The following is a 121,827-nucleotide window of genomic DNA, read 5'->3' on the forward strand; positions in this document are numbered from 1 at the left end:
GGTACCAAATCCTTATTCAAGGTGCTCGACGAGTCACAAAAGCTAAAGGTGCAACTTGGAAACAAAAGGGAGATGCAAGTTGAAGGAAAAGGCACTGTGGAAATCGTTAATAGCCATGGAGAAGGAAAAATGTTGGACAATGTTCAGTTTGTTCCTGATTTAGGATACAATTTATTGAGTGTTGGACAACTAATGGCTGGTGGATATGCTGTCGTATTTGATGATGATGCATGTATCATCAAAAACAAAAAATCAGGCAAACGAGTCCATGTCAACATGACACCAAACAAGATGTTTCCGTTGGATGTTTCAAACATGGAGAACTTTGTTCTTGCTGCAAGTACAAAGGATGACTCGAAGCTATGGCATTTGAGGTATGGTCATCTCAATATTAAAGGCCTGAAATTACTGAGTGATAAAGGTATGGTTCTTGGACTACCGAAAATTGTCTCTCTTGATTTATGTGAGGGGTGCATTTATGGAAAGCAAACTAGGAAGTCATTTCCTGTTGGAAAAGCATGGAGAGCTACTGAATGTTTAGAATTAATTCATGCTGATCTATGTGGTCCTATGCAAACCGAGTCCTTGGGTGGGAGCCACACTTCTTCTGCATCGATGATTATAGTCGCATGAGCTGGGTGTATTTTTTGGAAAACAAGTCAGAAACTTTTGAAAAGTTCCAGAAATTCAAGGTTATGGTGGAGAATCAAAGTGGCTGCCATATCAAAGTTCTTCGCATGATCGAGGTGGAGAGTTCATGTCCAAAGAGTTTAATATGTTTTGTGAGGACAGTGGCATCCATAGGAGTTAACAATTCCTTACACTCCTGAAAGCGAATAAAGTGTCGCCGAGCGGAAGAACCGAATGTTGTGGAGATGGCAAGAAGCATGTTACAAGCGAAGGACTCTCAAATCGCTTTGGGCGGAAGTCGTGGCAACATCTGTCTATCTACTGAATCTCTCACCAACAAGGGCTGTCATGAACAAAACTCCATATGAAGCTTGGTGTGGTAGGAAACCTAATGTAAGTCATTTAAGAATTTTTGGGTGTGTTGCATACGCTTTATTAAATTCTCATGCTCGTAAAAGCTTGATGAAAAGTCCGAAAATGCATTTTCATTGGTTATTGTACTCAATCCAAATCATATAGATTGTATAACCCTCATAGTGGAAAATTTACAAGTAGAAGAGATGTAGTGTTTGATGAAAATGTAAGTCGGGATATGAGTGTAGAACAGTGCAAGAGAGATTTCTTTTCCCATCAAAGATTCTATAGATAAAAAGGAGGAGCCTGCACCAGCAATATCTACAACACTTGAAGAATCTTCTGACGAGCCAATTCCACTAAGGAGATCAACAAGGGTCAAAAAGCCAAATCCGAAATATGCTGATGACACTTATGCATCCCGCCAATTTGCCCTAGTCGTTTGGATCCTCAAGATTATGAAGAAGTCACGATAAGGAAGAATGGAAAAAGGCAATGATGGAGGAGATACAATCCATCGAAAAGAATAGAACTTGGGAGATGGTCGACTTGCCGGAAGATAAAAATGCAATTGGTTTGAAGTGGGTGTTCAAGACAAAATTCGGTGCGTATGGAAGCATCCAAAAGCACAAAGCTCGTCTTGTAGCGAAAGGTTATGCACAAGAATATGGTATTGATTTCAAGAAACTTTCTCTCCGAGAGCTTCGGTTCAAACGGTGAGGCTTGTTCTAGCAATAGTGCACAATTGCAATGGCCTTTTACCGCTTTGATGTCAAATCGGCGTTCCTCAATGGAGATCTACAAGAGGAAGTTTACGTAACACAACCGAAGGTTTCATAGAGAAGGAAATGAAACAAAAGTTTACAAGTGAAAAAGGCGTTATGCGGATTGAAGCAGCCCCTCGAGCATGGTACAACAAGATCGATGGGTATTTTCGTAAGAAAGGGTACATGAGAAGTGAGAACGAGCCCACCTTGTATGCGTGAAAAGGAAGGTAAAATGATTTCATCATTGTTTGTCTTTACGTTGATGATATCATTTATACTAGTTCCTCTAACTTACTTGTTGATGAATTTAAGTCTCAAATGATGAATGAATTTGAGATGTCCGATATGGGTTTATTACATTATTTCTCGGTCTTGAAATTCATCAAGTCGATGATGGAATTTTATCTCACAAAGGAAACATGCCAAGGATCTTCTCAAGAAATTTAGTATGCTTAATTGCAAGCCTGCAGCTACACCCATGAATATCAATGAAAAATTGCAGCAAGAGGATGGAGAAGAAATGGTAGATGCAAGGAGGTTTAGAAGCTTGGTTGGAGGTTTAATCTATTTGACTCACACTAGACCCGATATTGCATTTCCTGTTGGTGTTATTTCCAGGTTTATGCAGCAACCTTCAAAGGTTCATTATGGAGCAGCAAAACGAGTCTTGCGATACATTGCTGGAACTTCGGAGTATGGCATATGGTACTCAAAAACTTTAGATTTCAGATTGTGTGGGTTCACAGACAGTGATTGGGCAAGTTCTCTAGATGATAGAAGAAGTGTATCAGCATTTGTTTTTACTCTAGGTTCTGGGGTGATCACATGGAGTTCTAAGAAGCAAGCTACAACAGCATTGTCAACCTCAGAGGCTGAATATGTAGCAAGAATCGCAATGACTTGTCAAGCCATTTGGCTAAGGAGAATGTTAACCGATCTCCAACAAGAGCAGAAATATGCAACTACCATATTTTGTGACAACAAATCCACTATCTCTATGACAAAGAATCCAACATTTCATAGTAGAACAAAGCACATAGATATTCGTTATCATTTCATTCGAGATTTGATAGCAAAAGAGGAGATATCTTTGGAATATTGCAACACTGAAGAGCAGCTGGCAGATATGTTAACAAAAGCATTATCAAAAGAGAAGTTTTGCTATTTTAGAAGTTTACTTGGTGTCTGCAACTTTGAATTAAGGGGGAGTGTTGAGAATAATTCAAAATAATATTGGTGGGATGTTTAGAAAATCTTGGTAGTATCTTGGTAGTTTCAGATTTTCTAGTTTGACTAAATAATTTGTTAGCTATTTTTATCTTAAGTTAGTTTTCATGTAAGCCTATAAATATAGGCATTTATTCTTTGTTTTTTACTCATTCAGAATTCATTAATAAGAGAGCAACTTTCCTACATATTATTCTATCTTTCTCACGTTTTATTCTCCAACAAAAACAAAATATAAGTAAATAAGAAATCATATATATATAAATAAAATCAATCACGTATGTACAATAATAAACCAATATAAAGCATAACAAATAATAATAATGGACATGTAAATAAATAAAAGATATACACATATGAATTATAAAATATAAAAATATAAGTATTTACATATATATATATAAATAGGTTATAAAATACAAAAATATATAAAATATAAGTATGTACATTATAAAAGTGTGTATGTACGAAAGGTGTATGTATTTTAAAATATAGGTGTATATATACATATTTTGGAAATTATAAATATAAACGATACTTGTATGTATGTATATGTATATAGGAAAATAAAAAAGGTATATAGATATATATAGACATGTATTAAAAATAAAAATGTGTTTGTATGTAAAATATATGTACAAGCATAATGCATATATATAGATATACATATATATATAGAATAAAATAAACCTAAAAAAAACTATTCAATATATTAACGAATAAATAAAATGGCAAATAAAACTAATAATGATGATAATAACATTTAAAACAGTAATGATATATCATAATGATAATAATAAATATTAAAACAACCAATTTAATAATAAATGACTAAAATCCCACATAGAGGATTAAATTGAAACTTAAACAAAATGCCAAGGCCGAAACCAAAATAAAGAAAATAAAAGAAATACAGACAAAGGGGCAAATCAAAACGAGCATGAAAAAATAGGGGCTAAACTGGAAATAATCCCCTGTCGATTAAACGACGACGTTCTAACGAAGTCCAAGCACAAGGTTCACGAACCAAATCGAAAGAAAAATAGAAATCTGGGGCAAAATTAAAACAAATAATAAAAGTGGATAGGACCCAATTGTAAACAGCCTCAAAAGCGGAAGGACTGAGGGCGCAATTAACCCTTTTGTCCAAAAACACGCGGATCCTAGGTGGTTTGGGTCGAGTCAAAACGACGTCGTTTTGGGGCTTAAGGACGCCGACCAAAACGGCGTCGTTTTAAAGGCCTATAAAAGGCAAATTTCTTTCAAAAAAAAATCATTCCTTCATTCTCACACAAAAAAAAACTGATATGCTCTCCCTCTCTTCGGCCAAGGGTCCGGCCAAACGCCAAGACTGTTCTGACCGATCACAAGACGGCGCCGACCAGAACGGCGGTGGGGGTCCAAAATTTCCCCCTTTTTACCCCGCTTTTAGATCTCGACTTCCTAAACAAGGATCCGGTCTCAAAACAACCAAAAACGAAGGAAAAGGCCCTCAACGCTCCCCTATAGCCGACTCTGTCACCGGAGAAAGAGCCTCCGACGATGAGAATACGATCGGCCCGGTGAGTTCCCTTTTCTCTTTTCTTCTTTTTTATTTAATATGTATCAGAAATGAAAAAAAATGAATAAAAACTAAAACAAAAATCAAAGCCAAAGTCAAAATCAACCTTTTGATAATCTGTTTTTTTTTTATTTGATGTTTTCCTCCCCTTTTACATTTCGGTTTGAATGGCTTATATAGCCATTTACAACTTTTTTTTCTTTTTATTTTTACTCTATTTTTGCTTCTTAATGTTGCGTGTTGCAGGTGAGTAGTTTGGAGCAGGTGAGCGGTGATGGGGCGTCTTGGCTAATATGAATCAAGCATGGCGTGGCAAGTAGGGTCTTGAGAAGACTAGGGTTTCGTAAAAGTGAAACCCTAGTTTGACCCTTAGTATTTGGGCTTGGGTCTTGGTTTGGGTGAAGGGTATTGGGTTAGTTAATGGTGGGTTAGTTTAATTGGTTTAGTTTTTTGTTTTTGTAATTGGGCCCGGCAAATGGGCTTGTACAATAAAAATAAAAATATATATTTATTATATTCGGTAGGCGGTAGGCAGGCCGGCCCGGCAAAAAGTGGTGCCTAAGGCCCACCCGTTTTTAACGGCCTCGTTTTTTGCCCAAGCCCATATTTCGGCCTATATTTTTACCCGAACCTCCCATATTTCGGCGGGCCGTCAGGCGGTAGTCACCTTACTGTGGATGTGTCTAGCTTCAACTAGATCTATTAATGGATTGAACTATCCACTTAGGCTCGAAGGTCCGGTCGAAATTCGAAAGAGTTTGGTAAAAAATATTAAGCTTGAAAATTGAGATTAGGCAAAAAAAAATTAAGCGTATTTAAAATGAAGGCTGGACTCAAGCTTAAAACATTAGTGAATTTATATTTCACGTTAATTTTTCATATCCCATTGTATGTTAATTAAATTTATCTAATATTATCATGTACGTAATAATAAGTGTTAGGTATAGAGGTAAGATACATTACACTCTTGAAGAGAAATACAAATTTGAATTTTAAAAACAACATTTTTTAAGAAAACTGTCATGAACCTCGACATAACCCATAAAACAAACATCTAAAACTAAAAAATGAAATAATGCCCATGATTTTCAGTCCTGTCGACTTGTATGAGGTTAATATAATTTGTGTTCTTCAAGTGATTTGAAATATAAGTACATTACAAAATAAATATGTTGAGTAATATTTTCTTGTATCTTATTGATAGGAGTGTTCGGGTATTTATACATGTTGTTATAGATGCTATTACAACTCATGATAGGACCCCATTATTTTGTCTTAACTCCATTGCCTCTAGTACTGACATTCTTTGTGAACTCCAAGTTAGTTGGGTATGTGTTTCCGGAGCACGCGGTCCTTTCTGTTCTTGAGACTAGCATTCTGGGTGGGCTCTGTGCCTATTGGACAAGTGTTTGGATGGCCTGCGGAGCATGCGGTCCTATTTGCGAGCTCCTTGGGTGTAAGCGAGCTAAGACTGAGACCTTTCCTAGGTTCCTGCAAGCTGGGTCCTTGGCTTTGCCTCGCGAGCTGATTCCACGAACTAGCTTTCCTATCCTCTTGTGGTTCACCTTACACTCAATCTTCTAGTGGGACCTATTCAGGTTACGGGTTAGAAACCTGGATCCTTTCTAGTACTCGTGTCGATGATTACTGATATATAACAAAATATATGTTCGAACAGATTAAAAACATTATAATCTAGACTAAAATTAACGAAATAAACTAAAATTCACATATAACAATAGTATATGATAGGATTTGAAGACCCATGCATATAATTGCATATAGTGGGTATTAAACTTGAGTACTCAAGATTGAGGGTTTTTGCCTTTGTCAACAACCAATTGTCGAAATATGAATTTTTAACTTACTCAAATTCTATTTATATTTATAAATGACTAATCTAAATCTATTTTAAATGATCTTTTAAAAAATAAAATCAATTTATGTTGTTTTTTTATTACTATTTTATATTTTATATTTTTCTTTTATTAAAAATTTAAGCATAAACAATTTAACATATTTGTAAGGTTTACGTTATAGTATTATATGTTATTATACATTTAATTTTGAAGTGAAATAATTTACATAATATATAATAAAATATTATTAAAATTGCTAGAATTTATCAAAATTGATTTCATATTTTAAATAAATTTAATAAACTCATTTTTAAATTTAATATTTTTATTCAGTGCTCTCAAAGAATTAATGGGCAATTAATTAGATTTTTGAACCTTACTAGACTCAAGAAATTTCTATGATATTTGTTTTCCTTGAATAAATTTGTTGCGGTGGGAGAAAAGGAATGCAAATTTGTTGAGTTTTTATTTATTTATTTATAATTAATAAGCATTAAATATTAGACATACCAACCTCTCAACTCTCAAATTCAAATTAAAATATCTATTTATTTTTTTAAAACGATCTTATTATAAGTTTTGATCACATTTGTTCATTTTTTGACACAATACTTAGAATTACCCACTCATAAATAAGAGGATAATGCATTTCAACACACTCAAACTTATGCCCTGCTTTATACCAATCGAACTAAGAACTGACCAAATATGTATCCATTCTTAAATCAAAATCAATAGTAATTATTTAAAATTGGGATGTTCTTGATCAAATAAGTGGGTTGTTGCCTAATAACTAGTCAATTTGAAGACAACTTCTGAAACAATACAAAAACCAATTTGAGTGGTTTCTTTTATTATAAATATTTTATTTATATGTACGAACAAAATATTAAACATATTGTTAGTGTAGTTTTTGGATATAAAGGAGAGATGTGATAGCTTTGATCTCACTCCTCACAGTATAAATATTTCGAACAAAAAGAAGAAGAACTTTTAAATATTGTTTTAAGAAAATGGTCAAATTCTCCTATTAGTCCTTATATTATGCATAAGTAATGGATTTAGGCTCTATACTTTAATTTGGTCAATTTTAATTTCTATATTTTTCGAATTAATCGATTTTAGTCCCTATACTTTCGGATTTTCAAATTTTAGTCTCGACCCAAATGCTAGCGATTAAATCTCTATTAAATTCTGCTATTAGTCGTGTACTAAATGTAAAGGTATAGATTTAGTCAGTATTCTTCAATTTGATAATTCTTAGTCCCTATACTTTTCAAATTTTAAAACTTCAGTCTTATGCAAACGCTAGTTTTTAAATCACTGACTAGGTTTTTTTTTTACGAGAAAATGTGAAAATAGTAAGTTGAAATGACATTATATGTATGATAATGCGTTTCTCGCATCAAATTTTGAAAATAACAAAACTTAGTGAATGTAACAACTATCGTTTGCTCAGGACTAAAATTTTAAAATTTGAAAAGTATAAGAAATAAAAATAACCAAATTAAAGTGCATGGACTAAATATACGACTTACACATAAAGACTAATAAAAAAATTGAAAATCGACTTAACCAAGTCTAATGAAAAATGATTGATAACTGGTTTATTATGATATCATAACCAAAATAACCGAATTGACTTAGTTTGGTTGGCTCCAATGACTATCTTAGTTAATTAATTTAGTGAGAAGGGTTATTGAATTGAGGTTAAATATATAAATAAATAAATATTTATTTTTTTTATAATTAAATCTCCATTAAAAAAATATACTTTTATAATTAAATTTAAATGTGATCCGTTGATTGAGTTTTAATTCGATTGATATAGGCTTTGTTGCCAGTACAAGAGGACGTGAGTTCAAATGCGCTTCAGCGCATTATCCTCCTATTTAAGTGTTGGGGAGAGACTATGAATAGTTCTAGAACTTATGGCAATAATACTCATGTCAATCGAATTAAGACTCAATCAGTAAAAATATATAAAAGTTGAAAACTCATGGTTTTAATTATATAAGTGGAACTCATAGGTATAAAATTGGGGGATCTTGGATATATGTAGCTTTAACTATACAAAAAAAAAATGGCATATCATTTCAACCTTGACTAAGGTAAAGAATGAAGATTATTCAAAGTTATCATGAAAATAGATAAATAAATAAACAACTATAAACAATGGGCTTTGCCCATTTTCATTTGGGATGGTAAAGAATGAATGAGTAATTTTGAATTTTATCTCCTTACTTTACATATATATATTTTAATTTGTTAGACTTTAATTCTACAAAAATATTAAAATCTTAATCCAGTTGTCGATAAGACACATAAATTTGAACTGTTAATTTTACTAATTTATAACGATTGAATCTTAACTCGATTAACATGAAAAAAATATCTAGCCCTATTGATTAAAAAGAATGAAAAATTTAAGGATGGATTTTATTCATCAAATTTCAAAATATAACAGAGAGAATGATGTTCTAAATATTGTTTTGTTTAATATATAAAATTCACTACAATATTTTTGTAGCATAACAAAAAAATTTAACGTTGTTAGGGTTTTATGTAATATATATAACATTTAATAAATTTAAGTATCAAATTGAACCTAAAAAAAGCTTAGGTACCAAATTAGGAAAAAAGTCAAGTTTAGGTATTAAATTGAGAAAAAAGTTTAGGTACCAAATTCGAAACTAAATGTTATATTAAGCCAATTTCAAAATATAACTTGGAGAATGATGTTCTAAATATTTTTGTTTATATTATAAATTAGTTAATTAAGTATGATTAATTGTTGTATTTGTATGAATAAACTTAATTAAGATTTAAATTTAAAAAAATGGTTGTATTTAAATAAATCCAAACTACTGATTACAAGTTGACTTGATTATAGATTTTATAAAATAATAACATATAGGAGGAGATAAGGTGGAAAAATATTAATTTTTCACATGGGCGGTTGCCTTATTGATATTGAAAAGAATCTCTAGCAACTCACAATTTGAAATTATAAATTTTAAAATCTATAAATATGTTACATATATATATTTATATCATGTTAATTATTTTTAAATATATTTTAAGAGGATATGTTTTTTTGGTCTCTAATTTTCGTATTAAATATAAAAACATTCTGTATGAGATGATTTCTTCATATATATATTCGTATATTAATTTCAAATACATAATAAATTAAAATATAAAAATTCCTAAATTATAATTTTAACTATACCTACCTGATGACTATATACATAGTACCTTTTTTTCTCCATTGTCAGCAAGTTGATCGCTCAAATATTATATTTCTAGAATTTAAATTATATTTAAATTTTTTATCGTAGGTTGAGTTTTAGTTCGACTAACATAAGTATTATTGTCCATAAGGATAAGGAGGACGTGAGTTTGAATGCGCTGAAACATATTGTTCTTTCATTTATGGGTTGGGAAAGGATTTTGAATAGTTTTAGTCATTGTGTAAAAAGGAACAGATATGACCAGAACGAGAGCAAGGAAGAAAACTTAAAAAATAAACATTCATGTTTAAAGCTTTTATGGAGCACTAAAATATATAATGGCAAAGAGATGATGGGGTGATAGACAAGAACATGATCATGCTTTATCGACCATCTCTTTCTTACGTAAAAATCCTTCATAAGCACAAAAAAGGGTTGTCTGAAAATCATTCTGTAAACAATGACAAATCCTAAACCCTTGCCTTTTCTTTGTTTCTTTTAGCATAATCCCATAAAGTTAAAAATAAAAAGCTGTTCAGTTTATTCAACTTTGAGTCCATTTGGAAATTAGTTTTTTCATTTCTTTAATAAAACCCCATTTCATATCTTCACTCAAAGTTGGAGCCTTTCTGAGTTTTTCCTTGTGTGAATATTTTCTGGGAAATGAACTCTATAGAGGTATGCCAAGCTCTGTTCTTTTTGTTTTATTTGCAGTGTACTGTTTAATTTATGCATTTCATTCTATTCAACTTTTACAATTTAATCCATATGTATTGATATATTGATAGTTGAAAACATTCCTTTTTAACTTCAGGTTTGTGGGATTTGATTTTATATACTGATTTCAGCTTGAAAATATTCATGTGAATGAGACCTTTGGATATGGGGAAATCATCAATATGGAGACGGTTGTTCATTGTTTTTGTACTTATTCATGTCCTTTTAGTTCATCAATCCAAAGGGCTTAACTCAGAGGGTCAATACCTGCTTGAAATCAAGAGAAATCTTGTTGACAAGTTCCATCATTTAAGCAATTGGAACCCTAATGATCCAACTCCATGTGGATGGAATGGTGTAAGTTGCTCCCCCATTGATTATTATTCTTACGACCTTGTAGTTCAGTCTCTTAACTTGAGTTCAATGAACCTGTCTGGTTCTTTGTCTCCTAGCATTGGTGGATTGGTTCAGTTGACTGTCCTTGATCTTTCTCACAATGGGTTGTCCAATAACATCCCAAAAGAGGTTGGGAATTGTTCAAATTTGGAGATTCTTAATCTCAATGACAATGAATTTGAAGCTCAAATTCCCAAAGAAATAGGCACCCTTTCATATTTAACAACTCTAAAGATATACAATAATAGATTCTCAGGGCCTTTCCCTGATGAGATTGGGAACCTTTCTTCTTTGACACAATTGCTTGCATATAGCAACGATATCAATGGATCATTGCCGAGTTCTTTTTGCAACCTTAAGAGCCTAAAGAGTTTTCGAGCCGGTCAGAACCGGTTGACGGGGAGTTTACCTTCGAATATAGGTTCATGTGAGAGTTTGCAGTACCTTGGTCTTGCACAAAATGAATTAACCGGCTCGATTCCGGCGGAGATCGGGATGCTTACGAGTTTGAGAGAGTTGATCCTTTGGGATAATCAACTCTCTGGTTCGATTCCGGGAGAGATTGGCAATTGCACGAATTTGAGTACTCTTGCTTTGTATGAGAACAAGCTTGTTGGAAGTGTCCCCAAGGAGCTTGGGAACCTTATAAATCTCAAGCACTTGTTTCTTTACAGAAATGAGTTGAATGGAACGATCCCGAGGGAGATTGGGAACCTTTCATTTGCCGAACAGATCGATTTCTCGGAGAATTTGTTGACCGGAGAAATACCAGTTGAGTTTGGCAACATAAAAGGGTTGAATTTGCTTTATCTTTTCGAAAACCAGCTTACTGGTGTTATCCCTGTTGAGCTTACCAGTTTGAAGAACTTGTCAAAGCTTGATCTTTCCATAAATAATCTCACTGGTCGGATTCCGGTCGGGTTTCAGTATTTGGAAGAACTGGTCATGTTTCAGCTCTTTGACAATTCACTCACCGGTACCATTCCTCGGAAACTTGGGGCTTATAGCCTGCTTTGGGTTGTTGATTTATCCAACAATCAATTAACAGGAAGGATCCCTCGACATCTTTGTCATAACTTGAACCTGATGTTTCTCAACCTTGGGACAAACAAGCTCACCGGGAATATCCCATCCGGTGTTACAAACTGCTTACCATTAGTTCAACTTCTTTTAACCGGAAACAGCCTTACAGGGAGTCTTCCGTTAAATCTTTGCAAGTTGGTTAATCTGTCTGCGATCGAGCTAGGCCAGAACAACTTCAGAGGACCGATTCAGGCGGAGATCGGGAACTGCAAAGCTTTGCAAAGGCTACACCTTCATTATAACTACTTTACATCAGAGTTGCCAAGAGAGATCGGTAATCTGTCTCAATTGGCGAGCTTTAACATCTCATCTAACTCATTCATAGGAAGGATACCACCAGAACTGTTTAACTGCAAAATGCTTCAACGGCTCGATCTCAGCAGGAACAGATTTACGGGGAATTTACCTGGTGAGATTGGAGCACTATCTCAGTTGGAGCTTCTCAAGCTTTCAGACAATGATCTGTCCGGGATAATACCTCCCGAGCTCGGAAATCTTATTCGTTTGACAGAGTTACAAATGGGGGGCAACTCATTCAGTGGCAATATACCAGCTGCTTTAGGTTCCCTCTCTGGCTTGCAAATTGCATTGAATCTCAGCTACAACAATCTCTCTGGAGTAATCCCTCAAGAGCTCGGCAATCTCGTTTTATTGGAATACCTTATGCTTAATAACAACCATTTGAGTGGCGAAATTCCAGGTTCTTTTGCTAACCTACCAAGCTTATTCGGATACAACTTTTCATATAATGACTTAACAGGGCCTATACCATCACTACCGCGCCTCAACAACATGGCTATCAGCAGCTTTATCGAGAACAGAGGTCTCTGTGGAGGTCCTCTTGGTGGTTGCAATCCACCATTATCTTCATCCCCTCCTGTGCCAGATACGAAAGATAAACAAATCCGGTTAGGTAAACTTGTTGCTATAATTGCAGCAACTATCGGTGGAGTTTCTCTCGTTTTAATAGCAGTCATTATATATTTCATGAGAAGGCCAGTTAGAACGGTTGCTACTTTGCAAGAAAAGCCACCAACTACTCAAGTTTCGGACATTTACTTCTCCCCAAAGGAAGGATTCACATTCCGGGACTTGGTTGCAGCGACCGAAAATTTCAACGAGAGCTTTGTTGTTGGTAGGGGAGCTTGTGGAACTGTATATAAAGCTGTCTTGCCAAGTGGTCAAGCCGTTGCTGTTAAGAAGCTTGCCTCACAACGGGAAGGCAATAATAACGTTGACAACAGCTTCCGAGCTGAAATTCTAACATTGGGGAATATCCGGCACCGGAACATCGTGAAGCTTTATGGTTTCTGCTATCACCAAGGTTCGAATCTCCTTCTTTATGAATACATGTCAAGAGGTAGCTTGGGGGAGCTGCTTTATGGTACATCCTGCCATCTTGATTGGAGAACAAGGTTCTTGATCGCATTGGGAGCTGCTCAAGGCCTTGCTTATCTGCATCATGATTGCAAGCCTCGGATTTTTCACCGTGATATAAAATCGAATAACATATTGCTCAACGAAAAGTTCGAAGCTCGCGTCGGTGATTTCGGATTAGCCAAAGTCATGGATATGCCACAAACCAAGTCAATGTCTGCAATTGCAGGTTCTTATGGCTACATTGCTCCAGGTAATTAAAATTTTACTCCATGAAAATGTTTCAAACATTAAGCTTTTGTGTGCTTTTAGCTAATGAGCCATGATCATTTAAACCGCAGAATATGCATACACAATGAAAGTGACCGAAAAATGCGACATCTATAGCTACGGAGTTGTCCTATTGGAGTTACTAACAGGCAGAACACCAGTTCAACCACTAGATCAAGGCGGTGACCTCGTAACATGGGTGAGACATTACATCCGAGATCACTCGCTATCACCTGGAATGCTCGATTCTCGGTTGAATCAACGAGATGAGAGAACCGTCTGTCATATGTTAACAGTCATGAAAATTGCTTTAATATGCACAAGCATGTCACCTTCTGATAGACCAACCATGCGGGAAGTCGTTCTGATGCTTATCGAGTCGAACCAACGCGGAAGCCGGTTCGATATCTCCTCGAGTCATGACACTGACCGAATCGAATGAAATCTATATTCTAGTATGCAAATAATTTTGATTAAACCATGATCATTTTTTTTACAAAATTTACACAGTGAAAAAATATATGCTAATTTGTCAACTTTCATATAATAATTAATAATATATGGTTGCAACATGTTCTTGATAATATTAGTTTGATTTAATCACAAATTTAATTGCTTTACATAATAATTAACTCACTTGTAAAAATAGAGAAATCCTTGTGATTTTAATGGAATATTTTTTCGGTAAAAGTATTATGGAGGTCCCTATATTAGAAACTGGATTGCATTTTGCCCCACCACTCAAATGTACAAGGAAAAACGCATTTTTTCGGTAGAGGGATTAATTTACAGGGACTAATCTAATGTATAGAGATTAATTTACCCATTTTTCGGTAGAGGGAAAAAAAGACAATCTCACCCTTAAAATAAAATAAAAGTTGGACTATAAGTAAAATTTTCTATATGGTCAGATTATTACTCTATTTATTTTATTAAATCTAATCTAATCTAATCTAATGTAATCTAATCTAATCTTAATCTATTCCATATATAGAAAGAGTTCCTTTTTCACTAAAACTGTTTTATATCACATTTATAATTAAAACTCGCCGCCCAATCTCCATTAACACACAAAATTAAAGCTTTCATCTTTCTTATTTCTTCTTCAAAGTTCAACCATGTTTACATTGAACCTAAACAAGAAGGTAAATTTTATAGTCTGACAAATTTTTTCTCTCTTACTTCATGCACAAGAAACCAATATTCTTTTGAGTTTTTTTTTTTTTCATTTTTTTATAGGTGGAGAAGGAGAAAAAGGAAATCGAGCACAAAAACAAAATGCCTCAGTTAGATTCAACCCAAAAAATAAGGAGAATACAAGACCCAAATTTCGTTAAAAAAAATTATATTTTACAAATGCACATCCATTATGCAGAAGAGATTGACCCATCGAGCGTGTACTCGGAAGTTCATTGGAGGAATTATCGAGTGGTGTTTTGGGTTAACCCTTCAGATCAGTACGAGACTGGTGCAAGTAGAGGGTATCCGATATTTATATGGGAACAACTATTTAATATCCCATTGATCAATGTTGTTATATCGGAACATAAGTTTTTGAGTCTGGAAGTTATGCGGATCGGCGGGAATCCAGGGCCGTCAAGAGGCTACATCGTGGTGGGGAGAGCAAAGGTAGCTTTGCCGAAAGTGCTGGGGATTAAAGAGTGCCAACGAGTTGGATTGGTGAGGTTTGTTGATGGGCAAACCGTGGGTGAAGGGCATATAATAATTTCTCTGACTTTGATACAGGTAAATTTCCATTGGCGTGATATGTTATTTCATTAGAGAGAATTCAACAACTCGGGATTAATTACTATTAGTGACGAGGGAATTAATTATTGTTGTTAATGATGATACTTTAGTTTTGAGAAAAAGTCACCTTTTATGTTTCTGTTTTAAAATATTACATAAAAAATTATTTATCTATAAATAGATTATTTGTATGTTAACTCAATGTTGGTTCAAAATTTGCATAATGATGAATTAAGAAAAGAAAATATTAGCTTATTTAGTCAATAAGTTCTTGGTTTGGGGTTGAGTTCCTTTCTCAATTAATCCCCACTCTTGAAGTAATTTTTATAAAATAATTATTCCACACATGTAGGTAATTTTAAAATTTTCATAAATTTAAATTATAAAATATTGTATTTTCACCTAGCCTTAAAATTGCACCGCAAACATTCATCGAATTTAACGGCAAAATGTTGAGGGCGGTGGCGACAATCCTAATATGCACTTAGAATTAAATGGTCACTATCTCCATCTTTATTAAAATCCACGGCCTTGCTCATTTTCGCGAGCAATCCTCCAATATGAAGTGAACTTTCTAGGAAAGTAAGATGAAGCTCGGAGAAGCAAAGCATGATTGACTCGGGAAGAACTAAAAACCTAGATTGTGAGCAATCCTCACCCCACATACACCAGCAACCATCAAACCACCAATCGAAAAAAGCAAATAAAAACAAAAAAGCCTCTATAATGGATGAAGGATGGAAAAAAATCAAGCAAAAGACATAGAGTTAGATGCAAAGCAAAAATTAGAGAAAGAACAAAAAAGGAAAAAAAGCATAGAGAAAAACTTGTCTTTTAGAGCTTATTGGTTATTTGGGCATCGAAGCTCCGTTCAATAATCTGAATGGTGAAGGTAGAGAAGGGGTTGAAGAGAACAACATATCTCGAGGTCGCGATGTTCCACCTGTGGACGTCGGTGGATTGAAGTTTTCAGCTTAGAACTTTGGCTTGAGGTTTTGTAGGTTTTGGTTGCTTTTTAGGAAAATCTAAACCGAAAGATAGATTGAGGGTGTGAAGACTTATCATTGGATAGTGGTTTTGTGTTCATCGTAGCATTGGTGGTGGAGCTCTTTGATTGGCGACAACTAGGGTTAGAAGAAAAAGGAGAAGAATCAGGAAAGAGAAAAGAAAATCAAAATTTAAAAGAAAAACACGTGTTAGATTTTTGTTTGAAATTTTAACAGAAGTAACTAAAATAATTAAACTATGTAATGTCCTAGATTACTTATTTATTTATTTTTATTTTGAGCGCTTAAAATATAATATTAATAGCAATATTTTAATTTTTAAAAATAAATATTTATTATTTAATTCAAATTAATTTACTATTAATTAATAAAAATATTAAAAATATAGATTCCTTGTACGTAATTGAGCGTTATATCCAAGCTAGCATGCTTATCCCATACATCCATAACTATATCCATTCTAATCATGCGTGTCAATTAGATAAAGCTACCCTAAATAGGAGATGAGCCGCTTTCCTTAGTAGCATCCCGGCTAATCTAAAAAAAGGACAAGTGTTAAAAAAAATACTTCAACATAATAACAATCTTGAATTACAAAACCAAATTTGATTCTATAATCAATAAAGATTTCAACGAAGATAAAGCCTCTCGGATCGCTAGGGCTTTTGCTATACATTGTCATGTGACTGAAGCTCGTATAACCAAGCCAATCACATACAAAACAAAATAGTGTTAAATGCTCAAATTGTTACATCAACGGAACTCAAACATCAAGGCGAACCCGCACATGCATTTGGGCACGAAATCCCTTAGTGACCGCAGCTACATCATAGTCCACAAAATGGCCAAGAAAATTCTCAAATTGTTGCGGCACTGCTTCCGAAAAGAGACCAGTTGACAAATCATGAATTTGCACATGAAGTTGATATGAAGTTGACTCGTGACACTAACTCAATCGACGACAATATTAATAAGATTATGACACACCCACGATGTGGGTGAATATATTTATATAATATATTTATTAAGAATTCACATAAAAACTAAATATTACTTTACTTAAAATGGTGAAGTCGGGAGATTGAATGTTTGGTGCTCTGGATTCAAATCCGATTATAATTATGATTTTTTTTATATTTTATATAAAAAACAAAATAACTCTTAAATTAATATTTCACTTTGTTAAAATAAAGATATTTTAATAATTTATTTTAGTTGAGACCCAATTTTATAATAATATAAGTACAATATCGGTTTAGGTATAAATTCAATGTTCAGAATTTTCTACCATTTTTTAAGTTGTATTTTATAATTCTTGATTCTACTTATAGTTGATTCGGATATGAAATTTAAAAAAATTAAAAAATTATTGTAAAAATTTAAAATAAGTACACTAAAAATTCAATCATGTATTGATTATAAGAATGTATTAGAACATACATCAGAATTTCAAAATTTAAAGAATTTTAAATTATTTTAGCCACCATAAATTTAGATCTTTTTCAATTTAACTTGTATTTTAATTAAATTTGAAACTTTAAAAATAAGTCAAAATCATTTTTATAGAGAATATGTTAATTAAAATATTAAAATTTTAACGATGTCGGCGTTCCAACTCACGTGGCAGTTTATGTACTTGATGTTGACATGACACAAGTTAACAAATAATTTAAAAAATTATAAAATATTTAAAAAATTTTAAATTTTTTAAAAAAGTCTTAAAATTAAAAAAAGCGCATGAAATACATGTAGATTATCATGCATGCTGTCATATTTAAGAATTTAACATTTTAATTAATATTTTATTAAAATCCAATAATCTGACTATTTTTAAAAATTTAATGATTAAATTCGAATTTTTTATGGATTAAAGAGTAAATTTAGCTATAAAAAAATAAGAATTTCAGGTTCGGACAAGACAAAGCAAAGTAAGCAAAAATGTACTAACGGTTGCTGGACAGACAACATTATCCTAAAAATAATAAATAAAAAAATCAGTTCCTCTATTAAAAATAAAAAATTCACACCTCATCCATTTTTTCCCGAAACTCAAAAATACCGTTTGTTCTTCAAGAAAATCCCCTCAAATGAAAGAAAATCTCTTGTTAAACGCAAACCCCACATCAAATTCTTCACTCCAATTCCTTTCTTTCCATGGTAAGACAAAAGCCCAAATTTCATTTTTGAAAGCACCCTCTTCTCTTCCCTTTTCTTCAAGATCCTCTTCTTCTTGTTTCGTCCCACTTTGTTCTTCCACTCCTTATACTAGTTCAACTACAAAGGAGTTCAATTTGGAGTCCAATGGATTGCCCCAAACCTCAAAATCTAATCTTGATGGAGAATCCAATGAGAATTACAATGTGGGGATTGGTCATCCAATCGTCCCAAATTTTATTCCAACTCAAAAGATGAGTTTGAGTGATCAAGCCTTCTATCTGTTCACTTTTATTGCTTGTACGGTATGGTTTTAAGGCTTTTCAGGTTATTGTGTGCTATATATGTGTGTATGTGGAATTTTCATGCTATATATGTGCGTATGTGTGAGAGAATATTTGATTGATAGTCTCATTACTTGGAAGGTGTGCTAAATATGTTCTGTAAAGTGTAAACGGATTGTTCTTTTATGTTTTGAGATTATTTAGTGCTTATTTTGAGGTTGTTTAAGGGCAGTTCTTGGTTTTGGGCATGTTTTATGTGAGTGCTTCTTATTGCTTAATGGATATTTTCAAAATTTGATAAGCATCTCTTGTTTGCATGTAGCTTATATATATATATATATATATATATGAAATTGATGTTTGATAATGTTGGAATAGTAACTTGGTTATAGTATGCCGTTCCCACTATTCAATTTTTTCTTTAGAACCCTCCAAGTACACATAAAAACTTGGAAAAAATTGAACTTACTCGTGTTAGAAGCATATTCGTATCCTACACTCATGTTCGAGTCTTAGTAACATAGGATAGTCTATACTTTTCTCATGTATCATTTCTTTTTGCATTTGTTGATTATAGTTTCATTGTTATAATCAGTTTTTTGCACTTTGTTGGATGCATATGGTATTTGAACAATTTGTTGGATAATTTTTATTTTTTGCAGTTTTCTTTGGCTTGTTACTGCAAATCAGATAGATTCTTTCTATAGGCAGGCAGTGGTAGAAATTCAAGTGTTTTGCATTGGTATTAAGTACTATGTTTGGTGTTTCAATTTTCTATATTTTCGGATTGGTTGACACCAATCACTTGGATACATGCAGGCTTCTTTGGCGTTTACAAGTCTGGTCATTGCAGCTGTTCCTACACTGTTTGTAAGTGTTCTGACATCATATTTGTAACTTTGTCGTAGTTTTGATATGCTAATTAACAGTGATGAGTTAGTTCAAGGTTGTTCATGGGGATTTTGGCGTATGCCTACTATACTTGATATTTTAAACTACCCCTTATGTGATAATTAGGAAGTCTATGTCAGCCTCAATCAAAGAAAGGAATGCTTCAGTTGAGATAAAATTGAGCATAGGTTTTCGGATTCGATACAATGATTAGGTCTAGTTTGCATTTAATAATTGGTAATTTTATTTCGATTGTTTCCTGTTTTGCAGGCCATGAGAAGAGCTGCGGTTTCTCTTTCCAAGCTCGCAGATACGGCTCGGGAGGAACTTCCCAGTACAATGGCTGCGATTAGGCTTTCGGGCATGGAAATCAGTGATCTTACACTGGAACTAAGTGATTTAAGGTAACAATTAAATCTTCTTTGTCTTTTTTGTTGTATACTCTTGCACTGTTTTGCTCTGAGTCTTTATTTTTCTTGAAGTACGGGAGTATCGTTATGAGGATATGATCAGAAAAAATTAAGAGAAAATTGAACATGCTCATGTCAGACACATACCTATATCCGACACTGACACACTCATATTTTCATCCTTTTGTTGCATAGTCATAGCATATTATAGTTGATAGATGTAATGACTTCTTAAATGAATAATAAATATGATGTCAAGTGTCAACTTTTGACATTTCTGTTTCCTTTCCGATGCCACAATAGTATAATGCTTTTGGTTTGCAATTGCCACTTAGCCAAGAGATAGCCGATGGTGTGAACAAATCAGCTCAAGCTATGCAGGCCGCTGAAGCTGGAATTCGACAGATCGGTTCGCTTGCCCACCAACAGACTATGTGTAAGTTCAAAGCTCGCTCTTGAACCGCCCCGACATAAAGGCTCGGTATTGGTTTCATTTTATTTAACCCCATTTCCTCTTATACCCAGCAATGATTCAGGAAAGGGCTAGTCTACCTATCATCTCTATACAACCCGTTGTTGCCGGGGCTGCTAGAAAAACTTCTCATGCCGTCGGCCAAGCCACAAAGACGATCATGAATATCATACATCGAGGGGAATCTGAGTCAGAGAATGACGATGATAGTGTCATTGATCGAGTTGAAATCTAAGGACTACATTGCTTCTCAACACTGATGGTCTGTGTACATAAAGAGCTAAGACTTGGGACCGAACTTGTTTAATTTTCCAACAGCATATAATATGTCGGAAAATATACACTAATATAAGTTCAATATGTTGCATATAATTAATGAATATATTGTGGTTTGAAATTAACCCTTTTTTCCCCAGTTTGTTCTTTTAAGTCTAATTCATGAATTTATTTTTAAGTCTAATTTATGAATATTTGGTTTCTTAAGCAGTCGGACACTTTAAAAAAAAACTATATTTTAAGAGAAGAAATACAATACAGTATATTTCAGCAAAACTCGCATAGCTTAATAGACTTGCATAGTATTTCACAACATCTTCCTCTTAAAACATCAACTTTAGCTTGAAAACCAGAAAGTCAACAAATATACACATCTCTCTCTCTCTCTCTCTCTCTCTCTCTATATATATATATATATATATATATATGTGTGTGTGTGTATATGCCTGCATCAATGAGATATTCACTAGTAATTGACATAATCTTCCCAGTTTCTTACAAGGACCAAAGACCTCTTCCTTCTTTCTGAAACTCTTTTTTTTTTTTTAATCTTCTCTCTCCTGTGAATCACAAAAATGTCTAATGAAGAAAATAACTTTTCCTAATTTCCATCTTTATAATATTACCACAACTTTTATTATAAGCAAGTATCCGAATTACCCTTCCGAAACCTCTGCATTCACAATGAAGTAACTTCCATGGACCTTGACTGTGGTGTTGCTGATGGACCAATTTCTTTCCTCATTTTCTGTATACATATTTCAACGAATTAATACGTGATTCGGCTCTGAACTATATATAAGATGTAAACAATGAAAGGGATTGAAGGTAATTAAACCATGTCAGCCACTGTGTTTTTCCAAGCCTTCTCTAACTCATCAAAAACAACATCGATAGGTGGTCGGCCCCTACTCGATTTGGCAACACAAAGTACTGCAATTTTTAAAATGGCTTCGAAATCTTTCCTATTGAGATTTCCATGAAGCCTCGGATCTTCGAAATCTGTTGATGGACGATTTCCCAGGCTCACATCCTTTGCCTACATCAAGTATTCGGATTTAAATGACACTTATTGTTGGCAATCAATTGCAGTGAATATTGACAACTAAAAGACTCAAAATATGTACTTTTCGTGTAAGTTGTTCACTGGCATCGAGATCCAACTCGAAAACTTTCTGTCCTGAAAGAAGTTGCAAGGCTACAATGCCAAAGCTGTAGATATCACTGGCACAGGTTAGCTTCGCATTGCTCATATATTCTGGATCCATATAACCTATTGTTCCTCTAACATCAGTGAAAACTTTGCTTTCCTCCATTCCTAGCATCTTTGCGAGCCCGAAATCTGAGAGTTTAGGCTCCAAATCTTCGGTCAAGAGGATGTTTGTGAGCTAAAAGACAAGCATTCAGTATTAGGAACAATTATCATATACTATGTTACTCGGACTCGGATGTCAGAATCATACATACTCATGTCTGAATATGTGTCTGAAAATGAAAAATCGGAGCAGCATAGTTCGTAGAGACAGATTAGTAGGTTATGATCTGTGTTACCTTAATATCTCTATGCACAATGCATCCATCAATGTAATTGTGGAGATACCTCAGCCCAAGTGCACAATCTCTTAGGATCTTAACTCTTTTTTCCCATGTCAAGACAGTGTCTTTCCCTGAAAACGAAACATAGTTCGGTCAGTTTATAAATTTCCACTCTTAAACGGTGACATTCAAAAGATCTGAGACCTGAACCCGGCATCTGTAATGCCACTGCCCTTCTTAAAGCACGAAAACTGCAATTTGGGATAGAAAATTAGCAAATTACAGATAGAAAGAACAAACATGTAATGGTTGCAAGAAAACTTTACGTAGGATATGGTCAGCAAGATTCCCTGAATGACAATATTCCAAGACCAAATACTGCTCATCGCCTTCGATACAGCAACCGAGCAAAGATACAAGGTTCGGATGCCGAATCCGGGATAGACCGGCAACTTCCCTGGTGAAAGAATCCAAAGAGTTGCCTTTCTTTATCTGCTTGATGGCCACAACTTGTCCACTAGGCAACCTGCCTTCGAAAACTTCGCCAGCACTCCCTCGGCCTAAACTCTTCTTTCTATTGTTAATGCTTATAGCTTTCTCAATCTCAGCCTTTGAGAAGATGTAGAGGCAAGACCAGTTATTGATGTCCTTTGGTAGCAGTGGTTTCGGAAGCCTTTTTTGGATCTTGCTTTTCTTTAGGGTCACAAATTTTACCAAGACTAGGATCAAAATCAGCACCATGACTGCTACAAAGACTGCAACAAGTGCTTTTGCTAGGTTCCCTATAAAATTATTTCAGTGAGCATTTTTTAAAATATTCACCAAGATTAAACCGCAACCATAATTTAAATCCCTGACTTGAACAGAATCAAACAGCTGCAAGAGATGAGATAAGAAAATCAACTTACTTTTGAGTTTGATATAGCCTGGATCTGTTAGGCAAAGAAAAGCTCAAAGTCAGGGTTAGGGAACTTGAACACCTATGTTACTCAGACTCAGTTGTAAGTATCAGATACGAGTATGTTTTTGAGTTTTTTCAGGTATTTACTGAGTCCTTGGAACATAGACTTGAATGCAAGGCAAAAAAAGGATTCTAAACAAGTTATGGTCCTTACCAAAATCATCTAAAGAAGACATACAGCTAAACAAATTTGGACCAAAAGAGCTATCAGTAACATTTGCAGCAGCAACCGAAAGAACTGCAGCTAAACTACATAATGTTCTTTCAGTATGATCCTTTTGCCTTTGTACTAGTGCCAACAGAGATTCAGCTACCTTTTCTATGGCATCAGTGCACTTCTTACAGGTGTTGTCAAATGAAGAACTTAAGTCAGAACATAACTTCACTGCTTCCAAGTAAAGTGGACTGCCCTGAATTTGTGACAGGGATAGGTTTGAACATTTGGAACTGCCAGAGTAAATATTGTCAAATCCACAAGAGTGTAGGGAAACTAATGGTTGTGATGGAAATGGAGAATTGCATTGGTTCCATGAATCTTGTCCAATGAAGATGATACTGTCTGGTATTTGATTAGCTCGAACTGCAAGAACTTGAAACAAGGCATTGAGGGCGTTTCGACAGCAAAGATGTGAAGATATACTGCCCCATAAGATGACTTTCCCATTTTCACCAATGCAGTTACCACTTGGTAGGTAAGGGTATGAAGTGAAATTCAAGGAACAGTCTGCAAACAAATAGCCTCTTTGTTAAATTGCACCAACAGACACATTTTGTATCACGTCTGTCATAATCAATTATAATAAATATCTACGGTTGATAGAGCCAAAATCATAAAACAAAGTAAGATTGAAGATATGGCTTTTACCTTCTAATTCTATACATTATTTTTTCAGGCATCAAGCTCCAAAACCATCTTAGCAAAACCATTGTTATTATCTTCAATCAAAATTGTTTGAGCACCAAAAAAAAAGAAAGGAAATAAATGGCTTACAATGTCTAAGTCAAGCATAAGGTGAGCTCAGGTGACCCTAACTGTTATCTAAAAACACAGTCAACATAGCGTTTATTTTTGTTAACTTATGTAGTCACCTTTAAAAAGTGATGTTTAATAGACACTTCCCCTATATCTAAGTTGCAACGATCTTTGTACTAAAAGAAGCAGCTCATGTGGACTTAAATTGGTATCTAAAAACAATGTCAACCTTGAATGTAACTCAATTCTTATAGCTACCTTTATGAGGTTACATTTAGTAAATTTGGGTTTGAATTTATGTATTTACATTTCTCTCCTCTGTCTTTAGGGTACCACTTTCTTTGTAAAAACAAGTAACCTTGTGAACTTAAATTGTTATCTAAAAACCAAGTGAACAAGTAACCTTGTGAACTTAAATTGTTATCTAAAAACCAAGTGTGTCTGGATTTTAACTTAATTATTTCATGAAATCACCTTTAAGATGTGGCATTCAACAAATTTAGCATCTACTACTTCTTTTCATGTCAGTAGACTCTAATTTCTTTTATTTAAAAGCAAAAAAAAAAAAAAAAGATTTAAGAAACCTTAATTTATTATCTAAAAACTAGATGAATCTCGATATTTTAACTCAAATGATTAATGAGCCACCTTAAGGTGGCATTTGACAAGTTTAATTTGGGATTCTATTATCTACAACTTCTATCTATATCCCTAGACCTATAATTTTGGATTCTACTATCTACAACTTCTATCAAAACTTTAAAAGTGCACTTAAGGGTGACAACACTTTGAGGGTTTGTGACCCAAATAAGACAATTTTGGCTTATGATTTTTTATCATATGTTCATGCCCAATAATCTGAATCAGATTGTGACATAATATGTCGCCACACACAAACGAGTGCACTTTGCAGAACTGATATTAATTGACAGTAGACTTAAATTGTTCTCTTGAAACTATGGGAAACTCAGAGGCCTAAATTTATTCATGACATCAACATTTAAGAGATAGCATTCAATAAATTTGGATCCAATTTCTAATGTCTACAAATCAATTATCATAACCCAACATCTTTTATCAAATCATCAAAGCAAAGCTTAAATCCAGGACCAAAACAAAAGGTCAAAATTTTCATTTAAACAAAAAAACAAACACATGGATTACAGTAAAAAGAGTTAAAATAGTAAAAAGAGAAATTTAACCTGCAACATCTGGTGAAGGAGCAGCAAAAGCAAAGGCAATAAAAAAGAAGCAATAAATGCAGCACAAGGTGGCAAGTTTCAGCCATGTATAAAGTGTTTTCATCTCTTCTTTTTTTCCTGCTATGGTAGACCCTATAAAGATTTATACACCATGGAAGAAAGATATAATTACAGTATATGAAAGAGAGGGGGAAAAAAGCTGAAATTTTTCCATTGGAGAACATCAAGTTTTTCATTTATACACCATTGTTTCCCTAGTGATTATCATCTAAAAGGCTGGATATTCTTTAATGGTAGCTGGATTCTTACAGCTAACTTTACAAAACCTTGGAATGTTCACCATTTAAAGAATTTTATCAGTTCATCTACATTGCAAGTCTAACATTCATTGTATATACAAAACTTTCCTTGAATTTAACTCCCATTTGACGATTTCTTTTTTCTATCTATTCATCAGAGTAATCCAATCATAGAATCTTAAATCACATCCCCGCTTCTTCTGCTGAACCACCTCCAGCCCGGTTCAATTCTTGGATGTTAATAAAAAACCGACTGAGATATCTAACCAATAACAAATTGGAACATAGCATATGTTGACCTCATGATGATGTAATCATTTGGAATAAAACCCTAAAAATATTTAAAAATATAAAATATAAATATATATATATAATTGTTTAAAATTAAAAATTGTTAGAATTTAAAGAAAAATCATTTGGAAGATTGTAAAAGTTATTAAAATTTTATATAAAATTGTATTTTAAAATATTTTAATAAAATTGAATAAATTTTATATCAAAATTTGTTATTATACATTATATCTAATGTATAAGAACCAATTTACTAATTTTTCAATAAACAAGCTAAAAGACGATTCTTAAGGGAGTTTTGTAATATTTTTACCGAATACGCCTAAACATATCAAGTAAAGAAAACAATTCATGCAAGTTTCGATATTTTAATTTACAACGCTTTTATATATAAATCATTGTTTTTCCTAGTAATTACCAGTGAAAAGATTAGGATAAGAATTCTTGTTTGGTTTATTTTGTTTTATCTCATGTCTAATTTTGAATGATTTTCATTTAATTCACATAATCCGAACATATGAATACATATTTGAAAAGACTGTGTTGAAAGTCAATAAATGTGAGATAAAAGATTTTAAAGCTATCCTCTGATAGAGATAAAAATGTATGAAAGGTATCCTGATCAACTTAACAAATTTATATATTTTAAAGTCAGTCTCTTAAAACATATTTTTTGCTGAATCCTCAATATATGATATAAATATAAATCAAATTGTAGATTATCAAGTGGGAGCTCAACTTAAAATTTTGGTTCAGATGTATATACTGCGTGCTTTTACTTTTTGACTCTTTTGTTCATTCCTTCTTTTAAATGTTCACAAGAAATTATTGCTTCAAACTTAAGTTTACTCAATGGTTTAGTGAATGATAATTGTTTGCTTAGACTTAAAAGTGCCTTTTAATGGTATGTGTAATACCCAATTATTGCCCGGGGCCCAAAATCCTAAAGCCCAATGACCCAATACACCAAACTAAAAACCAACAGCCCAAATACATTTGGCCCAATTGGCCCAAAATTAGCCATAGCCCACAACGTGTTTTTAGCAGCAATGGAAGCAGAAACCGCAGATCCTCGCACGTTCTCCATCTGCAGCAACGACCCCATCACCCCATGTCGCAATCACCCACGTTCAGTGATCCCTCGCGTTCTACCTGCAACAAAACCACAAACAACAATAAATAAAAGGGAGGGCTAGAAAAGCAACAAGGGGTTACGAAAATTAAGGGAAAAAAGAAGAAATAGAGAATAGGGGGTTTACATTTTTGTATCAGAAAATTATTGAGAGAGTTGATAAAAACAAGAAATTGAAGCAAAAATATTGTATACAGAGATATTTGAAAGAAGAAAAAGAATAAAAAAGCAATTTTGAAGGTAATCAGGGGTTCCATTTTTTTCTTCTTTTTTACTGTCTTGTTTTCTTTATTTTCTTTCTTGTTCTTTAAAACAAAAAGAAACAAAGAAGAAGGGGAACAGCTCTTACCGGTGGCAGCGCGCCATCGAGGCGCCGTCGTCTTTGTGGCAGATTGGAAGTGGAGTTGAAACAGCAGAGAAGAAGATGAATGTGGCTGTTGAAGTTGCAGATGGAATAAGGATTTTAATTAAGATTTGAAATGGGTTTTAAGCATTGATGGGTTATTTTCGTTTTTAATCCTTTCATGTTTTTCATCATTTCAAAACCATTGTTTTTATTGTTTACAAATTTTTCCATGACATATTAAATCTGTTCTTTTTTTAATCCCATGCTGCACAACATTTTGGAAGGGTGGGATTAATTTCCCTTTTTGCCGTCCATGTTGCACGCATTTTGCAAATTCATCCTCTGCTTTAATTTGATTTTGTGTTTTTAATTTTGTTTTGATTCAAATTTAATCCATTGTATTTGCTTTTGCAAATTAGATTGTATATTAGTCTGTTAATATTGTTATTGTTATTGTTATTAAGCTGCTGTTATTTTTGTTATTATATATTATTATTATACACATACACGCGCATATGTATTTTATTATATATATATATGTATACATTTTAAATGTTTTAAATTCATATCCATATCTTATATATTTTATTATTGTTTTATTTTTCTTAGTTTTATATATATATACGTACATATATTTCTGTTTTATAATATTTATATAGTTTTTTTATATTTTATAATCTGAATATATATACTTTTTTATAATATATATATATATACATTCACTATTCCAAAATTATAATAAATATATTTTCTGCATTCTTCTTTTATATACCTATATATCCATATTTTTATAATCTACTAATATATTATATTTATACATTTTTATTATTTCTAAAATGTATATATATTTTATTATTAATTCATTTTCATGATTTTTGAATATATATATATATATATATATATATATATGCATTAGCATTTTATCATGTCTCCAAAGAAAATATATTTTGGTTTCGTTAAAGCATTAAAATCGTTTTTAAATTTTCAAAATATTTGGCATTCATGGTTCTCGAGAAAGATCGTGTCCTAACTTACTGGATTGTGATCATTTTTCGATGAATTTAGAAAGCCAATTATTTGTTCTGTAATAAATTCACAAAGATTTCAAATAAAAGCTTATTCTCGGGAATCCAAGAATGTCGGGTCCTAACTTACTGGTCGTGACATTTTATCAACTCGAAATAAGAATTTCTAAAACCAAAGACGAACTTGATTTTGAAGATTTAAAAATATTGTGCCCTAACTCACTGGGTGTGATGTTTTATTTCTTTGAAATAAGAATGTTTATCATTTTAATTCATTCACGAGTTAAATTTTTTATTTAAACTCTTTTCAAATTTTCGACATCAAGACATAAAATAATCAAATTTGGTACCGATTTTTGGGCATTACGAGGGTGCCAACCCTTCCTCGTACGTAATTGACTCCCGAACCTATTTTCTCAAATTTCGCAGACCAAAATCGTTTTTAAGGTGAGCCGATCACACTTCAATCAAGGATCGGTGGCGACTCCAATTTTTGTTTTTAAAGTCGATAACTTATTTTTGTTTTCAAAAAAATGATTTCGACAGTATGTATCAGACAATTTGCTCAATGAAGAATGCCATGCATGGATATTTATTTCATTTTTTTATTAGCCTTAAAATTATTCATAACCCCTCCTTTAAATTTATTTTATTACGCTCGAATCCACATGCTCCTATACTAAAATAATGTTGAAGCCAACTAAGACTCAAATTAATCAACATTAATAGAGCTTTTTAACTTTTTAACTCCGTTGCTAAGATTTTTAAATCTAAAAAATAAACAAGACACTTATTTTAATCTTATTTGTGAATTTTTTATTTGAGTAAAGTACACCCATGGTCACTAAACTATCAGTAAGTTTACGTTCTAGTCACTCAACTTCAAAAAGTTATAAAATGGTCACTGAACTATTCGAAAGTTTTCATTTAAGTCATTGGGCTATTAAAATCGCTATTGTATAGCCTTCTCTGTTTACACTGCCTGCACCAATCAAAAGTTTACATTTTTCTCTTTTACAGTTCAGTTTTTTTTCATGAAACAATCTTTAACATCACAAATCTATGAATCAAACTCCTAACAATTTTCTTCTCCGATCTCCGACATTGATTGTCGGATCAACTTGGATCTAAGGTATTTTTTTCTACTCGTCGATGGGTACTAATCAACCATATTGATCACCGAATCATCGCTTGGAGCTCGCTAGCCAAACTTTTTTTTTTAAAAGAACACTTATCATCCCAGTGATTTAAATAAAACTTTCAAATAATTCAATAATCATTTTGTAACTTGTTAAAGTTGAGTGACCGAACTGTAAATTTACTAATAGTTTAATGACGTTGAGTGAAGTTGGCCTTTTTTAACCAAAACCGTTTTTTAAAAATTGAACACCGTTATTAATTTCTATATCTAAACTACCATATTCCGCTGCACACAGTCTTACATTAAAACCATCACTTAAAAACCACGTGATTCACAAATCCGACGGTCCTAATTCAATTTTACGTTTATGCCTTTTTGTGTTCAGTGTTTCACCATTTCCCCGCGTAACCCGCTCTACTACTTTTCCTCTCTAATCTATCCATAATTTTTGTTCTTCTTTTAATTATTTGCAGCAAATTCTCATTATTATTTTATTCAAAATTGCTGCAATTTTTTGCGAAATTGGTGGGAGACTCGAAGATTCACGTCTGAAAATTTCGAAATAAAGGTTTCCTTTTCGATTTTTTTTTTTTTTTTTGCTAAGCTTGCTCTTCGAATTTCTTCGTCCTTCAAAATTCCTTGTTGTTTTTTTATAAAATCTACAAAAAGAAAATATAGTTTAAAAGAGTTGAAATCGAAAGCTTTCCGCATGCATGTTATTGATCCTCCGAAACAATTAGGTGATTTTTTTTGTATGTTTGGTTGTAGAGATAGGAATAAAGGATAGGAAGTAAAAGAAGAGAAGAAATTGACTTTCATATTTGGAATTTTTTTTGTTTAAATTTGTACATGTGATATTAGTGCATGCGTTTTTGCTCCAAATTAATTCGATTTTTTTTAATGTTTCATTTTTGTTGTTTGGTTGATGAGAAAGTGCAAGAATGAAAACGAAAGATAAATTATATTTTGTTGTTTTTCCATGATAAAAATATCGGTTTCTAAATGATTCACCTTGCTTCATCCTTTCTACATTTTTAACTATCATTATTATCTAATTAAAATTAATTATTTTCTCTCTCTTTTTTTCGTGTTAATTTTATATTTGTTACTCTATACTTAATCAAAGAGTTAATGACAACGACCAGCCATGAGAGCCATACAACCTTTTGGAGATACACAGTGTTGAAGGAAAATCTCAGCCTAAAGCTTTGGATTACAACTACATTAAAAATCAACTTGTTGTAAAGTATATTTTGATACAAAAAAGAGATCAATATGGTGGCATCACAGTTAGCTGTTGTATTTTCTAAGTTGCAAACACTATTTACTTCAGATCATGCCTCTGTAGTCTCTTTGAACCTATTCGTCGCTCTTCTTTGCGCTTGTATCGTGATCGGTCATCTTTTGGAGGAGAATCGATGGATGAATGAATCAATTACTGCCCTTGTGATTGTGAGTTTCTCTCTTGACATTTATTGGCATAGATTTATTTGTTTGTGAATAATTCAGCTAAGTTTTGTTTGCTTGGATTATATGTTTTAATCTATTTTCATGTTCAACATTTGTTTTCAAAACATATTCGAACATTGACGCGGGATATGATCCTGCAGGGATTCTCCGAAGACAAGAAAAAAAAAAAGAATTGAACATTGTCATGTCGAACGCATAGTCCCATCCAACTCTGACTAGACTGTGTTTTACTCGTTTAGTACATTTGATTTAATTGATGTTATGTGCAGGGCCTTTGTACTGGGGTTATTATTTTGTGGAGAAGTGGGGGGAAAAGCTCACGTCTTTTAGTCTTCAGTGAAGATCTCTTCTTTATTTATCTTCTGCCCCCAATTATATTCAATGCCGGGTGAGTTCGTTCTTTCGTTTTCATTTCTCTAGACAAAGAATATGGAAATTGTTTAGCTTGTAGAAACTAAAATAGATGTACATGCAACACTAGTTAAATGTATTAACTGTATTTTGTTTGATTTATAAAGCCTCATGTCAATAGTGGGTCAATTTGTTAACATACCACCGAGCCATTTTTTATTAACATGATGAGACCGAGCTTTTACTGCAGCATGTGCCACCGAATCTGCTGCTTTATATTTGGTACCATCAATTAAGAATTGTTTCGCATGCTTGCCGCTGCTTATTCTATATTCTAGCTTGAACTTGAATATAAATTCCCTGTGTTTTCAATATTATAAATAGGGGAATAAAGGTGTCCTTCGATCTTGGGGGTTTATCTAATTAAGAATATGAAGTAAAGACTTCATTTCGTTCATTATTTATCGTCTAAAGCCCTTCTAATCTTTGCTTTATCTACCAGGTTCAAGGTGAAAAAGAAGCAATTTTTTCGTAACTTCATCACCATCATGATGTTTGGGGCTATTGGTACATTAATATCCTGTACAGTTATATCTTTAGGTATTTTCAAGAACTTTACAGATGCAGTTTACAGTAGTGCAGATACAATCTTTTTTTCCTTTTCTCTCTTGTTTTCGTGTGTAGAGAATGATGGCCTATGTTATTCGGACTTGGGTGTGAGTGCGGATACGGATTTGTATACAGCACGAGAATGTTTAACCTTTTCAAGTTGTTCTGTATTTGGAGGGTCTTTAGTGGGTCATATCCCCATAATGATGTTTGAATATATGTCAAACATAAGTTTCAGACACAAATACTTCAAAAATAATGAAGGAACATAGTTGGTAATATTACGGTGTGGCTTAATTTGTTAATTAAAATCCTAGTATTGGTTGGATGTGAATGAAAGTTTGATGCTTCAAACAGGTGCTACTTACATGTTTAAGGAAATGGACATTGGCTCCTTGGATATTGGAGATTTTCTAGGTATCTGCCCTTATAGCTCAATTAGTTTTAAAAATTGCTTTCTTCATGTTTGATTGTCTTACTATATTGTTCCCTACAATCCTCAGCAATTGGAGCAATCTTTGCTGCAACAGATTCTGTTTGCACACTACAGGTATTCACAAAGTAAATTCGTAGTAGCCTTTCAAATTTGAAAGTAGATCTTGCAAATTAGGACATGACACGAACCTAAGTAGAAAAAACAAAAGAATAAGTAAAACATTACATAGAACACGGTACGACAAAAAAAAAAAAACACGAACTTGTCAAAATACTAAGGTGTCAAATTTTATAATAAATATGTAATACTTTATATGAGTATGGCTAGATGAACCATCAGAGCAAAATAGAAAATGGCGAGATGACGTTTTACATACATGGAAAACCAAGGAAAAAACTGAATATACCCATAACCGACACTCACACCAGATTCAAAGCAAAATAGACTAGTATATCAAGCATACTAAAGTGGAGTTGTTTTCTTGTGGTGTAGGTGCTTCATCAAGATGAGACTCCATTACTATACAGTCTGGTTTTTGGAGAGGGTGTTGTAAATGATGCAACCTCAATAGTGCTTTTCAATGCAATCCAGAGTTTTGATCTCTCTGACATCAATTTTAGAATTGCTCTGAAGTCTATTGGCAAATTTTTCTATTTGTTTTCAGCAAGCACAATGCTGGGAGTGTTTGTAAGTCTTTTCTTATCTAAACTCATTATGTAAGCACTGAACTTCCCCCGAGGTGTGATATTTTTCTTCGCCTTACAGGTTGGGCTTGCAAGTGCTTACATCATCAAAACGTTGTACTTTGGCAGGTATGTTTTTTATGGTAGAAAGGTTTTTATGTCAATTCACTAATCCGAATATATGTCATGTTCGTGCTTTTTTTTCTCATTAAAAATATATGTTTCTATATTTTGATACATAAATAATTTATTTTATTTAAATTTTGAAATGTTTGTATATTCATGTCTTATACACAAAAGTATTTAGTTGGCATAGAACTTCATTCGGATGTTATTTCTTATTTTTGGTTATCACAGTACAATGTTGATGGTACAATGTCCTTGAAGTCTTGAACTAAAGTATTCAATGTACTTGGTTTTAACATGATTCAGGCATTCAACAGATCGAGAATTCGCTCTTATGATGCTTATGGCATACCTTTCATATATTTTGGCTGAAGTAAGACTCTTCTTAGTGAAACATGACAGCTCCTTGCAGCCCGTCCTTTCCCTATGAGCTTCTGAATTTGATGACTAATGTGGTTTTTAAGTAACTTTAATGTTGCCTCCCCTGCAGCTGTTTTATTTGAGCGGCATTCTCACAGTATTCTTTTGTGGGATTGTGATGTCACATTATACATGGCATAATGTTACTGAGAGTTCAAGAGTAACAACAAAGTATGCTTTCTCCATCTGTCATTTTACCCTTCATTTTTAGTATTCAGGTCTAATGCATATCTAGATATTTGTTTGCGGATAAGACTCTCCAAAAATCCTCCAAATATATGAAAATTTTAAAAAACATTTAATATACCAACTTCAGAGTTCAGACACATACCTAAATTGACACTGATATCCAAATCCGTTAACATAGTCTCCGTTATGTTATCTAGGGCAATAAAGGTCATGATATCTGGAAGAAAAAAAATGCCTCAAACAATGTTTACGCTTTGTGCATATGCCACAATTGATTCAGTTCTTTTTGTTTAAACACAGGCATACTTTTGCCACCTTGTCATTCGTTGCTGAGACTTTTATCTTTCTTTATGTCGGCATGGATGCCTTGGACATTTCGACATGGAGAGTAAATGATCGGTATGTTCTATTCGACTCTAGGAAGTACAACTTCTTTTGCATTTCCTTTTTCTAACGTGCATTGTATGAAATCTAAGCTACGTGAACTCTTCTTTTTCTTGAACTATTGATGTCTGACACTCTTTCCAATACATATTCGGACCTAAGTATATGACCCTCCAAGGAGCTTTAAAATATTAAAAAAATAATAACTTCAAAAAACTGAACATATCCGTACTGGATACTCGCATCATCTTTTTTTTGCAGGCCTAGAACGTCACTTATGGTTAGCTCTATACTACTTGCTCTGGTTATGGCCGGAAGAGCAGCTTTCGTGTTTCCCCTATCATATTTAGCAAACTTATCAAATAAATCATCTAGTGAAAATATAAGCTTTAGGGAACAAGTATGTGTTCTTGGCATTAAACTTTTTATTTATTTATTATTCCAAATCAATTAATATTGTTATTTGACATTACCATTTCTTCGCATTTCTTTGTTTAGATAATAATATGGTGGGCTGGTCTCATGAGAGGTGCCGTATCTATGGCTCTTGCATATAAAAAGGTAATGGAGTCTCGATACTCTTACGTCTCTTGAGACCACAGCGTTATTATCGGTGTTATTACTATTACTCATGGAAAGTAGGATTAAAGTTGGCAAAAATAGTATAAAGTAATTGTATCAAAATATATTCGGACATTAGTATAGGATGTGATATGATCATCCAAATATATCAAGAGAAAATACTAGATAATTATATTCTCGTATTAAACATATACTTATATTTTATATTAAGTGAAAATTCAGGTCATATATAGATAATAAATAAGAAGAACAGAGAAAATAAGAGTAAACTAGCATTAAAGTTAGTTGAACTAGAATGAGGAATCTCAATAGAAATAATAGATTCGAACTTTTCGTATTTTTAATGCACATACATTTAATACATATTTAAATATTAATACAAGAATCTAATATGATTCTCCAAATATATATACAAAGAAAACTTTTAAAATATAAACATATCCATGTAAGACATATTGCTCACATCCAATCAATATTTAAGTCTAATCCATGTCATAGATGATAGAATGAGAGTAATTCAAAGTATGAAATGATTTGATAGACTTTTACTTAATGTTATGAATGCAGTTCTCAAGGTTAGGTCAAACTGAACTGCGAAAGAATGCAGTTATGATTACAAGCACTATAACCATAGTTTTATTCAGCACTGTGGTAAGATATCTATTGCTTTTATCTACTTTAAACCCGACTCAAACTAAAAAAAGCTCGTTCAATTGTTTTTTATATAATTTTTATTCAAAATTTTAAATTAAAGAATTTTTCTTATTGTTGCAACTGTCTGAATTCAGGTTCAATCTACAAATAACAAAATACTTTTAAAAAATTTTTATATCACTACTAATTTAGACCGACTTTGTCGAACAGGATGAATTACTATTGTATCCACAAACAGGTCTAGATCAACCGCCTAAAATCATTATTTTTGGAGATGTCACACTTACTATTTTTTGTGTTGTTTCTGCCATAGGTTTTTGGCATAATGACTAAACCTCTAATAAGGGTCTTGTTGCCTCATCCCAAAATAACGACTAGCATGCTTTCAGAAGCATCAACTCCAAAATCCAGTACAATGCCGTTTCTCGGAAGTGCCGATAATTCTTTTGATGATAATCTCGGTGCAGCTCATCGGCCGAGTAGTATTCGTGAACTTCTTGCAACTCCGACGCACACCGTTCATCGTTATTGGCGTAAGTTTGATAATGCCTTCATGCGCCCGGTGTTTGGTGGCAGGGGTTTCGTGCCTTTTGTTCCCGGTTCCCCGACTGAAAGGAGCGAACATAATCTACTACATAAGGAAAGTAGCGAATCGGATGTTTGCAATTTTTGAAATATACAAATTCAAACCTTTTTAGTTTACATATATTAGAATTCGTTTATTATATTTACTAAATATATGAAATATTTGTTTAAGTTTATTTGAGTGACTTTTAAGATATCGAAGTTATAAAAATTTAGATTGAATAATATTGGGTTTTTGTATTGTAATTTATCTTTAATTTATTTATTATTGGGATATATCACTTCAATTTAGAAGGAATAAAATTTAATTTGACTTGAAAAATTTGAAAAAAATTCAACACTCTAAATTTTGTTTCTATTATTAGATCTTGATGTTTCTTCCATTCAGCATACAGGTTCTGATCGCTTTACGTTTTTTATTCATGACTGTCTCTTCCAATTATATCGTCTCCAAAATTTGAACCTTGATCTTCTTTTAAAAATACAATATACTTAACCATTACACCCAACCACTTATTAATATATAGATACTTAACTTTCACTTCCATGACTTAACCCAAAATAATAGCAACCTAAATTTATAGGATACTAGACATATTTATTATTTAATACACTTTTCATCTTATTTTGATATATTTTAAATGTTATGATTTGTGTAAAACCGAAGATTTTGTTAAAAAGCTTTGTTATTTGTTTAAATTTAATTATAAAACATTTTAATATAATTTTTTATTGTAAACAATAAGTTAAATTTTCGGATAAAAATATTAATAAACAATTAAAGTCCAAATATTAAAATACCCAAAACAGGATAATTTGGTAAACTCAACTTTGTAGACTCTACTGTCAATACACTACACCTACCCTATCACTGGACCAATAAAGTACAATGCAGCCTTTACCTAACTCCAAAAAAAAATTAATATTTAGTATTTTATTGAGGTTATTTTTATACATTAATTAATTATAAAAATATTTCTACAAAATAAAATTAAATATTTATTAAATATCTTGTTTTCTTTGTAAATATAAAAAATAAATCAAAACTCAAATTTATACTAAATAAGATACGGTTGTATGATATATATATATAAAGCTTATTAAAATTTTAACCGTTTAAATTATATCATGTGTATTATTTTTAAATATTTTTAAAATTTTTATTACATCCTAAAAATAGATGCCACCTTTAAATCATGAAAAAAAAGATAAAGCTAATAATATATCAAACAAATTTTCATAAAAATTTAAATATGATTTAACTAGAAATTTTATTTATATATTTTTATCTATAAACTCTTAACTCTTAAATTGAAGAGTTTTATATGAATTCGAACTCGTATCTTCCTCTTAAATGTTACAATAATAATCGTGTCAACTGAGTTAAAACTCAATTAGCTTAATTTTTTTAATATATATAATATATGAAAATATTTGATAATTACTGGCAAAATTTTTTAGGCTTTACACTGAAGGTTGGGACAGGGGTGTTCAAACGGTTAATTGAATCAAACTAGTATTTATCGAATTAATCAAACCTTTTAACCCTTTAACCATTAGCCGAGCTGAATTTTTTTTTCAAAAAAAATTAACCGAACTGAAATATTTCGGTTAATTCGGTCAGTTAACCGAAATTCATATGTTTTTTTAGTTAAAATAAATATAAAACATATAAAAAATAAATTGATAATGTTTATTTAACCGAATTAAAACTACATATAATTCATATTGTTAATTATTAAATTCGGTCAATTTGATTAATTACCCTATTTCAACTGAATTAACCAATAAATTAACTTCCAAAAATCATTAATGAGACGATTAATTAAATTAGATCGGTTAATTCGATTTAATCGAAATTTGAGCACTCTAAATTAGGGTGATGACAAATGTCTAATAGGGTATATTAAAGTATTAATATATATAATGAGACAAATGGCAATTTTAAATTTCGCCGGTAGAATTAAAAAAGAGAGCATATTGTTAATGTACCTAATGTTAATCAATTTATAATTATACAAATTTAAATCAAAATTAAAAAAAACCTTAATTCAATTAATAAGCCTTTAAACTATATTTTTTGTAATAAGATACTTAAAACTTTTTTTGGTGAATTATTTACCTAAATTATAATTAGGCAATCATTAATGGCTTCCAATTTAGAAAAACCTTTTATTTTATTCAATCAAAAGTTGAATAAAAAAAATTCTAAATTCAATAGTAGATAAAACACCAAACCCCGACTCCAAACAACCAAAAACAAAGAAAGCTACTTAAACTTATTTGCTTTCTTTCGCCTTCGTCTCCTCAAAATCCCAAAGCAAATGGCTCTCGAAAGCTTTCAGGTAATTCATTCTTCTTTCTGTTTTATTGTTGTCATTACAATGTTAAGGTTAAAAAGACCAAACAATGTTTTGTTTTGTTTTGTTTTTTGGACTGATCTTTAGTCTTCTTTGATGATCATCTGTTTGGTTGTTGAGAAAAAAAGTCAAAACAATGAAGAGAACTGAAACAGAAGAAGATTTTAAGTTCTGGGTTGTTCTTGTATATTGGTCTAATGTTTCAAAGCTTCTTGCTTTTTCTTTTTTCAGTTGACTTTAACAGTTGTAATTTGTTTCCCATTTTTTGGGGGAATGAAAGAGAAGTACACTTGATGCTTTGATTTGTGTTATGAATTGTTTTTTAATGTTTCCTATTGATTGGTTTTGAGTGATTTGAAATTGCATTGGATTAAAGATATAAACTTTAACTACTTTTTGTTTGCTTCTCATTATTAGATCAGTGGATGCTAGTTTGATGAAAATAGCTTGATTGGCTTTAGTGTTTTGTTTTTTCTTTTGATTTTGATATGCATTTTGCTTGATTTCATTTTGGATTACTGGGTTTAGTTTCCTTAGATGCTAGATAAAGCATTTCATGCTTGTTTTTTATTCATATTTCTTATTCCTAGACATATATATATATATATATATATATATATATAAGCTTCAAAATGAATTCTTTTTGTTCATTTTCTAGTATTTGATCTGAGCTCGGTTAATTTGTACAAAAATCTAAGTGATTCCATTGGCTATGGTGACCGCTTTTTGGTGTACTTTTAGTTGCCGATCACAGATTTCCATATCGGCAATGAAACTCGAAGGAATTCGGTGTTAATTTGCGTGCCGATAATGGCAGAATCAGTTGATCAAATGCTGGTTCAGATGCAAAAGGCAAAGGACTTTGGTGGCGATCTTGTTGAGCTTCGGGTGGATTTCTTGAAGAACTTTGTTCCTAGGCAAGATCTTGATATCTTGATCAAACAAGCTCCATTGCCAACTCTTGTCACCTACAGGTAATGATTTATATCCTTTGGAGGAAATAAAAATGGTTGCATCTGTTATCTATGATATTCAGAGAAATTGCTCTGTATATGATTCTGTTGTTGGAGAAATATCTTCCCGTATTTAACAACCCGTCTTATGGATAATACATTTTAGACCAAGATGGGAAGGTGGTCAATATGATGGTGATGAAAGCAAGCGGCGAGAAGCATTACGTCTGGCCATGGAATTGGGAGCCGATTACATTGATATAGAACTCAAGGTTGGTCACAGTTGCTTTGAATTCTTATTTTTTTTAGTTCCAGGAACATGTTAATAAAAATCCATTTTGACTCTTTGAAGGTTGCTCATGACTTCTTCAATTCACTTCCAGGGAAGAGGCCTGAAAAAGTCAAGATTATAGTTTCTTCACACAACTATGAAAGAACTCCATCGGTCAAGGAATTAAGTCACCTTGTTGCGAGAATACAGGCTACCGGAGCTGACATAGTGAAGATCGCAACAACTGCCGTAGACATCATAGACAATGCTAGAATATTTCAAGTGCTTGTACACTCCCAAGTAAGTAATCTACCAGAGCTCCTGTTTGCAATTACTTTAACGATGCTTCCTGTTTTACGGAAAAACCCGAACTGTTTCTTAGTTTGAACATATCGTTTTTCATTATTACTCCTAAGAATTTGTGTTCTTACAATCTTTCCTACATTGTGAATGACAATGTCAGCTGAATCTGTAGGTTCCAATGATAGGACTTGTTATGGGAGAGAGGGGTTTGATGTCGAGGATCCTTGCTGCTAAATTTGGGGGATTTCTCACTTTTGGTTCACTCGAGGCAGGACTAGTATCGGCCCCTGGGCAACCAACTGTGAAGGAATTATTAGATTTATACAATATGAGGCTTATAGGACCTGATACCAAAGTCTATGGTGTTATCGGAAATCCTATCGGTCACAGCAAAAGTCCTCACATCTACAATGCTTCATTTAAATCCTCCAGTTTTAATGGAATATATCTACCTTTATTGGTTGACGATGTCTCAACTTTTATTACCACTTATTCAGCCCCCGATTTTGCTGGATACAGGTAAAGAAAAATCTGCTTAAGCGTCTACCGTAAGTATAGTATCATTTTTTCTGAAAATAATAGTTTTTTCCTTCCGAAATGCAGTTATACCATTCCTCACAAGGAGGCTGGACTTAAATGCTGTGATGAGGTTGATCCCATTGCCAAGGTACTTTGTCCCTGTTTGGATTCGGGTTGTTAGTATTATGTTCCCTCGTGTCATCAAGTTTCATCTTAACATGTTGAGCAAGGTGTTGCATATCGTGTCAGAATAGTACATTTGACTCTTTTTTTTTTATTCATCAAATTCCTTACAGGCAATAGGAGCGATTAGTTGTATGATCAAAAGATCAACTGAAGGAAAACTGATTGGTTATAATATCGACTACCTTGGTGGCATTGCAGCTATTGAAGAAGAACTAAGAGGTTAATGCATTTACAATATTCGGTTTCTTCCATCCCTTTCTGAACACAATGATTTAACCCGCACTTCTTTTCCCCCTTCTCTGCAGTATCAAATGGTGCAACCCTTGCATCCGGTTCGCCATTGGCTGGTAAAACATTTGTCATAATTGGAGCCGGTGGTGCTGGAAAAGCACTGGCTTATGGAGCATATGAAAAAGGAGCTCGAATCGTTGTTGCCAATCGCACATACGGTAAGGGTCTCAAAATAGGTATATCATTCATTTCATGATATGATGGCTTTTTTATGTGGTAAGAATCTTTAACACTGATATATCATTATGTTCTATGACATATTCTCAGATTCGGGTGTAAGTGTCTTATGTGTATCTCAATCCATTTTTGTCATTTTTAATACAGTGGCATTAGTGATTTGTTTCTCATTGACTACTAAGGATGATCATGTTTTCTTCTGAATTCCAGACAAAGCTAAAGAACTCGCTAGCAAAGTCCGAGGACAAGCACTTACTCTTGCTGAGTTAAATGATTTCTGTCCTGAAGAAGGGATGATCCTCGTTAACACGACACCTGTTGGAATGGAACCAAGAATCGAGGAGACACCAGTGTCCAAGGTTTGCCTCTTTAATTTTTGTTCCCAAACATGGTTCTTACAAAAGCCTCACAAATGGATAAACTGGTTCACCGGGATTGAACCATATCCATTACTTAGTATCAATGTCCTCCAATGTATAGATTAGGCTGAAACTGAAATGCACTGAAACAACAATATCATATTCAATTAACATGAGGTATTATTTGCCTATGATACTCAGACTTTGGTGTAAGTATTGGACACAGTCTAAGTTTTTCCATGTAGTTAGAGGATATAACTTGCATCAAAGCCATTTTAGTCTTTCGCTGTTCAGACTCTTCGGAATTCAGATCCATAAAAGCATATTTTCCAACATCTATAGTAAAAATAGCCAAGTTTGACACAGTCTCTTTTTTTCATGGCAGGAAACTTTGAAACACTACTCGTTGGTGTTCGATGCTGTTTACACACCAAAGTTAACCAGACTCCTAAGAGAAGCAAAGCAATCTGGTGCTACTATTGTGTATGGAACAGAGATGTTTATCAACCAAGCATTTATACAATTTGAGATGTTCACCGGTTTGCCTGGTAAGACGATGCCCTATGATTGACCCGATTTGAGAATTATCTGATATATACCCCCAATGCCCTATGATTGATCGGATTCGAGAATTCTCTATCCCTATTGTTTTTTAGTACTAATCTATGCATACCCTTTGTTCTTCTAACAATATTTTTCCATTAATCACAACTCGAGATGATCACTGTTTTGTCTGGTAAGATGAATCGGCTGATTGATCGGATTCATGAATTCACTATCCTGCATACCAATTGCCTCTTCTAATGATTTTTTATTTTCAATTTATCTGTTGCAGCACCAAAGCAACTCATTAGGGATGTATTGGCAATAACTACATAAAAAGAAGGAATATTTCTTATTGCAGCTCAACCGAAGTTTTTCAAGGGGTTTTCATGTGATCAAGCTCAACCCCTTATTCTTTGACAAGTTTTTTTTTTTTTAATAAATATATTTGGTCATAATTTTGAGAGAAAGTGTAAGCATTTTCTTCTTTTGGCTCAGTTTGTAATCGTATCATGAAAATTAACTTCAAAAGAAATTACTTATGCATTTGCATTTAATCCATCTCTAATTTTAATCCTGTGTTAGGATGGAAAAAATTAGTAAATATTGGGTTTAAGGCTAAGCTTATGTCATGTTTTATAATATTTTTTGGTATTTTTAATGTCCGTTTTTCGGCCCATTTTCGAAGTTCGTGGCTACCCTTTCTAATAATGTTATCTTCAAAATTCGAACATGTGTCTTCCCTTGAAAAGTGTAATGTATCTTACTACTACAACTAACATTTGTTAGTATTAAATTGTTTTTTTTTTTATTAAGGAAGGTAAAGGTTATTACATAACATTCAATCTAGGAAAAGATAAATCTCCTCATGTTGCACATTCAAAGCAAAATTAGGAGGTTGGGATCAAGAGTAAAAGTCAAAAACCATTCTTTTTGCAGCCTTTGCCAAGCAATCATCCTATCACATTCTCGATGCACATGCCTAATACCAATATCTCAATCTTGACACAACATGTCTCGGATGGCGTGATATATGAATCTGGTTGTTGTATCATCAGAGTACCCTTAACATGATTCAAAGCTTTCAAACAATTTGTTTCTAACAACACATCACAACAACCATGGATATCTCGAAACATTATCAAGATTATCCAATTGAAGAGTCATTGAATCAATTCATTCAGACAGTACTGGCCCTAAAGATTTGGCACGACCTTATTTTTTCTGCACTTTAAACCCACACTTAGTTATCTCATGTGTAGACGTATCAACCCTCCTCATTGCATGCATGAGATCTTTTGAAGAAGAAGCAATAGAGTGGCTCACATAATGGGTATGACCCACTAAGATGTTGTCATCCTCAATGGTCACAGTTGTGTAATTCGATTTTGGTAAGGTAATAGCGCTAACATTGACTGGACTAAAACTAGGTGGGAACCAAGGCCTATTTCCCTTACTTTCTCTTATGCCCACCTCTTTGGATAGGTCTTTCTCAAGAGAAGATTGTGGCTCTTTTCTATTAGCCTTCATGATTGGCCCACCATTAATTTTTCCTCCACATGAATCCTTCACCAATCCCTCAAAAATTGATCCCTTCAAGATCTCTCGCCTTGATTCTTTTCTTTTTAAATTCGCCTTAATTTTCGTTTGAGAATATTCAACTTCTTTATTTTTCGTTTCAGAATATTCAATTTCCTTATCAAAAACAGTTTCATTCTCTTCACTATTATCTTCCAAGATTTGGAAGCGTGATTTGCTCACTCCCTCAACTAACGGTTGGTCTTGTTTTCCTTTCATAGTAGACTTTCCATAAATATTTGGTTTTCGTCTATGGGTCGGAGCTTGCATCCAAGGTCCGTATAGAGGAATTGAATCCTTCACAGCACCCGCAATTGTAGCCATCACAGTATCAATAGTCAGCACCACCATTGGCTCCGTCGAGTCCACATATTTTCCGTTCTTTTGTTGTTTCGAACAACTCTCCTTAGTGTGCCCATAACAACTACACTCGTAACAACAGATGACAGACAACCCCTCGTACTTCAGATATTGAACATGACCATCAATACCAACACAAGAAATTAAAGGTTTTTTCAGATCAACCACCACTGCCAAGAGAGCAAAGCAACCCCTCTTTGCTTCTGTCGTGCTTCTGTCGTGTTATAATCAACTTTTAAAATCTTTCCGAGCACTTTGGAGATGACTCTCAACAAATCTTTAGCATAGTATCAATATGAGAGTCGAGGAAACCTTATCCAAACCACCATCTTTGAAGGATAATTTTCACTTGTTGTGAAATCTCGGCTCCATGGTTGTACCACAAGATAATGTCCATAAATCATCCATAGCCCTCCTATCAGAGCATTATCATAGTCCTTTTGATATCAGAGTCAACCACTTGGAATCTCCCAGTTAAACGTCATAAAGACTGTAGACGACCTACCAAAGCTTTGTAGCCAATATTTTTTTTTCAAAGAGATGCATTACAACTGTCTTAACCATACTTCCTATCAATCCATTCATGAATCCACTTGGAAAAAGTAATCTCAGGATACTTGCCTTCGATACTAATCGTGTAGTCATCCTCCCAACTTCAAGTTCTGACTCCACAACCACTTCATCCTTTAACCCCTATCCTCCACATTCCCTATAAGTTTGTCTCGCTATGAAACCTTTGAGAGGTCATCTTCTATTACCACATCCTCTGATTAAGGACCATTAAGGGATTTATTTTTTACTTTCTTTGTGGCCATTTCGAGGCCTTTAGGGACCGAAGACCCTGATTATTCCAACGAGGCATAAGAGAAAGACTATTACAGCAAAAGATAACCTTAACAATGATATTTTTCTAGTTATTTTTTTATTATTTCTTGTTGTAGAATTAACAAATACTAAATCCTTTTACAAATTAACTTACCATAAAAAAATTAAACCACTCTAATATTAATCACTATAAAAACTCGATTATAAAAATTCAATTAAACCCGAATAAGCCTAAAAATAAAAAAAATTAAGCCCAGCGTCGAATCCATAATAATCATTATTAAAATAAAATCGAAGTAAAATCAATTTATGAATCTGAATCGCCACTAGCTTACGGTGTAGTGTGTACGTACTCCAAGCTCCTAAATACTTGAAGAACACGCTTTCCATTTCTCATTCTGGGTTTTCTTTATCTATATGTTATTTTGATGTTAAGAGCCTTCTCTTTAAAAAAAAAAAAAAACATTCTCTCTTTGTTTATATTGTTTGGCTTTTGCGTATCTGCGGTGAATGGGGATTTCTTTTTTTTGGTAAATGGAGTTATGGTTTTTCTTGGGGTATGTTTGGTTCATGAGAAAATAACTTTAGGGTGCCTGTTTGAAATTATATTCAAGTTTTTAAGAATCAATCATATCTGCTAGCTCTTTTGTTTTCATTTTTCATTTTTCTAGTGATAATAAATGAGTGCTTGTTAAAGTCTGGAATTGGTTTTGCTGCTTCACTTGTCTCTTTTGCCTAACATTTTCTCATTACCTAGCAAAATTTATACTTATGTGGATATATGTAATGGGCCTATAAGCTTGAGCTCATGAATGAATAGTGATAAGTTCGTGCTCTAAGTTTGACTTGAAATTTATTGTTTGATACGCGGTTCGAACTTGATTGAATATTACTTGTGATTTGGGTAAATTGTATATATATTTGGAATCATGTTGGAGGATTTGAAGTTTGGATTCTTGGTTTCTGGGTAATTTTCTTAAATCTTTGGAATCGTATCCACCATGGAGTGCAACAAAGAGGAAGCTATTAGAGCAAGGGGAATTGCCGAACACAAGATGAAAAACGATGATTTTGAGGGTGCCAAGAGGCTTGTACTGAAGGCCCAGAAGCTGTTCCCTAAGCTCGAAAACATAGCGCAATTGTTGACGGTATGTAATGTTCACCATTGTGCAAAACTGAAATTCAATGGGTCGGAAATGGATTGGTACGGGATTCTTCAGCTCGACCGATCAGCCAACATGAGTTCCATCAAGAAACAGTATCGAAAGCTCGCGCTGTTGCTTCATCCAGACAAGAATAAATTCGCCGGTTCCGAGGCTGCTTTCAAGCTGATTGGAGAAGCAAATGCAGTACTTGCAGACCAAACGAAACGTTCCCTGTATGATATGAAAACTGCATCAAAGACTCCTCACCCATCGAATACCGCCAGTACCAATGCAGGCCTATCGAAAAGTTCTCAATATGATACAAAACCTGCACCAAAGCAGACTCCTCGCCCGTTTAATACCACCAGCGCCAATGCTGACCGAACAAAAAGTTCTCAGTATGATACAAAACCTGCACCAAAGCCGACTCCTCGCCCGTCGAATACCACCAGCGCCAATGCAGACCAAACAAAAAGTTCTCAATATGGTACAAAACCTGCAGCAAAGTCGACTCCTCCCCTGTCGAATACCGCCAGCGCCAATGCAGACCAAACAAAAAGTTCTCAATCTGAAACGGAAACTGCACTAAAGTCGACTTCTCACCCATCGAACACCACTTGTGCCTGTGCAGACCAAACAAAAAGTTCTCAATATGATACTAAAACTGCACCAAACCCGACTCCTCACCCATTGAATAGCACCAATACCATTGTTGGCTCTGCCGGTAGACTGTATGAGCCTAGAAACAATAACAAAAATGGTTATTCAAATTTCACATCTTCGAGTTCCTATCAGCCAACATGGCATCAAACATTTTGGCCACCCTGCAGTGTTTACCACCATCATTACAATTTAGTGCACAGATGGTTAAATTGCCCTTCATGTGGATCATTCATTGGCAGTACTAACGTGGGTCCTCAGGGATGCTGTTGGAGAGCCTATGGTTTCCAGTTTCCACATGAATTTGCAGGGCCAGGTCCTATTGCAAAGGCAGGAAGCGGCTCTGGGGTTGGTGATTCTAAGGAAGAAGAGATGGTGAATGTGTTAAAGAAATGTGTTGAAATGGTTAATTCAAATACGAGAGATTTACAGAAAAACATTGACATGCTTTGGTCTAACGTGAGAAACTTAAAGAAAGGCGTTGAAATGCCGAAGCCAAATGAGAAGAAAGGAGGAAGGGAGTGATGAAAGTTGTAAGCTTTATGGGCAGCGCAAGGTGCGGTTCAGGCTTTAATATATATATATATTTTTTATATTTTGACTTAGGCTAGCTCCCAAGCCATGTTAAAGGCCCTCGTCGCAATGAAGTGGTAAAAACGTTGTCTGTTAGTTTTGTTTTATTGCAACTTAAATATTTAAATTTAGGAAACCAACTTCTTGCATAGATTTATTACATGTATTTTAAATTCATCAATTTTCGTTTTGATGGATCGTAATAATTAAATTTATTTTATTAATTTTTATTATTAAGTGTAATATTATTGATTTAATTTATATTCTTCAAATAAATTATTTATAGGCATTATATTTTTTAATTTCAAAATTTTAATCTTAATTAATAAATTTATTTTTTGAATAATAGTTGGCATTCATTAGAAAATATAGTGGGGGACAACCACTCTGCAAGGGGACTAAATCGTTCCATCCAGTCATAAATGAAACATTCATCTAATCTGAGAGACCTTGTCCCCTAATCAAAGCCTGTGAGTAATATTATACATGTGATAATATGTTTGGCACATTAAATTTTAGAAATAAGGTGAGGCTTAAATTTAAAATGTCAAACATGGTCACAAATAAATTACAATTTAATATTAGTTTTAATAATTAGGAGAGGGAAATGGGGTTGCTTGGGATCGAACCTAAACTCTTATGCTTACAACAGAATGGTCTGGCCATTGAAAAAGAGGTTGCTGACAACTTAATATTAGTTAAATATAAGGGAATCAGTGAACCAATGTTTATTTACATTTGGCTTGGCATGTAAAAACCGTTGAGAACATAATTGATGCGCTGGAGATTTGCTCTCCAACTGAACCACTTTAATTTTCTATCCATTGTGTAAAGTGTTTACTACAAATAGAAAATTTGTTATTAATATTGTTAGAATTGTGTGACTCAAATTCTTGTGAAAATAAGATATAAGTGGCAAGATAGGAGATTTACAAGTGGCATTCGTATAGAAGTTTACTTCCTTTATTTGATATTGATCAAAATAATGTGTTTTAACTTTACTATATTACTTTTATTTGACTTTGATTAGAATATGGTTTTAGAAATCTATAAATAGACGTAGTCGTCTCTCCTCTTGTATCATTCGAATTCAACATATTGAATTATCTTTTCTCCTACCCGTGATTTTTTTCCTAAAAGGGTTTTCACATAAAATTATGTGTGTGTTCTTTTTCTCTTTCCGATTCTTAGCCATTATTGGCGATCTATTTTTTACAAATATTATGGGATAAATCCCAAAATTATACATAAACTATGGTTTAATGTGCAATTGTATACATGAATTTTGATTTATGCAATTTTATACATGAAATTTTAATTTGATCCAATTCTTGTAAATTATTAACACAATTATTAATGTAACATCATTTTTTATTATATATTATATATATAAATAATTATATTTATTCAATGTAAATAAATTAATGTATTTATTTCTTTAAATGTGCATGTTTAAATCAAAATTAAAATTTCAAGTATATATTTGAATCACAATTAGAATTTCATATGTATAATTGCACCATATTAAAATTCATATATATAACGCACATTAAAGTTTTTGTATAATTTTGATATTTATTCCTAATATTATTTGCTATTATGATTCAGAATTTTTCCTTTTCTTTAAGAGTGATAAAGTGGCTTATTTATTACTATTAGAATACGATAAAGTTCATTTAATGTTTTCTTTTTGAATTTTTAGATTTTATATTTAAACCAATCAAATTGAGATTGAACCAATAATTTGACTAATTCAATCATCGATCCAATTCAAAAGCATTATTTTTGATTGAGTATGCCAAGAAAGAGACTTGATGGTAGATAATTAGCTAAGGTGGTGCTTGCTAGGCGGATGTAATGAAACGACGATGGAGTGGAGTGTGGAAGCTGTAGGTGTCGAGGGATGGTGATTGTAGGTGTATGGACTTGGGGAGAGTAGCAGTAGAGGTGATTGTTGTCAATGGTGATGGAAAGAGAGTACTATAGGGTTCAATTTTTTTAATATTAATTTTTTAAAAAGTCAATAATATGATAATCTACGCTAGAAATATGTGGCAACACATAATGATATATTCAAACTAGTTTTTTTGAATTTCAATCATCATTACAGGTCTCTAAATAATAACTAAAATGGTTTTTCGAATTTGGCAGTTTCAAATTTCTATCAACCGCAATTCCAGCAAACATTGTGATCATCCTTCAATAATTCTAAGAAACCAGAGGAATATTCTCGATATGATATAAAAATTGCACTAAAGCCAAAAGCTCGCCCATGGAATAACCCCAGCACATCCTCTATTGGAAATCAGTGTAGGTCTACAATAAGATGATTTTTCGAATTTCGCAACTTCAAATTCCTATCAGCTAGTATTCCATCAAACATTTTGGTCATCCTTCAATCCTTCTAAGAAATAAGAGAAACGTTCTCGACATGATATGAAAACTGCATCAAAACCAAAACTTCACCCATCGAATAACCCCGGCGCTTCCTCTGTCGGTAATGACCAGTACAAGCCTACAAGCAATAACCAAAATGGTTTTTCGAATTCCTATGAGCCGGCATGGCAGTGATTCTAAGAAATAAGAGAAAGTAAACGAGTTCTCAAACGTGAGAGGCGAAAAGAAAGGTAATGAAATGCTGAAGTTAGAGGTGAGAGACTTGCGAGAAGGCATTGAAATGCTTAAGTCAGAGGTGGGAGACATCGAGAGAGGTGTCGAGATACTTAAATCCTATGGGTGGGGGATTCCGAAACATGCCGATAAGAACAGAGGGAGGGAGTACGTGGGCAAGGTGCAGTTTTAGGGGTTAATGCTTAAACCTTTTGTCTGTTGTTTAAGAGCTTTCCTTTTTGAGTTTGTTTTAGCACATATTTGAATATCTGCAGATATATAATTTACTTTTTACGAATTCAGATATTACAGATTCAGATCATATTTAAATTCAGATACGTAGAAATTAAAATGACATTCAGACAACACTTGCAAGAAAGAACAGTTAAGTAAAGCTTACATTCCATTGATGTATGAAAGTGATGATGTTCCTCCAAAAAACAAAGTAATATACACAAAAAGGGGCAAAAATAAAACGCTGTTCTCAATTTTACATTCTAGTCAATTTCCTCCATGAAAAAACATGAAAACCTGGACTCGAACAAGGTCAACAACTTTTAGTATATCAGGACTAGCAATAGAAATTTTAACACAGAAGAGAGAGCAGATTACGTATCCGAAAGCATTGTCATGGTTTGTAATACACTACCTGATTAGTATGTTCTTTTTCTACGATTGAGCTTAGTTCCATAAAGCTCTGACCTAGGATGATGCTGAAAAGGATGATCTAGCTGAAGAAGATTCTCCCAAAGAGACGGATGCTAGCGAAGAAGCCCAAACACGGGCACTCTTCGCACCTTGCTGAAAATTCTGGGTCTTGCATAGCCTCAGTTTGGTCCAAACCCTCCGAACATCGACCATGTGAAGGGCTCGCACAAACAATTGACTCGTCTCACCGAATATTTCCAAGTTAAATTGCGGAGCATATGAAACCCAAACAGCCTTGAGACGAGACAATACTTTCGGAAATACAAGTAAAATTCCTCTTAGACAAAGAAACAACAAAGCAAATACTAAGTAGGGCTCCTGTTTTACTATCTCCATCGGAGACGATTCCTTCCACGACTTTATCATGTATTTATTGTGGTCACCAGATACATCGGATTCCTTTTGAGCAACGAATTGAACAGGTTCAAATCCTGAAATCCAGGCACTAATGTTAAGAAAAATGTGATAATGTTCAACTCGCAAACGCAGGTTCCTTTTCGAGCTAAAACTCCATTATGCTTTTAAAAGGAAAAAGTGGAAGAGTTTAGATCTTTGGCATCGGAGAGTAAATACCTGTTGTTTTCTCATAAAATTGTACAATCGAGAGAAGATCTTTTGGTCCATTATATCGTACCCTTGATGTCCGGTTCACAATTAAAATTGAAGGCAAGCTATGGATTCCGTACCTCGATAATATACTGTGATGCAACACGAATCAGAGATATTAGTTAAGGAAGTTGTCATTAGATTTCTAGAGGTAGCAAAATAACAATTTATTGGAACAACTGTCTATCATGTATAAATCACAAACCATATCTAACACTCACACCCGAGTCCGAGTAACATTGATTTGTAAACTGGTAATACAATTGAATATGTGCAAACACATAATTTTTAAAAGAAGCTTTCGAGTAAATTTGATCATGATGCACCAAACCAACACTGTAAAACTGACTTGATCTTAAGGATTCAAACATAAAGGAGACCAATTTGTAGCATGTTCAATGCTGTGTCAAACACAAAAAGCAGCACAATTCTAACACCTAATTTTTTGTTCTCCTTATAGCATTTATCCAAAAACATGCCCCCATTAACGTGAAACAGTTATTTTAGTCGAGAAAAAATAAATAAAAAAAGAAAAACAATTCAATAATTCATGAACAAACACTAACGATGAAAGCCGGATAAAGTAGCCACACACCTTGGTGAAGTTGAAGACTGCTCAACTGCCAGATGCTCTATTTGAGGAAACATGGAACTGAGAATGTCAAATTTCGGACACAAACCATGTGAAAACGGGCACCACGAAGCGTAAAAGAGCACAGAAGTATAACCATTTTGCTGTTTGGAGGTCAATTGTCTGTCAAGGAAGTCTCCATTAACCTGCAAACAGACATAAGATGTTATCAGAATGTTTGTCCATGAGATATTGCAAGTCATGCAAAATTCGTAATCCTCGAAACATATCTTACAATCAGATGGAACAATTATCTAAGCTAAATTATGGGAAAGATGGAAATTTTTTACTAACATAAATGTGATGATTAGAAGAGACTTGGCAAGGAAACCGCATGAACCCTAAACGGATAAGTAGAAAGTAAACAATGCCCTTGAAGAAAGGAAGTAATGGGTATGGAATGAAGAGGGAGATATATCCTATCCCTCATTCGACTTTTGAGTTTCTAGCCACATCAAAGTTGAGAACATCTTTGTCTCATAAAATCAGCCCCATTTGAAAATGCACAACTTATTTTTGCAAACCAATGGAAGTTTAGGGAGTAAATTACGGTTTTAAACAATACTAATTTTTGAAATAGCTAACTGGAAAGTTTTCCATACTTTCAATAGTGCAGAGAATTTAACTAACTATAGCATCACATGGTAGACAAGCTTATGACCAACAAGTGTAGGGTGAAATGGTAAGACACGCTATACTCTCAGGGAGAGAACTCAAGTTCCAATTCTGAAGATGACATTGTGGGGAGGGCTAGCCACGAACTCCGAAAGGATTAGTCTTCATGGACTGTAAAACGGACATGGAGGATACTTCGGTCACACCAAAAGAAACATAATGCTAAAAATTGGAGCATGCATTACTCAAATGATTAAACACTGGTTGTATCACATACAAAGGTTTAGCATAAGGTACTTGGATAAGATACATGCTTGCCGAGGCAATGTTCTCATGGATAATACATGCTCCTATACCATCCTAGAAAAGTACTCTTGAAAGAAGAAATGTTCGGAGAGAGGAAAAACGTGGATATATACAATATGAGCCTATGGACATCAATAAATCTCCCTTTCAAACCAGTATTTGGAGAACAAAGAAGCCTAACCTAAGGATTCTTATGATTCTTACACCAACCGATATGAGAATCGCCTACGAACACATTCGATGTTTAATATCTCCAATCAAAGCTTTGCAATACAGATAAAAATACATTTCACTAATCCACCTCATACCGCTAATGAATTGCGTAAAGCTTAAATCCTAGAGCGTAAGACTTAAGCAGTGTCTTAATCGTACAACATAGCCCAAAAAGCCTACGTTGCTATGACTCTTTGTTTTGCTTGAAGTACTCTTATTAGACACATATAGGTACATGGATATATGAATATGATCTTTAAGGACCCTCCAAATAAAAATATAGAAAATGAAAATGAATATACCCGTATCAGACACATAACTGATCCAACTAACTTGGCTAATAGCCATGAAATTACTAGGTACTATTGGTTTCAACTAAATATATTCAATTCAAATCTTCTAGAAGATACTAAATATATTCAAAGTCTTCAAACAAGATTAGATTATATAATGAAATTTTCATAAAATTTGCAGCTTTCTTTCTATTTTCTCTGCTTTATTTGATTTTTACATATTAAATAATACCATTAAAACCCAATACCCTCCAACCATTAAAAAGTCAACCATAAACCTTTCTTCTGATGCTTCAAAATTTTACAGCTATGAAAAATTCCAGAATGACACCCTAATAATTCAGGCTGAAAATCCAAGTTCTCATACAAATTTCTCTTCTTTTAGCAGAATTAGGCCAAATCATAAATAACTAGAATCAAATTTTAAAATAAAGAAATAAAAACAATCACCCAATGAAAAATTAAAATTAATGCCAAGAACCCATTTTTCTAAACCAATTCACAAATCAATAAATATATATATATATATATATAAACAAAAAAAATCAACTAAATCAAGCTAAAAAAAATACCTTGAGAGGGGGAATTGGAGAGATCGAAGGAGAGCATTGAAAGTGAATATTTTTAATGAACACATCAGCTTCATGGGAGCAAATAGAAGAACCCAAAACACAGCGTATTGAACAAAAGACTGTTATATAGAAGAACAGAAGAAGAGAGGAAGATGACGATGATGATGATGAAGAAAAACCCATTTTGAATTTCATTTATAAAATTAAAAAAGAGAGAAAAAAAAAGAACAGAAAATTCACAATAACAAGAAGATGAAGCAGAAGAAAATGGGAAAATTGATATCCAGAAAAAAAAGTAAAAATTAAAAGAAAATTAATATAAATTTTGGGAGAAAGGCAGGGAAGGTGGTAGCTGTGTGCTATTTTTTTCGTAGTGGGTAAAAAGAAAAAAAATCTAATCTTTGGCCAAGCTTGGTTGGCTGTTAATTTTATTAAATGAAAAAGAAAAAAGAAGGTTTAAAATTTGGACTTTGGGGATTATGAATTTGGAGCAGATAAAATTAAAGATTATTTATGATTAAAATTGATGAGTGATGACGAATATGATGATGGTGGATGGGTTGGTGGTGGGTGTAAAGACTACTACAGAGGTTTTGCTTAGGTAAACAAATATTAAGGAAAAAAGTGTAGAATATTTCCTGTTTTGTTAAACTGTAGAAATAATAATAATTAATATTTTTAGTAATTTATTTTTAAACACCATTGATAACTGTCAAAATATTAAGGAAGCCTCGGTATTTAAGGGTGAATTAGATTTTGGTCTCTTTATTGAAAAATATATGAATTAGTTATTATACATTTTGAAATGAATTAATTTGTACATTTCGAGATACATTAAGGTTAATCTATCTTCTTTTTTTAATAAAAGAGTCGAAATACATTTCACTCCTAAGTATAAGGCCTTCTTAATATTTTTAGCTAGACAAATTTTTCTTAAAAATATATATGGAAATGAATAAGAACGTATTTATCACTTAATACCCAATATGTTTCTTTGTTTTTATTTTATTTTATTAAGATTATATTATTTTAACAAATATTTTAATTATATTTCATATTTAATTTTAAATAATATACTAAACAGGTTTATAAATAGAATTTAACACTTAATTTTGTCTTCTTCTTTTTTTGCACTTAATTTTTCGATCTATCCAACTAAGAAAAATATTTTATGTGATGGACTGGATTATTATTTATTTAATTCATTTTAGTTGGGTTGAAAAAGTTTATTTTATTGTTTTGAAAAATAATTAAAATATTGCTTTTTTATATTAAATAGAGAAATGTATATTTTAATGGACAATTTACACAAAAAAGCCATTTTTTAAAAAAATTATCGAAATGGGCCTATTATTTAATTTTTTACCGGAATGGTCTATTTTTCGGAAAATCGCGTCCACGCCAATAGCGATGTCGGGGACGCCAAGATGAACAGTCTTTAACGGTCAAAATTTGACCGTTGCCCCTCTAATCTCAAAAAAACTATAAATACCCCCACCCCTTTTTTTCACAAACTAATCCTCTCTCAAATTTCCTCTCAATTTCCTCTCAATTTCCTTCCAAAATTCTCTTAAATCCATATTTAATTTCAATTTTCTCTCAAGTTCCTCTTAAATTTCTCTTAACTCCTTTTTTAAATAATTTTAAAAAATTTTAAAATTTTTAAACCGTAAAAATTTGTACGATTTCAAAGAATGGTAGGAGAATTGACTCGTCTTGATAAGCATCACATATCGATGGAACAATTGAAAATGGTAAGTATTAAAATTAATTTTTAAATATTATTTAAGAATTTTTTATTTATGCATTTTTAGATAATTATTAATTTATTATTTGTTATAAAAGTCTGTAGATCGGGTATTGGAATGCAATATCTGGAATATGCATGGTCCTCCATCACCGTTGGTAGAGAACTACCTGCGGGAAGCGGGTTTTTGGCATGTGGCGACGGTAGGCCGGGGATACAAGGTGGACCCGAAACTAATCAGTGCGTTAATCGAGAGGTGGAGACCCGAGACGCACACATTCCATCTTCCATGTGGAGAGTGCACTATCACTCTAGAAGATGTCAGTCTACAATTGGGATTGCTTGGTGGGCGTGCCGAGTCATCGGTGCGCTAATCTAGCGATTGGGGGGCGGTGTACTACGAGCTTTTGGGCGCTATTCCGGAGAAAATGGAGGGAGGTAAGATCGAGATTGACTGGTTACGTGACACATTTCTTGATCCGGATGAAGATTCAACCGAAATTGAAAGAATCCGATATGCTCGGGCATACATTCTTCAATTAATTGGAGGTTATCTGATGTCTGACACGTCACGGAGCCGCGTACATCTAAGATGGCTGCTGAAACTCGTTGATTTTAGAGCAGTCGGTGAATTGAGTTGGGGGTCTGCCGTCTTGGCAACGTTATATGGGGAGATGCGCAAGGCGACGAGACCGAGGAGAGTAAAAATCAGAGGTTGCCTGTCACTACTGCAGTCATGGGCACGGTTTCGCTTTCCATTTCTACGTCCTCGAATGGACCACCCATATATATTCCCACTCATAACGAGGTAAATTTTATATTAGATTTTACAATTATTATGTAGATTTTTAAAAATAAAAGTATGCTAAAAATTTATTTAATTAGGTGGAACCATCCGGCAAGTCATGCTCGATTACCTACCTCTCTTGAAGATATACGGCTTCTATTGGACCAACGGTCGGAAGCACAAGTAAGTATTAAATAAAATAGATATTTCCATACAAGTAATTATGTATATAACTAATATTTCTATCATGTTCATATAGTTTCAATGGACACCATACGAGGATCCGGCAATTCGGGCTGTAATTCCGGAAGAGTTCTTACAAAATCCACAAGCTTGGCACGTGAAAGTCGTGTTGATCAACTACGCAACCGTGGAGTCGCACTAGTCAGACAGAGTGCTACGGCAGTTTGGATGTAGACAACTGATTCCCGTGGATCCTGAGGTGTTTGACGATCAACACAAAGTCGACTTTCGGCAATTGAATACGAATTGGCCGAGATACTGGTTCGATTACATGGAAATGTGGGAAGATCGGTATGAATATATACCTACTCAGGAACCAATCATCGTTCTGAAGTTAGCGTGCGTTCCAGAATACATGCCATGGTTTAGGATCCATGGCAAGCCGTATTTACTGACGCTAGAGGAGAGGCAGCGGCAAATACGTGTCGAAAGGAAAAGGTGCGGGCCTCTAAATCCAAGACGACAAGACGTCGAAGGCAGCCCCTCAACGAGGCCTAGACATTCACCCGGCTCATCATCAGCGGCTATGCAATCACCAGGCCCAACGAGAGCACCGACACAGTCACCCGACGCAGCAGTTCAACCGGTGATACCCACGCAACCGCCTTTTCAGATGATTCCAGGTGCGTTTCCTAACCCTTATATGTATCCTTTTCCAAGTTCTATGGCAGCGTACGAGGTCACCTCACCGGTTGACATCGTAGGGAGTACATCATCCCTTCTTCTGGGCTTTTGATAACGTCCCCAATTGGATGTAGATTGTCATCCACTAGAACTTGATGTTGTTCCCCAGTACGTATTTCCAGCATCAAACATCGAGCCACCGACGTACATGTCCCATCCATCGACAGAGTGTCTTGCAGGGGATGTGCATTCAACACCGCTACCAAACATGGGCTGTTCCGTATTTTGTAACCCGCTAACCGAGTGACAGCTAGGGGTCGTGTATACATCTCGAACACCAGTCGCAAGTACATCATTTGGCGATGTAAATTGTACATATAACTCAATATAAGGTGCTCCACTAGCAAGATGAGTCTGCACCATTGCCTCCAAGCTACGAGCACCTTTTATGTCGAACGAGTCATATGTCACCGGATTAATGAAGAACAAAATCGATCGTGATAGACGAAACTTTCATTGGCGTCGTTCAAAATTTTACGCCTAATTCTTTTACGAAGTTCTGTCAAATCTATGTTCTGGTTAAAAACCAGTCGCACCGTATTCTCCGACAAAAAAACAACACCATTCCCGGTGTGGCAAACCTCACCATCGTAGTAAATAACAACACTAATATGTTCACTCATATTTGAAACTCTAACCTTCTTAGCCTCTCTAAATTATTTCTGTTGTGACTTATGCATTCTGAGAACATTTTCTGCCTAATTTATAGCCTCAGCCCAAACATGCTATTGTAGCAAAAACGCGTCCACGAGGGCGCGATTTCACAAATTCTTCTCAAATAGCATCCTGCTAGAAGCGATTTTATACTATTTGCTCAGAAACGTCAAAAAAATTATTTCTTCCATGACCTACTGTAGCAAAAGCGCGTCCACGAGGGCGCGATTTCACAAATTCTTCTCAAATAGCATCCTGCTAGAAGCGATTTTATACTATTTGCTCAGAAACGTCAAAAAAAAATATTTCTTCCATGACCTACTGTAGCAAAAGCGCGTCCACGAGGGCGCGATTTCATAAATTCTTCTCAAATAGCATCCTGCTAGAAGTGATTTTATACTATTTGATCACAAACGTCAACTCAAAATTATTTCTTCCAGGACCTAAAAACCCTAAAAAGCCTGAACCCTAAACCCTAAAAGCCAAAAAAACCTAACGTGGGAAAAACGATAAAATCGCATCCCCCGGAACACACTACGTGGCATGAAATCGTGGCCACGTCAGTAAAGCGCGCTGACGTGGCCGCGACTTGTTGGCGCGTCCCCTGACATCGCGCTGACGTGGACGCGATTTGCTTGAAAATGAACCATTCCGGTAAATAATTAAATAATGGGCCCATTTCGGTACTTTTTTTAAAAAAAAGGGCTTTTTTGTATAAATTGCCCTATTTTAAACTCTCAACTTGATAACTTGTACATAATTACTTTTTTTTTTTTGATTTAACTGATACCTGAATTTAAAAATAGTTAATCAAGTTGATATTTCGAATCTTGAATTTACAAAAGAGGGTTGATTTGTTTTCTTCGGGTTTAAAAGCTTTTCTATTTTCTTTTATTATAATAATTTTACTTTTACAAAGTAACAAATATTAAGGTGTAATTTTTTATATTTTTAAATAAAATATTATTATAATAATATTTGAATTTAAAATATTCTTTTAACTTAATCATTTTAAAATTTAAATTTTTTATAAATATAAATTTTACCTAAGTATTCGCATTTACAATGTAAATGTGTTATAATCTAATCTTTATTCATAATAATTTTTAAATATTTATGTTTGGTATTTATCTCATATAAATATTAAAATAAAAATATATGGTCCCATCTTTGAAATAAAAGAGAAATTAAAAAAAAAACAGGCACAAATTTTCATATCTAATATTTACTCTTGAATGCAAATAACATAAAATTATATATTTTTTATAATATAACTGCTACCTAAAAGTAATGTTTTTTTCTAAAATTAAATCAGAATTATGAGTAAAATTTTATTTTAAATCATACGTCGGGCCATTCAGCCAGGCTTGAAGGTTTATCGGAAAAGTGAAAAGGTTCAAGCAAAAGTATAGGCTCAAAAAATAAGTTTGGACAAAAAAATTTTGGGTAAAATTTTTTGGCTTAGACTTGGCCCAAATTTGCCTAAAATTTTTTTTATCTACTGTTGTTTTGTTATTATATTGTTACTATTTTATTGTTATTATTTGGATATAGTGTAACTCTTATTTTATTGTTAATTTTGTTACTATTTTTGAGACTTTGGTTACTAAGTTGCAATTATCATAGTTTTATTTAAATATAATTTTTAATATATTATCAATTTGTTGAGAATAGTTATTTTAATATTTTAGTGTATTTGTTCTATTATATTTTTTTCAGTTTGTTTTTATATAAAAAATAATACGGACGGGCCATCCGGGCTCAAGTTTAGCATTTTTTATCTGGATCGGACTTTGACAAGATTTTAAACTCATTTTTTGGGTCAAGCCTAAAATTTTACATCTGCCCAACCCATAGTAAAGTCCAGTTTCTAATTGTCAAGTAAAATGTGTAACAGCCCAAAATAGGGCCTAGTCGGAACAGTAGTTTCAAGACCAAAAACTCGAAGTAGAAATATTTAATTTATAATTATTTTAGAGTCTATGATATGTTTGGGTGATGGTGTGCAAATTTTGTTAAGAAATTTTATTGATAAAGTGCCCAATTTTATTATTGGGATCCAATTGTATTAATTGCAAAATATGAGTTCTAGAACATAAGTACTTGTTTTAAATGGGGGTTTAAATTAGAGGTCTTGAAATGACAAATAGACCATCATATTTTGTTATGGACAAAACTAGTCATGGAAGGGTAAAAATTGAAGGTATAGTAAAAAGGGCATTTTTGTCATTTGGGTGTTTTAAGGCATAAAAGACAAAATTGAAACCCAAAAATCTGCTCATTCTTTCTCCATGCTGCCGAAACTTTCAGCAAGCCATGGCTAGGGTTTCAAGCTTTTTCAAAGTTCAATTGTAAGTGCATTTGAGCCCCGTTTTTAATGTTCTTCGTATTTTTGAGATCCTAGAAGCTTAACCTTTCTATTTTTACTATTTATTTGCACGAAAAATGAAGTTTAAAAATTGACCCATGCTAGATATTTGTGCATTTTGATGTTTAATGATAGAATAAGGGTGCACGAGGTTAGGAGAACGATTTTTACTAAGTGATTTTCGTTGAAAATGGTTAAAACGGGTTAATTAGTAAAAGTTGTAAATGCTCCTAAAAGTTGTAAATAATAAGAATTTGAGGTTGCTTTAGAAGAGAAAAAGGTTTGGCTGACCTTGAATTTTATGGAAATTGAATAAAAATCATATTACGAGCCTAGGGGTAAAATTGTAATTATGAGAAAGTTTAGGGGTAAAATTGTAAATTTTCCGTAGTATGATTTTTGTATTAAAATGAGTAATGTGAGTGATAATTAAGTGAAATGTGACATTTTAGATCAAAGAAATCAAGATTTGGACCAAATACGGGGAAATGTCAATCAAAATAATCGACTCGCGTTGAGGTAAGTTCGTACGCGTTAATCATTGTTACAATTATGTTTTTAATGCTTTGTTATTGCATAAATTGTATACACGAGAATACAGTCACGTTTAACGATAAATCGGCTATGTTTAGCACTTAATATGAAATTCGAGATAGCTTCGGCTATTTATGGCACTTAGTGTGCGATTTGGAATAGCTTCGGCTATTTATGACACTTAGTGTGCGAGACCGAGATAGCTTTGGCTATGTAAGGCACTTAGTGTGCGAGATTATGATAGCTTCAGCCATACGATGGCAATTAGTGTATGAAACATTGAGTATTCGATAATGTTACGAGAATGTGTAAGTTCGTATAGTTAGTTTATAGTGATCGATTATTAAATTTGAATTGAGATGATGTATTATTTTATATAAATTTGTTATCTAATCATGACTTTATGCAAGTACGAGATTAGATTGAAGGATCAATCGTGAGAAATGCAGGGTCAAGTACATTCGTACTACAACTCGTAATGAATTGACAGAAAAGACCATGGTTGGACCATGGCAGTGAGTGTGCCAGTGTAAGACCATGTCTGGGACATGGCATCGGCTCAATATGAGAGTCAGTGTAAGACCATGTCTGGGACATGGCATCGGCTCGATATGAGAGTCAGTGTAAGACCATGTCTGGGACATGGCATCGGCTCGAGATGAGAGTCAGTGTAAGACCATGTCTGGGACATGGCATCGGCTCGAGATGAGAGTCAGTGTAAGACCATGTCTGGGACATGGCATCGGCTCGAGATTAGTTTTGAGTGCCAGTGTAAGACCATGTCTGGGACATGGCATCGGCACCGAGATGTGATCCCATGTAAGACCATATCTGGGATATGACATTGGCGTCCTACCAGGTGTACGAGATATCTCGAACATCTCTAATATTACAAGTAGTTCAACGGGAAATTCAAGGAGTATGCTCAAGATTAGTAAGAGTAGGATATGTGAGTATTATGACTAGGCACAGGTATGTATATGAGATTCATAAATAATGTGCTCAGATTATGATGCATTATTGATAAGGATGCAAACGAGTAAGATGTGTTTATGATCACTTGATTGTTGTGTGCCAAGATATAATATGCTTTGGTGTAAGTGTATATAAATGAAAGTGAACACCAAGAATTAATGAATGAGTGACCTTAAAACAGCTTGTGGGCAGCAGATTAGTATAACTTTGAAAAATCACCAAAATGGTGGAAATTGAATTAAAGTTTGGGTGAGATATGAAATTAAAGATTAATGGGTCTATTTTTCCATAAAAGAAACAGAGTAAGCAAAAGAAGTTTGAATTATGAGGTATTTGAATTTTAGTGAGACAAGGTCGAATGAGTTTAGGAATCCCTGTTCCAACTTTGAAAAATCAGTAAAAATTGTAAAAAAATAAATATGGAGTATAATTTATATGTTTGAAATCCTTATTATGTCTATTTTCAAGTGAAATAAACGAGAACATCATATGAATTTTGTACGAGGATAAAATCGATTCGTTGTAAAGAAGTGTCGAAGCTGTTGGACAAATGAAACAGGGGTAAATTTAATGAATAAACTGTATTAATTGGCTAGACCAAAAATTATGAAATTTCTATAGTAAGAAATTATGTGAGTCTAGTTTGAGGAAAATTTACGGTTCTTCATTTGGAGTTCTCAGTAGCTCGAGAAATAAATAATTTAGTAACATGACTCAAGTAGATGATTAATGTGAATATTAGTAATAAAGTGTAAGCATGTGATATAATGATTATATCATCATAAGAAATTATTGCAGGATTTGTCCACACAAGTTTAATAATTTCTTATTATTTTCATATGAACTTACTAAGCATTTATGCTTACTTCCCCTCTCTTTTCCTTTGCCTTATAGTATCGCCAAGTTAGCTCGGGAATCGGTGGACGTCGGAGATTTGCTCACACTATCAATTAGAACACTTGGTATATCTAGATACATAAATTTTTGGGTTACGGCATGTATAGTAGGTTTGGTCGTTTTGTCATATATGTCAGATTTCTTATGGCCTAAAATGTTGACCTTTATTTAATAAATGTTCTTTTTGATTAAGGCTATTTGGAGATGGCCAATACGCCTATGATATGGTTATTCATGTATGTGGTAATTGCATAATTGAATGTTGTGGAGGTGGTTTACAAATGATTTCATGAATGACGATTTGCATGGGAATGTGAATGTAAAATTGGATATTCGGATGTCCAATTATAGTGTGATACATGTTAACGAAATTTTATAGCCCGGTTTTATATGTTCAAGAAATTTTAATTTCGGTAACGCCTCGTACCCTGTTCCGGTATTGGATACGGGTAAGGGGTGTTACAAAATGCACCAATTTGAACCCGTCTGGTGGCCTGGGTATTCACTGCCACAGGTATGGCCTGAGTTCTAGTCGCATTGTTGTTAGTGCTTTGCCCTCCACTTGTAATTCACTAAAAAAAATGTACTAATTTAAAAATAAATATTAAAAAAATTACAAATTTATATTTAGTTTTTTTATATCAACTGATATATTTATATCATATAAAATTTTATAATATTTATATTTAAAAGCAAACTGTTAGGGTTCCATAGAAAAAAAGTGAACACAAAATTATATTTAAAAGGTACATGATTAATTTTTAAATAAAATTTTAAATGAGTAACCTTTTCAAAATATATAAAATATGAAAGGTGTAAATATTGATATCATATTACTAATATTTAACTTATAAATTATTAATTAATTTTATATTTTATTCATCAAATTGATGCATTTAACTCATAACATCAATTATTAATATATATTCATAAAAATCATGATTAGGTTCCAAGTTTTCTTTCAATGTATGTCTTTAAATTGGAAAATTAAACCTTTCACTTTCAAGAAAGAATATAAAACCATGACCAAAATTCCAATTTCTTGTAATTAATTCAAACAAAAACATAATTCTAAAATCTCTCATTTGCTTCAACAGTATAACTATTTTATTTTGGTTTAGGTTATTTCAACACTTTTTAAAAATATTTATATTTGATTATGTGTTAAAAATTTCGGTTTAGATTTATTGTATTATAAAAAGTTATTTTTTAAGTAAAGCGATTGTAGTATTTATAATAATAAAATTTTTATCAAATTCGCAAATGTGTTGTGGAATAAACTGTAAAAAAAATATTCCAAACTTTCAACCTACTCAATCATACTACCAAGACTCCATAGCCTTAGTGCCATCTTTAAACAATGGGAAACTTGTCCAAAGGAGCTTATACCAAGCTCCTCCATTATATAAACTCATTCCATCAACAAGAAAATTCTGAACTTACACTTCACTAGTCATACTTCACACAAACACTATCATAACTCTCCTAATACTCCTAAATCACCACTAGCAACTAAAGGTGTTCATTCGGTTAACCGACCCGAAATAACATTAATCGAATTAACTAACCTTTCAAAATTTTTAACCGTTAATCAAACCGAAATTTTTTCAAAAAAAATTAACCGAACCGAAATTTTTTCGGTTAATTCGGTCGGTTAACCGAATTAACCGAAAATTATATATTTTTTATTTTTGGTTAAAAATTAACCGAATTACCGAATTAACGGATTACCCGAATTAACGAATTCGAATTAACGAATTGAATCACTACATAATTAAATTATTTTTAGACTTTTAGACTTTAGTTTTAGTTTTAGTTTTAGAATTTTATTTTTATTTATTAAATTATTTGTAATTTTTATGATTGGGTTGGGTTGGGTAATTGAATTGGGTTGAATACTTGGGTTTGGATTGGGTTTAGGTGAATAGTCGGCTTATTTATATATTATAATTTTATTTATTAATTTTTTTCTATTAAACCGAAAAAATTCAGTTAAACTGAATTAACCGTTAACCGAAAAATTAAAAAATAATTAACCGACTCCCGACCGAAAAAATTCGGTTAACCGACCGATTAACCGAATTTGGTCGGTTAACCGAATTTTTTCAATTTTACCCGAATTTTACACACTCCTCTTGACATTTCATATGAACCGCTTTTAACCTCCAACATTACGATCTACGTAGTTTATCATATATATTGTGTGTCATATACAAACAATTATTTTTAATATTTTTTGAAGGTTTGGCCATATATTTGAAAAGTTTTTTAAGTTTTTCATTTCCTTACCCCCAAGATGTTGACATTTCTTTCACTTGCAACTTCATATAGTTTTGCAGAGAAAATCATGCAAAAGTGGTCAAAATCTTAATATTTAATTTCAAAAAGCAATGATTTCCTTAAATTTGTGGTTTGAAAATTGCAGAAAAGTACACATGCAAGCACATGTTTTGGAAATAAGCCTCCTTCATAGATAGATAGATAGATATTTCTTTGAATGGTACATCAACGTTTTTTTATTTGATTTTCTTTTCATTCTTTTCAACCATTAATAACCTTTTTTTTATTCTTTACTCGACTAACCATCGGTGTAATGATGAATGACTTGGGTTCAAATTTGAACAACTCTCCCCTTTACCCTTGGTCAATTTTCTTTTTTAAAAAATTCTCGTGTTAAATATTGATATTCGTAAGTATAAATAAGTGAGCCAGGTCCAAGTGATAAAATATACGAGTTCAAGCTTGACTTGAAATTCAAGGTTAAAAGCTTCAGTAGAGCTCAATCCATTTTTATTTATAAAAGCTTGACTTTAAATTCGATATTTGAGTATGAGTTCAAATTTAATTTTTTAAATTCTAATTAAAAATTGAAAAAAGAAAAACATGTGAGTTACTTAAAGTGAGGATTAAGACACTCAAATTCGATTCACTTGATAATTTAAGGTACTCCAAGCTCGATTTTGACGATTACCATAGCAATTTTCAATATCTCTTAAGTTAAAATATGTTATTAATCTCTTTAATTTGACAAAATTGAGATTTAGTCCTTATACTTAAAAAGTTACAAATAAAGTCTTTCTATTTTTCAATATAATAAGTTTAGTCCAGTCATTTAAATCATAAGTATTTTTTGTTAAAATTTGTCAACTTAAAATTTTGACTAAACTGTAATAATATGACGTGACAGAAAATAAAATGTTAAATTGATAGATTTTGACAGAAACTATCAACGGCGATAATGATCAGATTAAAATTTTTAAATTAAAAAATTAAGAGTCTTAACATTTTAACCAAATCTCAAAGTCTATACAAATACAGGGACTAACAGCCCATTTTAACCAATATATTATTTTACACTTGGGATATATAATCATACAGCCTGAACCATGAGATAAAACTATAAAAAGCATGCAAACAATCATTCATCTGCTTCATTTTTTGCTGTTCAAATGAGCAAACATTTTTGTCTAAACCCAAATTACCTTCGTTAAAGCCATGGGGAAATCTTCAGTTTACAATGCCTCAAAGCAACAATATCCCCCAACTTTCAAACTGTTTTTCTTCTTCTTGCCCATAAGCTTAGCCATCACTAGTTTTCTTCTCATTTTCATTTACATTTACACCACTTCAAAGCTCTCCACCGATCCCCAATCCAGCCCTTTCTTAGAACCTGCGACGAATTATTCTTTATTTGATCTGCTAATCCCGGGTTCGACTGATTATGAGACGATTCAGTTTTCGATCGACAATACAGCTGAAGATTTGTTCTTTGATCTGCCCAGAACTTCAAGTTATGCGAAGCAGAATCAATGGTCCCTTGGAGATCTCTTTGGCTTTACTGGTATGTTTGTATGTACAATAAGAAGAAGGCAAAATTCTAACAGCAACACTAGTGATTAGTGTGACTTAAACTCAGGTTACACTAGGGCGATAAACACCCTAACTATCAGGTCAATACATATATGGAGTTCAACTTTTGAATATCTTTGTTTTTGTTTTCGATATCTGTGTTTTGAGCATAGAAGTATACAAAAACTAAGAGTGAACAAGTTTTGTTTAGAGAAGTGAGGATAATATGTTATAAAATTTGAGTCACAAAATTAAAAATCTTATATTAAAAATGCTTTAAATTAAATTATAAATATTTCAAAAGGGTTAAAATATGATTTTTATTTAATTAAAATTTTAAAAGTTAATTTTTTTAATTTTAAGGAGGGACTATAAAATAAATTTTCTATTTAATCAAGGGTCAAACCTCTATTTACCTTTTTACTATGTATTAAACATTTATTGATAATAATTTTGAAATTTTTCTATCAATTTTAATTCAATTGATACTATTGTTATTGCAACAAAAAGAGAATAAATTTAAACGTATTTAAATCGTTTTCCTCCAACAAAGATTTGAAGATTACAAGTAGAAGTAAGATTTTATAACAAAATTGGAATTTTTTTAGACCCATCAAAATTTATGGAAATTTTAGTTAATTTTGCAAAAGTTTTAAAAATTTTAATTAAACCTTTTAAAATTTTTGAAAACTTTCATTAAATTTCTCAAAGTTTTAAAATTATAATTAAACTCTTTAAACCGTAAAATTTAAAAATTTTAATTAAACCTCTCAAACTTTTAAAAATTTTAATTAGACTTAAAACTTAATGTAAAATTCTGCCACTTTACTAAGATTTCGGTATAAAGTATGTAAAAATCTTAATCAAAGCTATTTGATTCGAGTAGAAAGCAGTTTGATACTCATTTAAGATTTCAATCCGACTCAACGTTAGATTTTAATCAAATCCAATGGGAGCTAACCTGTTTGGGTTTTTTTTTTTTTGTCAGGAAACACTCTGAATAACACAGAGATCTATCATGATATAGATGTATTTCTTGAAGATTACAAGGAAATGAATAAGAGCTTTAAGATATTTGTTTATCCCCATAAACCTGATGATCCCTTTGCAAATGTGCTATTGCCTGAGGATTATAATCCTGAAGGTCCCTATACCAGTGAACTTTACTTCAAAAAAGCTCTTTTCAACAGCCATTTCATCACCAAAGATCCCAATGAAGCTCATCTTTTCTACATGCCTTTTTCCATTCTTCATCTGCGCCACGATCCGAGAATCGGCCCCGAAAAACTCCAAGATTTCGTCAAAGATTACATCTTCAACATCAGTCATAAGTACCCTTTTTGGAACCGAACCGGCGGAGCCGATCATTTCTACACCGCGTGCCATTCGATCAGCGAGATCGCGATGGATAAAACCGTCGAAGCTAAAGAAAACTCCATTCAACTCGTTTGTACGTCGACGTATTTTGTGACGGGCTATTTCCCTCACAAAGATGTCTCATTGCCTCAAATTTGGGTTAAAAAGCATGACCCCGGAACACTTGTTTCATCCAAAAGGTGAACCTTTTCGAACTTTTCAATTCCGGTAGTACTTGGGGATGTAACAGATGCTATTTTGGATTTACAGGAACCGACTAGCTTTCTTTGCAGGGCGAGTGAATTCCCCTGTAAGAGCAGCTCTATTTAAGCACTGGGTCAACGACACCGAAATATTCGCACATTTCGGTGGACTCGAGACCAATGACGGCAAAGAACAACTCCGTAGCAAGTTCTGTCTACACGTCAAAGGGTTCGAAATAAACACGGCGAGAGTGACCGACGCATTGCACTACGGGTGCGTCCCGGTGATACTTGCTAACCATCATGATCTCCCTTTCACTGATATACTCAATTGGAAAAGCTTCTCGGTTGTAGTGCATTACATGGATGTGCCAGTGTTGAGAAAAATACTACAAGGGATAAGCTTTGAAGAGCTTTCATGGCTACAAAGCAATGTGATGAAAGTGAGGAAACATTTCGAATGGAATGTTCCAGCAGTTGATTATGATGCCTTTTATATGACCATGTATGAATTGTGGCTCAGAAAAAGTTCAGTCAGGGTTTGATTAAGTGCTTCCAGGGAATTTATATGAAGATTCTTATCCGCTTTTCTGCAAATATTTTATTGTTTTTACCCATTTTTTTATGATTTCGGTATCCGATTGTAATATTGGGATTGGATTATTTCGGATGGTGAAGATAAACTATGATGGTTTCATTCAACTCCATGAATATTTTTTTAATAATAAATTCAACTGTTGAACCGACACGGCACGCTGGCACAAGAAAACCCGACACAGATGACAGACCTGATCTAATTCAAGCTATAATTTCTTAATTTTGTTTTGGGTAAATTACAATAGAAGTTACTCAACTATTAGTAAATTTCCTTTTTGATCATTTAACTATTCAATTTTGTCTTTTTGTTACTAACTAACTACTAGTGATCATTTTGTAATTTTTCATAATTAAGTAACCAATATTTATTTTTACTAATAATTGAGTGACTACTGATATAATTTACCTAATTAAATTAAAAATTAGTTTTCAATTTAAAGAGAATTTACATTTAGGATTAAACCTAAAAATAACTAAAATAATTTTAAGTAGGTTTTATTTGCTCTCATAATTTGATTATCTTCTCAAAATTTATGTTAAATTATTAATAAATTTATATTTTGATTACTAAATTTTAAAATGTTTCAAAATAATCACTGAATTATTAAAAATTTTCATTTAAATCACTGAACTATTAAAGTCACGCTCTATGGCATTTTCTGTTCATACCACCTAACCAATTGAAAGCTCTTTTTTCTCTTCTCTTTTATAGTTTTTTTTTCATGAGACAACTTTAAATATCATGTATTTATGAATCAAAATCTAAACACATTTTTTCACTAATCCCCAATAATGACTATCAAATCATCTTGGATCTAAGATATATTCTTCTACTCATCGATAGGTATTTAATACACCGTATCAAAAGTCAATTGTTGCTTGAAGCTCGGTAGCCGAGCTTAAAAAATAAACTAAACAATCAATAACTTAAATAAAAACTTTTGAATAGTTTAATAACTTAAATGAAAACTTGAGAACACTTCAATAATTATTTTATAATATTTCAAATTTAAATAACTAAAATATAAATTTACTAATAACAGTTTATTTATTTATTTTATTAAAATTAAAGAGGAAAATAAAAGAAAAGGACAAAAATGAAAATCTATTGGCTTTAGATTTGGTATGTACTTTACGACCTTTTTTTCTAGTTTGAATCACTTCTATAGTATTCTTCGTTCAAGCTTGGTTTAAACCAATATATATATATAAAAGAAATAAACTTTAAATGATCTTTTGTTTCAGATTTAAGCTTCCTTATATACCAATTAACAGTCTTTGGGGCTCTTTTCTTTCTTTTTGGGTGTTTAGCGGAAAAAAAACTTTTTCAAATTCCTAATACAAAGAGACAAATCTGGGTTTTTACGGATTTGTCTTAAATCTTTTGCTTCTTATTCAGATTTGAACTTTACCCATTCCCCAATCCCTGTTTGCCAGCCAAGAAAATCTAGGGAAAATGAAATTGAAGGTTCAAATCTTTGATTCAAATCTGGGTTCTTTACGTTCCTAATAATTGGATTTTCTGAAACTATGTTCTCTTCTCTGGGAGTTTAGATTACGTTCCAGGTAACACAAAGAAAGTCCTTTTTTTCCTTTTAATTATATTTGTCTTACTTTAATTTGTTTTTAAATGTGATTTTGGTTTTGTATTTTGTGATATATATTTGGATTTTTTTGGAATGTAGGGAGAATTGGGTGTTAAGTTCAACATCCAAGAACTAACTATTTTGATGAGCTAAGGATGGCGTTCAAATCTAAGATAAAATGGGTTGCATTATTTGTGTTGACTTTATCTTTGGGATCATTGACCGTTCATCTTTCGTTAACAAAGTTTTCAAGTATGAATTTAGTCCAGTATAGCGCAAAAGAAGCTTTAAGCCATGATTTTCCATATATTGGATCCCCTGTAAGTTCTTTTCGGGGTTCAGTTTATGAATGCTTTATGTTCATATGTTTTCATTTATGAGATGTTGATTTCATCATCACTGGTTTCTTCTTTTATGTTGAAGGTTGGCAGAAATAAGAGGTTATGGGGTGCTGTGAGGTCTTTAGAGTCTTTGCAGCCATATGCAAACCCGAGAAACGGATATCCAGGTAAATGATTTCGGTTAGACTACCTAATTATGTATTTATGCTTCTATAATACCAAGTTTACATTAGGTTGCCATGCATTTCATTAGTAGATGTGTCGAATTGGTACTATTTTTAAATGAAGTAATGCAAGGATTTATATCGTTGTATGGGTGATGATAACAGTCTAATTAGAATTGCCTTGAATTATAAGAGATGTGTCAAAACGATAAGATTTTAAAATGAAATAATGAGGATTTATATTGTTGTATAGTGATGGTAGCTGTCTAATTAGAATTGCCCTGCATTTATCTGAATGACAATTCATGCTCGATAGAAGCTAGAAAGATGATGATCTGTGCAATTTCAAAAAAATGTTATAGAACTATTAATCTTTGAAGTAGTGTCATATTTTATAGTTCCTGAGTTAAAGTTGGTAGATTCGCATTTGGCTTGTGAAGGACACATAAGTATGCCCACAAAAAGTTTAGATTTGTGGCAAAAGCGGCAAATTAATAGGCGTAAGTGATCTTAAGTATTTGCTGAGATTACGATTTGTTTTGTAATTTTTAAGATAACTGTTATAGGTTTTCTATAAGAAAAACGAAAGCTTGAGATCTCTATGATACGTGAGAAATAGAAAAGAACTATTTGGGTAAAAACCGGTGTATTCTTGATTTTTGCTAATGAAGTTTACCAGAACTGCAATCTTCTGTTTACTTTCCGGTTAAACAAAACCGGTACTTGTTGTTTGGTTTTGTCCTTGTTGCTTGATAATTCTTTTAGCCTGTTGCTAAGTAATTGATCGTCTCTCTTTGAACAGTTCCAGGTAAAACTAGTAATGGTTTCATCTATGCAAAAATATTTGGTGGATTCGAGAAGATAAGATCTTCGGTACGACTATTAGATGCTTTAAAGTTGTTTTTATTACTATTCTTTGTTGGTTGTTCATGACCTTTTTTGTTAAATTTCTAGATATGTGATCTTGTCACCATATCCAGGCTTCTAAATGCTACTCTTGTAATTCCAGAGATACAAGAAAGTACTCGTTCAAAAGGCATAAGGTATAGTTCCCAAATGTATTTCTTATAGATTCAATTTCAGGCCATATACGATATTATATCTTACGCCCGTCATTGCTATACAGTTATAAATTCAAGAGTTTTTCCTATCTTTACGATGAGGAACAGTTCATTGCTTCACTTAAAAATGATGTGAATATCATAAAAAGCTTGCCCGAGTATTTTAAGTCTGCGAGAAGAAGGAGCGAGTTCCCTACTTTCAAGCCCAAAAGTTCTGCTTCTCCAAATTATTATGTCAAAGAAATTTTGCCTAGCTTAAAGAAAGCGAAGGTTGTTGGGTTGATTATTATGGACGGAGGGTGTCTGCAGGTAGATCGAAGTCTTATAGTTGTACATAATATATTTATCATAACTGCAAAAGAAAAAAGTTTGATCATGTGTAAATATTCTCTTGAAGTGCAAAAATTGCTTTTGGAAACGCATGTCCTGTTCAGATATACATAATTCCTATAAATATATATGTTCTCGCTAAATTAAACGAATATCTCTATTCTTGTTTACGTTATTTATCTCTTTCTCTCTCTCTATTCATGCATGTTAAGACACGTTCAATGTGTCATTATTTTCGTGAGGGATCATAGGAACTGGGGAATGATGTTTTCTAGGAGAAAGAGAGATCAAATTTTTTTTTGGAGAAAACATTTGTTAATTTTGGTTAGAAGTTGCCTGTTCATATTGGATTCGGGACCATAATTTTACGTTGCAAAATGATTTTAATTGACAGTCCAATAATCAATTTTTTGTTTCATGTGATTTCCATGCTTAAGAGTCTTAGCAGTGATTGCATCACTGTCTCTAGTACAAAAAATTCCTCTACTTTATATCTATTGTTTGAATCAGTTTCATATTCATTTGACCTCCCTCATCGTGATTTTTCTCATCATTCCAAGTTAGTGTGTACTTAGCTCAGCGGGAACTTCATTGCTTCTTGTTTAAAGCAACTTTCTAGCTCTCGGGTCTAATTTATTCTAGCCCTCTTGTGGCTGCTGAGAGCAATTTTGCATGATGTTTATGTGTTAATATTCATTTATCAAATATATTTGCTGTTTCTTGCAATTTAAGTTCTTTCTAATTTAATGACCAACTATAAGATTAACATTGAAGTACTAACTGTACACCTTTCAGCCGATTCTTCCTCCTATCCTGTCTGAGTTTCAGAGGCTTAGATGCAGAGTTGCCTTTCACTCTCTCCAGCTTCGTCCTGAAATTCAGATCCTTGGCCTCCGGATGGTGGAAAGGTATAATTTCCATTTGCCTTTCTGCTAAAGTCTTAGGACACAGGAGTACGATTGTAAAATATATGAAGTTATCCATTGCTTGATCAAGATTTATCCGAGTCCTTACGCCACTTATCTTCTGTCTGTTTTTATTGAATCCGAACTTTCTAATCTACCTGCAGACTACGAGCATGGGGACAACCTTTCCTAGCATATCATCCGGGTTTGGTGAGGGACACCTTGGCATATCACGGATGTGCTGAGCTTTTCCAGGTCAGCTGTTTATGCTGTTTTTTTTTTACGTGCACCACTGTAATAGAGCATAAGTTGCATGTTTTCTTTACCCCCCCTTAACGTATATAAGATATTCAACATTTGACATTCTTTCTTTTGAAGTATTTGCAACTTTTAACCAAAAAACAAAGAATTCAATTAACATGTTCGTCCGACTTTATATAGTTTTCATTACTTCATCTTGGTACTTTTTGCTGCTTTTAGGATGTTCATACAGAACTTATACAATATCGAAGGGAACAGATGATCAAGCAAGGAATCGTTAATGACGAATTAAGTGTTGAATCACATATCCGCAGAGAAAATGGTTCATGTCCTCTCATGCCTGAAGAGGTATGTTATGTGTAGAATTCACTGTTGCGCTTGAGAGTTTTGTTTTGCCTTTCATGTATTTAGTTTTGTATAATTCCTTGATAGTCCAATTAAATTCCTTGTTTCTTTCCTTGTTGCAAGCTTTTCGGATTGAAATTTATTACATCAAAGTTTACTTGTCCTAATTGTTGAGCTTTTATAAATTTTCGAACCCTGATAACAGGAGCAGACAATGGCATGAAGTGAACTCTCAAGTATAGTTTTCTTGGTTCTCGTTAATTTGTTTGGAAAGAAAGCTCAGTGATCCCTTAAGAAAGCAATCTTTCCAAGATCTGATTATTGATCTAAGCTAGAATTATTGGAAATGAGGGAAATTGCTTTTAAAACGAGAAATGCTAATTGCTCGCAATTTTATGATTTATTAATGTATTTTTGCAGCTGGCCATGGAATCACATACCTATTTAGTATAGAGGGAGAAATGGAACAGAAAATCTGAATTTATTCCAGTGATCGAATGCCGTTAAGAGTGTCTATGGTTACTGGGAATTTCATTGATGTTGTAGGGATGTTTGCAATGACGATGTTATTGGATTTTTGTGCTTCACTTACATTTGTTTATTTGTATTTTTGCAGGTCGGACTTCTTCTTCGTGCAATGGGCTATCCTTCTAACACAATTATATACGTGGCAGGTTCTCAAACTTTTGGCGGTCAACGTCTTCTGATCCCTCTACGCGCTATGTTTGCAAATGTAGTTGATCGCACTTCGTTGTGCAGCAAAACGGAATTGTCGGATTTGGTTGGTCCTGAAACACCTCTTCCACCTGATGTTTTTAAGATGCCTAATCCGAAAAGTGAAGAACAACTCAAAGAAGAGTGGAATAGAGCTGGTCCACGGCCTCGACCCCTTCCTCCACCTCCTGATAGGCCTGTATATCAACATGAAAAAGAAGGCTGGTACGCTTGGATTACCGAGAATGACAAAGAACCCAACCCTTCCCCAATGGATCTTAGGATGCAAGCTCACAGGTTACTTTGGGATGCCCTTGATTATATAGTCTCTGTGGAAGCAGATGCATTCTTTCCCGGTTTTCACAGTGATGGCAGCAGATGGCCTGATTTCTCAGGCTTGGTTATTGGACAGAGGTTGTACGAAAGGGCTTCTTCTCGGACATATCGACCAGACAGGTTTGATTAAAAATGCATGTCTTTTTGAATAATCCACATTTACTGTGTGAATATATTTGTATCTAACACCATCCATCTTATTTTCTTCAAACAGGAAAAAAATTGCTGAACTTTTCAACGTAATCCGTGATGACATGTTCCATCCGAAGCGTAGTTGGATACTATCAGCTAGAGAACATCTCAACAGAAGTTTGAGTGAAGAGGGCCTTATCAGACAGTCACTGTTGTCAAAGCCAACTTCCTTTCTGTCCCATCCGATTCCCGAATGCTCTTGTAGAATTTCTTCTGTTGAGATCACGAAACCTATAAAAGGCAAAGATGGCAGAATTTTATTCGGAGGTGAACCGGAATGCCCCAAATGGATGCAATCAGCTAGGGCTGAAAAGGCTAGAACCAATGAAACTGAACCAGCAGAAGACGAGAACGACGTGCCTGAACAGCTAGAACCAGATGTCATAAGTAGTTTAACTTCACTGATTGATCATGACGAAGAATGGGATCCAAACGACTAACTGGATTTATAGACAGTACGTTTCTATCTTCATATATATCATCAACGGGTGGGAATTCATTTGCTGGAGAACTTTCGACACGGAGAGTAGCAAGTAAACATCATTCTTTGATTTCCATAGTTACAGTCACTAATGTTTTTGAGGTGAATAAAGTAGTCAATTTATTTGTCTTTTTCTTTTATTTTATTTTTAGTAGATTCATAGAAACCAAAAGAATTATTCCAATGTCTTTATACATCAAATAGTTGTTCTAACATGAGAAGGGTGAAAAGATTCAAGTCATAGATTTTGTCATTGGAGAAGCTGAAAGTCATTGCTGTAATTTTTCTTTTAGTATTTCTCACTGTGCTTCTTCAACTGGGTTCTTTTATCCTATTATTATTGTTTTTCTTTTTGGGGTTTAAAATGATGTAAATTTGCAGAGGTTGTTAATGAGATAGTTTTGTTATGACAATATTTTATACTGTGATTAGTTGGATTTTTTTTTTGTTGTTGTCGTCGTCTTCTTTTTTAGTTTGGGTGATTTAAGGCAAATTTAAAAGCTAGTTTTAATGAAAATTTTCATTTGTGTTCTGAGGGACATGGAATTAAATTTTCATGTCAAAATTTATGTGTAAGAGGTGATTTTTTAAAAAAAAAAGAAAAAATTCACAAGCTAGAGTTCAAATACAGACGTTTTTTAAAGAAAAATATGTGACATTCTTGCCACCATTTTAATCTTGCTTGAGAAATTTCATCACCGATTTAACTTTGTGGGATTCTTAAACTACACTAGTATATGAAATAGTTTACTTTCAAAATATATATTTAAATTGACATTTTAATAAAATTTTCAAAATTTCAGTTTTATCTTTTTATGTATTAATATATATTTATATCGTGTACCATTATCGAGTTTTTTAGGGTAAAAAGAAAATTCGATTAAACCATTGGAGTAATGATTAAAAAATTTTGCAAAACATACGTACAAAAGACTTGCATTACTGGATTGATATCAAGTCCAGGTGTGCATGGATTTATGGTTTGGCTCATGCTAGATTTGAAGTGTTTTGTAGCGAATTTGGTTTTATGGTTTGACTATAGATAGAGATGGTATTAGTATGTAATTGACAAAATCACAAATACGTACACCACAATTTAATAAACACACCAAGTTAAATTTTAATATATGATTAAAAAGGTAAACTTAATATTTTACCATAAAAATGAAAATTGAAAACACATCTATATTGCAAATCAACCACGAACCATGATATCAAAACAACATAATATTTTTCAAACTTCCATCACCACAGTAATCAAACCAAACAAGGACAATCGGAGTTCGTAATATAGACCTCAAATTATTCACATCAACGGCCGACATAACAATATAATTGATGGAATTCCTATGATGTGTATGCATATAAAGATTATATATAACAAATTGAAGACACAATCTAAGCACCTTTGTTACTGCTCCAGGGCTTGATCACCGCAACGACGATAATTACAACAATTAGGAGAAGGATGATAATAGCAATGCACATCCACTTCCTAGAGTTCTTCTGCAAGCTCTTAGCTCTTTGGAGAGCGGTATTCCCTGACTGCACGTGATCTACTGCACTTGAGACCTGAGAATTTGAAATGATGAACAGAACAGTTTAATTGCGCGGCTTACAGGTCACCAAGGACAACTTTACTGCTAGTCAGATATAGAATTCATGAAGAGTTCAATTACCTGAGATTCTATGTTGTCAAGCATGTCTCCTTGTGCATCAACCAGAACCGCCATGTCCAAAAATATCTGCATAAGATACGTTGTTAATTATTGATTCCAAAATTATAGCATAAATGCATTTTAAGTGAGATAATTCTTTGTTCAAAAGCATTCAAGATTCGACGAGTAAGTGCTACTCGTAATAAATTGGTGTATTGACATAGGACAAAGATCTCAAAAGAAAATGATCATTAAACAAAGTTCTTATGGGTAGTATATGTGCTTTTCAACATGACATACAAAAGCAATGAAGCTTAGGTATAAGCTTCAAGAAGTTTTGAAAACATAGGCACAGCCCTGAATTTAATTTTGATATTTTGATCATCTTGATCAAATTGATGCAACCTCAAGGCGACAAACTAATTAAGTACCTGTTGTAGATCAAGAAGCTTTTTCTCCAAATCTCTAACTGCTTCATGGCGCTCATGAATTTCAGATACGGTGTCCATTATCTGCAAACATACCAAACATTAGTTTAACCATACCCAATTTCTAATAACTTATCTTCCATGAAATCAGTCCCACTACCAACAAGGTCAGTATCACTACAGCTTGAGATGAGGGAAAAGAGAATACTGAAATCCAATACTCAAGCTATCAAATGAAAGTTTATTTTTAAAAATTGAAAATGGCTTTAGGGATGAAATACAAATATTAGCTTCCTGAAATTGCTTAAGAAAAATACTATTATTATGAAGGAAGAAAAAGGAAATTTAAGACAAACCCGGCCTCGTCCCTGCTCCTGAATTGCTTTCTGGAATATTTGTTCACTATCTCCAGTATCAATCAATTTTTCAATTGTCTGTACATTGTTGAACAGTCAGATACGTACCAAACATGATAGAGAATAATTCATAATATCAGGAGAGAAGTAAATCATACCTCTTCATCAGGCCTAGTGCCCGTCACTGGAAATCATAATAACCAGAGAAGATGAATATTAGCTCCATATCAGTACCATATTATAGCAATTAATAAAGAGTACCAGGTAAGATCTTAACCTGTGAAAACACGTCTCTCAACAACATCCCGATACTCTTGATGGATGGTTTCCCTCAGAGTCTGCAATTAGTTAATACAAAGAACAGAGAGGTTAAGAATGAAGGAGACATAGATGGAGCAATTAAATAACATCTTAAGATATCTATATCTGACCTACCTGAAATTCAGCCATTTTGTCCCTCAACTTCTTTTTCACAGCACTGCAAGAAGACACATAAAATATGATAAAATTCTACAAGCCCCAAAGCTAGAAATAGGTTTTTATTAGACGGGTGGTGCATCGCAATCATTAACAAATTGGATAATACAACACTATACTATGGTTAAGAATTAAATACAGCTCTAATCATGAACCAAAATCACAACCAATGTATTTTTCAAGAAACATAGTACAAAAGCAAGCTTCATTAACTTGTAGCCAGCATTCGCTCCATATGCCCATTGAAGCAAGGAGATAAATATGCTTTAGATATAATATGCTAACAACACATGCTCCAATATTTGCAGAAAGCCATATATAACTTCTTTTTAAGTATCAAGAAAATATGGTAGTGGCCCTGAATCCTTAAAACCTGCCAGATTTTGTCAAACTAAACATGTCAAGGAAAATGCAATATACCCGACTTCTGTTAAGCTTAATTTAGTTCCACATTAATGGTAATTAACTAAAACAGCTTTAATTGTATATTTAAAAGGAATATGGAGCAATAGAAAAAGGATGGTATATTACAGAGTTGTTGACGTCCTTGACCGGTCTACACCTGTTCCTTTTCCGCATCCAGGCTTCTGCCTATTCGCTAAATTCTACCCAACATCAAGAAAAAGAAATAAGCAACCTGTGAGATACGAATGAACAAAATAAAAGCAGTCAGTAACTTACCTCTCGGTCCAATTCGTCAATTTTCCCCTTTACAAAACGAGATATTTTTCCAACTTCATCAACATCTTTTTCCATTCGCTGCTTAATAGCTACAGATGATAATAGCATCCGTCATAAGCAATGTCATTAAAGGAATAGATACAAATGCAAGTCTCATCATGGTTTTTCTTTTCCTGCATCTTTAGTGAAACTAGGAATGTAAGAAAACATGCAACAAACTATTGCTTACATTTCATGGCAGGAGCCTTAGTCACTGCTTTTGATTCCTCATGTGCATCCTACATAGAAATGCATCATAAGAACATCTTAATCAGTACTCAATATTGTTACTTAGAAGATTCATCATTAACAAATCATCTAACAAATTATGTTAAGCAAGTTTGAACAGATAAGCTTGGGCATGAATTCATTAAACAAGAAAAGAAAATATTAAACAAAATTACACTGGAATTTAACAAGCATAGACTCCTTCAAAATCTCAAGTTTTAGATCTTACAGTCAGAGAGAGAGAGAGTAGGATCTTAATGCTTTCCTGATGCAGACTTAGAAAATCATGGGACCAATACAAAATATGAACAACTTTAAAATCTAGAGGGCGAAAGACCAACTACATTCAAGATGTAGAAAAGATGCTAGCTCTTCTTTAATCTAGTCTAGTGCTTCCATAAGGAGGGCTAAAAAAGAGTAAGAAATCCTCAAATTTTCAGTCATTTTCAGAAGAATTATATTGAAAATTTCCTAAAATCCATAGTAGTGAACAAAACAGTAAAGACAGATTGTGAAGCTTTGGTATTATACAAGGATAGGAAAAGGTATTAAATCAGATACCTGAAGCTTTTTGAGTAGCTTGTCCAGCTTCTCATATTGTTTATCTATCTCTTGAACCTGGCAAAGACAAAGAATTGTGTGAGAACAAAGATTCAAGCTACATTATACCAATACGATGAACTTAAGTCTTCTAGAATAAATGTTATGAGAAGAAACACAAAAGGGACAAATAAAGTTGAAACTACATTTTATATACTTCTTAGCTTTCAATGAACAATTACGTCAAGAAGTCCAGAGCACCTTTTTAAAGAAATTTTGAAGGCCTAGTTCATCTGCATTTGCTTGAGCTCCTAATTCGATATCCCCACCATGAGATCCTTGACCTTGACCTCTAGGGATCTCAAATGAATCCTGCAACAAATACAAAACAAGTAAGCAAAACTAAATTCAATCAAGCTACTGTAATAATTACTAAGCATAACTCAAGAAAGATAAAATCATCTGATCATCCTAAACAAACCAAGAATTTACAGAGATAGCCATCTAAGAATACCCTAATTATAACAAAAAACAAATTTATAGACAGCAAAGCGAAATTACAAAAAAAAAAAAAACAGTGATTTTTTTACAAGGTTAAGCCATAATTCTAGTGATCTAGTCCCCCAATTTTCTAAAAGAAATTTCTAAATAGATCTGAATTCTGCTTGATTAAATTATTACAGCATTAAGCTCACTAGTGTCCTAAATAATAAGATTCAGCATTCAAAATTTTCAATTCACTTAAGTTTCCTCCATTTTCGCAGAATCCAAGCAGAAGAAACCAAACTAAATCCCCGAAATATAATCTTGTTTTCCACTTCAATCACGATCAAATTTTTTTTTTATACAAAATGCAGCTATCTTAGTAACAATTATAAAAAAGAAAGAAAAACTTAGATCCAAACAAAAACAAATACAGCCAAAAACAAACAAATCTGTATAAAAAAATTTCGAAAACAAAAACGTTACCGATAGAAGGTCGTTCATTGTGGAAAGATGAATAAAGGCTAGACGAAGCTTCAAAGATAAGAAACCAAAAACTGAAAAGAAAAAAGAAACCTAAAGAAAGCAAATTATCAAGAGATCTAAAAAAAACACTAAACAAAAATGTGATTAATTTTAATACTAAACATTCACTATAGGTCTATTTCTAGGGTTCCAAGGGCCTTTTTTCTTCAGTGATTTTCCAGAGAGAAAAGGAAGAGAAAATAAGGAGAGAGAGATCTGTTTGGGAGTTGGGAAAGTGTGTGAAGCAGCTAATACTCAGAAAACGTGAAGGGAATGATTGAGTGCGATGAGTTGTAGGGGAATGATTTAAATCAAAGGACGGTGGGAATTGGTGGGTCCCGTTTGATTAACGGCAACTAATTGTCAGGTTTTAGGGTGGGTTTGATGTTTTAAATATTGTTTTTCGAAGGGAACACGTTGTATACTGCTGTATTGTTATTTGTTTACACTGTTTTTTCTTTTCATTTTTTTGGCTTTTCCCTTCGGGCGGCGGAAACTGGAAACCTTTGTCTTTCTTTGTCTAAAATTTTATCAATGGACTCAATTGCCCTTGTTTTTTTACATCTATATATTTAGAATTTAAAAGTCTCAATTAGAAGCGTACATGGTCTCATCAGATTGAAGCTCGATTCTTACAAAATTTCAAGTCCAAATTTAGTCTACTCCAAATTGCTTAAAAAAACTTATATTATTATTTAAAAATAAAAAAATATATTTTTTATTAATATTTATATATTTTATAATTAATTTTAAATAAATAATTTTATTTGCATTTAAATTGATTTATTGACAAAAACTCTTTATTCAAATTCAATCTAAATTGAATCAGATTAATTGAATTGAATGAATTACTCGATATAAAGATAACTCTAATATTAATGGATAATTTCATTCGACATAAATTAAGAACTCAACCCCATAACCTCATCCGTGTAACTCACATACAACCTTGCAATATCATTCTTCAAGTTCTTTATTTGTGACTTACAGTTACTCCCCAATGAATTTTTCCATTGTAAGTGTTGATCTGCACAATTAGATAATTTAGTGTCCAGATGAACATTTAATCTATTTGACCAAGCACCAGTAACAACATCATAGAAACCTCCCTCACTTAGCCATGTGTTTTCGAACCTGACCGCACAACTAATTTAACAAGAGAATGGTTCGACGTAGAACTAACAAGATTATAGAACCTCAAGTCCAAGCCATATTAACAAAAGCTCTATTCAGACATTCCATAACAAACGAGTCAAACCCTCTCCCTCGCTCCCAAGTAAATGCCCTCGCTCCCAAGTAAATGCAGAGCCAATGAGAGTGAACAAGCTCTTCAGAACTAAAGCTGCACGAGGATTACCCAGCCCTTGACAGTTCCAAGCATACATTTCATTGTTTTTGGCGGCTCCGATACAGTAGAATGGGCTGAGTCACCCGAGGCAGCAGTACGCTGGACAACAGTAACATGACCTTGGACCGCGACAGATTTCCTACTCTCCTCTCTGGGCCTTTTTTTCTGTTCTTCAATCTCCATAATGGAGTTATTGCTGGCCTGGCTCCCACTCTCCTCAGGCCTGACACCAGCACCCACAACAGGCCCACTTGCTAAAGACCTGCTAGACCCTACATTATCCTCCTTTTGCAACGTTACTGCTAGCTGTCTTGGATAATTAACACAGCGATTATCTATGCGAGATTTGCTCCCAGACCCATCAGGTTGCTGAGTTTTTGCCGAAAAATCCTCCCCAAAATTACTTCCGAAATCACGCCTCTATTAAGTAGATTGCAGTTGATTCCTCCGTCGGATTTCAGCTCTTATTTCCTCCAGCCAACACCAAACAACCACCACATCCGGAGCATCCAATAATTTGTAACAAATGGAATCACTATGGCCAATTATGCCATACAAATAGCATATAAGGATCCCTCTCGTAACTAAAAGTCACTTCATAAAACAATGAATCCTACTTTCGTAACTTATTTTTTTTATTAAAGGTTGTCGAATATCCAATCAGACTCGGATTCGCATAAAGTTGTTTAGAATATTCCATTTACTAGTATCATAATCTAAAAAATTCCCCATAACATTATCTAAATTTTTAGGGAGTGCTTCCAAGACAAATCCCAATAGGAGATCATACACTTAGGACAATCTGCATAGAAAAAATTAACTGCCTTCAGATCCTTGCCTTACGCCAACTTATAAACAAACAAAAGGCAATTGTTAAATGACCAACAACCTTTAAAAATCTTTTTTCCCAAATCAACCACATGAAAGAATTCAATCAGATACAAACCATTACCAATTGGCTTTATACTACCACCAATTGGTCTCCACAAAGAAACAGTATTCTCTCCGTGGCCGAAAAATTGATCATCCTTTCCCCAATAACTTTCCAACAAGACGCAACTTATAACCAATGTCGACATTGTTAAGATACTTTGGCTCAACTATCAGTTCCACATCTTCATTCTCTTTAAGTGAAAGATTCTCCATCTTTCTCTCCATTGCAAACAAAGAGGAACAGACAGCTTGAAAGAAAAAAAAAAAGACGAGCAAGATCTTTGACTAAGCAAGACCAATCATGCACTAGGGCAAAAAACCCTTGAACTCATAGAAAGAGAGGCAAGACTAGTATGTTTAATAAATTCTGTTTTTTTGGGAACTCAATTCAACATTTAATTCCAGAGACCCATTCTGGAAGAAGATCAGTTGAAAGTATCAAGGTCCTCAAGAGTTAAAATTTTTCTTTGGTTTGCATCATCTAAACAAAAGTTGCTAATTAATGCAGAGTGTGTTCGACGAGGAATTGATCAGAATAGTTCCTGTTCTGTTTGTGGCGAAGAAACAGAGGATACTCTTCATATCCTTGGAGGCATATTATTCCAGATAATCAACATTTCAGATTTTTGCTGGGACTCTAGATGATTGGTTTAATACTAATATTTGATTGTCATGCGAGGCTATCTACAAGAGTAATTTGGTCTTGCCTGTTTGGACTCATTATTTGGAGGATCTGGAAAAATAAGAATTTGTTTATTTTCCAAGGAATAACTTGGTTGGCACCGGAGATCATCAATGTTTCTTGTAGTTTGGCTCAACAGTATGAATTAAGCCATTGTGACTACCAGTGTACTTCTCACTCTTCTGACTCCTGCATAACTTTAGGGGGAATGCGGTGCATTTATTCACTGGTGGAGCAATGGCGAATGATAATGGGCATGCCTCTGTTGGTAGCATGTTGTTGATCATTATGGGAATTGATCTTGGGGTTTACTTGCTATTTCGGACGATGCATTGTATTTAAGGCTGAATTATGAGACATTTTAGATGGTCTTTTAGTCCTACTCAATAAAGGATTCAAAAGGGTAATAATCCAATTAGATAATCTACTGATCGAAGTCTTACGGGATAAGGCGATAATAGACTCAAGAATCACGGTATTCAAAAAGATTCAACGAATTATGAGAATTGAAGGACAATGGCTGATTAAGTACATTCTTAGAGAGAATAATTTAGTAGATAACTACTTGGCTAAGTTGAACTTAGCATGGACGTCAAGTTTACAGGTTTTTAACGAATCACAAAATGAAATTTTGAAGATTCTGCAACAAGAGAAAGCTAATGAAACTTTTGCTCAATTTGCTTTGATATAATTATTTTATCTTATATCTTTTTCACCAAAACAAAATTATGAATCAAGCAATGCCCACCCTTTAAAAAAATCCAAATCAAATTAACAATATTCGTTGAAACAGATTTATGTTTCTTTACTTAAAAATTGATTCTACTTTTTATTGAAAAAGGAAGACTTGTTGGATGAAAGCAAGCAAAGTATCATCTGTGGTCCAATCACTTTAGAAAATAGTGACTTACTAGCTTTTAACTTTAAAACTACTGTGTAGCAAGATAGTAAAAATAAGTAAATCATTGAATTAGTATTATCGATTTCATTAGAATAATCAGTAAAATTGTTGATTCAACAATAATTTTAAATTAGATTAAAATAATAGATAGAATTAATTGGATTGAGGATTAATCTAAGATGGGTTCAGTTAGATGGTGCGTTTATCTATAATTAGTATAAAAATAATAGTGGTGATAAAATTAGATACAATAATATAAGACAGAAAATATCGCACCACACCACATCGCTTATCTGAACTTACCTTAAATATAAGCTCGAAACAAGACATCAGAGTAATTAATTCGTGAATCGGTTTGATTTGATTAATTTTTTATTTTAAATATTTTTATATCATTTTAGTAATTCGTGTGTCAGAATCTGGTTGATTAATTATGATATAGCCGATAGCGTGTATTTCATACTTAAACAATCAAAGTGACAGATAGTGTTGATTGCGTGTCACACCATACCGACTTTGAATCTTTGTGGTTAATACAATTTAATACCAAACTTCTCTCCCTATATAGCAGTGTCTACATCTCCGCAGACCTAAACAAACATCTTGCGATATCTAGTGAGCTCCAAGCTTTTCTTACTTCACTTTTGTCTTCAAAAACATTAAAAAAAAAAAATCAAAACTTGAGAAACAGAGCCCTGCTTCTGCCTATCTTAGCAAATTCAAAGGTACATAACATGCCTAAATTTCTTTTATATGTATATGTGTTTGGTTTTGAATAGTTTAAGATTGTTCTTTTTCTTTATGGTTGTTCATATATATATATGTTTGATTTTATTGATTTATTTTATATGTATTCTTTTCTACCTTTTAATGGAAAATGGAGTCTGGGTTTTGCTTGGTTTACAAAATGATGTAGAGAAGAACCTCCATGAAAGAAAAAAGAAGATCATCAAATTTAGATATTCTTTTCTTAGTAAGCAAAGCATTTATTCTTTTTCTTCTTCTTTGTATTTCTCTGTCTCCTATTTGTTCAAATATTTATGTTTTAATTCATATTTGAATATGTGGATGGATAGGTGATTTTAACGACAAGAAAATATTTTTATTAAACATACTTTTTAAATTTTTTGCATTGAAAATAAGAAAAATAGGGAGTTTATTGGTAGGCAAAATGGAACTGGTATCTGTCAAAGGTAAGTTGGATAATTTGTATTTTCTTACATGTTGAGTGGTATGATAAGATTTGTGTTTCTTTAAGACTATCTTCGTGTTGATTAATATATTAATTAAGATATATGAACTGTTTAATATCAGATTAGATTACGTGTTTTTGAATAATTGATTCTTGATTTGTTGAATATAGTTCATCAACTTTGTTGGGTGGATATTAATTTTGCTTGTATGTTGTTTGTTTATATTCATATCTTATGTTTCTTTTAGGGAATTTGAAGAAAAATCGAGAGAAGTTTAAGTTGGAGCTTGAATTTGTGACAAGGTCTTGGTCTCTAATGATGCAAGATACATATGAACCCGTGGTTCACGGAGAAGAAAAGATCAAGAAGGAAGAACTGCATTTCAAAGTCAAGTCGAAGAGTATGGAGCCAGATCATGACAAGGAAGAGATGATCAAGGTCGAGCTTGAATTGAAGACTAAATCGGTCGAGAAGGTGAAACCAAAGCATATGGAGGAGGAGGATGAGAAACATAAAGAGAAGGATGAGGAGAAATCGAAAGAGACAATGGAAGATGAAAAGAAGAAGAAAGAAGAAGTTGAGGGGAAGAATAAGGACGAAGAGTGTAAAAATGATGTAGCAGAAAAGCTCGAGGTTAGTGAAGTTGGTGAGACAACGAATAAAGAAGAGAAAAAGAAAGACAAGGATCCAGAGGTGGTAGAAGAAGATGCCAATGTTGAGACGGAAGAGAAGAAAAACAAAAAGAAGGATAAGAAAAAAGACGAGGTAGAAAAATTTGAAAAGAAGAAGAAAAAGAAAGACAAGGAAAAGGAAATGGAGCACGAGGTTGAAGAAGAGGAAGGGACGGGAAAGAAGAAAAAGGATAAAGAGAAAAAGAAGGAAAAGAAGTCAGATAATGAGGATGAACAAAAGAAGGACAAGAAGAAGAGGGATAAGGAGAAAAAGAAAGAAGAGAAGTCGGATAAAGAGGATGATGTAGAAGATGCCAAAGAGAAGGAGAAGAAGAAGAAGAAGAAGAAGAAAGATAATAAGGATAAGGAGAAAAAGAAAGACAAGAAGTGTGATAAAGAGGATGAGGAAGAGGAGGAGAAGAAGAAGAAGAAAGATAAGAAGGATAAGGAGAAAAAGAAAGAAAAGAAGTCGGATAAAGAGGATGATGTAGAAGATGCCAAAGAGGAGAAGGAGAAGGAGAAGGAGAAGGAGAAGAAGAAGAAGAAAGATAACAAGGATAAGGAGAAAAAGAAAGATAAGAAGTGCGATAAAGAGGATGATGTAGAAGATGCCGAAGAGGAGGAGAAGAAGAAGAAAGATAAGAAGGATAAGGAGAAAAAGAAAGAAAAGAAGTCGGATAAAGAGCATGGAGTAGAAGATGACAAAGAGGAGAAAAAGAAGAAAAAGAAAGAGAAGAAGGATAAGGAGAAAAAGAAAGAGAAGAAGCACGAGGATGAAGAGGACAAGGAAGAAGTAAGTGAAGAGTTAGAAGAGAAGAACAATAAGAATAAAGACAGAGAGAGGAAGTCGAAATGGAAGGAAGAAGAAGAAGAAGAGAAGAGCAAGAAGAAAGAAACCGATGAGAATGAGGAGAAGAAACACGGAGACAGGGCAAACAATGTGAAACCCGAGACTGCTATAGGCTCTAGGGAACTTCAACTAGAAGATATCGAGAAAGAATCGGACAGTGGAGAGAAGGAAGAGAACAAGCAGAACGGTAAATCAAAAGAAGGAAAAGAGAAAAACAAGAAATGTGAGAAGAAAACAAAAGAAGGGAATGCCAAAAGCAAAGATCTAAGCAAAGTGAAACAGAAGTTAGAGAAAATCAATAGCAAAATTGATGCTCTGCTTGAGAAAAAAGCAGATATTTTGATGCAGATTAAAGAAGCTGAGGAGAAGAATAGTGAAGCTGCTGACAAATGATGAATAATACACACACACACACACACACACACATATATATATATGCATGTATGAAACACTCTGTCTAAGGTCATACACTCTGATATGAATAAGATAGCTGCCAATTTACAGTATAGTATTTGTGGAGTTAAATATGATAATAATGAAAAGTTCCAGTTAGTATTGATGGTATTGTTGCTATGACTGTCTATATTTATACACATATATATAATAAGTTAGCATGTTTTACGATTGTTATACAAGATCTATGCATGGTTGATGTTGAAGGCATAACAGGAGCTCAACTACTTGTGCAAAACCTTGCAGACTTTTGGGTTTGGTCATTGCTATGTGTCATTTTATTTTTATAATTCAATGAAGAGTAGGTTTTTGAATAATTTCCGATAAATAGTGGATGTCATGTAAACTATAATTGAATTTGAAAAATAAAGATTGTTTTGACATGACGATAAAATGACTTCAAATAATAATTATAATTTGAAGTCATTTTTGTCAATAAATAATCGAACTTGATTATTTAAAAATAAAGTTAGAGCAGTCTTTAAGTATGTTCATGATTGAGTATAAAATTAAAAAACATTGTTAAATTTTCACTAACTAAATAAAACTCATAACATTCAAGTTTAGAATGTAAATATATACTAAAATTTAAAAATAATGTTGGATATGGACGTGTACAAGCAGGCTTACTTAAATTTGAATTTGGTTATTTAAAACAAGATTATAGCATAGCTTTAAGTAGGTTCAATAACTAAGTCTATAACTGTAGATAAATTGTTAAAAATCAACTAGCTAAATGAAACTTATAGTACTCATGTTCTGGATGTGAATGTTATGTTCATATATTTGTACTATTTTCAAGATTTTATATTCCATATGTTTATATATGGATCAAACATAAGTGTTGGAAAAAATTAATTTGTCTTCACAGAAACTTATGAAACTGAAATACTTCCTTCTCCACTCAAATTAAATAATAAAAAGAAGCTCGATTAGATTTACGAGCATCTCAAATGAAATATTATGATACTCAAATTCATTTTGCTTGATAACTAGAGTTGGCACGAGGAATCACATGCCAAAGTCAAACAAAGGAAACCTATAAAAGCAGAGAAGGGATGACTTACAAAGGGAGGACAGCATATGTATGCTACCAAACTAAAACATAAATCAAGGCTTAGATTTTAAAAAAGGAATATATTCTCTTTAATTTCCATAAGAAACCAAAAAAGAAACCTTTTTATCTTCAATATAAGCTTCTTAGTGTAGCATATATATATATATATATATATATATATATATATATATACACGCAGATTAGTGAAAGAGTCTTGCTCTCATTACTTTAATTCATAAACCAAATAGTTCTATTTCAATTCCTTCCAAAAATGTCCCATTCCTACCAAGATGTTGAGCCTGAGTTCCAATACCACAAAGGAGAAACTCATGACATTATTGAGTTTCAAGTGAAAGGTAATAATATATTCATTTTACAAACTCGGGTTTTAATTCGATTGTTACATTGACCTTTTAATAGGTAGTATTGAATTTCAACATTTATAATACCTTTTTTGTTTCATACGATTATGTTGATCTATATGTAAATTGTTTTGGTTTTAAATTTGCTAGATTTTAAAAAAGATCAGCTCAGAGTTCATTTTAGCAGTAAAGGGGTTTTAACGGTTTCCGGTGAACGCCCTCAAGAGGGAGGTAAAAGGATTCGATTCCGCAAAGATATCAATTTTCCTAAAGACTGTGAACCGAATGAGATCCGCGCGAAATTAAGTTCCGGTGTTCTTTTCATCACAATACCTAAGAAAGACGCCCCGCAACCTCCTCAACGGGATTCACTTAAGCAAGTGCAACAACAAGACAATGGAAAACTCAAACAAGGGGGAAGTTCAAGTGAAGAGGCTAAAGGAGCAATGGCTACACCAAATGAAAATGCTGCAATGCCTAAGCCTGAATCCAAATCTTTTATTTCGGGGCTTAAAATGGAGAAAAAGACAGCATTAAAGGTTGTCGCCAATGTTACAGTTGTGTCATTGGTGTTTGTTGTGTTGTTTTATGTGTATAAAATTTATGCACCTGTGATTATGCATGTTTAGAAACGCCAAATCCTTGTCCATTTGTTTCCAGAAATTTAATTATCAAATAATTTTCAATTCAACATTGTCTTTTGAAATTTGAGTTAATATTTAACTATAAATGCATGTATCAATAAGTTGCTTTGTATAAATATAATGAAATAAATACTTGACGTGTAAAATTCAATAAAAATTTAAATTTTGAATTAAATAATTGAGTTAATCGAGTTCATTGAATTATTCGGATCAACTTGAATAAAAATTAAAATTTTCGGTTTAACACGAATATGAATTACACAATTCAAGTTATTTGAAAATCCGAATAAGAAAAGTAAAACCACGTTGTTTTGATAAATGTTTACCCATTAAGTTAAAAATAAAACCATTATATTGTTTATATAGTTTAATAATCTTGTACTTTGTCTACCAGTTAAGTAATCGGGCAATGTAAACGCAACATTAAGTATAAATAATAGGATTGTTAACTCAACTGGACTTGACTTGATTTGAAAAAAATTTCAAATTGAGTTCAGTTGCTAAAGTAAGATTCGTCAACTCGAAATTTTTTATTCAATTCGACTCGACTCGATTGAATACTCACCGTTAGTACTTGTATTATAAAATTAGAATTAATTTAATTTGTTCAAAATAAATGAAGCAATATAGTTAATGTGGTATTAAAAATACGTAAAATAATATAGTAATCTCCTTAACTATTTCCATTAATAAACTTTTGTGAAAGATAATGTGATGAAAAGCATAATATGTAAATACAATTGTGAAAAATATCTATATGTATCTATCATCAATTTATTCAATTTCAAAACCAAAAAATTAAAAGCAATATTAGGTAGTATTTTATAATAACTATCAATTTTAAAAAAATATGTCCAAATTAATAATTATCAATTTACTAAAAAATAAATGTCCAAAATTTAAAAAATAAAAATTCTAAAAATATTTAAACAAATTTTTGAATTTTAATTTTATGAAAATTTTAAATTTTATAAGGTTTAAATCTTTTTAGAATTTTTAGAGGACTAACTTGCCTTGTATCTTGGACATCTTAGATATTTTGTTCCAAATATAATTAGACCCATTCAGTGGTCGGGTTTGATAAAAAATATTAAGTCTGAAAAATAAATTTAGGTAAAAAAGTTAACCTCGTTTGAAATATGAGTTAGATTCGGACTTAACATTTACGGCCCCAGCTTAGCTCAGCTCAACCCAATTCATTTTCTAATTTTGTAATATGTTAGATTATGTTATTTTATATACTATGTAATTTATAACACATAAAAATAAAAATAAATTTATTAAAAAATTGTTAAGTTGACAATAAAAGAATTTATTAAGTGAAAAAAGTATAAAAATATTAAATATTAAATTAAAAATAATATGAGTGAACTTAAAATAAAATTGGATTAATAATCTAGATAAATTTAAATAAAATTTTAAATTCGGTATTTCAAAAATCAAATTTAAATAAATATAAAATATGGTAATATTATGGTTAATTCCGGATTTCTTCCCACCCGAACCGAGCACTTATAAATATAATCAATAATGGCATAGAGAATCTATCTTGGTAATGAAGAGGATTAAGAATATCTCAAAAACAAAAAAGGCCAGAAGGTTTAAGAAAAGTAAGGAATAAGAAGCAAAACAGTTCCTTCATCCATGGAGTACTGAAAAACTAAAATAAACCCAATCTTCTAAAGCTAATAAGGAATCAATTTCACACACCCATATATATATATATATATATATATCCCTAATTAACCCTGGAAAAAGAACATAAGGAGAAGAAGCAATAAGATGCAGGCTTCCAAGGAAACATCTTATGAAGATTTTGAGCCTTTGTGCAAATGGAGAAGGGATCAAAACTGTGACAAGCTTGAAGTCCATCTTCAAGGTATATTTACACAATAAATACATACATATATATATATATATTATATCCATTAGTGATCTTAAAATGAGAAAAAATTACTGATTACTGTAGGATTCAAAAGGCAGCAATTGAAAGTTGAGATTCACAGTTCTGGGATCTTGGAAATTTATGGAGAACGTCTAATGGAAGAAGGTAAATCGAAAAGAATAATAAGCAGATTCAGGAAAGAATTCCCAGTTTCAGAAGATTATCAACGAACCCAAATTCATGCAAAGTTCTATAACGGCATTCTTCATCTGGTAATGCCTAAACAAATTCCCACCATTTCTGCTGCTGGTGATGAGAATAATGATGGTAAAGCTTCAAGTAGTGGCACGTCATATCTAACTTGTTTAATGAAGAATAAAAATATAGCTTTGGAAATCATGATATTAGCAATTTCTTTGGCAATTGTTGGGGCTTATGTAAAGAAATATTGTCAATGTTCTTTGGAATAAAAGTTGTACTTAATTTGTAATTTCAGCATCACATATATGTATCCATACAGTATGCTTAATCTACCTTGTCAAGAATAGAAACAATTAGGTAGCACTTTTAAGTACCACCAGGTGGCTTTAGACATGATTAAGGAGCTGACATATGTTTAGCCATGCAGCTCCTTGCTTTTATGAGATTAGCAATTTGTCATCTGTCTTACACACCCGTTTCTTGCTTTTATGCTAAATATGAATAAAGCATTTTATTAATCTAGAAAAACACTCGAAGATGGTCAGCTGTGAAGATGATGACGATTGATTAATCCGAGTCGTTGAAATCAACACTTTTATAAATTTCCACAACCCAAGCTCAAATAAGTGCTTCTCAAATGCATTCTTTAGATGAAAACCTACCTTTCAGTGTCACACATCTTTCAAGAATTTCCTATAATAAACAATATATTTATATTTTAAAATATGATATATATAGATGAAAAATTAAATAAAGACTTCAGTTACCAGCATTCGATTACGTATTTTTCGAGATGGAGACGAAGCAAAGCAGCAAAGGGGACTCCATCTTCATTTTGAAGGAAATATTTGCCGACTGATGCAAGGCCGTATGATCTTTGGGTGAGGGCATCTTGGTCGGTGATTTGGTTGCATGTTACGATGGAGTGAGTGGCTAAAAAGCCTGAGCATTCGATCAACAATGGAAGGGGTGTCTGGGTTATTGGTGGGGAGCTTAGAGACGATCTCGAAACCGACAGCGTACCAAAAGGAGTGCCGGCGGCTTTGGCTATGATCTCTAACAAGCCGAGATAAACGGCGACTTTCAAAGTGAAAGGGAGTGATGAAATGGAAGCTAAATGCATGGCTTGCAAAACGTCAGCTTCTTCTTCATGATTTGATGAACTGCAGAACAGTGAAGAATCATCCGTGGCGGTTGAATATGTTAGAGAAAGAAGATGAAGCTTTATTACCAAGTATATATGTTCAAAACAGCTGATCCGGTGTGAAAGAGAGGATCAAATAAGAAGACAAGCAATTTTCGTTGCGTTTGGAAAGATAATTTCAGGAAATTTGATTGATTATATAAAAAAACCCGATATTTTATGGGGTTTGAATGATCAAATTTTCTTCAAATAATTTTTAAAGAATTGTTTTAAAACTAGGTTGAAAAATGTAGGAATTAATGTTTTAGGTTGTTACTTAAAATAAATTTATTGTATTTGAATATGATTGAGAATATATAGATGAGGATGAAGTTTTGGAAGTCAATAGGTAGAATGTCACGCAACTTCACAATCAATTTTTAGTTTGATGGTACTATGATGAAGGATATGGAAATCAAGGAGTTCGAAATAAGAGTTATTAATGTCAGAGGTTGTAGGTGAAAGCGATACTTACTACTTGAGAATTTTGACGAGAAGCCATACGTATAATAAAATTTATTGTTTATAAAATAAACTAAAAAATAAAAAGATTAAATATGGTTTAATAAATAAAATGTCGAAAAATAGATATTCATTTATTTATAATTTTGTATGCATTTTATCAAAATAAATTTTAAATATTTAAATTTTAAGAAGTAAAATTAAATTGATAAAATATGTAAAGTTGAGGAGTAAATTTATTAATTTTTAGAATTAAGATTAAATTAGAGAGTTAAGTTTATTAATAATTAAAATAAAATTTATTAAAATGATAGAAACCACTATCAATAAAATATTCAAAAGAAAGGAGTGATTCGGTTCAATGATTTGCAAAATCTTAAATTATTGTTTAAAATTATAATATAACAAAATATTAATATTGTCTTAGGTTTGCATTTTGCAATCACTTATCAAGTTGCTTCCGAAATTTTTAATAGGTTTAAGTTTTTCCATCACCTGCGTTAAATCACGTGCATTAAATGATGATTATGGTGTTCATCGTTTCAAGTATGATTTGGATTTGAGCTTCATTAATTATGTTAATTATGTTTATTGTTCGGATTTTATTTTATTTTTATATTTTAAAGAAATTTAAAATCTTGATTGAAAAAATAGTTAAATTGAATAAAACCCTCAAATTAATAGAAAATACTTAGAACTCAAATTTCATCTAGCACCTTTTAATTAATTAATAAATTCCTTAAAAATGCAACCCTATTATAAATGGTTGCAGAATATCAGTCTTGATTAGGAAGACGTGTAATCTGCTATGGTGGATGACTTAACATACCTATATTAAATAAAATAAATTGAAAATGAACGATAAAAAAATATGCAAAATCAACCACTTAGAAAAACCCTGAATGTAAACAAAATAAGACACAAACACTTTAGAATGGTAACAAATCTAAAAAGAAAAATAGATTTAAATCATGGATATTAAGAACAACAAGCAAATACGTACCTCCAATTAAGTCTTAAATATAAATAAAAGACTATGTTATTAAGATAAGAAATTCAGAGATGAGGAGGATTGATTAACCCAAGTCATTGAAACCAATCAATCAGCTTTGCAAATTTCCATAACCCAATGGTTATAAACACGACAAACGATTTTCAAAGAAGAGAAGCCAGCTTGTTTGGCCAATGCCTCCAACTCTTGTTTGGTCCTCTCTTTGGCACCTGGAAGAATGTGAAACAAAGCTACGTCTCGTTGGAAGATTGTTTTCGTTATAATGTCTGTCTCTGGTATTTCCGGTATAATGGATTCCACCGATACAATTTTACCATTTTCAGGCAATGCATCATAACATACTTTGAGTAACTTCAAGCATCTATCATCGCCCCAATCATGAAGCATCGATGAAGAAAAACACAACATCAAACATTAACCTTCAAAATGAAACTAAGGTATCATTTATGGCGGTTCATAGGAACTAATCATCAAACATTAACCCTTGTTGATAAAACATTAACCTTCATTAAAAATTTAGTGTGGATTTGTGTATTTCTAAATACAAACCTTCATGAAAATAACTTCACTTTAGGAATTTCCGTAAACATATCTCCTGCTACATGCTCAACCCTAAAATGTAACAAAGAAAATGAAAGAAAATTATTAATTTCATAGTATGTGTAAGTTGTGGATTTAATCCTTTTACTTTTCAAATTTTGAAACTTCACTTTGATCAAACGCTAACTATTAAATTTATTAAGTTATGCTATTTCTAAAAGCTTATGTGACAAACATATTATATGTACAATGTCAACTTGATATTTTCACATATTACCCACAAAAAAGCTAGTTAATGGATTTAATGTCTGGCATTTATGTCAAAACTGAAATTTCCAAATTTAAACAATTTAGGTACTAAAATGATTAAATTAGAGAACATTGACTAAACTTACAACTTTACACATAGTACCTTACTAAAAGAAAATTTTAACCTAACCAATTTAGTTAGGATTGAAATTTTAAAATTCAAAAAGTATAAGACTAAAATAGATCAATATGAAAAGTACAAATATTGAAATTGAACAAATTAAAATATACGGACTAAATTCAAAACTTACACATATTATATGGATTACTAGTAGAATTTGACCAATATAATATTACCTGGGCAAGGAACTGCATCTTTGATGACTTGGGGTAGGTCAAAATTAATGCCCCTAATCTGTGGATGCTTTGAAACAATGAGCTTAAGGTTGGTACCAACTCCACCTCCCACATCGACCACTTGGCTCACACCCTCAAATCCTTTGTAAGTTTCAAGAACTTGGTTCATTATTAAAGTTGTGTAAATTGACATTGCTTCATTGAAAGATTTCGACATATCATCATCATCCGCCAGCAGCTCAAACAAATGCTTCCCAAAAGCCTTCTTGCATGAGAATCCTCCCTCCAATGTCACATCCTTCAAGAATTTCCTGTAATAAAGAAATAAATATATTTATATGAAAACACAACATATAGATAGTTGATACCAAGTTAAGATCACAATGGTTGATGATAGTTCATCCAAAAGATGGTGAGTCATAGGTGTTGTGAGTATTTAAAAGGGAGAAAGGTAGCTGAGAGAGAGAGAGAGAATCCTTATTCTTGGCCTTAGGGGTCTTATATAAACCACCATCAGTCTTTTCGAAGGTGCAACGAATTGCTCTCTTATTTGTTCTATATTTCCTGGAGTTTAGCCGACTTATTGATGGTCCTTCCTTTTTAGTATGAGTTGTCATATCAGAATAATGGATAAATGTGATATATGGATGACAGATGTCCCACGCCTGTCAAAGGAGTGACCTCTGTAGTGTGTGCTTGCTTCGTTGTTGGCTTAGTAGGGTAAGGAGTTTTTAGAGGGTCATGTTCTTGTGGGTCTTTAGTTTGCAGTGGTCTCATGAAGTGAACTTGTGAGGTGAAGGTATAACAAAGAAGAACACATGTGATGAGAAAAGGAAAGACTTAATTACCAGCATTCGAGGATGTATTTTTCGAGATAAATACGTAGCAAAGGAGCAAAGGAGACTCCATCTTCATTTTGAACGAAGTATTTACCGATTGATGCAAGACCATATGATCTTTGGGTCAGGCCATCTTGGCCAGTGATTTGATCACAGGTCAAGATGGAGTGAGCGGCCAAAAGCCTGAGCATTCGATCAACAATGGAAGGGCGTTTGGATTATTGGTGGGAAGCTTAGAGACGATCTCAGCAACCGACACCATACCAGGAGGAGTGTCGGCGGCTTCGGCTATAATATCTAACAAGCCGAGATCGACGGCGACTTTCAAAGTGAAAGGGAGTGATGAAATGGTAGCTAAATGCATGGCTTGCAAAACGTCAGCTTCTTCTTCGTGATTTGATGAACTGCAGAACAGTGAAGAATCATTCATGGTGGTTGAATATCTTAGAGAAAGAAGATGAAGCTTTAATTACCAAGTATATATTCAAAACAACTGATCCTCAGTTTATATAGGTAAAAGAAACATCCAGTTGCAAGTAGCTATAGCAAGCCAGTCAAGATTGGAGGGTCGAATACATCCAATAATGGATGAGTTGAATCTAGAACCACTGACACATAATAACGTGTTTGACAAATACTCAGCAACATTTAAAGCTAAACAGAAAATAAACCGAGAAATTGAAAATCTTTATACCAATCTTTACAAGTGTCGGTGATCTTTCCTATGATCCTTGGTTTATTTTTCTTTTTTGGCTGCCTGTGGAGTCTGATCTTTGAACAGACTACAAACTTTTGACGTTGTCCTTTTTGGCATTGTTTATCAGCGACTGATCTTTTTTTTTTTTAAATTGAAATTTAATGACTTCGACCTTGTAACATTGGCATATGAAGTTATTTCCATCCTCTTAGTGAAGTAATCGGAGACCACAAAGATGAATTGACATTGGCTAAAAGCTTTTGAACATCCATACCCCCACATATGGAAAATTTGTGAAGAAAGAGAGGAGGCACATATGTTTTATCTTCCCCAAATTGGTATTTACGGCATAACTGATGTAATCCCCTTCCATGGTGGATCAGCAGTACTAAAACCTCGTAATTAACTTGGCTATCGTAAAACCATTAGTATGTGTCCTTTTGACACACTTATGGACCTTTTAACCTTAACAGCATCCACAGGTCTTAGTAAGCCAGACATATCTTGATATGATCGTGCGTGTAACACTCCCTAACCTTAAACTGTCACTAGAATAGGGTTATGAGGCATTACAGAACATATCAAACAATTTACGGATAATTCTTAATAAAATAACATTCGTAAGATAATTGTATAACTAAGTCCCTGTAATAAACTTTTGAAATCTAAAACGTGAATTAAAAGTGAAATAAAACTCGCTCAAGTACTCAATTTTTTTAAATTTTTTTTAAATTTCTTTTTTTTTTTACAAAATTTCGGCAGCATTTCTGCTTATTTTTATATAAAACTCCCTGCAATTAAAACCATATCATTTCCAATCACAACCAATTCAACCAATTCATTTCACATTCTCAGTTCCTATTCTAAATACCTTCTAATCAACTTAATCAACATAATATCAATTTAAATTTAACAACGTAATAAAAATAGATAAACTTCTTTCATTATAATTCATAAACTTATAATACTAACATTTTTAACTATTTATATTAAAACATAATAACCTTTATACACATCCTATGTACATGCCACATTACCAAAAGAAAATATACATCACCAAAAGTTTCTTTGAAGTCGGTCCGGCTTTGAATCTTTGGTTCGATCTTGGACTTCTACAACTGCATACGAAACAACCGTCTGTTGAGTATGCATATACTCGGTGGTATCACTATAATTCAATTTATAATTAAATACATTAAATCACACACATACTTTTTCATTACAATTAACACTACTTAATGAAAAATTCAATCTTTTTATATTATCAATTAATTATATATAAATACCATTCTTATTTCTTTACTTCAATTCTCACTTTTCACATATGTCATATTATTCAGTTTAATTTTTATCAGTAAATTTATTTCATTTGCCCCTATTAACTTGACTCGGACTCGGCGGATACACGAATTCCAACCAAACACACCAATGAAAGATGTCGATGCTTGATGGCGATAGCAGATATGATGGATGATATTCAACATGCAAAGTCTGAATCTATAACGATAATGATATGATTTCGACACACAAAGTGCCGAATCGGTAATTGTAACACCATTACCCGTATCCAACACCGGAATAAGGTACGAGGCATTACCAAAACACATACACTTGTAAACGTATTAAAACGAGTTATAAAATTTCATCTAAATTAAAACTTTCAAAATAATTAACATGCTTCTATAACTTTTCACAATATATCCTCAAAATATTATAATCATAATAATTAGGGCCTACGAGACCCGATACATACTCATGCAATTCAATGCTTCATTTCCATTTCATTCAATTCGCAATTTCTCATGCTCACAATTTAAATCATATCACTAGCAATTTCCATTTAATTCACGTACAATTCAATGACATTAAGTTTAACACTAATATGTATTTACCATTTATCTCAATGTTTATCGATTATACCATTCAATAACACATTTATGAAATTCTCAATTTTGCAATGAAAATATCACTTTAGCTTAAATAACAACATCATCCTGTTATAAATACACAACCACTTATTCATTTGCTTTAATTCTTTTAGGCCCATTTGTCACTTACCATCCTTAATCAAATTAGGGAACGGTTATGAAAAATTGAGTACTTCACTTCCTCTTGGCCATAGTATAACTATGGTCTTACGTATGATCACTTATCACTTGTCCCTGATCAGATAAGTGTAGCTAGGCTACCACTTATCACTTTGTCACTTGATCAGATAAGTGTAGCTGAAGCTACCACTTATCACTTTGTCACTTGATCAGATAAGTGTAGCTAGGCTACCACTTATCACTTTGTCACTTGATCAGATAAGTGTAGCTAAAGCTACCACTTATCACTTTGTCACTTGATCAGATAAGTGTAGCTAAAGCTACCACTCATCACTTTGTCACTTGATCAGATAAGTGTAGCTAAAGCTACCACTTATCACTTTGTCACTTGATCAGAAGTACTCAAATCCAGCGTTCCGCTCAATTTGATCATTTATTCAATTTTTACATTTTTATTCTATTCTCATTTCAACAATAAATATATATTTCATCATACATTATATAATTCATGAAATTAACATTTAATTATTAAATTTCGGCCATATGAACTTACTATTTCATTATCTTTCCACACTGGTTCCTATGCACATTGTACAAGCCTATTTTTTGCCCGGGCCCATTACCAAAATTAAATAACCCAATACCCAAAAACACTAACCCAGCAAACAAACCCAAACCCGGCCCATTACCCAAAACCAACCTAAACTAACAAACCCTAGCCCAAAACCCACAACAGAAAAAACAAAACAATTTCAAACCCTAGGTGCGCCGCACCTAGGGTCTTCTAGCCCGGCGCCGCCACCATTCTGTCGCCATACACTGCCTCGACGCCACACCGACGTCACCTCAGCCATCTACTTCAATCACGGCAACTTGCACCTGCAAACAACAAAGAAACAACAAGCAAAGACAGAAACAGTAGCAAAAATCGGCTCTAAAAAGGCCAAACATGTAACTCTTTAGGGGGGAATTTTTTTGGGCTTTCTGGTTTCTGTTTTCGGTATATAAGACCGAATATAAACAGATTGTAAGGGGGATGCTCTTCTTTTTCTTTTTGTAACATTTTCAAGGAAATAAAAGCAAAAAAAAAAAAAATCAAAAGGTGGTTTTTTTTCTTTCATTTTTTTCGCATCTCTACTTTTTCTTTATACTCGTTCATATTATTTTTATACATATATACATACATATATATATATTAAATACAGTTTATATTTGCGATGGATCTGGTTGAAGATAATAGATCTTGCCTTCCTGCATTGACAGCGAAGCAGGTCGAAGACACAAACCTTGCCTCTCTCAGTTGTGATGGAGCTGGTTGAAGACAAAAGATCTTGCCTTCTGCATTGGCAATGAAGCGGTCGAAGACACAAACCTTGCCTCTCTCGGTTGTGATGGAGCTGGTTGAAGATAAAAGATCTTGCCTTCTGCATTGGCAATGAAGCGGTGAAGACACAAACCTTGCATCTCTCAGTTGTGATGGAGCTGGTTGAAGACAACAGATCTTGCCTTCCTGCATTGACAGCGAAGCAGGTCGAAGACACAAACCTTGCCTCTCTCGGTTATGGTGGAGCTGATTGAAAATAGCAGATCTTGCCTTCCTGCGTTAACAACGAAGCAGATTGAAAACAAAGCCTTGTCTCCATCGGTTATTGTGGAGCTGATTGAAGATAGCAGATCTTGCCTTCCTGCATTAACAACGGAGCAGATCGAAAACAAAGCCTTGCCTCCATCGGTTGCAGTGAAGCTGATTAAAATAAAGGATCTTATCTCTCTGAAGTTACAGCAGAGTAGATCGCGTCAGGTCTTATTTCCCTGAGATTACAGTGGAACAGACCAAAGAATTTCAGATCTTATCTCCCTGAGATTACAGCGGAGCAGATTGAAGATAGTAATCCTATCTCCCTGAGATTACAGTGGAGCGGATTAAAACCAATGATCTTATCTCTCTAAAGTTATAGTAGAGTAGATCGCACCAGGTCTTATTTCCCTGAGATTACAGTGGAACAGACCGAAGAATTTCAGATCTTATCTCCCTGAGATTACAGCGGAGTAGATTGAAGATAGTAATCCTATCTCCCTGAGATTACAGTGGAGCGGATTAAAACCAATGATCTTATCTCTCTGAAGTTACAGTAGAGTAGATCGCACCAGGTATTATTTCCCTGAGATTACAGTGGAACAGACCGAAGAATTTCAGATCTTATCTCCCTGAGATTACAGCGGAGCAGATTGAAGTTAGTAATCCTATCTCCCTTAGATTACAGTGGAGTGGATTAAAATAAAGGATCTTATCTCTCTAAAGTTACAGTGGAGAAGATCGTATCAGGTCTTATCTCCCTGAGATTACAGCGAAGCAGATTGAAGCTAGTAATCCTATCTCCCTGAGATTACTGTGGAGCGGATTAAAATAAAGGATCTTATCTCTCTGAAGTTACAGTAGAGAAGATCGTATCAGGTCTTATCACCCTAAGATTACAGCGGAGCAGATTGAAGCTAGTAATCCTATCTCCCTGAGATTACAGTAGAGCGGATTAAAAAAAAGGATCTTATCTCTCTGAAGTTACAGTAGAGTAGATCGCATCAGGTTTTACCTCCCTGTGGTTACAGTGGAGTACATTGAAGCCAGTAATTCTATCTCCCCGACGTTGCGGAGTGGGTCGAAGCGCCAATGCCTATACCTCTGAAGTTGCAGTTGAAGTTACAAGTCTTATCTCCCTAACGTTGCAGTAGGACAAACTAAAACCACGAATCTCGTCCCCCTAAAGTTGCTGCAAAGAAGATTGAAACTACAAGTCGGATCTTGTTGAAGTGCAGTGGAGTGGATTGAAGCGTCAATACACAGTAGACTGGAATGGGGCTACCTGAAGAAGAGAAGCGTCAAGAGAAGTCGAGACTCGACGAGCCCGGGCAAAATTGGGCTTTCTTAGTCTTTGCTCTGTTATCGTTACACGACAACGAGCAAAGAGGGGCAGCTGTACAAGCCCATTTTTTGCCCAGGCCCATTACCAAAATTAAATAACCCAATACCCAAAAACACTAACCCAGCAAACAAACCCAAACCAGGCCCATTACCCAAAACCAACCTAAACTAACAAACCCTAGCCCAAAACCCATAACAGAAAAAACAAAACAATTTCAAACCCTAGGTGCGCCGCACCTAGGGTCTTCTAGCCCGGCGCCGCCACCATTCTGTCGCCGCCACCGTTCTGACGCCACGCCGCATGTCACCTCAGCCATCTGCTTCAATCACCACAACTTGCACCTGCAAACAACAAAGAAAGAACAAGCAAAGACAGAAATAGTAGCAAAAATCGGCTCTAAAAAGGCCAAACATGTAACTCTTTAGGGGGAATTTTTTTGGGCTTTCTGGTTTCTGTTTTCGGTATATAAGACCGAATATAAACAGATTGTAGGGGGATGCTCTTCTTTTTCTTTTTGTAACATTTTCAAGGAAATAAAAGAAAAAAAAATCAAAAGGTGGTTTTTTTTCTTTCATTTTTTTCGCATCTCTACTTTTTCTTTATACTCGTTCATATTATTTTATACATATATACATACATATATATTAAATACGCTTTATATTTGCGAAAAATATAAAAAGATAAAAATTTTACCATTTTATGGCGTGATCTTTGGTGCGATGGTGATGCTGGTGGTAAGCGATCCCCAAAGGCCTGATGTAGGAGAGAAGGAAGGAAGGAATTTTTTGGTTTTTTTTTGGAGAAAATAATGGTTGAAATGGTTTTTTGGAAGAAAAATAGGGTTTAAATACCTGAACAAAACGACGCTTTTTACCCTTTAGGGTCGGTGCCAAAAGCAGCGCCGTTTGGCCTGACCATGTGATGACCCGACCCAGAGGGGAAGATCCGCTTATTTTCTTAAAATGGTTTATTTACGCGCGCAGTTCCTCCTGTTTTTCAAAGCATTACAATTTGGTCCTATTTTGTTGTTTTGTTTTATTTTGATTTAGCCCTAAGATTTTACTTTTGTTTCATTTTAGTCCATTGAGGCGCTGCGTTTTAGAACTTTGGGTTTATTTTCTGTTTCGGTCCTTCCCTTTTTACGCGCGCCGCAATTGGATCCTTTTCGTTTTCCTTTATTTCGGATTGGCCCTATATGTTTTATTTCATTTCGATTTAATCCCTTTTTTAGCGTTTTTTATTATTTAGTCAATTTTTGTTAACTTTATTATTTTAATGTTACCATTATTATTATTATTATCATCATCTTTATTATTTTGTTGTTTTGTTTTATTTTGATTTAGCCCTAAGATTTTACTTTTGTTTCATTTTAGTCCATTGAGGCGCTGCGTTTTAGAACTTTGGGTTTATTTTCTGTTTCGGTCCTTCCCTTTTTACGCGCGCCGCAATTGGATCCTTTTCGTTTTCCTTTATTTCGGATTGGCCCTATATATTTTATTTCATTTCGATTTAATCCCTTTTTTAGCGTTTTTTATTATTTAGTCAATTTTTGTTAACTTTATTATTTTAATGTTACCATTATTATTATTATTATCATCTTTATTATTATTATTAATATCGATATTATTATTATTATATTTCCATTAATAATTACTTATATTTTAAATATATGTGCCGTATTATATTATAATAAATGTATATAAGTGCTTATATATATATTTCATATAATTTATTTAATATATATATATATATTACTTTTTATATATATTTATTTACATATATCTATGTACTCATTTTCTTCACGAATATATATACATGCTCATTTTTATTTTATTTTAATGACTTTAAAATATACATATACATATTTTTCATATTTTATAATTTTCTTATATCTTCCTTTATTTTTTTATGTATTTATTTATATGTCCATTTTTATGCTATAATTTGTTTATTTATTTATTTGCTATGATATATGTATGATTGATTTATTATTCGTTTTTGTTCATTTTTTTTACATAATCATGTTTATTATTCCATCATGCATATAAATATCATATTTCAAAAAAAGGAAAATATTTCTAATTGAGGCAATGTTTTGCGTTTGGAAATTCGAGAAAATATGCCCTAAGGTGTTGGGTGTCGATTTTTCTCGTTTAACCAAATGGCTTAATATCCTTTTAAAAATTTTAAAATAAGGCAATGTTTTGCGTTTGAAAATTCGAGAAAACATGCCCTAAGGTGCTGGGTGTCGATTGTTCTTGTTCAACCAAATGGCTTAATATCCTTTTCAAAAATCTTAAAATAAGGCAATGTTTTGCGTTTGGAAATTCGAGAAAACAAGCTCTAAGGTGCTGGGTGTCGATTTTTCTTGTTTAACCAAATAGTTAAATATCCTTTCAAAAAATTTCAAAATAAGGCAATGTTTTGCGTTTGCAAATTCGAGGAACGTACCCTAAGGTGCTGGGTTTCGATTTCTTGTTTAACCAAATTGCCAAATATCCTCTTGAATTTTAATCCATGCCATTCGTGTTTTTTTTAAGGATCATATTTTAAATCTCTTTAAAGTTTTCAGTTTTTCGACACTAAGACATTAAGTAATCAACTAGGTACCAATTTTGGGCGTATCGAGGGTGTTAATCCTTCCTCGTGCGTAACCGACTCCCGAACCCGTTTTCTGAATTGCGTGGACCAAACTTGTTGTTTTAATAAAATCAAATCATTTATTAAAAACAACCACTTTTCAAGGTGACCCAATCACACCTTATCAAAAAGGATTGGTGGCGACTCCCATTTTCGTTTTCATTTTCCAAAACCCAAGTCGACCCCGTTTCCATCCAAAAAATGGTGTCAACACACATCACACAAGATATAAACATATCATTCAACCATAGTTGCAAGCTAGTGTATTTAAACATAACTCTTTTTGGAACTAACCACATGATAAACCATTCATAACATTATTTCATGCCAAATCATATACCGAATATACCATACGCACATACTATGAAATTTTATTTTCACACATGAGCTTAAACCATGACCAATAATACACAAATATAAGCATCATTCATATTTCATCGTTTATTAGTTATAATCAAACATATGACCAATTATATATTTCTCAATTTTCCTCCACCTCCTCTCCATTCCTCATCCTTAATGTGTATAACACATTTAAACAACATTATTCGTACTTTCACTATTTTCTTGTATGTAAAATTCAAGATGTCCGTCTGAGTTAGAGTCACTAAACTATTTTTCCCTGGAGCTACAGAACTTAAAATTAAGATCCGTAAATTTTCCCTGAAACTAGATTAACATATATTCTTACCATAAAAATTTCAGAATTTTTGGTTTAGCCAAATAGTATATTTTATTCTTTAAAGTTTCCCCTGTTTCGCTGTCTGACAGTTCTGACCTCTCTTCACTAAAAATTAATTATCTCATTGTACAGAATTCGGATGATGTTTCCGTTTATTTATTTTGAAAATAGACTCATTAAGGATTCTAAGAATATAAACTATAACTCATAATTATTTTTTTACAATTTTCAAAAATTTTCCAAAGTCAAAACAGGGGATTCCGAACTTATTCTGACTCGGTCTAACTAAACTTCAAATATCTCAAAATTTACAATTCCATTACTTACACGTTTCTTCTATGAGAAATTAGACTCAACAAGATTTAATTTCATATTTTATTCATCCTATAATTCAATTCCCACAATTTTTGTGATTTTTCCAAGTTAGACTAGCTGCTGTCCAAAATGCTTTAGTGCAAAATGTTGATTTCCATTTTGCCCCAAATTTCACAATTTATACAATTCGGTCCTTTCTTAATTAACCCTCAATTAATCTAATTTTCTTAATTAATAGTTTACCTAGACATTATAAGTTGTTACAAAACTATTGAAATTCAGAATTTCCACATATAACTCTATCTTCAAACTCTTTTACTATTAGGTCCCAAACATTCACTTTCTATTCAATTCTTTCAATAAAATCAGCATATGAACAATTTAAAGCTCTAATTCCATGCTAAATCATCATATACTTCCAGCACATATTCATATCAACTTTCAACTTCTTTCATAGAATCAAAACTAATGAATTCAACAAGTGGGCCTAGTTGTAAAAGTCACAAAACATAAAATTTTCAAGAAATAATCAAGAATTGAACTTACCTACAGTAAAAATAGGAAGAACCAGCTTAAGGAAACCCTTCTATGGTGTTTTTTCTGATGAGAAAGCAGAAAAATAAAGAGAAATCTAGATAATTCCACTTTGGTCCTAACTTTATTAAGTAAATTTTGCAATATTCCAATTTTGCCCTTAGTTCTCCTTACTTTGTTGCTGATTTCATGCCTTTGCCGTTCAGCCCAAATAGACCTTGGGTCTATTTGCCTTTCAAACCCTCTTCCTTTTATTATTTAAGCTATTTAATCATTTCCCATAATTTTACATTTGTTACAATTTAGTCCTTTTTGTTCAATTAATTATCGGAACTTTAAAATTTCTTAACGAAACTTTAATACTAACTTTTTAACACTACATAAATATTTATAAAAATATTTATGGCTCGGTTTGAAATCCCCGAGGTCTAGATACCTCATTTTCGATTCTAATTATTTTAATATTTATTTCTAGTGTACTATTCACTATTTCAAAAATTTTCCTAACTTCACATTTAACTTATACTCACTAAATTAATAATATTTTCTGCCCATTTGTCGAGTTTAGCGATCTCGAATCACCGTTCCGACACCTCTAAAAATTTAGGCCATTACATTTTTACTCGTCGGATTTGTGGTCCCAAAACCACTGTTCTGACTAGACCCAAAATCGGGCTATTACAGTAACAATAACAGTAGTCGACACATAAGTGCCTAATCAGTAAGCCAGCAAATACCCCGTACTCTTCCATATCCTATGGCATGCCAACTATATCCGACTAGCCCGACTAGTTAATAGGGTATTTAATTCACTTTTCAATACAATTTTCATCTTAGTTCAGTATCGATTATAAATTCCTTATTTCAATCAATTTCACAGTATTGTAGTAATTCATTATTTCAGTAATTTCACAATTTAATGCATTATACATATAATATTCAGTATCTTCACACTTCACTCAGTACTCAAAACAATATCCAGTATCCCGTAATTCAGTTCAGTATCAGTTTCAATTTCAATATCACATTATAAATTTATCATTTATTAAACACTTACCTTAAAATACTTACCACACATAATTAGCAATTTAAACACTTAATAATAATAAAATTTGAATTATAGTGATACAAACCGTGATTCTCGTGTCTATTCCTCGTCCACTTTTTATTTTCCTTTCTTCGTGGATGCCTCGGGTGCGATATTAGCTAGGAAAAAAATTAAGATAATTTTCATAATCATTAATATAATATAATTTAACTGCTGAAATTTTTATCTAACTTTTACTTTAATTTCAATTTAATCCTAACAAAACCTATATATTTTTCTTTCTCAATTCATACCTTTTTACTACTCAATTTCTTGCCAAACTCACATTAAACTATCTAATTTTTATCATATTTTCATAATTTCTAATTTATTTCAATTTAATCCCTAAAATTCAAAACTTATAATTTAGTTTACAATTCAATCCTTTATTCAATTCCAAACAAAATTCCTATCAATTAAACCCTCAATTCCATCATTTTTTCAACATAAACCCTACTCAAAAATCTATTAACTTCCAAAACCTAAACTTATTTTAAACAAAACTTTGTTTTAAAACTTCTAAAATATCAAAATTAAAAGAAAAGGGCTTAATTGACTTACCAAATTAAACTCTAAGCTTTAAAAACCCTATTTTCCCTTTTTCTTTTTCTTTCTTTCTTTCTCCCCTGTTTCTCCCCTGTTTCGTCTCTTTCTCTGTTTCTTTTCTGTTCTTCTTTTGTTTCTTTTTGTTTCTTTTATTTTACTTTATGTTTAGTTAATTAATTATAAGTATTACAAATGTATGTGTTATATTAATACACTTACATTAAATCATCACCATACACTTGTCCTATTTTAACATCTCACAATATAAAAATAAAAATAATTTAATTATTTATCTAATAAATATCTTTAAAATAATAAATATCTATTAAATATACAAATAAAAATATTACAATTGTATATACATTTATCTTTTACACATGTATTATTTAATCATCATACATTTGGCACAAATACAATATCATGATAATAATATTAATTAATATTATAAATATCTTTTACTTAAATTTTAAGCAAATAAAAAATTTTAATACAAATGTATATATAAATATATATATTCACATATTACACATGTATTTTATCATATCCATACAATTAACATATTTTTAATTTACTTAATAATATAATATCATTATAATTTAATTATCATATATTCATATAATATAAATTATATTTTAATATCATTAATTATATATGCTTAGACAAATAAAAATCTTAAATTCTATTCCTTTATGCCGCCTCAACTATGCTAAATGGCTTAATTGCCATTTTAGTCCCTATTATTTTCTTTTAATCTATAATTAAACTTTCACTTCTATTGCAATTTAATCCTTTTTGCTAATTACTCATAATTAAGCTAAATTCACCTAATTAATTCCTAATTAATCACTCAACTAAACTCATTATTACTTCTAATAATTATTTATGACTCAGTTTACTAAGAGGGAGGCCCGATAATGTACTTTTCCGGTGCCCACGAATTTTGGGTCGTTACAGTGCGAAAACATCTTTGAATTCTTAGAATAATTCAATGTCATCTTGCTTTGTCTCTGCGGTGATACAGGCTCCGATCTTCACCTCTTTCTCTTCTCTTAAGCTCACAATTTCCATTTGATTCCTTATAAGGCAGGATCTGTTTCTCGACTTGTTCATCATCCTTAACAAGTCCGGAAATAGGCTATAATCTATGACATCTTTAAAGTCATGAGATCCCTCTAAACACATGTCTCGCTCAAAAAAAAAGATTCTGAGTCTGTATCAGCGTCACTCATGTCATTGATATCTAGAGACCTATTGTGGGTATAAAAGAATATACAAAGAATGTATGAATTTATGAATAATTATTTGTACAATATAACTATGAAGGAATGAAAGAATGATTTGGAAGAAAATATAAAAGAATCAAAAATGATTATTCATAATGATGAAAGAATATTGACTTAAAAATGAGCACAAATGTATTATAACGTTCAGACATGAGCTTATTTCATAAACGAGTTCTTATTGCTTCTAGGCTAAAAGCAACAAGTGTGTTCTGAATATTACTCTAAGTAAGCTCTAAATACTACAGGGGTCCCTTCTGCAGTCCCATTATTTAGAACACTTCCAGGTTTATAAGGGCGAATATTTAAAAATGTCCCTTTTCAGTTGTCTTCATGTATGGCATTGATGTGAATGTTTTCCTTCTTCTTCTTCTTCTTCTTCTTCTTCTTCTTTTTTGACAGAGCTCCATCTCTTTATTGTCCACCATATTTAGTTGGATCTTGGCTAACCGCTCTTGCATTTGCAGTTGTAGTTGGTACTGTCTCCCCCTTTGGAGTTGTTCAAGTTTTTTCCAATCTTTGGTCCATGTCTTCTATTTTTGCTCGAGTACAGTAAGGTTGTTGGTTTTCCAGATTAACTGAAATAATTTTACTCAATTAGGGTCTTTTAATGGTCGTTAATGCATATGATGTGATGCAATGCATGAAGTGAATGCAAAAAAAGTGTCAATTCTAATTCAATTTCATTTTGAAAACTTTACTAGAAAACAAACTTCTTTACATACGATGGATTACAGATACGGCTTAGCCCTAATGCTCAGAACTCTAATCTTCCTAAGTAACGAGGCTAACTCCTGTCCCTGACTTGATTCTAACCCATACTTCACGCTCAGCATTTCAGCTTGCACTGCCAAAGTCTGCAGGTGATCAGCTACCTCTTGGATTTGAACCACGGCTTCTCCCATAATATGATCTCTATTTCTAACTTGGTTCTGAAAATAGTGAAGCTGCTCATTCTGATGATCTTCGTTAGCTTCCAGGTACTCGATCCGGATCTCACAATCTTGCAATGCTGTTTCTAATTCTCCTATTCTTTCTTTCATTTCCTCAATTTTTTGCAAGCTTGCTCTCAATTCCCTTGCAGAATTCTAATTTCGATACTGATGGAGAGATCTCTCTAACTCAGTCACTCTATCCTTTAGTTCACCTTTTTCTTTTCGGTTCTCTAACAATCTTTTCTCTAGAGCCTCATTTCGTGTTTGGACCTCTTAGGATTTCCTTGCCCATCCATCGGCCTTGTTTTTTTCTTCACGAATCTTTTCACGCCACTGCTCCGAAGTTTTCCTAACCTGCCTATCCTCATCGATAAGCGCAACTTCTTATAATCTGTCTTCAAACTACCTAGATCCTCTTCGGCTTTAGATTTCCCTTTCCTCAATTTTTCAGTTTCTAACCTCTGAACATCAATATCTAATCTCAAGTGCATTTTTTCCTCATCCAACTATTATATCTTCTTTCCCAGCTCTAAATTTCTCTTTTCAAAATCTTGTTTTATGATTTCTATTTCAGATGGGACCTCTTGCAGATATTCCTCCATCGATCGAACACCTTATTGACTTGGCTTAAGGATATTGTCATTGATCCTTTTACTCCACCATCCACTATATTCGGGGGTCACCATTGGTCCTACAGCAAATCTGTTCATTCGGTGAATTTGTTTCCAAGCATTGGTCATCTCTCGAATCTTCTTCTTGTAACCATCATCTTTATATGAAAACTCGCACTGAGCTAGTCCTTGGGTTGTGGGTACGAACTGTCTTGACCTATACCGTTTTAGTACCAGTAACGACACATAGCCAACAGCTCCCCAAATCCCAAGTAAAGTGACCCAGTTGAAGTCCCCACATCGATTCAAGATCTCATCGGGCACCATCCAAAGAGCTTTCCATTCAACATCTTCATCTTTAAGATTTTGAAGAATCGCCATCCATCTTTCCTCGGTAATGTTGTCACGTTTCGGTGTCACTACTAATTCTTTTAATGGAGAATAATTGTTAAAAAATACTCGATAGGAAACTTTATCCACTTTTCAGAAGTGACTATGGAACCACACTAGCAAGAGCTGTGCACATCCAATGAATCTTCCCTCACCCGCTCTTCGACACGCATTTAAATATCTAAATGTCTCGGCTAAAATGGCTGGATAGGTGTGACTCTCTTGTCCAGTCGATCAAACAAATCTGTAACTGTTTCGTCTATGTACCCCAGCGCTCTAGGAAAAATCATCAGCCTATAAATGCTCAAAGCAAAAACATCAAATTTTTTCTTCATATCGGGGTGTGCTAAAATCAAATCATGCAGACTTTTCCAGGGAATACATTTGCTTTCTCCTTTTTGTTTGATCCGCGCTGTAACCCATTGCTCACTCATTCCTAAGATATTCATTAACTTCTTTACAAATTTTGGGACGTTGATGGCTTTAGAATAGACTTTATCTGCTTGAATCCTTGGGCAACGTAGCAAAACTGTATATTCCTCTATAGTAGGCACTAAGTCTACCTCCCCTAAAGTGAAGCAGCAATAAGCGAAATTCCAAAATTGGGCCAGAGCTCGAAACAAATGCTTATCCACCTTAATGTCAAACAAATATGACAAATCACCATAATTATAATAAAATAACCGTTTGACTTCATCATCCCAATGGGCCCATATTTCTTTCAACTCTTGGAGATTGTTCTAAGTTTCACTGATATAAGTGAAGTCCCATAATTCTGATGTGTACCCCTCCGTCAAGCTATCACCCTTCTCAAGTTGCGTTTTTTCTGACCACACTCAGACTACGGCAATATCTTCCATTTTATCAAGAAATTCATTCTCCATGGCAAGCTCTCTACTTTGTAATCGAACGCGAATTGACACCTTTTATGATGAAAATGTCATGCAAACATGATTAAAACAAAAATAAGTCAGTACATTTAAGACAAAAATTTAGAGTACTCAAGAAATCATAAACAAAATATCTACTTGGTCGACCACTAAGGGTATGGAGTAATTCTACCTAGGGTAAGCTCTTAGGCTCACTGCATGTGGTTCGATTCTAAAGAAAGGGTACCTGAACCAGCAGATTCCTTGATCCTCACCCATTATAGGCTCATATGGACCGAGTTCAGTTTAGGGGAATACATTTCCCTATGGTTGCAAAGAGATGAAAATCTAACAAAGACATAGGTACGGATGTATCCCGAACGTGATCCACTATCATGCATGAAGGTGAAAACCTCATAAAGGATTAGTTTCTCACTCTCACTTAAAAGGGTGTGACCAATGGTCATGCAATGCAATGTGCAGAAAGATACCAAAACTTAAACTAACACAGTAATTATAAACCACAATGATGAATATCATAATAAAGACGGATGAAATGTAACGAAAGGATCGTATATTTAAATCAAGTTTTCAATTTTTGACAAAAAGACAAAAAATAATCAACTCGTGGCTTGACTCTCTTATTTTGGGTCCCCAGTGGAGTCGCCAAGCTGTTGGCACCATTTTTTTGATAAAACAGGGTCGACTTGGATTTTAAAAAATGAAAATGAATATGGGAGTCGCCACCAATCCTTTTTGATAAGGTGTGATCGAGCCACCTTGAAAAGTGGTTGTTTTTAATAAACAATTAAATTTTATTAAAACAACGATTTTGGACCATGAAATTAAAAAAAAACGGGTTTGGGAGTCGGTTACGTACGAGGAAGGATTAGCACCCTCGCAACGCCTAAAATTGGTACCTAGTTGATTAATTAGTGTCTTAGTATCGAAGATTGAAAACTTTGAAGAGTTTTAAAAATACGATCCTTGTATTAAAAAACTTGTATAAATCAAATTACCCATTAAGACCCTCTCATTTCGGGGAGAGAAAATGTCACACCCAATCAGTTAGGGCATGATATTTCACCTCCTCAAAAATGAGCTTGTCAAAAAATTCATGCAATAAAATTTAAAAGGATAATCAATTGTTTAAGTCAGATGAAGAAATCGCAGTCCAATACGTTAGGGCACAATTTCTCAAAATTCTAAACATTGAGTATTGCCTTTATTATTTTTTTAGAAAAATCCTCATCTCGAGAAAATTGCGTGTCATATCCAATGCGTTAGGACACAACGTATTGAATTCTCGATAATGAACTTTTTATTTATGTTTTTTGATTAAAGAGCATTCTCGATTGTTTAGATTCAACGAAAAAAATTGGAACCCAATACGTTAGGGCTCAATCCTCTCGAAGATCCCAAATATCGAGCATTGCCTTTATTTTCAAATTTTTCTCTTTTTACGAATTTGGGTAAAAATTGATGTAATGTTAAATTTAATATATGAATAAATGTCGCATTAATAAATGACAATAATGAATTTGACGATATGAACATAGATAACACGAGCAATTAAAAATAATAAATAAAGAAAAAAGGGACAAATAGATTACATATAAAATAAAACTAAAACGTTTTTTCTTTAAATGATAATTGACATATAAATAAATAAATAAATAAATAAATAAACATCAAGCAAAACAATAATAACAATAAATAAAATGAATAAAATGAATAAAATTATAAAAATATAAAATGTATATATGTATATATGTACATAACAAAGTTTGAAATTTAAAAGGATATAAATGAGTCAATAACAACAACAACAACAACAACAACAACAACAACAACAACAACAACAATAATAATAATAGATTAATGACGCAATATGATAATGATAATAACATTAAAATAGTTAATTAAAACAATAAAATTGTCAAAAACACGGACTAAATTGAAGTAAAAACAAAAAAATGGGGCGGATTCGAAATAAATAAAAAGGGACCTATTTGAATGCGCGAGCAACATGGAGGGACTAGAAGGGCAATTTTCCCTTCTCCTCCGAAACACACAGTTTCATTAAGGACCAAATCAAGAGAAAGATGAAATTTTGTGGCAAAATTTAAAAAAACTAAAAAAGATCAGACCTGATTGTAAATAGCCTCAAAAGCGGAAGGACTGGAGGCGTAAATAACCCCTTTTAACTAGAAACATGCGGATACCATACGGTTCAAGTCGGGTCGGGTCGGGTCAGATGGTCCCGAAACGACGTCGTTTTGGGGCTAAATGAAACAGGCCAAAACGGCACCGTTTCTAGGTGCTATAAAAATCGATTTTTTTTAAAACTCTTCATTTTTCACTTTTCTAAAACCTACCTTTCAGTGTCACACATCTTTCAAGAATTTCCTATAATAAACAATATATTTATATTTTAAAATATGATATATATAGATGAAAAATTAAATAAAGACTTCAGTTACCAGCATTCGATTACGTATTTTTCGAGATGGAGACGAAGCAAAGCAGCAAAGGGGACTCCATCTTCATTTTGAAGGAAATATTTGCCGACTGATGCAAGGCCGTATGATCTTTGGGTGAGGGCATCTTGGTCGGTGATTTGGTTGCATGTTACGATGGAGTGAGTGGCTAAAAAGCCTGAGCATTCGATCAACAATGGAAGGGGTGTCTGGGTTATTGGTGGGGAGCTTAGAGACGATCTCGGAAACCGACAGCGTACCAAAAGGAGTGCCGGCGGCTTTGGCTATGATCTCTAACAAGCCGAGATAAACGGCGACTTTCAAAGTGAAAGGGAGTGATGAAATGGAAGCTAAATGCATGGCTTGCAAAACGTCAGCTTCTTCTTCATGATTTGATGAACTGCAGAACAGTGAAGAATCATCCGTGGCGGTTGAATATGTTAGAGAAAGAAGATGAAGCTTTATTACCAAGTATATATGTTCAAAACAGCTGATCCGGTGTGAAAGAGAGGATCAAATAAGAAGACAAGCAATTTTCGTTGCGTTTGGAAAGATAATTTCGGGAAATTTGATTGATTATATAAAAAAAAAACCCGATATTTTATGGGGTTTGAATGATCAAATTTTCTTCAAATAATTTTTAAAGAATTGTTTTAAAACTAGGTTGAAAAATGTAGGAATTAATGTTTTTAGGTTGTTACTTAAAATAAATTTATTGTATTTGAATATGATTGAGAATATATAGATGAGGATGAAGTTTTGGAAGTCAATAGGTAGAATGTCACGCAACTTCACAATCAATTTTTAGTTTGATGGTACTATGATGAAGGATATGGAAATCAAGGAGTTCGAAATAAGAGTTATTAATGTCAGAGGTTGTAGGTGAAAGCGATACTTACTACTTGAGAATTTTGACGAGAAGCCATACGTATAATAAAATTTATTGTTTATAAAATAAACTAAAAAAATAAAAAGATTAAATATGGTTTAATAAATAAAAATGTCGAAAAATAGATATTCATTTATTTATAATTTTGTATGCATTTTTATCAAAAATAAATTTTAAATATTTAAATTTTAAGAAGTAAAATTAAATTGATAAAATATGTAAAGTTGAGGAGTAAATTTATTAATTTTTAGAATTAAGATTAAATTAGAGAGTTAAGTTTATTAATAATTAAAATAAAAATTTATTAAAAATGATAGAAACCACTATCAATAAAATATTCAAAAGAAAGGAGTGATTCGGTTCAATGATTTGCAAAATCTTAAATTATTGTTTAAAATTATAATATAACAAAATATTAATATTGTCTTAGGTTTGCATTTTGCAATCACTTATCAAGTTGCTTCCGAAATTTTTAATAGGTTTAAGTTTTTCCATCACCTGCGTTAAATCACGTGCATTAAATGATGATTATGGTGTTCATCGTTTCAAGTATGATTTGGATTTGAGCTTCATTAATTATGTTAATTATGTTTATTGTTCGGATTTTATTTTATTTTTTATATTTTAAAGAAATTTAAAATCTTGATTGAAAAAAATAGTTAAATTGAATAAAACCCTCAAATTAATAGAAAAATACTTAGAACTCAAATTTCATCTAGCACCTTTTAATTAATTAATAAATTCCTTAAAATGCAACCCTATTATAAATGGTTGCAGAATATCAGTCTTGATTAGGAAGACGTGTAATCTGCTATGGTGGATGACTTAACATACCTATATTAAATAAAATAAATTGAAAATGAACGATAAAAAATATGCAAAATCAACCACTTAGAAAAACCCTGAATGTAAACAAAATAAGACACAAACACTTTAGAATGGTAACAAATCTAAAAAGAAAAATAGATTTAAATCATGGATATTAAGAACAACAAGCAAATCGTACCTCCAATTAAGTCTTAAATATAAATAAAAGACTATGTTATTAAGATAAGAAATTCAGAGATGAGGAGGATTGATTAACCCAAGTCATTGAAACCAATCAATCAGCTTTGCAAATTTCCATAACCCAATGGTTATAAACACGACAAACGATTTTCAAAGAAGAGAAGCCAGCTTGTTTGGCCAATGCCTCCAACTCTTGTTTGGTCCTCTCTTTGGCACCTGGAAGAATGTGAAACAAAGCTACGTCTCGTTGGAAGATTGTTTTCGTTATAATGTCTGTCTCTGGTATTTCCGGTATAATGGATTCCACCGATACAATTTTACCATTTTCAGGCAATGCATCATAACATACTTTGAGTAACTTCAAGCATCTATCATCGCCCCAATCATGAAGCATCGACTGAAGAGAAAAACACAACATCAAACATTAACCTTCAAAATGAAACTAAGGTATCATTTATGGCGGTTCATAGGAACTAATCATCAAACATTAACCCTTGTTGATAAAACATTAACCTTCATTAAAAATTTAGTGTGGATTTGTGTATTTCTAAATACAAACCTTCATGAAAATAACTTCAGCTTTAGGAATTTCCGTAAACATATCTCCTGCTACATGCTCAACCCCTAAAATGTAACAAAGAAAATGAAAGAAAATTATTAATTTCATAGTATGTGTAAGTTGTGGATTTAATCCTTTTACTTTTCAAATTTTGAAACTTCAGCTTTGATCAAACGCTAACTATTAAATTTATTAAGTTATGCTATTTCTAAAAGCTTATGTGACAAACATATTATATGTACAATGTCAACTTGATATTTTCACATATTACCCACAAAAAAAGCTAGTTAATGGATTTAATGTCCGGCATTTATGTCAAAACTGAAATTTCCAAATTTAAACAATTTAGGTACTAAAAATGATTAAATTAGAGAACATTGACTAAACTTACAACTTTACACATAGTACCTTACTAAAAGAAAATTTTAACCTAACCAATTTAGTTAGGATTGAAATTTTAAAATTCAAAAAGTATAAGACTAAAATAGATCAATATGAAAAGTACAAATATTGAAATTGAACAAATTAAAATATACGGACTAAATTCAAAACTTACACATATTATATGGATTACTAGTAGAATTTGACCAATATAATATTACCTGGGCAAGGAACTGCATCTTTGATGACTTGGGGTAGGTCAAAATTAATGCCCCTAATCTGTGGATGCTTTGAAACAATGAGCTTAAGGTTGGTACCAACTCCACCTCCCACATCGACCACTTGGCTCACACCTCAAATCCTTTGTAAGTTTCAAGAACTTGGTTCATTATTAAAGTTGTGTAAATTGACATTGCTTCATTGAAAGATTTCGACATATCATCATCATCCGCCAGCAGCTCAAACAAATGCTTCCCAAAAGCCTTCTTGCATGAGAATCCTCCCTCCAATGTCACATCCTTCAAGAATTTCCTGTAATAAAGAAATAAATATATTTATATGAAAACACAACATATAGATAGTTGATACCAAGTTAAGATCACAATGGTTGATGATAGTTCATCCAAAAGATGGTGAGTCATAGGTGTTGTGAGTATTTAAAAGGGAGAAAGGTAGCTGAGAGAGAGAGAGAGAATCCTTATTCTTGGCCTTAGGGGTCTTATATAAACCACCATCAGTCTTTTCGAAGGTGCAACGAATTGCTCTCTTATTTGTTCTATATTTCCTGGAGTTTAGCCGACTTATTGATGGTCCTTCCTTTTTAGTATGAGTTGTCATATCAGAATAATGGATAAATGTGATATATGGATGACAGATGTCCCACGCCTGTCAAAGGAGTGACCTCTGTAGTGTGTGCTTGCTTCGTTGTTGGCTTAGTAGGGTAAGGAGTTTTTAGAGGGTCATGTTCTTGTGGGTCTTTAGTTTGCAGTGGTCTCATGAAGTGAACTTGTGAGGTGAAGGTATAACAAAGAAGAACACATGTGATGAGAAAAGGAAAGACTTAATTACCAGCATTCGAGGATGTATTTTTCGAGATAAATACGTAGCAAAGGAGCAAAGGAGACTCCATCTTCATTTTGAACGAAGTATTTACCGATTGATGCAAGACCATATGATCTTTGGGTCAGGCCATCTTGGCCAGTGATTTGATCACAGGTCAAGATGGAGTGAGCGGCCAAAAGCCTGAGCATTCGATCAACAATGGAAGGGGCGTTTGGATTATTGGTGGGAAGCTTAGAGACGATCTCAGCAACCGACACCATACCAGGAGGAGTGTCGGCGGCTTCGGCTATAATATCTAACAAGCCGAGATCGACGGCGACTTTCAAAGTGAAAGGGAGTGATGAAATGGTAGCTAAATGCATGGCTTGCAAAACGTCAGCTTCTTCTTCGTGATTTGATGAACTGCAGAACAGTGAAGAATCATTCATGGTGGTTGAATATCTTAGAGAAAGAAGATGAAGCTTTAATTACCAAGTATATATTCAAAACAACTGATCCTCAGTTTATATAGGTAAAAGAAACATCCAGTTGCAAGTAACTATAGCAAGCCAGTCAAGATTGGAGGGTCAAATACATCCAATAATGGATGAGTTGAATCTAGACCCACTGACACATAATAACGTGTTTGACAAATACTCAGCAACATTTAAAAGGTAAACAGAAAATAAACCGAGAAATTGAACATCTTTATACCAATCTTTACAAGTGTTGGTGATCTTTCCTATGATCCTTGGTTTATTTTTCTTTTTTGGCTGCCTATGGCGTCTGATCTTTGAACAGAAACAAACTTTTGACGTTGTCCTTTTTGGCATTCTTTATCAGCGCCTATCTCTTTTTTTTTTTTTAAATTGGAATTTAATGACTTCCACCTTGTAACATTGGCATATGAAGTTATTTCCATCCTCTTAGTGAAGTAATCGGAGACCACAAAGATGAATTGACATTGGCTAAAAGCTTTTGAACATCCATACCCCCACATATGGAAAATTTGTGAAGAAAGAGAGGAGGCACATATGTTTTATCTTCCCAAATTGGTATTTACTGGCATAACGATGTAATCCCTTCCATGGTGGATCGCAGACTAAAACCTCGTGATTAACTTGGCTATCGTAAAACCATTAGTATGTGTCCTTTTGACACACTTATGGACCTTTTAACCTTAACAGCATCCACAGGTCTTAGTAAGCCAGACATATCTTGATATGATCGTGCGTGTAACACTCCCTAACCTTAAACTGTCACTAGAATAGGGTTATGAGACATTACAAAACATATCAAACAATTTACGGATAATTCTTAATAAAATAACATTCGTAAGATAATTGTATAACTAAGTCCCTGTAATAAACTTTTGAAATCTAAAACGTGAATTAAAAGTGAAATAAAACTCGTTCAAGTACTCAATTTTTAAATTTTTTTTTAAATTTCCTTTTTTTTTACAAAATTTCGGCAGCATTTCTGCTTATTTTTACATAAAACCCCCTGCAATTAAAACCATATCATTTCCAATCACAACCAATTCATTTCACATCCTCAGTTCCTATTCTAAATACCTTCTAATCAACTTAATCAACATAATATCAATTTAAAGTTAACAACATAATAAAAATAGATAAACTTCTTTCATTATAATTCATAAACTTATAATACTAACATTTTTAACTATTTATATTAAAACATAATAACCTTTATACACATCCTATCACTACACCAAAACAGGCTTTTCGCGGCGTTTTTTAGGGCTATAGCGGCGTTTTTTAGCGCCGCAAATACTTTTACCGGCGCCTAGATAAGCGCCGCAAAAAATGCCGCTACTGCCTGCGTCGCTAACTTTAGCGGCGCTTTTTCTAATAAACGCCGCGGAAGATGAAGACCTTTTACGGCGTTTCTTTTACCGCGCCACTATAGAATACGGTCTTTAGCGGCGCTTACACAAAAACGCCACTATAGGTGGGAGTCTTTCTCGGCGCTTATACAAAAAACGCCACTATAGATCGGGTTCTCTAGCGGCGCTTATACAAAAAATGCCACTATAGATTGGGATCTTTCTCGGCGTTTGTACAGAAAACGCCACTATAGATAGCGGCTTTCCCGACGCTTATACAAAAAACGCCACGATAGCTCGGGTCTATAGCGGCGCTTATAAAGAAACGCCATGATAGAGATGGCTCTTTAGCGGCGCTTATACAGGAAACGCCACTATAGATTGGCGTCTTTCGTGGCGCTTATTCAAAAAACGCCACTATAGATTGGAGTTTTTTGCGGCGCTTATACAGAAAACGCCACTATAGATTGGGGTCTTTAGCGGCGCTTGGACAGAAAATGCCACTATAGGCGGGGTTCTTTAGCGGCGCTTATCCAAGAAACGCCGCTAATTTTGGCAGATTTGAAAAGTTTTTTTTTATATTTTCAGCCCTCCTGTAAAAAAAATCAGAAGAAACCAAATCTAATCCAGCCAAAAGTAATACATGTATATAATATTTAAAATAAATGTCAATAAATAAAATAAAATTCGTATTATTCTTACAAAAATTGTAAAAGTTAAAATGATAATACCAAAGTCAAAATTGAAGTATATTTACACGATAGTCTAAGACGACGGTGGTTGCATCGCTAAACATCTTCATCATATTCGAAGTCTGCTTTGGAGTTCATCGAACTTTGTAAGTCGCTCGCTTCTCTCATTCTTGCATCTGCTTTAAGTCATTCTGGAGTTCTTCATACTTTCGTTGAACCTCGGCTTCTCTCGCTGCCTCTGCTTCTCTCGTTCTTGATCTGCTTTAAGTTGTAGCTGGAGTTCTTCATATCTTTTTTGAACCTCAGCTTCTCTCGATGTTGCCTCCGCTTTTAGTTGTGTAATTTGTTCACTTGTTGTCGCTTGCATCTGAACTATCTGGTCTCTTAACCTCTGAACTTCAGCTTGAGCCTGACTCCTCGAATGCATGTATCGTTGCGAGCTGGATCCAAAATATTGGGATGGGCTAACGAAAGATCCTTGAAATCGAACCCGACCGTACCTTTCAGGACCCAAAACTTCAGTGATAATCCGGTTATCAATGTCGTCAATATGAACAGAACTATCACTTGAAGCAATCGCCCAGACTCGCCTTTTTGTCCTTGCTTTTTCCTAAAAATAAATGACATAGTTAAGAACGCAATATATTAAAAAACAAATGCAACATAACTTAACAATATCTGCATTACAAGAAATGAAATAAACCATTAGAACAGTAAAAATAATTAAAACAAGTCAAATTGTATTAAGCGAACGTACCAT

The 121,827-nt window shown here is 33.1% G+C and overlaps 13 protein-coding genes, 3 long non-coding RNA genes and 1 pseudogene across 16 annotated transcripts; 10 read left to right on the forward strand and 7 right to left on the reverse strand.

Moving 5' to 3' along the window:
- The first annotated feature begins 10,008 nt into the window (after positions 1 to 10,008).
- Positions 10,009 to 14,058, forward strand: LOC105792617 (probable leucine-rich repeat receptor-like protein kinase At5g63930). The gene is made up of 3 exons (XM_012621277.2): positions 10,009 to 10,309; positions 10,446 to 13,457; positions 13,546 to 14,058. Exons 2-3 carry the CDS (start codon positions 10,499 to 10,501, stop codon positions 13,914 to 13,916), a joined length of 3,330 nt encoding a protein of 1,109 aa, XP_012476731.1. The 5' UTR covers positions 10,009 to 10,309; positions 10,446 to 10,498; the 3' UTR covers positions 13,917 to 14,058.
- Positions 14,059 to 18,242: 4,184 nt separating this feature from the next.
- On the forward strand, positions 18,243 to 20,852 carry LOC105792620 (uncharacterized). Its single transcript, XM_012621280.2, has 5 exons — positions 18,243 to 18,689; positions 19,488 to 19,538; positions 19,830 to 19,963; positions 20,305 to 20,405; positions 20,495 to 20,852. The coding sequence occupies exons 1-5, from the start codon at positions 18,318 to 18,320 to the stop codon at positions 20,674 to 20,676; spliced, it is 840 nt and encodes a 279-aa protein (XP_012476734.1). The 5' UTR covers positions 18,243 to 18,317; the 3' UTR covers positions 20,677 to 20,852.
- Positions 20,853 to 20,862: 10 nt separating this feature from the next.
- Positions 20,863 to 24,141, reverse strand: LOC105792619 (probable leucine-rich repeat receptor-like protein kinase At5g49770). Its single transcript, XM_052634904.1, has 8 exons — positions 24,080 to 24,141; positions 23,369 to 23,955; positions 23,162 to 23,185; positions 22,580 to 23,035; positions 22,269 to 22,384; positions 21,845 to 22,105; positions 21,556 to 21,756; positions 20,863 to 21,465 (listed from the first exon to the last, which is right to left on the reverse strand). The coding sequence occupies exons 1-8, from the start codon at positions 24,139 to 24,141 to the stop codon at positions 21,397 to 21,399; spliced, it is 1,776 nt and encodes a 591-aa protein (XP_052490864.1). The 3' UTR covers positions 20,863 to 21,396.
- A 2,663-nt stretch (positions 24,142 to 26,804) lies between these two features.
- Positions 26,805 to 27,872, reverse strand: LOC105793720 (uncharacterized). Its single transcript, XR_001133558.2, has 2 exons — positions 27,461 to 27,872; positions 26,805 to 27,131 (listed from the first exon to the last, which is right to left on the reverse strand). It is a non-coding gene; the product is annotated as an uncharacterized LOC105793720 (long non-coding RNA).
- A 3,026-nt stretch (positions 27,873 to 30,898) lies between these two features.
- LOC105793721 (sodium/hydrogen exchanger 2) lies at positions 30,899 to 36,200 on the forward strand. The gene is made up of 14 exons (XM_012622566.2): positions 30,899 to 31,075; positions 31,363 to 31,481; positions 31,947 to 32,044; positions 32,411 to 32,470; positions 32,557 to 32,603; positions 32,982 to 33,176; positions 33,255 to 33,301; positions 33,605 to 33,671; positions 33,789 to 33,889; positions 34,208 to 34,306; positions 34,553 to 34,691; positions 34,790 to 34,852; positions 35,441 to 35,524; positions 35,841 to 36,200. Exons 1-14 carry the CDS (start codon positions 30,899 to 30,901, stop codon positions 36,198 to 36,200), a joined length of 1,656 nt encoding a protein of 551 aa, XP_012478020.1.
- Positions 36,201 to 38,326: 2,126 nt separating this feature from the next.
- LOC105792621 (bifunctional 3-dehydroquinate dehydratase/shikimate dehydrogenase, chloroplastic) lies at positions 38,327 to 42,696 on the forward strand. Its single transcript, XM_012621281.2, has 11 exons — positions 38,327 to 38,457; positions 39,214 to 39,446; positions 39,592 to 39,697; positions 39,778 to 39,996; positions 40,172 to 40,518; positions 40,603 to 40,666; positions 40,815 to 40,923; positions 41,010 to 41,153; positions 41,383 to 41,531; positions 41,917 to 42,079; positions 42,367 to 42,696. Exons 1-11 carry the CDS (start codon positions 38,437 to 38,439, stop codon positions 42,408 to 42,410), a joined length of 1,599 nt encoding a protein of 532 aa, XP_012476735.1. The 5' UTR covers positions 38,327 to 38,436; the 3' UTR covers positions 42,411 to 42,696.
- A 7,514-nt stretch (positions 42,697 to 50,210) lies between these two features.
- Positions 50,211 to 54,293, reverse strand: LOC105792622 (5'-adenylylsulfate reductase-like 5). The gene is made up of 4 exons (XM_012621283.2): positions 53,770 to 54,293; positions 51,735 to 51,916; positions 51,107 to 51,231; positions 50,211 to 50,964 (listed from the first exon to the last, which is right to left on the reverse strand). The coding sequence occupies exons 1-4, from the start codon at positions 53,962 to 53,964 to the stop codon at positions 50,528 to 50,530; spliced, it is 939 nt and encodes a 312-aa protein (XP_012476737.1). The 5' UTR covers positions 53,965 to 54,293; the 3' UTR covers positions 50,211 to 50,527.
- A 5,823-nt stretch (positions 54,294 to 60,116) lies between these two features.
- Positions 60,117 to 62,855, forward strand: LOC128042894 (uncharacterized). Its single transcript, XR_008198420.1, has 3 exons — positions 60,117 to 60,235; positions 60,705 to 60,771; positions 62,656 to 62,855. It is a non-coding gene; the product is annotated as an uncharacterized LOC128042894 (long non-coding RNA).
- A 3,298-nt stretch (positions 62,856 to 66,153) lies between these two features.
- LOC105793722 (probable glycosyltransferase At5g25310) lies at positions 66,154 to 68,638 on the forward strand. Its single transcript, XM_012622567.2, is given in 3 exon segments — positions 66,154 to 66,499; positions 67,496 to 68,063; positions 68,134 to 68,638. Coding segments are annotated over 3 exon segments (1,419 nt in total).
- Positions 68,639 to 69,846: 1,208 nt separating this feature from the next.
- LOC105792624 (protein EMBRYO SAC DEVELOPMENT ARREST 30) lies at positions 69,847 to 75,825 on the forward strand. The gene is made up of 11 exons (XM_012621284.2): positions 69,847 to 70,229; positions 70,349 to 70,569; positions 70,673 to 70,757; positions 71,557 to 71,627; positions 71,709 to 71,797; positions 71,881 to 72,124; positions 72,941 to 73,053; positions 73,215 to 73,305; positions 73,531 to 73,659; positions 74,273 to 74,826; positions 74,921 to 75,825. Exons 2-11 carry the CDS (start codon positions 70,405 to 70,407, stop codon positions 75,336 to 75,338), a joined length of 1,959 nt encoding a protein of 652 aa, XP_012476738.2. The 5' UTR covers positions 69,847 to 70,229; positions 70,349 to 70,404; the 3' UTR covers positions 75,339 to 75,825.
- A 719-nt stretch (positions 75,826 to 76,544) lies between these two features.
- LOC105792625 (syntaxin-132) lies at positions 76,545 to 81,073 on the reverse strand. The gene is made up of 13 exons (XM_012621286.2): positions 80,756 to 81,073; positions 80,048 to 80,158; positions 79,808 to 79,864; positions 79,209 to 79,257; positions 78,980 to 79,068; positions 78,830 to 78,903; positions 78,257 to 78,299; positions 78,099 to 78,159; positions 77,980 to 78,005; positions 77,822 to 77,899; positions 77,469 to 77,549; positions 77,059 to 77,124; positions 76,545 to 76,951 (listed from the first exon to the last, which is right to left on the reverse strand). The coding sequence occupies exons 1-13, from the start codon at positions 80,771 to 80,773 to the stop codon at positions 76,778 to 76,780; spliced, it is 927 nt and encodes a 308-aa protein (XP_012476740.1). The 5' UTR covers positions 80,774 to 81,073; the 3' UTR covers positions 76,545 to 76,777.
- A 4,146-nt stretch (positions 81,074 to 85,219) lies between these two features.
- Positions 85,220 to 87,945, forward strand: LOC105792626 (uncharacterized). The gene is made up of 2 exons (XM_012621288.2): positions 85,220 to 85,383; positions 86,099 to 87,945. Exon 2 carries the CDS (start codon positions 86,167 to 86,169, stop codon positions 87,763 to 87,765), a length of 1,599 nt encoding a protein of 532 aa, XP_012476742.1. The 5' UTR covers positions 85,220 to 85,383; positions 86,099 to 86,166; the 3' UTR covers positions 87,766 to 87,945.
- A 1,125-nt stretch (positions 87,946 to 89,070) lies between these two features.
- LOC105793723 (uncharacterized) lies at positions 89,071 to 89,935 on the forward strand. The gene is made up of 2 exons (XM_012622569.2): positions 89,071 to 89,238; positions 89,395 to 89,935. Exons 1-2 carry the CDS (start codon positions 89,154 to 89,156, stop codon positions 89,871 to 89,873), a joined length of 564 nt encoding a protein of 187 aa, XP_012478023.1. The 5' UTR covers positions 89,071 to 89,153; the 3' UTR covers positions 89,874 to 89,935.
- Positions 89,936 to 91,621: 1,686 nt separating this feature from the next.
- Positions 91,622 to 92,306, forward strand: LOC105792630 (inactive protein RESTRICTED TEV MOVEMENT 2). Its single transcript, XM_012621293.2, has 2 exons — positions 91,622 to 91,767; positions 91,858 to 92,306. Exons 1-2 carry the CDS (start codon positions 91,671 to 91,673, stop codon positions 92,241 to 92,243), a joined length of 483 nt encoding a protein of 160 aa, XP_012476747.1. The 5' UTR covers positions 91,622 to 91,670; the 3' UTR covers positions 92,244 to 92,306.
- Positions 92,307 to 92,472: 166 nt separating this feature from the next.
- LOC105792631 (uncharacterized) lies at positions 92,473 to 92,976 on the reverse strand. Its single transcript, XR_008198868.1, has 2 exons — positions 92,742 to 92,976; positions 92,473 to 92,667 (listed from the first exon to the last, which is right to left on the reverse strand). It is a non-coding gene; the product is annotated as an uncharacterized LOC105792631 (long non-coding RNA).
- Positions 92,977 to 95,695: 2,719 nt separating this feature from the next.
- Positions 95,696 to 97,110, reverse strand: LOC128042940 (caffeic acid 3-O-methyltransferase-like; annotated as a pseudogene).
- Positions 97,111 to 116,566: 19,456 nt separating this feature from the next.
- LOC105792628 (caffeic acid 3-O-methyltransferase) lies at positions 116,567 to 119,041 on the reverse strand. The gene is given in 5 exon segments (XM_012621291.2): positions 116,567 to 116,945; positions 117,108 to 117,172; positions 117,710 to 117,844; positions 117,847 to 118,019; positions 118,557 to 119,041. Coding segments are annotated over 5 exon segments (1,098 nt in total). The 5' UTR covers positions 118,979 to 119,041; the 3' UTR covers positions 116,567 to 116,642.
- Positions 119,042 to 121,827: the final 2,786 nt, after the last annotated feature.

Source organism: Gossypium raimondii, chromosome 8 (assembly GCF_025698545.1).
Source record: "Gossypium raimondii isolate GPD5lz chromosome 8, ASM2569854v1, whole genome shotgun sequence".
NCBI classification, from domain to species: Eukaryota; Viridiplantae; Streptophyta; class Magnoliopsida; order Malvales; family Malvaceae; genus Gossypium; species Gossypium raimondii.

What these genes read in the sequence shown, in the direction of transcription:
- LOC105792617 (XM_012621277.2), top strand. Translation starts at nt 10,499, where the DNA reads ATGAGACCTTTGGATATGGGGAAATCATCAATATGGAGACGGTTGTTC. An exon ending in TTATGGCTACATTGCTCCAG is followed by an intron (nt 13,458 to 13,545) that starts GTAATTAAAATT and finishes TTTAAACCGCAG; the next exon opens with AATATGCATACACAATGAAA.
- LOC105792620 (XM_012621280.2), top strand. Translation starts at nt 18,318, where the DNA reads ATGAAAGAAAATCTCTTGTTAAACGCAAACCCCACATCAAATTCTTCA. An exon ending in CTGGAACTAAGTGATTTAAG is followed by an intron (nt 19,964 to 20,304) that starts GTAACAATTAAA and finishes ATTGCCACTTAG; the next exon opens with CCAAGAGATAGCCGATGGTG. An exon ending in TGCCCACCAACAGACTATGT is followed by an intron (nt 20,406 to 20,494) that starts GTAAGTTCAAAG and finishes TCTTATACCCAG; the next exon opens with CAATGATTCAGGAAAGGGCT.
- LOC105792619 (XM_052634904.1), bottom strand. Translation starts at nt 24,141, where the DNA reads ATGGTTTTGCTAAGATGGTTTTGGAGCTTGATGCCTGAAAAAATAATG. An exon ending in TTGTGCATAGAGATATTAAG is followed by an intron (nt 22,106 to 22,268) that starts GTAACACAGATC and finishes CTTGTCTTTTAG; the next exon opens with CTCACAAACATCCTCTTGAC. An exon ending in GTGAACAACTTACACGAAAA is followed by an intron (nt 21,757 to 21,844) that starts GTACATATTTTG and finishes TACTTGATGTAG; the next exon opens with GCAAAGGATGTGAGCCTGGG.
- LOC105793721 (XM_012622566.2), top strand. Translation starts at nt 30,899, where the DNA reads ATGGTGGCATCACAGTTAGCTGTTGTATTTTCTAAGTTGCAAACACTA. An exon ending in AAAACGTTGTACTTTGGCAG is followed by an intron (nt 33,302 to 33,604) that starts GTATGTTTTTTA and finishes AACATGATTCAG; the next exon opens with GCATTCAACAGATCGAGAAT. An exon ending in AGTTCAAGAGTAACAACAAA is followed by an intron (nt 33,890 to 34,207) that starts GTATGCTTTCTC and finishes GTTTAAACACAG; the next exon opens with GCATACTTTTGCCACCTTGT.
- LOC105792621 (XM_012621281.2), top strand. Translation starts at nt 38,437, where the DNA reads ATGGCTCTCGAAAGCTTTCAG. An exon ending in CCAACTCTTGTCACCTACAG is followed by an intron (nt 39,447 to 39,591) that starts GTAATGATTTAT and finishes AATACATTTTAG; the next exon opens with ACCAAGATGGGAAGGTGGTC. An exon ending in GATGTTCACCGGTTTGCCTG is followed by an intron (nt 42,080 to 42,366) that starts GTAAGACGATGC and finishes TATCTGTTGCAG; the next exon opens with CACCAAAGCAACTCATTAGG.
- LOC105792622 (XM_012621283.2), bottom strand. Translation starts at nt 53,964, where the DNA reads ATGAAATTCAAAATGGGTTTTTCTTCATCATCATCATCGTCATCTTCC. An exon ending in CAGTCTTCAACTTCACCAAG is followed by an intron (nt 51,232 to 51,734) that starts GTGTGTGGCTAC and finishes GTTGCATCACAG; the next exon opens with TATATTATCGAGGTACGGAA. An exon ending in ATTTTATGAGAAAACAACAG is followed by an intron (nt 50,965 to 51,106) that starts GTATTTACTCTC and finishes CCTGGATTTCAG; the next exon opens with GATTTGAACCTGTTCAATTC.
- LOC105792624 (XM_012621284.2), top strand. Translation starts at nt 70,405, where the DNA reads ATGGCGTTCAAATCTAAGATAAAATGGGTTGCATTATTTGTGTTGACT. An exon ending in TGGACGGAGGGTGTCTGCAG is followed by an intron (nt 72,125 to 72,940) that starts GTAGATCGAAGT and finishes TACACCTTTCAG; the next exon opens with CCGATTCTTCCTCCTATCCT. An exon ending in GGCCTCCGGATGGTGGAAAG is followed by an intron (nt 73,054 to 73,214) that starts GTATAATTTCCA and finishes ATCTACCTGCAG; the next exon opens with ACTACGAGCATGGGGACAAC.
- LOC105792625 (XM_012621286.2), bottom strand. An exon ending in AGCTACTCAAAAAGCTTCAG is followed by an intron (nt 79,258 to 79,807) that starts GTATCTGATTTA and finishes ATTTCTATGTAG; the next exon opens with GATGCACATGAGGAATCAAA. An exon ending in TTGACGAATTGGACCGAGAG is followed by an intron (nt 78,904 to 78,979) that starts GTAAGTTACTGA and finishes GATGTTGGGTAG; the next exon opens with AATTTAGCGAATAGGCAGAA.
- LOC105792626 (XM_012621288.2), top strand. Translation starts at nt 86,167, where the DNA reads ATGATGCAAGATACATATGAACCCGTGGTTCACGGAGAAGAAAAGATC.
- LOC105793723 (XM_012622569.2), top strand. Translation starts at nt 89,154, where the DNA reads ATGTCCCATTCCTACCAAGATGTTGAGCCTGAGTTCCAATACCACAAA. An exon ending in TATTGAGTTTCAAGTGAAAG is followed by an intron (nt 89,239 to 89,394) that starts GTAATAATATAT and finishes TAAATTTGCTAG; the next exon opens with ATTTTAAAAAAGATCAGCTC.
- LOC105792630 (XM_012621293.2), top strand. Translation starts at nt 91,671, where the DNA reads ATGCAGGCTTCCAAGGAAACATCTTATGAAGATTTTGAGCCTTTGTGC. An exon ending in GCTTGAAGTCCATCTTCAAG is followed by an intron (nt 91,768 to 91,857) that starts GTATATTTACAC and finishes TGATTACTGTAG; the next exon opens with GATTCAAAAGGCAGCAATTG.